Genomic DNA, 143,529 nt, shown 5'->3' with positions numbered 1-143,529 from the left:
GCAGCGGCTCACGTTGCTGCCGTCTCCATCCTGGCAGCCTGCAGCCCACTTCCCAACACAGTCTTTTTATCGGAGGTAAACTGCTGGCCAGTGCCTTGGCGGCTCGGTGCATTTCAAGTTGGGAATGTGTTGCTAAACGAACCAGCACACGCTCTCCCCCTGCCTCTCCCCATCTCCTTTGTCTTCAGCAGGAATTATTTATTGCCCAGGAGCAGCAGTGAGGGGCTGGGTGTTGGTCTCTCGGCTGGAGAATGGCCACAGCCAGAGCTGGGTTCTGCCTTTTGATTCCTTTGCCGTTGCATCCATTTTTATTTCCGAGGACCAGAAGTCCTCTTGATGTATAATAGAAATGAAGGAAGACATAGTGCTTGCCCCATGATCAGCCTCTTTGAATTCAGAAGTTTGATTAGTGGAGGAGCAGAGAGCAGGGGAAGGAGGGGAGATCTCAAGACCATTAGGGTCCTTGGCATCTTTGCGCTGTTTCCATCAGTGCAGGAAGTCCGGAGATTTTTGATTCTGCACATCAAAGTCCAAGGCAAGTAAAGGGAGTTAATTCATTTCTTATTTGGGCAGTAAGGTTACTCATTCCTCGTCAGATGCCCAAAGCTCCAAGCAGAGAAGATTACTTACTTTTATTCACCACTGTAGCACTGATCCTGTTTCAAAGGCAGGTTGTTATTTTTTTTTCTATTTGTTTTTCAACTTAACATTACACAACGTAGCTGTAGAAAGGCATCTCTAGCCTGTGCCCAGGAGAGGCCACCAGCAGGTACTTAGGGGTGACACCAGTACATGCTTTCCTCACCCTGCAGGGCTTTGTCGATGGTTGTGCCCAGACCTCTGTGCTGAACCCCCCTTGGTGGTCCCTCTGAATCTGCTGGCTCGCATGTCACCGACCCTCGCTGTGTCTTGGTGGGCTCCTTGGTGGGTGGTGTGGGGTGAGGTGCTGTGCAAACACAGGGACCCCCAGGGAGTTCATGCTGAAGGATGGGACCGGGGACTTCTATATGGCCACAAAGCAGGGGGCAGCAGCAAAACCAGCCCCTTTGCTGCCCGTGATTAAACTCCTTTCCATTTGTCATGGTTCCTCATAAAACCTCTGTTAGAAAAATCTGGAGATGACTTAAGAGAGACCACTGCAGTCAGCAGGTGGATTTGGGGAGGGCTTTCTAGCAGCTGCTGAGGGGGGAGGCAGAAGCATAACCACAAGCAGCAGAAGACCACAAATCAGACCTCAATATTGCCTACACGGGGGAAGCAAGGTGGCCAAGGGGGGCACAGCAGGGTGCATGGTTTCAGGACGGACCCTGGGGTCTGGATGGAGGAAGACTTCTGAGCCAAGAGGCAAAATGGCATGGCCTTGGTGTTACGGCCATTTTATGATGCAGCACAAAAGTTACCTCTCCTTCCTTTTTATATTTTTTATTAATAATTTGCAAGGGGGAGGTGGGGAAAGTAGACTGTTTCAGCCTACATCTTTGGTGTCAAGCTGCAAAACTGGACTGCTGAATCCATAAATTCAGGGCTCCTTAGAAGAGCCGGTAGCTGCGAGCTGGGTGCCCTGCTTGTCCCCACACCCAGGCTTGTGCTCACGCATCGGCTTGCACAAACCAGCATTGGCACCGTGGCTTCATCTGCAGCGATCCTGAGTGCTGGAAGCTCTGGCTAATTCCCTAGGGATTCACGGCCGCTGACTTAGGAGAGCATTTCATAGAATGATAGAATGATAGAATCACAGAATGGTTTGGGTTGGAAGGGACCTTAAAGATCATCTCGTTCCAACCCCCTGCCCTGGGCAGGGACACCTCCCACTAGACCAGGCTGCTCAAAGCCTCATCCAGCCTGGCCTTGAACACTTCCAGGGATGGGGCAGCCACGACTTCTCTGGGCAACCTGTGCCAGTGTCTCACCACCTTCACAGTAAAGAATTTCTTCCTGATATCCAATCTAAATCTCCCCCCTTTCAGTTTGAAACCGTTACCCCTCGTCCTATCGTTACACTCCCTGATAAAGAGTCCCTCCCCATCTCTCCTGTAGGCCCCCTTTAGGCACTGGAAGGGGCTATAAGGTCTCCCTGGAGCCTTCTCTTCCCCAGGCTGAACAACCCCAGCTCTCTCAGCCTGTCCTCACAGGAGAGGTGCTCCAGCCCTCCAGCTCTGCAGTTAGTCAGGCTGGAGAAGTCCAGTCACAGGCAGCAACGTGACATTGCTCGATTCATTCCCCTTATTTGATAACCATTATAGAGGGAGAAACATCCTGGAAAGACATAACATCTGACAGGCAGAAAGCATCCAGAAGTCTTGCCGACATGGTTCCTGCTCCCACTGCAGTTACGATGCCCCCTGCAGTTGGAGGGCATGGGCATGTTTTCCTGCTGGAGCCAGCAGGGTCTGCGGCAGACAAGCGGAATCAGCCGGCGCAGCGTGAATACTGTGCCCTACCCAGGCTTGCACTGAGCAAGCCAAGCCAATGTAAAGGCTGCTGGATTTGTATTTAAGAGTGGGGAAAATGGCCCTTTGGAAAGCGGGTTGTGGCTGGAAATGATGGATAAATACCATCACAAGGTCCTGTCCCCTCCCCGGGCTGCTGCTGGGGTGATTTATGAGATGTTTTATGGCTGCAGACATGCAGTAGCGATTGCCTGTTCCTCTCTGCAGCGCAAGGCAGGCTGCAGCTGCAGTAGCTGAAGGGGGGAAAGTGCTGCTGTACTGTCCCCATGGCCGGGAAGCGACAGGTCCACTGCTCCTGACCCCGGAGACACCCGCGCTGGGGTCCCCCTCCAGGATAACACCTGGCCCAGCGGTCACAGCGGTCACATCCCAGCCTCCCAGGGGCAGTCAGGGCTTGGAAAATCGTATTCACAAGGCAGCTGCAATATTCAAGGGGTCAGAGCTGCAAGGACGCTCTTTTATAAATCAAATGCATCTACTGGCTACATCTTCCCAATCATTTCCAGGAGAAAAAAATAAAAGAGGTTTTATTTGGAATTAATCTTTGAGGGGTTCCAAGTCAATATGTTTAAATGCTTTGCAAGAGAGGAACAGAAAAGAAAAAGCTCTGCAAACTGGTCATGCGTATACAAAGCCTCATCCTTCAGCAGACCAAACCCAAGTAATAATCCACTCCACTCTTGCTTATTTTAGGCTCGTTTTTAAAACAAAATGTGGAAAACCATCAGAATACGTGGAGTGCATCAGGCAAGCCAGGTCACAACCCGCAAACTCTCTTGAAGAACTGTGTGTGGCTGCTTTGAAATGTCCCCATCCCTCTGCCACTGTGCAGGGCTGTGCGTTGGGACCACAGCCCCGCTTAGCCCAAGGACAGCGTAGGAGATCAGCTCAGCGGCGTTTCATTCTCTCTCGCTTTGCCATAATAACCGCAATAATGACAATCACCCTAGCTATTTATTATTGTTATTTGACTTACGATGATAATTTGCATTATCGCATGAGAGCCTCTCCCTATTCCAAGCAAGAAGAGCAGAGATTTGTTCGCCCTGGCTGTGTGTGGGGCTGCACGGAGGGAGGGAAGTTGTGCCCGTCCTGGGGGCATCCGTGGGGTCTGGCTGGAGCCCTGCTGCCGCCTAGGCACAGGGAAGGCTGGGATGAGGTGCCGCCGGCCGCCTCGCTTGCCTCATTTATTTGAAAGGGCAGCTGATGACAGAATCGCGAGGAACATTTGTCTGTGACTTTATCACTGGTTTCCATGGAAAATATTGTGTCACAAGGGAGTATGAATTCAAGGCAGGAAAAAAGCTGAAGATTGGGAGAAGCTGGGTAACAGGGCTGCTGCCGCTGAGCCAGGACAGCTGGAAAATGTCAGGTCAGGGACGGTGCCCGTATCTTGCCGGGGGGCTTTCTCGGGGGGCAGCTCGTATGTACAGGCTGCACGGCTGCCACGGACAGCCGGGGTTTCCAGCAGGCTACAGTGGCAAGGCTACAGGTTATTTTTATAAATCCTCACCCTTGCAAAGGCCTCTCCCCTAAATCACACCCCCGCCCCCCAAGGCCTCCCTGGGCTCCCAGAATCACCCCTCAGCCAGACCCACGCGCCCCGAGTCCGCCGATCCCCCCTGGCACCCCGGTATGGCTCACATCCCGTGTCACTAGAGGGCACTCGGGTTATTTTTTCCACCAAGCCTTCAGTATTAATATTCATAACATGCGCCGCACTCTTGGGGCAGGTTGGCGATATTCTCTTACGGGAGCGGAGAATTTTTATTTTTTCCCCACTCGTTTGCAGGGAGCGGGAGGGATCGCAAAGGCAGCGCCTGTTTTCCGAGGGGATGCCGCAGGGGCCGAGGGCAGCGCCACAAACGGCGTGGGCACGGCCATGGGGGGGACCCCTTCTTGCTGCGCCTCCAAACGGTGTGGGGCAAAGAGATGGGTCCTGGCCCCGCGGGCCTTTCCGTAAAGCGCTAATTGCAGTAAACTCCCGGCTTCAAATAAAATAAGAGTGGAGACACATCTGAAGCTTGACACCTGGTGAAGTACAAACTAGCAGGGCGGGCTTTTGTTTACTGCCCCTGAAGCAGATTACTAACGCAGCAGTGAAGTAATAAACTTCTATAGGGACCTGGAAAGGATCCTTTAGAAAGAGGAGATGGGAGTGATGAAGTGCCTGGATCGAGGGCTTGCACTGCAGGCCTGACTTGGAGGGTTTTTACCGCTGTTTTGACCTGACGCTAAGGCTCCTGGTGTCCTGCCCCAGCTCTAGCGTCCCCAACGGAGCAGAGGGTCCAGCCACTGCCCATGCTCTTGGACGGAGCTGGAGCTGGAGCATCACCAGCGCCCTCGGTGCAGGCACTGTGGGGCAGCCTCCTGGCTCAGCGCCGTGCGCTGCCCTTCCCCAGCTGCAGGATGCCCCACGCCAGGTCCTCCCCCGGTGTCCTGCCCACAGACGTGTGCCCACACACACAAACACACTGCAGCATGCAGGAGACCATTGGCACGTGCCCCAGGAGACAGCATGGAGTACAACTCCGGGCAGCAAGGCTATGAGGGAGGGTTCCAGCCCCTGGATTCCCCCGGCTGATGGAGGCCAGCCCTGGCCCAGGATGCTAAGCGACCTGTGGCAAATTCCCCGATGCCTCCTCCAGAGATGGCTGGGGTGGAGCCTTCACCCTCCCACGGGATGCCCATGGGATGGCACGCTGCAGCCTCCGGAGGGTCAGTCTCACCACGACCCTCCAGCCTTCACCGGCAGCAAAGTGCGTGTCTTGCTCCTCTGACGAAGCACATTTCCCTCTCACAAACGACGTCTCATTAGGAGTAATGCTTTCTAAGCTGCAACTGGTATTCAAATCGAAGAGAAGTAGAGTATTTTCCCTTATTTATTGCCACTTTATTTGCACTGGAGTAGCAGCTAGAGGCTCTGATTGGGACCCCCTTGTGCAAGACATAATGAAAAGATGGTCCCTGCCCCAAAGAGCTTCCGGTTTAATTACAGAACAAGCGACAACAGATGGATGCCCCATACAGACAGGGAGGAGCACAAGGTAACAGGGAGACAATTATGATTAGCTTAATAAGCCGCGGTCACAGTACAACAGCTGCCTGCCATTGTCACTAATTGTCACTCCAATTGCTACGAAAGAATTCTTTCAGTTTAATCGCAAAATGTTCTCCATCACCCAAGGGGAGAAAACCCAGATATTTTCCTACGCCTTGTGCCTCACCTCTCTATGAAACCATCCTGCCAAGCCTGGGGATGAAGGACGCATTGCCTCCAGCAGCAGTGCTTCTGCAGGTATCTCCCTGCACCTGACTGTTTCCCATCTGGCCTGGAGATACAATGGAGGTTTCTGCCCCCTCTGCTCCTCTCCCTGCCTGGTCTCACCATGAAATGGATGGAGGAGCCACAAATAACCGTGCTAGCAGGAGCGCAGGGACAGAGCACTGCTCACCCAGCCCCACACAGGAGTGAGCAGCAGGACGATGTCTTGCTGCTGGAGGTCTGGTGCTATTCAACCACAACCTGAGGGTTAAATCCATCTTTCACGTTTTCTCTCTCTTTCTCTCCACCACGACTCAGCTACATCACATGTGCTCACTCCCAGCATCTCTCATGTGCTCTGACCCTGTGGCTGTTGCAAGGCAAGACCAAATTGCTGGCCCTTTTCTGGTTGAAATAACCATCACACTTTTCAGTGGTATTTAATTAAAAACTGTAGCTTTCCTGACTAGCTATTTTCTATGTATTTCTGGGTTTTTTTCTATGTATTTCTGTGTTTACTTCCACATTTTGACTGCTCAGATTAATGTTTCAAATGTTTCTGAGCATCTATTGAGACAGGCTTGCCCGTGTCGTACACACATATGCACGCATGCTTGGAGACTCCTCCATGCCCACAGAGGAGGAGAAACAGCGGGCACATCTGGCCATCCAAATTGGATTTCTGCTCTGACTGAGCCCCAGAGGAGCCCGTCTCTCTCCAGCAAGCAGAGGGAGTCTCTGGGGACTGAGGCTGTAGCTTGGGCTTAAGCCCAGGCTCCACCAGGCGCAGCTGCCCTGCACTCCTCCATTTCTACAGCCACGAGCCATTGTCCCTTCCCATGCACAAGCATGAGTCCTCGCGGCGTGTGTTGGCCATGGGGTGACTTGGACCACCCCATCTCCAGTCTCCACAGATGTCCTTCTTACCTCAGACTGGAGTTCCACCCCCTGGCTCTTGCGGATCTCCATCGCCATGCCAGGTCTCAGTAGCATCGCCCCTAGGAGGGAGCAGAGCTGTGAGCATTGCCCTGGCTGGCTGCAGCAGCCACTGTGTTACAGGGACCTCAGCCCACCCTCTCTTCTTTCCAGGGGCTTGTATCGGCTTTGGTTTCCTTTGCTGCTCTCCTCAAACTGAAGTAAAAGACACCTGTGTAGGTAGCATGGGGTAGGGAAGGAGGATGCACTAGCCTGCAGCAGTGACGACATGGCCCCGAGATCTCCAGGGCTCAGGTTGGTCCCTGCAGCACCAAACTTGCTGTTGCAGCGCAGCGAGTGACAGCCATCAATGAGAGCAGTGGCTGGGCTGGCATCTCCTGCTCGTGCTCTCAGAGGCTTCTCCGAAGCAGGACCAAGAGGCTCCTTCAGCCGCTGCAGCCCATGGGGAGGCAGGAGAGGGTCCAGTGGCTGGGCTGGTCTGGAGCTGCAGCCCACCTCTGCATGCTGGCATGGTGTGCCAGCATCCTGCAGAGACCAGTTTACTGGCTACAATGGAACCCAGATGGCTTTGAGTTGAGCTTTGCGCCAAAATGAAGGATGAGCCCTCGTGCACGGCACGCCTGCTGGGTGCCACGGGCGGCTGCTGGGCAGGCCTGAGTCCTGGGTGCAAAACCCTTTCCAGGGCATTTCATTTGCTTTGTAGTGGCCTAAAAGCAAGAATTAAGTTGCTTTTGCCTTGCAGCTCGGATCACTCTGCGCCCTTGGATACTCGTGTCAGGTCAAGTGTGAATTAATTGTATTTGCTGCTTTCCTAGATATATTGCTTTTGTTGGAACAGTGAACTGCCAGGTTTATTAGCAAGCTGAAGAAAATCTCTGGGTTTTGATTTGTTTTTCCTTTTTTTTCCTCAAGCATTAATAACTCCTTATTTATTCCAATATCACAAAAAAAAAAAAGAAAAAAATTAAAATATTCAAGTATTTTATGGCAGCTGCTGCTGAATCATTGCAAAGTGGAATAACTTCTTCAGTAAAAATTAGCCCATCACATGTTTGTTTGCTGGGTTATCTGGGGTTGCATTTCTTTCCTTTCCCTACCTGCTAACTATCGGCACAGCAGGTACAAGCAAGATACAAGATAAAGGGCAAACATAATTTTAAAATAAAACCTTCAGTGTTATAAAAGCGGTAACGGTATTGCGATCAATCTGCCGCTCCTGTTTTCCTTCTGCTCAAGTGGATATAAGTCAGGGAAAAGGAGAATGCCACAGGACGTAGCAATGTGCTTGCCGCAGCCCAGGCCACCGAATGAGGTATCTTGGGGCCTTAAAGACCGTGACAGTTGGAAATGATTTGCCGGCACATATTTTGCACCATATGTCCCAGCAGTTGAAGTACCTATAAAGTGTGCTTAAGCAATGATACGCTGCCAGGAGGAAGGCTGGTGTTCCTCAGCCTTTCAGCGACTCTGCTGAGGGGAAGGATTACAGAAGCTGCCGGAATCTGTTGGTTTTTCCCTACCTGGGGAACGCGGAGCTGGTTGAACTCGCCAGCCAGCCCGGCAAAAAGGTAAAAGACATCAGAGGCAATTAAAGGCGAGTCAGCGTAGAATTTGCAGGGTTCAAAAACACTTGAACCGATCCTGTCACAGCGAGACAATATTCCCAAAAGAAAAATGCAGACAAATATGGGGGGAGGGGATAACCCAACATAAAGATGTATTAGGAAGAAAACACCGTTATTTCTGAAGGATGCAGTAATCTATTTGAGACAGGTCTTGGTAAATCAGCGCTTCAGTGCCTTATTTACAATGATGAGACAGATGATGTGAAATGATAAGTCTTGCATAACTAATTCGCTGCAATGTTTCAAAGCTGCTAGTGGGATGATAGTAAGAGAAAATGGAGAGGGTATTTTGTGCCAAGATTTTTAAAAAGCACTTCATAAAGAGGAAAGTTAAAGATTAATTAGCTATTGGCTGTGGTATGATAATGCAGTAAAGCATCATAGTTAGATAGACAACTGGCTTAAAAACAGCTTACGAGGGGAGGCTAGGACATGAGCAAACCAGCAAGCATTTGATTTTAAGACTTTAATTATCTGTAATGTCTTGTGTTTTTAAATGACTAGGTTGGGATATGAAATATTAGTTACCAAAATTTGCAGGTTAAGACAACAGTCGGATTTAATAAGCAGGAAGGGAGCTGGTCTGCGTGCAATGCAGCTCTGCTCTGAAAAGGTGACTGTGAAAATTACAGACTGGAATTTTTTTAACACGGTTATATTTCATGCACAAGCAAATGACGGTTTCATAACCACCAGCTCTGCAAACTGAACTGGAGATCCTTGAACGTTCAGTGGGAGTATTTGTAGAGTTGGGTGCTTCTCAAAGTGAATCAGGGCATCAGTCTGACCCGAAGCCAATAAAGGAGAGATGGGCTTTAATGTTGATGACTAATGTGAAACAGTAAATCAGGGAGAAGTGCCAAGCTGCAAATAGCACTGTCATGCAATACCCTGCCAAGTATTCGGGAGTCCTATTCAGAAAAGTTTTGAGCTCATCAGCATTGTATGTAGCTGCAATAAAACTGGGAGGAATAACGCCGTCGCTGGTGGTATTGAATGCAGAATCGGCACCATATGGCCTGCGGTAGGTGCTGAGATTACAGCACAAAACAAAAGCAGTAGTTCCATAAATGCTGGCTTAGGACTGGGTTAAATCTCATGAGGTACGGTAGGTCTCTATGCTGCTTTTCCATTTAAGGGATCTTTAAGAGGCAGTAAACATATGTTTCACATAGGCGAGGCTGCTCAGGAATTCGACTGTTCTGGATAGCGTGGTTTTGTCTGGGTAGTGTTTGAGGCTGGGTGACAAGGGTTGAGAGACAGGGAAGAAACTCACAGGCCATCCAGAAACAGACACAAGAAGACATATTAAAAACACAGCCCCAGCAGTCGGGGAGGGGGTGCGGGGATTGTGTGTGTCCCCGTGTCTGCCCTGAGCCCAGAGAGCTGCTCATTCGGATCAGGGCACCGGCTGAAACGCCTCCGGGGCTGTCGGCAGCAAAACCGCCTCAGACTGTCTTGATTCCTGTGTTCAGGAAAGCCTGACTAGCTCCCTGGCACAGGGGGTCTGCCTCTCCTGGGTGTCACGCTTACATTCTGCAGGCCTCGAAGAGCAGTTTCTGACATTCTCACTCTCATTTTCCTCCTTTCTGCAAACTGGGCATGCAATTTAGGTCACGATCAACCCTTCCATTATTGTTTCAAGCCTGCAAGCCAATAAAAATAGCTTGTAAAGGCTTTCATCTTATCTCCACCACCCATTTTTCAGTAATTCAGCAGGAACACTCTGTGCCCTGCTGCCTTGTTGGTCCTGAGCTTCCCGAGCATCTTTTGCATCTTTTTTTCAAAATCTCTGCTACAAACAGCTCAGCTGTCTGGAAGACAGCCACTTACTCTTCACCTTTGCCCACCTCTGTGTTAAGGAGCTCATTAAAGCGTTCCTCTGCCTTTCTGCAATTGAATTCTTTGTAACTAAAAGCTCCCATTTTTGTTCTTTATCAGACTCACTCCCACTTGCCATCTTTCTTTCACTGCCACTTTTGTAAAATGCTCACATGCTGTTAGAACTTCTACTCTGCTCCACCGCGTCCAGAAAGCCACAAAAGAAATACCTTTTGCTTCATCCTATCAGCTTTTTGTACCCACTTTCAGCAGTACCATATCCCTCTGCAAGAGGATGAGTGGGATTTTGAATGCAACCCATCATGGGGCATGTTGGTCCTCAGTTGCTTTTGTGCCATCTTCCCTGTGTTGTGTTTATCTTGTAGGTACCAACGTCCTTCATAACTCTTATACAACACTCAGTCAAAACCTCAAGCTCTTCTTAGCATTTCTGTGATGCCCCTATCTAGATTTGGGTTCCTTAAAGCCTCTGGGGTATTTCTATAGCTGTTCTTCCTCTGCTTCTTCATCATGCAGGTATTTCTGCTGTCGGCATTCTTACAAGTCACAGTCAGAGCTCCTCAGGCGCCTGGTGTTCTGGTCATTCCTGATTTCCATAGCAACTTAACTTCTGGTTATGTGTTCATTGTTCCCCCTGCACCAGCAGCTACCGAACCTGACTTCTACCAAATTTGGCAAAAGCACAGAAATAGCAAAGGTGCCGTCTTCCTGCAAGTTCTGTGCAAATGGGTGATTTAATAGAGGAGAGAGATGCTGCATTTGTACCCTCCCGGAGAGAAAGGCAAGACTGGCTCCAGCCCTCACCTTCCGTGTCTGGCAGCAAACACAGCCAGGATGCTCGAGGCGCTCGGTTGAGAGCCCACAAAGGGGTAGGTGGGACACAAGAGGGAAACAGGAAACACTGTGGTTAGCCGGAAGGAAGTGGTAAACTCTTTGGTGTACTGCAAGGCTGGAGGATAAAGGCATGGGAAGCATGGGTGGGAAAGGCGGGTACGGGACTAGAGTGCTGGATGCAGAGCAGATCTGAGGATGTTGCTGTGGAGATGACCCCGCACCTGTACTCCGCACCCTACTCTGCACCTGGAGTACTGTGTCCAGTTCTGGGCTCCCCGGTTCAAGAAGGACAGGGAATTGCTGGAAAGGGTGCAACAAAGGGCTACCAAGATGATTAGGGGACTGGGACACCTCTCTTATGAAGAAGGGCTGAGGGATTTCAGTCTTTTCAGTCTGGACAAAAGACAGCTGAGGGGGGACCTTATCAACACTTATAAATACTTAAAGGCTGGGTGTCAGGAGGATGGGGCCAGGCTCTTTTCAGTGGTGCCCAGCAACAGGACAAGAGCTAACGGGCACAAACTTGAGCATAGGAAGTTCCACCTCAACGTGAGAAGGAACTTCTTTCCTTTGAGGGTGGCAGAGCACTGGAACAGGCTGCCCAGAGAGGTGGTGGAGTCTCTGTCTCTGGAGACATTCCTGTGTCTGGACGCGTTCCTGTGCAACCTGCTGTGGGTGACCCTGCTCTGGCAGGGGGGTTGGACTAGATGATCTCCAGAGGTCCCTTCCAACCCTATGGTTCTATGATTCTGTGGTTCTATGACATGGAGGACAAGGAGAGGAACAAGCAGTAGTGCACAGGGCACAGATCCACTGGAAAAAGGTTCCTGAGTTCTGCTGCTCATGAACCCTCGCCATCCTGGATCAATACTGACTATCTGATTGACATGATTAACAGTGGCCTGGTCTCTGGAGTTCTGTACAGCCACATCTTTAAGTGTGGCACCGTTAGCTGATCTCATTCCCTTGTAATTATTCATTGCACATGGACTCTTTCACCATGAGACTGGTTTCTTCCCATTTCTTATGACAAACTTGAGATAATCAGCATATACCAGTACAGTTCTTCATGGCCTGTTTGTTTGTTTCATCGTTTGCTTCTGCAGTGACTACTGACGAAGCAGATACCGTGGTCTCTTTTTTATCCTGAAACAGCAAATTTATTCACCGAGGGCTTCCAAACCGGTGACTGCTAATAACCCAGGCTCATCATAATACATGCTCACGCTGCATATCTGGCTGGCTTGCTTCTGCTACAGAACAGTGGGTTTGGCCATTTTTAAAAGACAGACGTCCAGCTCTCTCAGCTTTTGCATGGTTGTGATACTCCTCTGGTTGCGATGCTGTAATTTGGAGGTGGCCTGACCTGCGTAAGTTCAAAACATTCCATGTTCCAAGTTTCTAGTCCTTTTTCCATCACAAGTCATTTGCACTTATTATAGTTGCTGCTTTCCCCAGGTGTATTTGAATTTCTTACAAACCAGGGCTTTTATAGGAAAGAGGTATTAAGCATATGGCCAGTCTGCAGTCTAAGGAACCGAGATTCTTAATCTTGCCACTCTCCTTCAGCGTGGTGGGGGAAGGAGTCTGCAAGCAAAACTACTGGACGTTTTGCTGTGTGCCCATGGGAATACAAAAGCCCTTCTGCATGGTTATACCCTAACTAGAAAGGGCCATTAAAACTCCATTAGAGCTCATACTTTGTGATGAATGAGGCCCACAGCCCTGCCTCAAGGTAGGGAGAATGAAGCAAACCTTCACTGGAGCCTCAGGAGTTATCCTCAAGGGGAAATGCAGAAGGCAGGAGGAGGCACAGGCAGACCAGGACAAGCTGTTACCTTGCAAGACATCTGGGTTTAAGAGGAGCTGCAGAGACCAGAGACTGCATGCCAACTGCGTTAAAATGTCACAGCCTGTACCACATAGACGGGACAGCTACACCCAGCAACACCAATAAAGCTAGAGGGGGGATGGCCAATCTGACCAGCCTGTGTCCCAGCAAGTCAGGAGCTGCTACAAGGTGTCTTAGACACAAGAGTCTGCCTACATGACGTTAGGGTCAAAATCCTGGGATAGGTGTCTATCCATGGCTCAACATGGCTCAGAACTTGGGTTGCTGCCCCATGTTCCTGTGTGTCCCACCAGCCAATGCCACCCTTGTGCTTTCCTGGGAGTCCAGCAGGATCCCACAATGTGAGCTGCACATGACCTTGCTCAGTGGTGGCTGCTCCTCAAGGAGGCTTTCTCATTACTGACACATCGGATAGTTTTGGGGCAAGATAGATGGGTGGACATGACTAATGAGGACCTGACAAGGTAGAGCCATTGCTTAACTTAGTGCACTCTTTGTTATGTTCAGAGGAGAGATCATATCAGCCCTGCTGAGCAGTGTCTCAGTAGGTTCTCTTAGCTGTGAGGCTTGGCTCCAGGGGTGATATCCTCTCCACTCCTGCACAAAGCCTGTTTTCCCCAGAAAAGATGGCAGTTACATGAGCCAGCAATGTGTCCTTGTGACAAAGCAGGCCAAAGGTATCCTGGGCTGCATTAGGTGGAGTGTTGCCAGCAGGTCGAGGGAGGTGATCCTTCTCTACTGAGCACTGGTGAGGCCACACCATGTCCAGGTCTGGGCTCCCCAGTACAAGACAGACATGGACATAGTGGAGAGAGTTCAGTGAAGGGCCACTAAGATGATTAAGGGACTAGAGCACCTCTCTTATGGAGAAAGGCTGAGAGAGCTGGGACTATTCAGCCTAGAGAAGGGAAGGCTTGGGGAGGGGGGTTGTGTCTTACCAATACATCTATGTATCTGAAGGGAAAGTGCAAAGAGGATGGAGCCAGGCCCTTTTCAGTGGTGCCCAGTGACAGGGCAAAAGGCAACAGACACAAGCTGAAACAAGGGAGTTTCCATCTGAACATCAGGAAACATTTTTCCTCTGTGAGGGTGACCAAGCACTGGCACAGGTTGCCCAGGGAGGTTGTGGAATCTCCATCCTTGGAGATATTCTCTCATCCCTGGAGACATGGCCCACAGTCCTGGGCAACTGGCTCTAGGTAGCCCTGCTTGAGCACAGGGGTTGGACCAGATGAGCTCCAGAGGTCCCTTCCAGCCCCAACCATCCTGTGATCTGTGATTCTGTAATACAATCAGTGAGGATCATGCATAACACCTGGACTCCCAGCACTTTTACAAAGGTGACCTCAGCTTTCTACTACGACAATGAGTGATTACATTTGGAAGCTGTCCCTGGGATTCTGCTTGAGCTGAAGCCTGCTGTGAGTACTTTGCATTTACTCTTAGAAACTACACCCAGCTGGATGGTTCAGCAAAAAAATGTATTTAAATTAGGCATGTGGATTTGTATCTTAATCATGTTATCATGATTAAGTAGTACCTCGGTGTTACCTGAGGCAACCATAGGCTACACACCTAAATGAAACCTGAAATAGGTTTCTGCTTTACATATATTATCTCAGTGCAGATTTTCACATCTGCAGGGCAAATCATAGATTGGTAAGCGGCATTTTAATGATTGAAAGAGACAGCCATGCCCAGGACAGACACCAATTAATTGCAGTAACGATGGATGCTTTGAAATAATGTATCCTGTTCCTGGACCATCACAAAATTAAATTTAGGTCTTGTCCTACTCCCAGCATAATCAATAACAAAACCTCGGGGTCAGCTGGACATCAGTGTATCTCAATGAAGTTATGGTCATTTCTACCAGCTGAAGATCAGCCCTGGGGAGTTTAGTTATTGACATCACGGGCCTCTGCAATTTGCTATTGACTCCAATGAAGTCATGACAATTTACTGTAGCTGTGGATCTACCCCCCTGCTGCTTAGCATCAGGAACAGAAGCAGTACCCATTAAATCATTAATCCTCTCAGAAAGAGCAATCACGACTTCATGTTCTTCTGGGCTGTCCAGCCTGAGCACTCAGCCTGTGGCAATGGCCACTGCAGAGTCTTCATTTTTGCACTCAGAAAAGTCCCTGTTTCCCCCATCTGACTCAGAACAACAAGTGATAATCACCGCAGCCGCCTCCTCTTAACTATACATCTGCCTTTACATCTCATGGGTGGGAAGCAGTTCTCTGAACCCATGGCTGCTTGACGAATCCCTCCTTCCTGCTCTTCCCATGGCGCTTGTTGCTTGGAGGACCTCCACACCTTGGACTATGGGCTCTTAGCACCATGGGGTGATCACTGCCTGGCCCTTTGTCACTGAAAACAGGGCTTTGGTAAGACATGTGTGATGCCATAAAATGAATGTTTGACACTGTCACTCACACTAGTGCGTGCACTCTCTACGCCCATGTCAGTAGGAATTGCACTAAGACCCAAAAGAGGGAAGCTGTAACACTGTGTTTGGTCTTGGCTGCAAAGTTGAAATCCCAACTGAGGCAGCTCATTGCAGATTCATTTTTCAGAACTTCAAGTTGCTCTAAAATGTGTGGATCATGTCAATGTTGCGTGGAGACGACTATACAGAGCTAAAAAGAAAATAAGATAAAAGCGTGGGGACTGCAGATAGCTTTTTATTGGCAAGAGTGTTTGAGGGCTGGTGACCCCAGAGGCAGCTGGAGACCCGTGCAGGGCCAGCAGTTGTCCTCTGTTTCTCTTTCACTGAAGCTGGAGGGCAAGGCTTGCTGCCTAATCCTTCTGAAAGGCAGGGTGAATGCACTCCCGGGACCATTTCCAGCCACCATTCCACCCCCAATCCCAAATCAGCAGGTGCATGTCCAGCCCTTCAGGGTCCTCCTTGGCTTTTTGTCTGCCCTTCCCCTTGACTCCTGCAGGCAGCATGATCTCTACCCACCCCTGAAAAGTCCGGTTGGGTGGCACCACCCTCTCCTGCAGCATCTTCTACTGGAGGATGAGTAGCTCATTGCTCATTCCGAAGAGAAGGGGGTCAACATGGGGGGTGGCAGGGAGCCAGCCCCCAGCAGGGAGGTGGGAAGGGGGGGATCAAATCTTTCCCGTGGGGTGGGGTCTGGCTGGGAGAAGGGGCATCAGGCAGGGGCAGCATCCACACTCGCCTGCAGCGCTGTGAAGTTCAGGTCTCTTCTGAATTGCTGTCAGTGTCACAAATCTTGGTAATTGCTGGCATCACGTGTGAGACGAAGGGCTTCCGCACAGCTTTGCTGAGACGGGGTAAGGTGGAAGCCAAAGATAGCGGCATTTGTGTAAATCCAGAGCGAGTGCCTCTGGTCGTGTAATGGCGCAGCCAAGATCAGCCTGAAGCTTGGGTGAAATCTTCATTCAGAGCAAATGAATAGGAGCAAAATATCTTTTTTGCACACTGTCAGAAAAATCACTTTGTTTTTGGAAGAGGTTTTATTGAACGGAAAAGTGAGAATTATCAGGAGCAGCCTATTTGATGCTGAAGTTGGTACAGTTATTTTTTCACTGTCCCAGGATACTGCAAATAAATTGAAGCCATTTTGGTCCCACCTCTGCCTTTCTGAACAGTGCTCGGAAATGTATAATAAAGAACCATCAGCTGATGGTTTGCCAGGTCGTCATTACTGAAGAAGTAAAGGTGTTTTCTGCACAATATCTCCTGCTGCTTTTAGGGCACTGTACGGCCGTATTTTTCCTGAATGCTATTTATGCTCTGCCTGTATCTTAGAAGTAGATTGGAATATTTTCTGATTTCAACTTCTCATTACCGCAAAACGATTATCTATGGATTGTCCATTGTGGAGAGGGAACCAGGGAAGAGAATACAATGGAACTTGCTTTTTATTTTGATTATACAGTCTCTGAAAATCAAAGAGCACTTTGTCATAGAAGAATGAAGTACATATTAAAGTAACATTACTTAAAATGCAAAAATATTTCATTCAAAGCAGCCTAGTTCTTTTCCTTGTAGGTAGACTTAGTTGTGCTTATCTCCATGGGAACACTCCTATTAAAGTCAGTGACAGATTTTTAAAGGTTCAAGAGAGAAGAGTGGGGAAGTTTTATTTTTCATTTCCAGTCATCCTTCTCAAGACATAAGAAAATTAATAAAATGCAGTATTAATTTAAATTGCAATATGAGTAACACTGCTACTCTCGGCAACCCAAGAGAACTAATCCTACAGATCAGCTAAGAAAAAGAAAAACATTTCCTATCTAGTTTTTGCACATATCACCTAAAACTCGTCTTATTCTGTGCAATGAACAGTACTGCTGTTGGCGCGGCTGAAACAGGGTGCAGAGTATCTAGAAAAAGAAAAAAAAAAAGCCCACAAAACATAATCTTAGCACAGCATCAACTCAGGCGCAAAAAATTGCTGCTAGCAACACGATGCTTTTCACACTTTGTTCAAAAGACTGATCTGACTGAGTCTGGCAGATGTGAAGTTGCAGTAACACAACGCTATTAAATGACAAAATGGCAGCTGTACAGAGGGCAAGACACGGGACTGCGACTTGCAAGATGTCATAATTGTCGACGGGTTTTTTTAATATCATCCCCGTACCACTGCTTCCACCCCCTTGGAACATCCCTGAAGAATCATGAGTCTAAGAGGGTTTTTATGTTTTGTTTTGCCAGGCTTTCAACACCACCATGTGCCTAAACAGACTGGATCATTGAGCCAACGCTTTCCTTGGGATATTGTGGACTCGAAATCAGGACTGAAATAAAATCGAGCTGTTGTGTTGCCTAAATGTGGTGATGACATTCTGTTCCAGATGTCCACGACAATGACCTTATCTAAACCCCCAGTTCCCTACACTTCAGTCATTTTCAGACAAATTCTGGAAACAAACAAAAAAAAAGAACAAGTGGCCTCATAATGATTTTGATGGAAGCAGCTGCCCACTTCAGTTAATGCTGCTCTCAAAGCGTGAATGGAATGGGAAGCCCGTTAATTTGATGCAATCCATTTCAAGCTCCTTGTATTAAACTGCCTGTAATCAGGAAACGTACTGATCAATAAGGCCGACGGTTTCCTGAAACAGCAGCAGGGAGGCAAGTTCCCTTCTTTCAGGTGAACTTTAAGTAGGATTAAATTATTGAGAAAAGAAACTATGCGAGGACGAAAAAAAAATACTGAGAAAAAAAACAATGTGTTTGGGAACCTGCTGCATCTAGACTGGAAGAAGTGAGGGATTTGCATGGTTCCTTTGCCTAAGATGGCACTTTGCTCCCTAAATCCTGCAAAGCAAACCAATCAGAAGTTATAGTATCCCTAAAAGTCTCTACTAATACACCTAATGACTTTTTGCTTCTTTAGGTTTTTTTTCTCTTTAAGAAAGGACGTGGCAAGTGCAAAATCTTTTCATATCCCAGTTTGCCCCACTTGCAGTTCAAAATGTTGGGTTATACCATCACTAAAATCGAGATACTCACAGGAGCAAAAGAGCAGCACTGCCAATGAATGCACTTAATGGCAGAATGCACTTAACAGAAGGTAGCCTGCCAAATGGCCCTGCTGCTCTTTTATTTATTTATTTTATTATTGTTATGAGAAAGCATTTTAGTGAAAATTGGAAATGACCAGACTCTCAGCCCTTCTCAGCGCTTCTCCGCGAGCAACTGCCCTTTCTTTCCTCCCACTTCGCTCATCATCATGTGCAAAGAGGAGACTGTTTGTGACGCTCCCTCCCCTTGCTCAGCCAGCGCATCAGCCGTGAGCTGCAGCAGAGTGAGCTCCCTGCAAGCTGAAGCAGAGTTCCAGTCTCCATCACCCTACCAAAACAGCAGAGACTTTTGTTTCCTTTGAGAAATTTTCTGTGTACCACGGCTAGCATCACAGCGATGGGGACTTCGCTGTCGTTGGGTTTAATATTGAGTATTTCAGCTCAATGCTCAGGCTTATATGATGCAACGTCATCAAAGACAGCCCCCACTGATAGACTATTTTTGGCTCCCAGTATGGATGACAGCTGTAGATTTACAGCGCTTTTGGCAAGAAGGAATTTTTTAGAATATTGCCAAATACAAACAGAGCTGGAAAGGTGACAGTTTCCTAAAAAATAATTCCAGGAAGGAAAGTCTATGATAACAGCAAGATATAAACCAGTCGCGTTGCTTTTAGGCATGTTTAACTCTTCCTTATATTCTACTTTTGAAACTCGTTTTTAGGAGCTTTCTCCAATTTCAATTTAACTACATTTTGCATTCGGAATCTTTAGAAAACTCCTCCCTTACTCCACATTCGTCAGCTTCTCTCTCAGTTAGGAATTTAATATAATTTTCATAATGAGTAGAATATATTTAGATCTTCTAGCTAGGTTTTCTAGCTGTTCAGAGTCTCCCTTTGCCTATTAATGCAAAAACCATTAAAACAAAAAGCAAATAAAATATTGCAAATTGATGATTTTTTGTCTTTTTTTTTATATAATTATCTGTCTGAATGTCACAAAGTAGATATTTGCAACGTCTTCTTCACTTTTTTTTTTTCAGCATGGGGTTCTTCATTGCTAATGAGCTATGTTTGCAATTTCTGTCCATACTCTTTATATTTCTTCATTCTTCTCAATTCCAAAATGATCCGTGGGTGGATTTTCCTGAAGTCATAAAGCGGTGACACAGCTATTTCCTGTTGCCATCAAAATTCTGTAACAGAATTTCTCCCTCTACTAGTTACTAAGTTACTTGGAGTACGGCCAAAAACAGGAAAAAAAAAAAAAAAAGGAGACCTAGGTTGATTGGATCTGAAAAAAACTTTTCAGTAGCCATATGGACTTTGTGCCTTCAGTTCTGTGCGTCTACAATGATTCCAGAAAATATATAAGTGAGAACCCGTTCGCTTACATTTTTTCTCACAAAAAAAAAAAAAAAGGGATTTTAAAAATCAGATCAGTCCCAGAAAAAGGGGCTGTATTTTTCCGCTGAAATATACCACAGGAAAAAGGAACTGGTAAGATGGATCATTTAATTCACTTTAGCCAGATCACATTTATTTTTAGTATATGGAATTGGCACAGATGAGTAACAGAAGCAGAATACCTTCAGCTACATTTTCAAGCTTGCACACATTTTTTAGTATGTACACCGAACGTCTTTTTTCACCTAGGTAGGTCTTTTATAACCGCAAACCTTGCTGTGAAAACCCAGCATTATTGACAATCCACAAGGTTTTTAACTCTTCCCAATAGTTTTTGAAATCTTTCAACTAATTCTGGAACACCTACAGTATCGCTCATAAATAATCCTGCACGTGCTGGTCTGATACGCTAAATCTCCCATAGTTGTTAAAGCAGGGTACAATATCATCTGTCACCCATCTGTCGTTTTCCCAGCACAAGACCTGATCCTTCCCTGTGTCTGGTGTAAGTCAGGAACAGCTCCTGAAATCCCTGAATTCTACTAACGTAAAACAGACTGAGGAGACCGGAAACATTAGAGCGTTTGGTAGGCAGAAAATGGCTATTTCTTCATCCAGCTGCAGTTTCCTTTATAATCTCTTTCTTGCTGAAGGAGGTGGTGATTATCACCATCTGCAGGAACAGATAAGAAGGAGAAAGATAGATATTGTAACAGGATCTTTAAAACTCTGTTCTCCCCAGCCGTTACTCTGATCAACTGCCCCAAAACGAGTCTCCAAAGTGGTAATAAGCGGCAAATGTTAACCTCTCCTTTTAAATAAAGCAACCGCACCAGAAATACAATCGGAATTTTTAAAATGCTAAGGAACCTGCAAATTAATGTATCTATGATATTGAACAGTTTGAAATCAAGTGGAACAACTGTAACCAGGGAGGAACATTGAGAGAGAACAATGAAAACTTTGGGATATGCTGTGAAATACTTTTTCAAGTGGATGTTTGCAGAAGGAAGTACAAAGAGATAGAGCCATTTAGGAAAAACAAAACCAAACAATGTTATTTTAGTCCACTGTGGATTTTCTTTGTTTTAAAATTACAGGTTCTCGGTATAAAAGTATGATTCACAGGATCTTCTTTTGTATTGCATTTTTTAGAATTAACAGGTCCCAACATGCCTGCACCTTCTTGATCCAGGTAGTAGGTCCAAATGCACAGCGCAGTGTTATTACGACCTGAATAGCTCTCAGATATAACAGGTATTTGGTGTCAAAGAGATATCTATCAGACATGCCTGAGGGGCAAGGGCTCCTAGAAGCCAATATTTCTGTAATCATCTGCTGGACCTCTCTGTCACGTTGGGAGCAATGCTTTCTGCTCTGCAATACTCCATCTAGCTCTGTCTGGTTATGCTCCTGACCCTTTGAAAAGGGCATCTCCCTGCGTGCAGCACTGGTCGGGTTTGGGCTAGTCACTGGCCCTGAAGGTGACCGTGGCAACTGCAGCTACCGCGGTGCAAACCCCTGTCTAGCTCCAGCTCCTGGAGGCAGGGGGTTTCCCAGCCCTGACAGAACCAGCACTCAGCTGCCTCTCTTGCTGGTGTGATGACTTTCAGAGAGCACAGAGCGCTCCATCTACTTGCCAGGGAAGCAAGGAAAAGGCATCCTTCCCGGTTCAGCTTTGCATCAGGACCTGACTGGCTGCATTCCTAGAAGCGTAAACTCCCATCTCAAACTACTCAGCATCTTGCCTTAAGGTGCTGCAGCTTGCAGAGAGAACAGTTCTCAGAATAAGTTGCAATGCAAAAAAAAAGGCACTGCATAAAGTCTGAGTGCCTTACACCAAGTTCCCTTCCAGGGAGTGTGGACAGCAGTTGTTAACACAGAGGACTATTTGCCCAGGCCAGCTGCTGCTGCTTTGAGATAAAGCCCCATCACCAAGGTAGGTTTTGAAAGGCGCAGAAAGCCACAGCTTCCAGAAACCACGTCCTGCTCTAGGGCCTTGCCTACTCTGCCAGCCCCACGCCTGTTACTGGGGGCTCCACCAAGGCATACTCCTCCTATGAGGACAGGCTGAGAGAGTTGGAGTTGTTCAGCCTGGAGAAGGCTCCAGGCACAGATCTTGTAACAGCCTGACAGTACCTAAAGGGGACCTACAGGAAAGCTGGAGAGGGAGTTTTTACAAAGGCATATAGTGATAGGATGAGGGTTAATGGCTTCAAACTGGAAGAGGGCAGATTTAAATTAGATATTAGGAAAATTTTTTTCACTCTTAGGGCGGTGAGGCACTGAACAGGCTGCTCAGTGAGGTTGTGGATGCCCCATCCCTGGAGGTGTTCAAGGCCGGGTTGGACGGGGCTCTGAGCAGCCTGGTCTAGTGGGAGGTGTCCCTGGCAGGGGGGTTGGAATTAGGTGATCTTTAAGGTCCCTTCCAACCCAAACCATCCTATAAAGTCCAGCCACAGAGCAGGGAATCGTGTCCGAGGCAGGGAAAGGGAAGGCCCCGCTCCATCCATGGCCAGAGAAGCCTCCCAAGCCCAACGTCAGCCCTGGGCAGGCAGCACCCTGCGAAGGCCAGTGGGTATGGCGACCTGCGGTGTGACCCCTGTCACTCGAGGGAAGCCACGGCCTGGCTGCGGGCCTGGGCGGCTCGGGGCCGGCTGCCCGGCCTCCAGAGCACGGCGATCCCTGCCTCAGCGGTGAGGAGGGGACTTCCTCCTCGAAACCCTCCTGGGACGGCGCAGGCTAGGACATACATGCACGTGGAAGCTGCGCCCCGCCGCCGGGAGACGAAAGTGCGGACAGGAAGGCGCAGCTGGAGCCGCCCTCGCTCCTCACACGGCGAATCTGCCGAGGCGCCTCAGGCGGCGGGCGGCCATCTCGTCCCCAGCCCCCCGACTACGGCGCGCCGCTGGTCCCAATCTTCCTGCGCTGTTCCGCGCCGCCCTGCCCACGTCGGAGCGCGCGGACGCTGCGTAGTGGGCGTGGCCGGGCGCCGCCGGGGCCGCTCGGTGGGACGCGCCGGGCCGCGCTCGCCGGGGCAGGAGGAGCGGGAGCGGCAGCAGTCCTTCTCTGGCGCCGGGGAGAGGCCGGAGCGGGTGGCCGGGTCCGGCCCATGGACCGTCCGGGCCTGAGGCGGAGCCCGTGGAAGGAGCCGCTAGGTCCCGGCGCGGCCGTGAGGCGGCGCGGGGGGGGGCGGGCGGTGCGGCGCGGCTGAGCGCGGCGGCGCCCCCGGGCCTTTATCGCGCCGCCGCCGCCCCAGCGACCGCGGCCCTTGCCTTGCCCTGAGCCCGCCGTCCGCGGCACCATGTCGGCCAAGGTGCGGCTGAAGCGGCTGGAGCAGCTGGTGCTGGACGGGCCGCAGCGGCACGACAGCGTGCTGAGCGTGGAGACCCTGCTCGACCTCCTGGTCGGCGTCTATGCCGAGTGCAGCCGCGACTCCCCGCTCCGCCGCGACCGATACGTCTCCGACTTCCTCGAGTGGGGTGAGGACGGGCGACGGGCCGCGGGGATGGCGGGGGGGAGGACACGGGGCCGTGAGGGGAGAGACGGGGCCCGGCTGGCCGTGGGTTGTGTGTGTGAGGCGGGCGGGGGGATCCCCGCTGCCCGGATCACCGGGCGAGGGGCGGCGAGGCGGCCCGGCCCCGGGAGTGCGCTCCCCGCCTGCAGCCGAGCCCCGGGCGGGGCGGGGGAGCCGCCGCCCCTGGCTGCGGAGCCTCCCCGGGGAACACCCCCGCCGCCGGCCGGGCCTTGACCCCGGCAGCTCTCCTCCCAGCCCCGCTGCGTCCCCAGCGAACCGCTTTGGCAGCCGGCGCAGGAACAGCACCGGTGTCCTTGGCCTGAAACCCCGCTCGGCTTAACCCGAAATGTCAGGCTAATCCAGCGCTCCTGGGAGGGTTCCCTACCTGGGGGAGGGAGGGAAGGAGAGCAGCAGGCTCAGGCTTGGAAATACGGCTCTTGTGCCGGATTTGTTGCTGTTAGAGAGGGCGTGTGTGTCTTGGAGGAACAACAGTTACCGTTCGTCATGCAGGCTTTTTAATTTGGGCATGCCCCCGAAGGACAGAGCAATTCCAGGCAGCCTTTATAACAGCTTTGTTTAATGGTTTCCTACTGTTAAGCAGCCTGATAATGAGAAACCTCCAATAGTCCGGAGCGTGCTGACAAAAGAAAACGTGGATACTTGTTTTCTTAGGATGAAAGTTTTCTATCCGGTGTTGTTTAGTTAAGACCACTGACTACAGGTATGTGGATAGTAGAGATCCTTCTCTGCTGCATGCCTAAATGAATTTATGTTAAAACGGCCATGGTGGCTGACTGGTTTATTCAGCTGAGTAAGTTATGAATAATAATGTATGATGAAGGTGACTTAACTTCTCCATGGAATAAGAATTGGAGGGGAGGGAGGAGACATCATTGCTCATGAGTATATTGTCCCGTTTATCAGCTGTTCCATGCATGTACAGTTAATTAGGCTTTTAAAGAGCCCTCTTAAAAAAAAAAACCAAAACAAAGGATTTCCTAAGGGAGGGGGAGGGGCCGATTTACTTCAGTAAATGCAAATGTGTCTCTTTAGCACTATAGACCAGAGCACTAACATGTAGGGACAGCTGGTTCTCCTTAATTTCTGTGGGGACCACTACTCTTTGTCATACACTAACAAACTAAGAGGATTCACTTCCTGGACTCTTCTATTGACGTCAGTAATGCGATTGCCAACTGAATAATTAACCACTTTATCACATCTGCCCCGCAAGGCTGCAGCCTGGGGAACATTGATTATTTGTTTTGTGGTGGGAGCTTTGTATGTCTTCTGCGAAGTGCAATCTGGTTTTATACTCTTGTTTTCAAGCTGATGGCTTGAACGAGTGAGCACCTACAAACTGTTAAATGTGATAGATCGGACTACGGTGGTACTTTGAGCGCTGAAGTTGAGGAAAGGATTTGGGGCAGGCCAAAGAATGATATGCTTTTTCTATAGCACTGCTGGTGGTTGTGTCTTACTGATTGATCCCTGCGTTGTCATTTTCTGTGTGATGGAGAGGCCGATTATCCAATTGTTTATAAAATCGCCTCCTTTAATTCTATTTATTATGTTCACTGAATGTGAAAAGGTTACTGACTTGATGAAAAGTATAGCTTGCAATAAAAACAGTGTGTAGTTCTTACTGCAGTGTGGGATTACCCTAGTATAACAAAGTGCCTATTCAATAAATAATTGAAATGTATGTGAGCTACCATCTGGTGCTGCAGAGGAGGGATAAAAGTTTATAATCCAGGCTCTTGATGGTGAGGGGATGGGCCTAAATCTGGACTGTGCAGTATATTTGTGTTCCATCAACAAGGAATACCCTTAAAACCAATTACAGTTGATACTGTGTGTTCCTCCTTTTCCTTCAAGCTGTTAAAAACAAATAAATGCCAACAACGAGACACCTTTTATCTGTGTCCTAATGCCCTCACAGTATGTTTCCACTGACAAGGAACTTGTTTCTGCCTCCAGCTAATGAGGAAAATATCACACCAAACACGCTAATCTTCCTCATGTCATGATGTGCAGTCTTAATTACAGCCTGATTCTCTGTTAGAAGATATTCTAGATTGATGTGCACAAGTTTCGTGTGCTGTTACGTGTCTGTACCAGCATGAGAGTGTAGTTAAATGTTTGGGATATACTTTGAAGATCAGTGTTTCTTTATCAACTGGAGACAGAAGGAATTTCCTTTTGACAAAATGGAGACTTAACACTGATGATGGAAGTAAGCTGCGTAGGTACTAAGGTTAAATTAAGGCGAGCTATATAACAAGCACTTCTTTACTATTTTGGATTTAAAACTGGGTGTGAGGTATCACACATGTAAAATTCCCTTCAAATGATTCAGTGTGGCTAATGGACTTGCTTGCATTCTTAATTGCCAAGAGAAAATAGAGTTCAGGCGTGGTAGTTGAGGCAGAGTTTTTTTCTTGGCTGTGGGGTTCAGAGGAGATGCTGAATCGTGCAGTGGAGGTACTGAACGTGGAGATACCTGCTGTCTGACAGCAGCACGATGGTACCTGTGTTCTGGAGCTGGTGATTGTGGGAGAGGGGAAGTGGGGAGTCCAGGAAATCAAGTACCATGTTTATCCCATGAGACTTATGCCACCATCTCCCTAGTCAACATCTGTAGAAGCCTCGCACCTCACCTGCAGGGGCTGGTGAGCCTCAAATGGTGGATCTCATTCCTTCTGTCCTGTGAATCCCACCGCTGCTTCCTGGCAGTCCTGCCACAGGCTAATTTCTTCAAAATCATCTTCCTATTTGCGAACCATAGAAGAGGGTAGGGTGTGGCCCTTCGCCTTGAGGAGGGTTGTGGCTTCCATCACTTTAGAAACGTTGTAAGAATCTGCCATTTTAACCTTGGCAGTTGTAGCTTTCCCATGGTGAATGGAGCTTTCAGATAGACTATATTTCCCGCCCCCCCCCCATAATGGAAGTGTGATACACATATATTTATGCCAAGTATCTTTGGAGAAGAGCTAGCTGAGCTGCAAGTGAAGAGTTCCAAAGTCCTTTTCTTCCAGTAATTTGTATTTATAATTCCTGTTGAATAAGGTCTCACCCAGTTGGTTATCACTGATTTGTTTATATAATAGATATTGAAATAACGTTGAGTATTCTTAGTGGGAATTGAATCCAAGTCTGTTACATAGCAGACCCATATCTACATCTTCAGAAAGAATTTCCCAAATCTGTGTTTAGTGTCTTTTAAACTGTTGCTACATATGCTACTCCTAGAGTGCGAAATAGTGAGGAATTCTAACAGTGAGGAGTCCTGTTTATTCTAATCATACTTGCTCATTCCTCTCTCAAAGTCATCAGTGAAACTGGGGTACTACAGCCCATGTGCCTCTGAGGCCAAATTGCTTGACCGTCTCTGCTAGTCCTTCCAGCACACTAGGGTTGTCAGGAGAGCGACCTAGCTGACATCCTGGGAGATGTTGGAACTGGACAGTCTTGAGAGAGCCTGTAAAACAGTCTGCATGGCCCTGGAAGTCTATGGAGGTGCTTCCTTTGGTAAAGCTGATCCAGGCCACTAGTGAAGACCACCTAAAGCTATCAGCATGCATAGAGGAGGCTGTGTGGACTTTGGACTTCTCTGACGGATTACGGTGCAAACCAGTGCTTGGGTGTTTTGGAGTGGTATTGTCCATGCGCTACAGAGGGACCTCCTAAGAGACTCTTCCTGCAAAAAATTTGTGCTGTCCCTTGTTTCACGTGATGAGGAGAGAAGTACAGGAGTGCTGAAACAGCATTGCTGCAGCTCAGATGTCCTGTGCATTACTGGTCCCTTGGCTTTCAGGTACAGTGTGTTCCTCTTTACGGAGCAGAGGCCTTCGTTCTGTCGTACTGAGGGATCCAAATCTTTCGTAATCCTGTGCTAGGATGGTTGCTTGCAGGGCACCTTGCTGGCTGGCACCGCATTCGTGCTCATCTGACACCACCTGGTTTTTCAGGAGTTATCTTAGTTGGCTGTGGCTGGAGCTTACTGCCCCTTACTTCCAGTCAGCAGGGACTGGCGCAGCCGCCTGCTCTATTTTTGAACAGCTACTTGGCACAGTTTGCAGCCGGTAGGCAAGCATGTTCAGAGAAGAGTCTAACAGGAATGGGCCTTATTTGTATTCAAAATGCTCTTGGTGCTGCGCAGACTCCTCTTGCTTCAGCCTTTGTTTCCTCTGACCCTGTTTTGTACTGCTGGCGTGCTACAGAGGGCAAGATGGCACATGTCCCCACGTAGTTCGTTCAGTGTTGTCTCACTCCTGGACTATGTACTGGCTGGTCCTCTCTGTGGGAACACCTCAAAATCAATGTCAGAGTAGTTTAGAGTGATCTGAAATGTCCTGGTTGGTTTGGTTTTTTTTCCTTGAAGCAGGTGCACTGTTCCTCCTGATGAGTTGTGAGCCGTCTGTTTGAATGTTGGCTTATCTTCTGCATTCTCTGTGCAAGGTCTGCTACCCAGCTAGACTGGTGTTCTGCTTTTGGGTAGTGGTGATGTTTTTTTGGTTGTTTTCTTTGTTGGTTTGGGTGGTGGTGTTTTTTTTCTGACAAGAACTTACTTTAAGGGGAGGCTGAAGCTGTGGAGAGAAGAAAGAAGACTGCAGATGATTAGCACAAATAAACCGTCTGGGCACCTGCTGCCAAGCCCTTGAAGACAGGCTGGCATAATAGGCACTGGATGCTGGTTTAGTACCAAAAATATATTCCCACTCTGGGCTAGAGGAGGGGAAAACGTGCATGCAGAGCACTCAAACTAACCTCTCTAGCCTCAAGCTGCCACTTTTGGGTGTATATCTGTTGCACCTGAGGCTGGACCATAGATGGAAATATGTGCGGAAGGTTCACCAGAAAGGTTGCTGTTGTGCTGGTGCGGTGATTCACAGCATTGGGTCGCTGTAAGGACTGGTACTTCAAGTTTTTCACCTTGCTGTTGCGGGGGGGCTCTGTGAACTTTGCAAGTCTACTCCCAGACCTACTTTCTCCTCCTTCCAGTTCTGCTTAAAGAGGCACTTTAACCTTTCAAATAAAAATATCTAATGAGGGAAGTGAGAACCTTGCAGGGTGGCCTTTCTGTCAGAAGAGTGTAGAGCCTGTTCTCCCAGCCTGAAAGCAGCTGTATTCAGAAGTGGATGTGGACCTGAGAAAAGGTCTTCCCAGTCTGCATTAGAGCATCTTTGAAGCTAGCTGCAGGGTAAACCTGGTCCTCTGGCTGCCATGGGCACTGATATACTTGAATAAGTGCTAAGTAAGGATGGGAGCACAACAGGTGGCTGAGAGTGCTGCTAGTATAGGAGGCAGAAACTATCCTTAAGTATTTTTCAGGTGTCCTTAAAGTTGTCCGACTTTAAGGGTTACTTATGATGATCTTTTGTCCTTTTTGGGTTACACCAGGAAAAACTGTCACTTGATAACTTGTCATATGACTTGACTTGAGGGCTTAAATTACTCTCTTTTCCTTTGACATTCCTTCCCCCTCCCCGGCTTGCAGAAATACCCATAGAAAGTCAGAGAGGGGCCTCAGGCTCTGTTAGCTTGTATAATGTCCTTCTCTGTGGAGGCAGAAGCTGTGCAGGGAGCGATAAGCCTGTTGGGCACATGTGCGAAGTGAGTGTGGTTGGGTAATGGAGACAGCTGATGAACAAGAAAACTTCAGATTCTGGCCTAAGTTCCTCTACTTCCATCCCCTATCTACCAAAGCCTGTTAGGATCCCTTGTAGTAGAGCTAGCAGCAGGAGGGTGTGGATGAGGGCCCACTGGGGCAAGGTGAAGCTGCAGGTGCCTTGCAGAGGTTCTGGAAATGCCGGTGGTGGTGATGGTGGCCATGGTTTCTTTGTGCACAGTGCGGTGTGGATGCAGATGGAGACCTGCTCCTTGAAGGCTTTCCTGTGCTTGGGGATGGGGCACTCTAGCTTGGATCACCTTTGCTAATGAAGTCTTTGGTCATCTGGCAGAATAGCGCGAGCATGGCTGTCGAATCCCGGTTTCCAGCATTCTCTGCTGTCGCATAAACTGGTTTTGTTAATTTGAAAAATATGTTAGGGTTAACTAATGTTGGAGTGTCCCGAATTGCCGTGTTGGCTGTGATAGCATTGTGCTCACGGCTAGTGGTCTGAAGGCACGCAGTTCAAAGCTTGGTGCTCCATGTATGATGGACCCTTTATGGTACATCTGTTCTAATCTTCTAATCTGGTGCTTTTAGAATGAGGCAATATCTTTTAATGACTTTTTCTGTAAAACTTTATGCTGTGAAATGTTGGCACTGAGTGCCACAGTCATGTTTTGACAGGGGGAAAGTAATGTGGTCTGGAGGATGAGAGATGCGTTGGCATGTGCTGTTAAAATGACAGCCCTCCTGGGTGAAGCTTGTCTTCTGTCCCATCAAAGGAAGACGGTATCATTTTTCTCCTGTGGATAAAGTTGCTACTAAACAGTCTTTACTGAGGGCTTGAGGAATTATGTGGTATGTTAAAGGCCGCGACCTGTATTTTGTATTTTAATTCTGTTTGCATGTGAAAACTCGGATAGGGGTAAATAAGTCATCGATAAATTTGTCTTCATGTAGAAAGAATGCGTGCAGCTAGTAGTTTCTCACTCATGGTACATGATAAGGTATAGAATGAAGAAGTCAGGTTTCATAAGCATCCATAAATCTAACATTTTTTTCTGACTTGTTTCACTTAAATCTAAAATATTTTCATATTGCTTCTTCATAGGTAATATTAAGATATAATACTTTGGAAAAAAAATACTTAATTTATGTCCTTAAAGCTTCAGTGGTTGGCATTATCAGTGGAAATGGCTTGGATGTTGGTTCAGTCAGCAGATTCAGTGCAATGAACTTTTTTTATCAAATGACTTTGGACTAACCTTTTTTTTTTTTTTTTTGCAAATAATTCACATGTGGGATTGAGTCAGTTTCTTCTACACCTACTAGAAACAAATGATTTTAACTGTGTGAGTCAGAACTGAAGAGACTTGTTTCAGCAGCTTTTTTTAGCAAGTTGCTTTTACTTATATATTAATGTTTTGGGTTTTAGAAATGTTGATCTGTAGCTGAAATTCGTTGGGAATGTTAAACTACAGATTCTTCAAATTTATGAAACTTACATTTTATCCCTTGCTTGTAACTTGAGGCAAGTCATGCAAGCTGGTTTTAGATGGGTATTACAAAAAAGAAAGAATTATAATACTTACCTAAACAATCACAAATTTATCTGAGCCATTAACAGAAGATAGTGCCTAGGATTAGGAAAAATTTTATGGGTTCATCTTTTTCATTACCCGTGTCTGAAAAGATGAATAGGATGATGGATCGCGAGTAAATCTGTTTAGAGCAATAGAAGGGACTTGTTAAAGCTTTTTACTGTATTTTTGCCCTTGATAATGCTTTAAACAGAGTTCAGATTAATTTTCTAAGTCTTTCATAAGGTACACTTGAGAATTCCTATATGTTCTTGATGTAGTTACCAAAGAGCTTGTACCTTGCTCACTAATATATCCCACTGAAGGTCTAGTTCTGTTGTTGTGGGGTTTTTTTGGTTGGTTGGTGGGGTTTTTTGTTTGTTTTTTAAGAAAAGGGATTTAATTTTAATAAGCTCTTCCATGTCTAAGAATTTCCAAGTACGTTTGTTCTGTGGTTCAATGTGATCTGTTAATTTTAGCTGTCTCCTGATACTAAAATATTCCGCTCTATTTTTCTCATCAGCGTATGCAGATTGCCCGAATGCAAGCCTTCATTTATAAAGATCTTTGTTCACTATAATGAATGTAGCTTTCTTCAATAGGGAACTACACACTGTTTTCTTAAGCCCTGATTTTGCATAGATCTCAGTAATCACGTCTGTAGATATACTTAGAGTGCATTCAGATTAACTGTGTGCATCCATCATTGCCAGCTGAGGCCTTAGGCATCCTGAAGTGCCTGAGATCTTAATTTCTGTCATTTATGTCATCAGGGTCTTAACACCGAAACCTGTTATTACTTAACCATGGCCTAAAGCTTCAAATGTCACTAGTACCTCTGGGTGCCCAACCTGGGACCTCTATAAAGGAGTCTGAGCTTTGGAAAATGGTGGAGATGTCTTCACCAAGTATTGAATAATTGAAAATGTATGGAGTTTATTAATCAGGCGTGCTTTAATGAAGGCTAAGTTATAGTTCTTAATTTGCTTAAGTGCAGTGCCATTGAGGACTGAATATGTATAGCTGCTTTTCCCAAAAAGGCTGAGAAAATGTCAGAAGCAGCATCAATTCCAGATATATCCCAGATTCTTTTCACCATTTATAATTGTTCTCCAGCATAAAAATAAACATGGGTAATTGCTTTGTGAAGTCCTACTTGAAATGTGTTTATGCCAGTTTAGCACGATGTGCGTGTTCAGGATTTTAGGAAAGTCCTCAAAATTCTGTCTGGACTTTTATTTCAACTTCAACCTGGGTTATATTGATTGTCCTAATTTTCATCATAAAAAATGAAAGATGAAGTGGTAAGTAAGATGAAACCAGTTTTAAACTCTCTTCAGTAGATACGTGGAAGTCTGTTTTAAAGGAGTGTTGCAGCTATTCTGGCAATATTGTACTTTTATTTGGGACTGTGTAATTCATGGGATGTGGGTTCACTCTTTTTGTAGATGGTGTAACTTTACCCAAAATATAGAAGCCACTACAGAAGTATGGGGGGGGTTTTAGTATATTATGATTTCCCTGCTAGTAATCGTCCCTTAGCCAAAGAACTAAACTGTATGCCTTCCCTAGATAGATGAGACTTAAGGAAAAGCTTCAGGTCACTAAAAAGTCTACAAAGGTACATAAAAATAGATCATGCCCTAAATTTGTTTAAACCCTGTAATACGGGGAAAAAAGACAATAAACACCCTCTCCTAGCAAAGAACCAATTTTTTTAATTTGAGGCATTAAAAACTTGAATCCCTTTTAGAATTGTGCAAAGTGGGGTATTGGAGGGGGAAATCTCTGTCCTCAGCTGAGGAAGGATGAGGTTTCTAGTAATTGCATGGTAATACTTCTGGGACATCTGAAACCTTTTTCCCACTCTTGAGGAATTCCTTTGTCTCCAATTTCCCCCCCTTTTCCAGAGATCCGTGTGTACCTTGGGGGTGGGTGATGGTCGTCTCCATTGCCTGTACGCCTTTGAATTTCTGCTGCTGTTACAGTGTGACTTCTACAGTCTTAATTTTGCACATCCTTCCTCAAAAGTTGGCTTCTTCATGGAGTTTTGCTGTATGCTGCTGGCTTTATTGCTACCTGTGTGACTTGGATTATCAATATCGAAAGCCAGAGTGTTCTGTCACTTATTTTACTGTAATTAAGGCAGAGTAGAAACGGCAGGAGGGTGACTTTAGGCATGAAGATCCTATTATCATTTTGAGATGTGTTCCCAAAGGTTTGCTTTTCAAGATGCATGTTTAGTCTTTAAATTTAGCTCTTTTTTCTGATAAGATTAGTTAGGTCGTCACGTGTCGTCATTCCGTGCTGCCCTATTTCTGTGTATGATGGTGATGTGGCTGCGGTCTCCTTGTCTCTTAGTAGTGCTGAGATGGACACCCAGGGTGCGAGCCCTGCGGGCTTTGTTCTGCAGCCCCTCTGGCTAGTGTATTTTTTCTAGGGCTAGGTATACTTAAGTAAGAAGTTCGTATTGAAAATTTTAAGTTAAGGAATTAGGCTTTCATTATCTAGTCTCTGATCATTTGCCCTGCATCTGAGCGAAATGGGAGTGTAATATCTGTCACATTTTCTTTTTGTTTGTATGTTCTTTAAGGCAAGAATGGAATCTCCCTGCACACTTGCTATCGGTGTTTCCTTTTAGGATGGCTTTGTTGCCCCGCAACCCTCTCAAGTTACTTGCCCAAAGAAAAGGAAACTACGTATTTTGTGACTCAGAACCTCACCCTATATGACTTATTAGAGGAGGCTGGGATAAGAAAATTTTTACAAATAGCTAAAAGTGATCTGAAGTCCTAATGGAATAACTGGTAACTAGTAACTGCTAGATGTTGAGTTATAAATGCAGAGCAGGGGCTGGAGTCTGTGGTATTTAATCTTTCTGCCTTTTATGGGTAATATGGTATTTTTCCTAAACTCAAACCACTTCATCTTTCAGAGCAGACTTTCTGAGAAGTTGCAGATGAGTTAGCATGTTGTGTCACAGGGAAGAAGCACAAACATTTTTCTTCCAGACCAGCTTTAACTACTTGTAGCAAAACGCCGTAATCATGTGGCACGGTGTCACTGCATGGAGGAATTAATTTGACTGTTTTAACTTACTCTCTTAAGGATTTCCATTACTAGTAAGTTTAGCCTTTGATTTCCTGGACAGTTAATATTCAAGTTGGGAATAGTGACAATATTAAACAGCTGTTTTTAAACTGCGGCCTGGTACTCCAGATAAAATAATACAGGACAAGACACAGCAGGGATACCTAACTGGAGGCTGGGTGAGACCCACAGACTGTCTTTATCTTACCCTTAGAAGTATTTACCAGTTATTAAGGCAACTGAACTGTGGTTATTGCTCTGTGTATGTTGTTGTGGGCCAGCAGGATTTACTGGGTTGGCTGTAGTGCTGTACCAGCAGCGCTCTACTCTACTGGTCAGGCTTGACCCAGGCAGGCAAGACCCGTGCAGGTCTACGTCCACAGCTAGAAATAATCAGTGCTTGTGCATCCTGAAGTTGACTGTATCTGATGTGAACTGTAAAGGCACAAGACCTGACACTTTGAGAAAGAGGGAAAGAGAGGGGGGATTTTTGATTTTAAAAAATTTCAGCGGTGGAGAAGCTTTTACTGCTCTTAGGAAAGGGCTTTGCAGTAATTATCCTCAACATTAAAGGTGTGCATGCATTTGAGTCACTCAAGCCAGGAGCAGATAGGACGAGGGGTAATGGTTTTCAACTGAAAGAGGGGAAATTTCGATTAGACATTAGACAGAAATTCTTTACTGTGAGGGTGGTGAGTCACTGGAACAGGTTCCTCAGGGAAGTTGTGAATGCCCCATCCCTGGAGGTGTTCCAGGCCAGGCTGGATGGGGCTTTGAGCAGCCTGGTCTAGTGGGAGGTGTCCCTGCCCATGGCAGGGGGTTGGAACTAGATGATCTTTAAGGTCCCTTCCAATCCAAACCATTCTATGATAATCAAGAGTCACAGGTATTTTAGTTACAAACTTCCTGCTCTTGCAGGTAGTATTAAACATTGTAAAAGTTTTGTTTAACGTTTCAGGCACTTTGTGAGGGCAGGGATAGCAGAGATTACAATCTATAATTTACTTTTTACGTACCAGCATTATTTTTTCTTCACGCTGTAAAAACCTGACAAAGTTCAGCACGACAAGTGTGAAGTTTTGCACTGTGGAGCTCTTTACATTGGGGAGTGAGCAGCTAGAGAGCAGCCTTGCAGAAAAAGATATGGGGATCCTGATAAACAATTTGTTGAAAAAGTCAATAGTGCATCATTGGAGAAATGGAGGCTGCCTGTTTACTGGACTGAGTCAGCAAGTGCAGTCAGCAGGTTGAGAGCAGTGGTTATTCTGCTCTTTACAGCACTTGTGAGGCCATTTCTGGAGTACTGTGTCCAGTTTTGGGCTTCCCAGTACAGGAAAAAACAGTGGGAAGCTGAAGTGAGTCCAGCAGAGAATGACTGGTGTGGTTAGGGGCTTGAAGCACACGATGTGCAAGAAAAGCCTGAGGTACCTGGGTTTGGTGGGCCTGGAGAAGGAGACTCTGATCATGATCCTCAACTGCCAGATGTTTGGTTAGGGAGCACCCAGAGGCAGACTCTCCTCAGGTGCACTGCCGAGAAGGAAAGGCAATGGACACAGGCAAGGAGGATTTGGACTATGTTTAAGGAGAAAAAAAATATTCCTACTTAGTGTGGTCAGGCACAGAAAGAGGTACCCAGAGAGGTGATAGTCTCTCCATCCTACGAGATAAACCTCAGCTGGACAAGGCCTTGAGCGACCTGATTGAACTTTGATGTTATCTCAGCTTTGAGTAGGAGGTCAGATTCTGCGCTGCAGAGGTCCCTCCTAGTCTAAAATTACTCTATATTTGAGTATCATCTCTTTTTTTTTTTTCTGTGTTAGCAAACTTATTTAACATCACAGATGCTTTAATGGAAAACAGTTGTTCGTCATACTTCTCAGAGTAAAAATAAATATGTGAAATAGAATCTTATTGTTGTAGATAAAGTAGTTGACACAACTTGTGTAAATTTACTATTCATGGTTTCATCATCTCAGGTGTTTACCCTGATTAGTTGACATTTTACCACCTAGTCTGAACATAAGTATTGACAAGCTTTTAACTAAATTTTAGGCTTGCAAGTGATGGGAAAATAAATGTTGTTCATGTTCTTCTACCATGTATTTAATAAAAGCACCAGTTTCCTTGTTCCTGGAAGAGAATTGCCTGAACAGGTTTCAAGAACTTTGAACCTATGTTTTATGTCTAGTGCTTTTTCCCAAGCGTGATTTCCTTATGTCTAGTTGTTAGTCTTGATAGTAGTTGAAGTATTTTAAAGTTTTAGTTCCACGGAGCTGTCAGAAGAGCCTGCAATCCCTGCATGACTGCGAGCCTGAATCATCCCTTATGAAAAATACAGGTTTAGCTGTTCTCCTAGATATGTTCTCACCTCACAAAGGGATCTCTATCTAGTAGGATTCCTAATATCCTTATATCTGACAATATAAGAAGTCTGACTAAGCAGTTGCTAACAACAGCATGAAACAAATGTTCCTCATAGTTGTAAAGACCTAATGGGAGATACTGTCTGGTTTTTGGTTTCATCTGTAGAATAAGAGCTTGTATGACTTACATGAAGTTGGACTTGCAACATGGTTTTTAGTGTTGGTATTCTTCCTTGATGATAATGCACTTAGCAAACCAAAACACACAACAAATTCAGTGTTTCAAAATCATATTGATATATGGAAAATAGCATGGGAAGTGCTATCAATGATGAGGATGATTCCTTTTAGTGGTGTGTTGTAATTTTTAATAGGGGACCCTTAGTGACACTTGACTTTCCATACAATGCGTTTGTATCTGTGGTATTGAGTGTGTTTCTTCCAGCAAACTCCTGGGAAAATAATAAAATTTCTTTCAGAATTCTCATGATTCCTAAATGCCTGGAAGTCTGGTAGATGTCCTTCTCAGAGAATATATACTGATAGCTATGTCATGAAGGCACTCATTGCCAGTACCATATAATGCAGTGGTCCATTGCCCTTCAGGGACAAGGACGGTATGTGAGCAATTTATAATGTGTGATAATTTTTCAGAATAAACTTTGAACAAAGTGTTTTTTGGTTGTTTCAGATGCTGTGGTTGTGAGCCCTCAGCTTTGTTTGTGAGTGATGTATGGAAGTTGTTCACCCTGTGTTCTAGTTTCAGTGTATTGCTTCCCTCTTGGGAGGTTCCTGCACACTGTGTAGATCCCTTGGGGGGGAAAAAACAGATAGTGAAGTAATGGCAATAGCTTCTTTTTTGGACTGAGTCTTGCTGCCCAGAACTACTGAGAAACATCATCTCCCTCCTCCCATGTCCTTAGTTTCCTCTGTTGTTTCATCGTTCAGACTTTTTACTTCTTATTTCCTTTTTGTATTTAGAGAAGGCATTTTGTAGTGATGTCTTTAAAGCAGCAATGCACACTTGTGCACGCGTTGCTGCAATGATCTTTTGTGTCGGTGGCTGTGATATGTCATTGTGCGCATTGGTAATAATAGCTCTTACTTCAAGTATATGCTTGATAGCTACAGAATAAGTAGAATACAGAGACTTTACTGGAAAATGTGCTCCAGTAATTTACCTTCAGAGCTCTATGGGGAGCTCTGAAATGGGTGACAGCTGGTGGAAGATAATGGATTATCTTTCCGCAAGAGAGAAGCATGGGCAAGACCTACTTCTTACTTCAATCTCCTTGCCCTCATCTCTCCCTCCCCCCATCATGTCCCATATAACACTTAAAGAACCTGTCCTCTGCGTTTTCTGAGGGGCTTAGGTAGAGGCTGTTAGTTATCACTTCTGTATTTAAAAAAAAAAAAAAAATGAAAAAAAAAAATTGGCAAGGAAGTAAATTTAGCTGTGCATAACAATTCATGGAAGAGGAAATCAACTCTGTCTACTTGTAATCTTTTAACACTTGTCCAGAAATAGATTGTTGAGAAGTCATAGTATTTGAATTAAAATTTGCAGCACTGTAATAAAAAATAAGCAGGTACGTGAATTAGAAAGGACTGGGAAAAGCATCACTTAAAGTCCTAAATATTGATCAACACACTACAACAAACAGTGATCAGGCCAGGCATCTTTATTGCTTCTGTAAGTACCAGGTAGCCTTTACCTTAAGGAAAACCTTAAGTTGAGCTTACGTACTAAAATGTCTGTTAAATAAGATTTTGAAGGAGAGAGATGGAACTGATGACACTTGAAGAAAAAACTTTCATATGTGATAACTGAAAGATTCTTACTAGACTTTTGGGGGTTTTAATGTGTTAAAATATGTTCACGTAGGAAAGAATAGACTCCAAATTGACTTTTTAGTTCTCTGACAATGCATTTCTTATAGAGTGGTTCTTCAGAAAAGGCAAACTTCTTAAATTTTTATTTCATGCAATACAATTGTAAATGCTCCTGGCTCTTTTCCTTCCTTTAAAATACAGCTAAACAGACAGTCAGGGCTGAACTTTTGCCAGCAACTGCAAACTACTCAGGTATTGTAAAATTTCTTAAAAAAATTAGGCACATTTTTGTTCCTGTGTAAGAGTAACTTCTGGTACAGTCTGAGCACCGTAATAGAAATTGTGGCAGTGTCACTTGCTGCTCATGCAAATAATACAGTGGAATAGTTCAACACATAGCCGTGCCTGATATTTCTTTTTAAAGATTTCATGGACCTAGATTTTTTTTTTAAATGATTTTACTATGAACTTGGTTTTAAAATTCAAATTATACAGGAAACGAGTTAAGCTTCAAGAAATAATGATAAAAGTAGAATTGTGTGGCTGCTAGGGTAGAAGCATTAGGATGGTTCTCAGAAAAATGACTGAACCCCTTTACAGAAGATTTGAACAACAAAAATGCAAGCTTTATAACCACATTCTTCCTTTCCCTCAATGCTGCATGGTATCTCTGTCTTAGAGACCATTGCCATGGACTTGTATTGAACCAATATTCAACTGGTTCAATGCACCTTGTATTGATCGAAGGTTGCATGTTACTTTAAAGGCCATGAAAATACTAAGAGATTAAAAAACTGATGTCCTTGCTGGATTCGCGGTGGCAACTCAAAGCTAGAACAATGTGTTACTAAACAAGCAATCCTGAGCACCTTTTTCATGTAGGTTAAAAAAAAGAAGATTTAAGCGGCATAAATATTGAGAGTTTTTGGAGATTAAAAGGTAAAGAGAAGACTACATCTCTTCCAGACTTCTTTGCATTAGAAAATTCCAAGGAAGTTTATGGAACAAAAGGATTACATAGCCTCAGCTCCGCAATACTACCATCAGAAGTGAAACTAGCACATCTGAACTATGGTATTGAGGATGAAAAGCTTGACAGTCCTTACAAGATTGTGGTTTAGGACTAAATGTTTTTTTTAAAGTGAGTCAATGCAAGCGGAAAATATTACTTAAGAGCTGAACCAATCACTGAATGGGCAAAGTAGCCAAGGTTTACTTAGATGACACTGGAGATAAATTAGTAAAAGAAAATACTAAATTCTTTGTGGAAAAAGAGGAGAAAGGAATGGGCTATCGCTGAAATGACATATAAGAAAGTAGAAAGGCAACTTTTCTCTGTAAATAGTTGACTTCAGCATCTATAGTAGTTTGCAGTTATGTTGCAACAGCTTAAAGTATTTTGAAGATTGGCATAAATTTCTTGTTCTTCTGCCTGTGGTCTCACCTTCTGCTTGTGGTCTCCTCAGATGCCGCGTACTGTGTCAGAAGATTTCTGGAAGGAAGTTAATGCATCTTCCTTGGTTCCTACTCTGTAAATTGAAGTTTTAAAAGCATACTTGCGCTGGTAGGGTTTTCCAGCTGCATCTGTACTGGCATGCAGGTGCTCACCCTGGTGTTGCACTGGAGGATGCAAACGTTTGGTTGTTATTTCCAAGTATGAGTAAAGGAAAAGGTTGGAAGCCAACAGAATGGAGCCTGAGGTATAGATGAAGATTTGAGATTGCCAGCATACTACAAGCTTGTTCTGAATGTTCTGGTACTTGATTTTCTGTTTTCAAATCAACACACCTGTCTTAGATGGTTTGTAAATGACTAAGGAAAAGGAATTCTTTACTTAAATGCGTGGAAATAAATCTTGCAGCAAAAGGATTATGGATGTACATCTTATTAAACAATGTGAATAATCTTAGTCTTAAATTCAAGTAAAGAGGAGTGTACAAAACTGAAAAGTTGTGTTTAAAACGATAAGCTTAAAAGGAGAATGTTCTATCAGATACTGCATCTGATATAAAAGCTTGTTGGGATGATCCTCGCTTGATATGCCTGCCTTGAAAAGCTGAGGAGCAAGATGTGAAGGTGTGACACATGGTATTTACAACTGGGAGTGTAATGACTGAAGTACTTTTCATATTTTAATGGTGGTAATTTTGGTATCAGCTAAGGACAATGAACAGATTTTTGTTTCCTGATGGCTTTAAGCATATGCAAGAAAGATGGAGAAGCTAGAACCCAGGGAGCTTGGGCTGCTGCTGATCATGCCGGGGTGTGTAGTAACGGGCGGTATGTTCTGGTTTGTGATGGTAGATGTAAGCTTCCTAGAGCCTACAAGAGGTTTGGGAGTGCCTAGAAGCGTGTCCATTAAACAGTGTGTCATGCGGGCTGGCAGTCTGTTGACAGTTGTCTAAAATCATGATCCAGAAACTGGATTTAAGAATTTCTGAAAGACATCATGGCAAAGATGTTAGGAAAAGGTGGGCTAAAAATACTAAGCAAAAGTGTGTTCTTTGATACACAAAATATTGAGATAAGGGGAAAGAGCTAATTCAGTGTACTGTACATAAATTAGCAAAAAGTTGGATAAGAAAGGGTGACAAAAATGCAGAATGAGGAAAAGAGAAGAAGGAAGAATTCCACCCTGACTGTACTAGAGAAAGATGAATTTATAATGCTTGGAGACTTGGAAATGTCTCTAGGAAAAGGCATGGCATTCTGTTTTTAGATTCTTGTTCCGTATGCTTTGCATATACGTGTGATGTTAAAGCTCTTTAGTTGTGCTCTAAATCAGTTGGGTTTTAAAAATTCACTCTTAACTGTTCCAGGATTTGACTTCCCTAAGGATGACTATTTGATTTAAAGAACAGTTTAAAAATTTGAACATGTATAAACTGTCACACGTCTAATATTCCAAATGATCATTTATCCAAAATATTTTCTTTCAGGGCTATTCGATGCATATTGAAAGAAAAATACACCACCACCCTGCTTTCAAGCAAGGTTTACATGGATTTTTATTCTTACTTAATAGCAGGTGTTATGATCTTGGTCAGTTTGAAACTTTGTAATAATTAGTTGATGCTGTTTAGCAAACAGGGGCAATATTCTAAAAGTCTAATTGCTTAAATGGGCATTATTCTAAAACAGAATTCTGCAGGCCAGAGTCAGTGAAAATAATGCTACCGTAAATGGTCTTCCTCTTCATTGCTCCCAGCGAGGGACATTGGAAGGAGCAGAGCAAGACAGAATGGCTTTGAGTCTAGAGTTCCTGGTCTACAGAGGGAGCTGAAGAAGTGAAAGTATTTATAATAATAAAAAAGCCACTCTGAGCCTTCCAGTGTAATGTGTAGCAAATCTTAGCATGGGACTTGTTAGTATTCTCCACAGATTTAAAGACAATTCCCCTCTTCTCTCCTTCTGAGTAACTTGAGCTACTCCAAATATTCTAGTGCCTGGTTACAGTAATTGCTTGTTGCACGTCTTTGTGGCCTTTTCCTATGGCAAAAGTCTGACTTTCATTGGCCTTTTAATTAGACCTGGAGCTCCAGGGAAGTTCTGAAACAGGGTGAGTAATGTCTGAGAAAATGTCCTCCTGCCCACTGCCATTTAAAAGGAAGTTGAGTGAAGAGAAAGATGTGCCACACCTCTGCTTAAAGGAGCTGTTGCTATCTGAACTCTTGAAATTGAAAAACGGCTCAGAGTATTTATATGCAGAGTGTTGCTGCCTTGAGCCATGGTTGTGGTTTAACCCCAGCCAGCAACTAGGACCACGCAGCTGCTCGCCCACTCCCCTTCCCATGGGATGGGGGAGAGAATCAGAAGAGTAAAAGTGGAAAAAGTCATGGGTTGAGATAAAGACAATTTAATAGGTAAAGGAAAAGCCATGCAAGCAAAGCAAAACAAGGAATTCATTCACTTCCCATGGGCAGGCAGGTGTTCAGCCATCCCCAGGAAAGCAGGGCTCCATCATGCGTAATGGTTACTTGGGAAGACAAACACCAGAACTTCAAACGTTCCCACTTCCTCCTTCTACCCCATCCTTTATATGATGAGCATGACACCACATGGTATGGAATATCCCTTTGGTCAGTTGGGGTCAGCTGGCCCAGCTGTGTCTGCTCCCAACTTCTTGTGTACTCCCAGCCAAAATAATGACCATCAAAAAAAATAAAATCAGGTGCAGCTCTGTAGCACTGTAAGCTGATCTAATGCCCCATCCCCTTAGTCTTATATTTCCTAGGTTATGGTGTTGATCCGGCTGAGAACTGAAGTATCAGGGAAAAGGTAATTGTCATTTGACTCTGCTCCCTTACCCAACCTTTTGTGCAGCTGCCTGGGTGTTGGCACCAAGGCAGGCCACCTCTGCATGGGCAAGTCTTCTCGCCTTCATCTGTGCTACTTAAGATGACGGCCTGTGAAAAAGAGCTGCAGTTCATTTACCCTTCTTGCTTGCACTGGTGTAGCAGCCTCTCCCGACCCTTCGGTGATGATGATTCAATTTGTGAAACTACAGGATGATAGTTGCATTATGTGCCTCGGGAGCTTGGGTTTCTGCTGGTGTAGTGTGCAGAATTGGGTCAGTGAGGTGAGACCAGCGGAATTTGTTACAGCTGACGCAAGGAAGAGAGCAGATCTGTGAAACTGCCCCTCTGGTCCCAGCGATCCACTTCAGTTGTGTCATTGAACTACATCTTTACTTCACTCTAACTGTATGAGCGGAGAAAAGGGATACCTCACAAGATGGATTTCTCCTGTCACTCTAAATGCATTTGTGTAGGGTGCTTTGTCAAGAAGAGCTTATTAATAGAAACTTCTAACCTTTAAAATAAAGCTGGTAAATATAGCACCAGTGTAAAATATGAATTGTTCTTTTACATAATGCATGTATTAAGTTTTTAGTAACTTGAAAGAACATCTTGCATAACAAAAGCTGTGCTTTTACTGTAAATAATTGATAAAACAGTTATGCTGCTTGTCTTGCTAGGTTTTACTTTTAAGATGAAATAAAGCATGCAGTCAGAAAACTAGAACTTTGCTCATATGTTGATGATGTAAGTGGTGGCTTCTTAATTAACGTAAGTGTAGGTAAGCTTATATCAGCACAGTGTGGTCATCAGATTGGAATTGTTTATTTCTTAGCAGGGTGTGCAAGAGGTGCTGGGTCTGATGAAATTTAGATTCATTCCTATGTTATTGAAATTTGGGTGAGCTCAAATTTGAGGTTTTCCTAATCTCTAGTTTGAAACTATCTGAAAAACAAGTGACAATATCAAAGGGGTTTTCTGAGCAGTCATAATTCTCAAACTGTTCTACAAAAATATTATTAACTCTGCTTTTTGGATTATTCATCATGCAGTAAAAATAGTGGATTTTAGCAATATTTCCAACTTTGTTATGGAATGAAAGCATTTGAATCACCGAGATTTTACTGTTTGGAACTAGTGATTCATGTAGAAGCCTGAAACAGTTTTTCCATTACTGATGTGCTTCAATATGTGATTGCCATTTGCTGTGGCTTAAATGCCCTCTCCAACACCTGCAAAATCTGGCCCTGGATGAGGAGTACAGAAAAATCTGTGGATTGCATTCTGTGGCTGTTGTTGCCATCCATTTCTTACAATGTTTTGACATGTATTTTGGAAGATCCTGTCCTAATGTGCTGTAGGCTGGCTAGAAACAGACTCTTGGGTAGCACTTCATGCTCACTGCAGTCCGAGGCAGATCCACATCAATTCCAAAAAAGGGCCATTTTCCCCTTGTCCAGCCTCATCCTGTTACCTGCCCTGGGCTGGGGCTCCAGCATCACAGCTGTATGTGAGTCACAATTGGGTGAATGGTTCAGTGGGACAGACAAGTTAGCTTTCACCTGGAAATGTTTCCTGCTCTGACATACCATGTAAATGCTAATGATGATCCAGACAATAGAGTGCAGCATGGTGGGAAGGAGCAAGAAGTAACTCTTTTGGCAGCAGAATGGATTTCCTGGATGAAAGTGGTCTGTAGCTTCCCATTCAGTTGTCTCAAATATCTGGGATGTCAGACAGTCCTAGGGAAAGTCTGTAGTTCTAAGAATCTTTATATGAATTGATGTGCATGTGTCTTTTGGGCTGGGTATGATTGTCTTGAGGAAAATACAAGGACTGAAGATGAAACTTAAGGCAGCATTGGATATCAACAGCTATTCAAGAGCAGAAAAGATTCTTTATTGAGGAATAGTAATCTTGTCTTTGCATTTTTTAGCAAGGCTTAAGAGGAAGGAAAGTACCACCTTCTAAAACCTTATGAAATTCAAGTAGAAGCAAGATCTGGTATTTCAGCCTCCTCAGAAAGTCACAACTTGAAGATGTTATTTGGCTTCTGCTCAATAAATCAGTCAGTGGAGTGTCTAAGGCTGAAGAAAGTGGTAGACCACCGGGGAATCCGCGGCTGGTGCATAGTCTGCTGAAAGAGCTGTGAACCTTAGGGAAAGGTTAGAGAGGCATGGCGGCTTTCCCTCTCACAAACAAATGTGACTAGTTGGAAAGAGGTATGAAAAACTGGACTATACACTGCAGTTAGGAACACAGTTTCTCTAGGAACTTTCTTAATTCTACTGTGAGAGCTAGGCTAGAACTTAATCTCAAGCTGCTGAGTGCTTTTTGAAACACCCTGGTTAGTATTCATAAAGGTTTGGGTTTTCTCGTTCAGAATGTGTCATCCTGCTTGTCGTGGTTTGGGCCGGGTTGGCCAATGACAAGACGATAGATGCTCTCCCCCACCTCTCGCTCTGAGGAGAGGAAGAAGAGAGATAAAGAGATTTGTGAGTTTAGAAAAAATCCTAAACTACTTTAATGAAATATTAATAATAAAATAAAAAAAAAAGAAATAATGAAATAGATACAATACACACAAACATACACAAAACTGTATCCCAGGGAGATGTCACTGGCAGGCACTGGGGAAGTTCCAGACTGGACTCAGTAACAAATGGGAACTGGAACACACCGACCGGGATCAAAAGGCAGATAAGCTGACGGGGTTCCCCTCAGATGTCAGTCATTGAAGAAAAAGAGCCACTGAAGAAGAGGAGCCCTTGAAAAAGCGACCTTGGAGAGGAACCAACCTGACCCCTTTGGTCCCTCAGTACTGAGCATGGCGGATGGGATGGAACACCTGATTGGTCGGTTTGGGTCACCTGACCTGCCCACAGGGTAAACAGCCAGGTCAGCTGACCCTGGTTGCCACGGCAACAAGCATGCGCAAGGGCCTCCCACTGACCAGAGAGCTGGCTCTGCTCTACCCCAGGCCAGGACGCTGCTTAAAAAGCTCTGTGTCCTGACAGCCGTATGCTAAAATGTTATGTTTTGTGAAGCTGCGTCAAGCTTGCATGGATGGTCACTTCTGGGTTTCCCAAACGAAATGTTATTCGCACTCATATTTTTATTCAGTCTTAATACTCACCGTTTCGTCTGCCAAGGTCAACTTTGGTATTTAAAAAAAAAAAAAAAACCAAACAAAAAAAAACCCTTCATGAATTGGTTCTAGAGACCAAGTTGTAATTTCCTAAATTGTGGATCTTTCCATGACAGTAGCACAATATGATGAGAAACTGGGCAGTGAGCTTCCTCCTCTGTTAGATCTCAGATGTAAGCTTCCTCTCCCTTGTACTTCCGTCCATCATAACATTAGCGTACGCTGTTACTTTTAGGTTTGATTGGCATGTGCTTTTTATTTTACCTGACCATTATTTTTCCATAGGTAAGCTACTGTCTTACATATATGATTACAGCAAGTAGTCATTTGGTGTTTGTTCTTGGATGTGCAAGCCAACGCTTCCTTCCTCTCACCTGTCTAGTTCTGAGAAGCACGGTGGCTTTGACAGGAGTTAAACTGGCAACACATTTTGTTGCTTGGAGTACTCAGAACCATCTGCGTGTTCCTCAGTACTTGCCTGTACAAATCTTTAGTATTATCTTTGGTGTCCTTTCATTATAAGCATGAAAAGCGGCGAATGGACCAGTCAGGCAGATAGCCAGCCTTTAAGTGTTTTGTGGTAACATTCATCAACGAGCTGGCAAATGGTAGCATATTGCTGCGGATTGAGTCCTTCTGTGTGGTACTTGCTTTTGGGGCTTGCCACACAAAAAGTGTGCTCAGTGAATAATAGCGAACAGGAATGATATTTCAAGGTAAATGCCTTGCTCTTCTGCTGGCAAATTTAGCAATGCTAATGGGATCAGCACCAGAACTACTACTCAATATTTTTCTTCAAAACACTACCCGATGCCGTTAGCCTTTAGTATGGTGATAAATTTTTCATGCAGTTATCGCAAACTGGTATAAAAATTCTAAATGCCAGGATCAGTTCTTCTGTAACTGATAAAGCCACTCGTGGAGCAAAATGCACAAGCTATGAGCGCTCAGTCTTGGTTTATAGATAAAAGCAATGGTGGTTTTATCCTTTTAAACCTTAGAGGATTTCACATGTAATTATATGATCCAAGTCTTGTCCAAATGCATAGTTCAGTTAAGTGCCAGCAAGGTATCTGATTGAAAGGGGTCAGGTGCTCTATTTTATGTATGGCAGAAGGCATTCATAAAACGAAGCAAAATCCGTAATCATAACTGCAGATGGATGTAGGTTTGTGTGCTGCTACTTCAGAGAAGTTGTAGGGAGGTTTTAAAAAGGATTTGTGTATCAGATTAAGTACACCATACAATCTTTAATTTCATAATAAAGTTACCACTTATTAATTCCATTGAAAACAACCTGTCGGTCAGCCTCAAGAAGATTCACACTTTCTTGGTGTTGTATTAGTGTATGTGTCTGTTTCTACTGGGATTGCAGTTCAGATAAACACTGTTAGGAGAGGACATCTTAAAATTAGAAAGTACTGACTAACCAGGCACTATAAAACTGTATGTCCTTGCTCGGGGCATAGAAGGGGCTCTGACAGCGTGTGAAGCAGCATCCCGTATCGGGAGGCTGCTCTGGAAGACCTGGAAACACTTTGGAATTGGTAACCGGGTTGTGCTTCTCAAGTTTTTAACCCAGTGGAGCTTGTGTTCGTTGTAATGATAACTGAAGTCTTGCACCACTGAATTTACGCGTCTAATGGATGTTGATGACTGATAAAGGATGAGATCACGAAGTAAGAGGCAGACAGAGCAAGTGAAGTGTGTGTATGTATGTGTATATAATATGCCTTATAAAAATGGGAGGGAGGACATGGCAGAAGTGGAAGGGCTGGCAGAAAATGTGTTGGAGAACACAAAAGGTGTCACCTAAGCTTTGTTGAAGTTTGGCTTCTCGTACCTCCTTTACTAGGCTCAGTTGAGTAACCCTCTACCCTTCCCACCACCTTCCCTTTTCTGCGGTACGCTTCCTTTTTTCCCCTCTTCTGTGTCAGTGTCACTCTGCTGTCCCTCCATGACTAGGGACAACAAGGTGTGTCTGCTCTGCACCTTACTAGGTGCTGGTTGCCCGGCTAAGGAGGTGAATGTTATATTCCTGCTGTAGCCTTTCCCTCAATGGAGGTGATACTGTGGATATCTTTCCTATTCGTTGCCAGGTTTTTTTTATAAAACTTGTAGCAACTGGGTATCTTTGGACAGCATCACTGAAATTTGGTGAATGGGATATTAAGGGTCTTCACTGGGATCAAAAGGTACCGGGCAGGAGCAATGGACTCAGACTGCCGAAGAGTATGATCACACATACCTTATTTCCTTAGGAAACCAGATCAAAAAAAAAAAAAAGCATTCACTCGGTGGACAGAAGAGGAAACAGGCCAGCACAGGAAAAGGGAGGCAAGGATCTGTAACTGGAAAAATTAAGACTGGAGTCAACAAAAAATGGAAAACTTTAACAAAAAATTACCCTTTCAAAAATACAGGGAAATCTTCACAATCAAATAGCAAGTAGTTCTTTAAAACTCAAAAGTGTGGGTTGTAATAGGTATTTATCACCCTAGTAAGCAGGTTGGGGCTACCTGGGTGTGGGTATCTCCCAAGACATGTGTACAAGCACTAACTTGTTAAACCTGTCAGCCTACTGTTTTAGTAGCAATATCACAGGAATGCTGTTTCTTTGAAAAGGGTGCACAAAGGGCAAACAAGTTACTTGATTTCTAGAATGTAAGCTAAGAGGGAGAAATGGTAAAACTCACTGCTCTCTCATGTTCTTCCTCCAAAGAAAATATGTTAAATAAAATATTGGATCTGCCTGGTGGGAGTATGGTTCCATGGACAATTATCTGCGTCATTTTGTTGCTTCCCTGACATTAATATTTTGCAATTCGCATAGTTTCCTACCACAACATTTTGCAAAGGGGATGAGTAGATAAAGGGAGTGTAGTGGCGGATGAATTTCTGTCTGACCGAACAGTTAGACATACCTTCTGGATAGATCTACCTGAATGTTATCATTGTCTTATATAATGACTTAAACCCCAAATCACCTACAAGATCAGTTCTGAACTATGAAACTGTCTCGTGTAGGGCAGTCCAGTATATGAATAGATTGTCCAAAGAGGCAATTGAGTCTCCATCCTTTGAAGTATTTGAGACCTGATCAGGCAAAACCCTGAGTAACCTGGTCTGAAATCAGTATTGACTGTGATTTCAGCAGGAGGTTGGACTAGAGACCTCCTGAGGTCCCTTTCAACTGGAGTTGTTGAAAGAGACCTGCAAGTCTGTGTATTATTTTCTTGCAGTTGTCACATTTATTTAAAACTTGAAGCTGCCAGTGATACAAAACATCAGATGTTCTTCAACATTTGGCAGCTTCAATTCAGTGATTTTTGTGACTCTGAATTTCTGGAAGCTTGCACTGCCTAACAAAATACACAGGAGTCCTCAGATTAGAGCCATTGGGTAACTCCACCACTGAAGCAGTAGTTGTCATAATAAACCCAGGGGGTAGTCTTTTGTCCCCTGTAATCTAAAGGTGCTAGCTTTTGTGATTCCAGATAGTAAATTACTGACATCGATTGAATGGTTCATAATCGGAATAGAAAGTGAAAATCCAAAACATACCTCAACACTTCTCATTTTTAACCACATTCTAGCTTGGGAAAAGTTGCCCTGTTATTTTTTTGGAGGGTGATGTTGACAATGACATCCTTCCCTGACCTGCTTTCAGAAATGAGAGGAAATTTGACGTACGCTTCTGACCTTGGCAGAGGCCGGCATGTGCCTGTTCCTGGGATAGCAGTGCGGAGTGCCCAATCTGCCGTGTCACATTGTCTCCGCTGGCGTTTCCTGCAGCTTTTAGTCATTCTGAAACAGTCTTCAGATGTCTTTTTATCAGGTGACATAATACAAATTGACTGCAGCGTCGATGCACCATCTCACAATCCTAAATCACAAACCCATTTACCTATGACTGTACTTCAAATTATGTTTTCAAATTATTCAAATTGATGTTTTCTTTTTGGGCAAACAAAATATCCTAGTCCCATCTATCAGGGGAAAAGGAGAACAGGATCGGAATAGAATTTGTGGGTGGAGAATTGTGTCTTTCATGCATACCCTGGTTTTCATTGAAGAAATAAATGCTGGCATTTCACCTCCCCTTATGAATATTGATCAAAACATCGACTGTTATTGTTTTGTATTACATTCTTTAGAGCATACATTTCTTGGGTTCTTAAAATTAGTTTTTGGTTTTTTTTTTCTTGTGTGGCCTTATGGAGATCACTCTTGTTCCAAACAAGCGTAAGTGCAATAATGCCAAATCAGGTTGAGAGAAAAAGTAGTGATGCATACAAATATATTGCACACAGAATGCCTATCCCAAATTCTGATTGCAGCCTCACAGTCATGAATAAACAAAGGCTTGCAATTACTCTCAGCTAATGTTACCCTGACAACAGTATGTATAAAAAAAAAAAATCAGTAATCACTGCCAACAAAACCCCCTGTACAGCTAATGCCCCTGTTTGCCAGGATGAAATACTTTCATTAAGGCATTAAATTAACTCCAGATCGTAAGTCCTGCTTTTAATATTAGGATCAAAACTAATCAGTAAAGTGTAATTATTCATTCCAGTGTATGGAGAGAAGTTTGCTTTGAGTTCCCTTTTTATAAAATAGTGCTATCTAAAAGGAGAAGCTGGAGCTTTTTACCAGTTACGTAGTGATGGGTATATCAGTTGGCATCATTCTGGCAAGCACAGTGAACACGGCTCTCTGATACTTCTTGGTGCAAGTTTCTCGCTGATATTTCTTGATGCAAGTTTCTGCTTACTCAATTTTGATAGTTCTGTACGTGTTACTCATCTGGATATTAGAGGGTTGAGGAACAGCAACCTCCTGGGGGGGAGCAGGAAAGCAATTTGGAAATATTTTTTGATTTAACTTACTAAGAGGTAAAAATTATGCAATCCAGTACTTAAAAGCAGCAGGTTCCATCCTAGTACGAACAGCGTTCTACTCCAAAATGCCAATAAAGTAGATATCAGTTTAAATGGAATACTGGTGTGTTGCCTCCTCTGAGCTCTCATCTACTGAGTAACTTCTGTTGTAGTCTCAGTGATGATGAGGTTTTGTGGATATTAAGTTTTGTTTTCAAATTTTATTTACTTTTAAGGAACCTTAGATGCCCTGACAAAGACTTGAATTTTTCCATTTCAGGGGAAATCCTATCCAATTTCAAAATCTACACATTTGGTGCTTAGCTTTCCAGGAGAGAGCACTGAAGTTGCAATGTTTCTGAACACCAAGCCCTGCTAAATACTAAAAGCCAACATTAGTTAAGTGCACAAAGAGGTTGTAAAAAATAGTAACTTCCTTTTAGTAGGGAATACATTTTTTTCATTTACACATGTTAAACTAATTAATTTTAATATGTTGACTTCAGTTGACTAATTTAGATGGAAGAAGCAGGACCAACCTAGGGCTTTTGCAGTTTTTGAGTTGAAATGGTGGTAAAGTGAATAAGGTCTGCTAATCCTTCCTTCTTGAAGGCTACAATTCCTAGAAAGACAGCATTAATGCCTTTCTCTGCAGACACTATTTCTTCTGTTTACTAAAATTTAAGTATGTGCTCTGCTTGATACATCATAAATACTATCTTTTAAAATATAAAACTAATTGAATTCACTTGCTTTAATGCAATTTAATGCATTTCTAAACCGAATCCCAATTTTGGCAAGGTGAAGTTTGATACATTTCAAAGCAAGGAAAACAGTAGACAAAATCATAAAATATTTTGTCAATGGTTAGCAAAATACGAAAAATGTAAGAGAATAAGATATTTTTTTTCAAGTGTACAAGACAGCTTAAACTTACATAGGTGTGTGTCTTCCCACTTCGGAAGTTGCTTGTGATCAATTTACAGACGCGGGGTTTTTTATAAATACTTAAACCAATTATTTTGGTATTCTGTTTACTGACTAGGATTATTGTTAAAACTGGTTATTTCTTTAAAAAAAAAAAAAGTATTATTCTTGGGTTTGTATCCCAAGTAAAATTGCTGTATTTCATTTCCCCTCTCCTTGAATAGACTAACTTTGCAGAAGTTAGTCTAATGACTTGCATACTGTAGTAGTGATCCATAACTTGATAATGGAACTTTCACATTTATTTCTTATCTGCAGTTGCGTTTCCTCCATCTGTTCCAATCTGATGGGAAGAGAAGGAGGCAGGAGAACCTTGCGAAGTAATTGATATATATCACAGCCATCAGCAGTGGTATTTACTTGTATAGATGTCTGACTGGACTGGTATAGGTCTCTTAAATCATTTGAGTTGGTTTTGTTGGGTAAATTTGTTAGAAACAATTTGAGGTTTGGGGATGATAGTCTCAGCGGCCTTGTGGCGGGGGAGGCTTTTCTGCCCAGCTGAAATGGGGGATCTAGCAGGAAATCTAGTAGGGTCTCATTCTTCAGTTTTTTACTTTGGGTAGACAAGAAACATCCAGTGAAAGGGGTATTACTTGTGGAGGAAACCTTTTCAATAACACCTCTCCCGAGTACAAAGCAGCATGGCTAGTCTTCAGTACAGCTATTTCTTCATTTTATTAGCTGTTATACGAATTTTGCTGAGAGGTTTTCGGGCTTTCTTGGTTAGGCTTCATAGTTCGGACTTCTGTGTCTTCTGTGTGTTTGTAAGGTTTGGTTTGTTTGTGTTAGTAGCTAAAACATATCGTGAAGGCAGTGACCCCTCTTGTAGGAGTTCTGTTTGGCTTATAACTCGTTAGCTTAATGATAATGTAAGGTGAGGTAAAACAGGAGCCCCAGCTGAATTACAAGTAGCAGTTCTGTGATGTTTTATTCAATTGCAAATGGAAAAAATACAGCTGTTTAAAAACTTCAGTCTTTTTAGTCTAATAATGTTTGTGATGAGCTAGAGAAGAGCAATTTATTTTTTTTGTGCTTAGAAGCATAAGCATCTTTGTAGACATCGTACTTGCTCTCGTGCAGTTTAGCTTGTGCCACTGTTTTTCCTTATTGGTTTGGTCTTCAATAGTCACAGCAGTGAATTGTAGCAAATGCTGTATCTAAACAGTAATCCTCATCCTGTGATACGTTAGAAATAAATAAAATATTCTGAACAGGAACTGGAGAGGAGAAAATTGATGGGATCTGCAGGTACAGTGGAATTCATCAGCCAGATATTTTGAGATGTATTGAGTCCAGCGGGACCACCAGAAGAAAGTAAGGGTAGGTTAGTTAATTGCTGGACACGTTTAGGCTGCAGCCCTTTGCTACTTGGTCTAATTGAGATCCGGCGAATGTTGCTTAACAGATAGTTCAAAGTAAAAAATCTCAAATTAGCCATAGATCTTGTTGAAAATTATTTCATTGCTATGGAGCAGAGACAGCTATCTCCTGAGAGTGGGCTGTTAAAGCTTTTGCTGGTACTAGCTGAAATAATAAAAAGTAAAACTGAACTCTGCTTAAGAAGAGAGTTATTCTAGTGGCTGAAGGATAGGATGGCTTTTCTCTAGAGTTTACCAGTAATGAATGAGCTCTTCAGCTTTCACATGGTCCTTTACTGATTCATGAAACCCTAAAGAAAGAGGGGGGGGTGAATCCTGCTGAAAGACTACTTCTTTACTCAATGGCAACAAGGCAGAACCAGTCATAGAATTGAACTTTAAAAAAAACCTTAAGTATTATTTAGTATAGTTAATATTTTTTCCTTCTATACTTCTGTTAGTAGTTGAAAAAGTGCACTGGTTATGCAACAAGTACCTTTGACCTCTGGCTTATGTATTATTTTGGCTTATGATATTTCTCTTGGTAATTGAACTTTCCTTTTTTCCCTCCCCCCCCCCCTAAACAGCAAGACCATTTACAAAATTGGTAAAGGAAATGCAACTTCATCGAGATGACTTTGAAATTATAAAAGTGATTGGAAGAGGCGCTTTTGGCGAGGTAAGAGATTTTTACTCTCAGTTGTGATAATGTAACTTTCATCGTTGATGCGTCTGATTTCTTGCTGCACTTGACCTGTACTTGTCCTGAAGACAAAAGATTTACGCAGATGTGCTAAAATACTTCCAAATGTGGGATACTGTCTAGGTACTAGTGAAAGGTCCCTTTGAAGCGCAGGGTATTTAGTATCCAGTTCTGCCATTTCTGTGACTGGCTCGTTCTGACTTTGGCATAACAAAACAAGTGTCTCTTCAATGTGTATATGAACAGGGTGGTCCCACCTAGCAGCTGCACAGCTGAATTTGGGGTCTCTTCTCCCACTTGCCATATGTACTCTTCTGGACTGCTATAATTTAACACAGAACTGGGCTGCTTCTATGGTAGGAACGCAGAGGCTGCTCCACCCATCTGCCTGTCTCTGTAGCAATCTGGTAATGCAGAAAGACGCATTTGGCTGCCTCAAAGGCTGTTCCCTGTCATCTTTGAAGATCAAAGGCTGGTGGATCTGTTTTTTTGGACAGCAAGTTGAATCATGCTGGGATGATAGGAACGCCTTGTGTTCTGAGGACTAGCCAGTCCCAGGACCCTGGACTGAAGAAGCTTCACTTAATATGCTTGATGAAAGTCTCATCAGTCACCAGTGCTCTGATGGGGCTTGCCACTGGCAAAAGCATTCATGAGCATGTCCCCTCCAGTACGCGTAGGATACCTGAGACTTCTGGAGAACCTCAAAGACACCCCTTTCAGCGTTTAAGTACACATAACATAGCTGTCAGCAAAAGAGGTTACTAACTAGAGAATTTCTAGAAGTGAAAAACACCTTAGATTTCTTTCAGGAAGCTTCTTTTAAGTAGTGCCACAGTAAAGTCAAATGTAGTGACAGGCATTAGCGGCTCACTTGAGCCCATTAGCCCTTGGTTACAACTTCTGGTGCTGGTGGCTAAGGCTAGGCTTCCGTCTTCTCTCCCATCTTATCTTGTCTCCACAGAGCGCAGGACTGTGTGCCATGCAGGGCTTTCCTTCCAAGCATAGTGTGTCCTGGACATGTCAAACTCTTACATATAGAGTTTGATTGTGAGACAGAGGTCTCACAGGCAGAGCAGAAACTGAGCTAGAAAAATGCGAGAATGCTACTCAGCCTGGGTTCAGAAAGCAATGAGGTTTCTGTGTGCATGTGCACTTGGTGGTGGGTGAAGTAACAGCTTCATTTCCACATAATTTTAAGCTACTTCAAGGACTTCTTCTGAGGAAGGTGGACACCTAAGACAGACAGAAATGAACGTTTCAAGTACATCTCTTCATCTGTACCACCCTCTAATGATGTGAAGAGGTAACATGTAGTTCACGTGTAGTTTTTGTGAGCGTAGCTGCTCAAAGAACTTCAGCATTTTAAGTAAAATGTTCAGATAAATAGTAGCATCTTGACCTAGAAGACAAAAGTTCACTTTCTAGTAGATGTTGAACTTGATGAGTTGCAACATTTGTTACAGAAAAGGAAGTGTTATCTTAGGGTAATGGAAATACTGCATGAGAATCAGTTGGCTGTTTCACTTGAGAGTTTGTTTTTAGCTGGCATGTGTTATTTGAACATGGCTTTTAGAGAGGAAAGTTACTGCAAAGAGTTTGGTGGGAAAAAATAGAAATGGGAAAAAAGTTTGATAAGTCTAAGGAAGGACTGAAAGCTACAAATTAAGTCCAGAAAAGAGGTCTGAGCAGAAAGGTTTACAGGTAGATAAAAGACCTAGAGAATCAAGACAGTAGTAGGTGACTGGCTACCTCTCCATTAGGGTTCTGGTTCAAAGCAGTAGGACGGTTTTGAAGGCAGTCCCCCCAGTTACTGCAGAATGATTTTGTTATGTGCTATCTGGATTTCTTTTGCAGGAAACTAAACCAGAACCTCCGTTCCAAGTGTGCACCAAATGTGCTCCTGGCTCCACAGGGTACATAAGAATCAATCACCGGGTTTGACTCTCCTAATAGCTTCAAAGCATGTTTAGTCCAGGAGACCAGGCTAGATACAGTCTGAAGCAAAATTCCTGAACTCCATACAGTAAAGATGGGAAGGCTCAGCACAGGCTACTTTTATCTGTTGTTCTGGTCTTGCGGTTCCAAATTACTTGCTATACTGGCTGTGACCACTGATATGTAAAGAATTTTAGATTAGTGTTTTGGCAGTTTGTCTTTTGGTGGGATTAGAAGTGGTTTCTGGATCTTTTCAGAACTAGACTTGTGAATGCTGTAGCTATCAAAAATGGTTTCGGGTCAAGGGAACCCTTTATAGTGACTTGCTGATGGGAATGCCTTCACACAGTATAATTTTAAGGAAGAGCTGTTTTCCATAGTGCTCGCTCTGTTCTTTTTCAAAAAGGTGCCCTTTTCCACATAAGGAATTGACCAACTGGAAATCTCAGTACAACAGCAGATGAAGTATTTATGTGAACTTCAAGAGACTTTATACTTGCTAGGGGGTTTAGGATGATCTTTCTTAGCTTTGGATCAAGAGTCTTAAAGTGTATAAAAGATACAAATTCTGGGTGGAAGCTTGTATTAATAGTGTTTGGAGTGCTTGAATCAACAATGTCTTTCATATTCTTTTCTTTTGGAAAAGCATGAAACTTAACTAAAGCAATTTGTACATCCCATCCCCCCAGCAGAAATGAAATTTCACAGAAGTGGAGAAAGTATCTTAATTTCATCCTTCTGTTAGAGCTGTGAGTGCTCACAGTCAGTGGTGTTACTTAATCTGTCAATATCATGTTGTCTTGTTCATCTTATAAAAGTTTTGGTTTATAGCTGCAGCAGCTTGGAACTTTTTGATCAGTTTAAATTATGCGGGAATCATTGATTTTAGGCTCCTTATACTTTAATCCCACTTGCCAGATAATATTTCATGCTTTTTGCTTATGAATGAATCCTTTGACCCTTGTGTATACTACAGTGCTATAACTGCCAAACACTATAGGCATTATAAAATAGTAATTATATAAAGGTTGAAATTCCATAGTAAGAAAATAAAATCTAGTTTATTGAGAGGGACTTGTGGCATCTGACTCATATAAAGCAACACTTCAGAAAACTGAATGGGGGAGCTGTAAGTAATATTTCTATATCACATTCTTACACACATAGAAACTATGTTAGAAATTAGCTGATGGGATTCTAGTGGTTATAAGGTTATTCGTTAGTTCTTGTTTAAAAAAAAAACTCAAACACAACTATCTGCTAGAATTAAATTTAAAAAATACCTATAAAATATTTGTTAGAATGCATAAAGAAATTAATCAGAATTAAACTAAACATATTCCTATTAGAACTAAGTAGTTTAAATTAAACGCTGAACAGCTAAACAAGCCAGACTTCAAAAAGGATGAAAACTACATTCCATTCTTCTCAGTTTAGCTACTTTGGACTTTTTGGAGAACGCCACAGGCTTTCGTGTTACCAAAGAACTTTTGCATAAATCAGTAACTTTGAAGAAAGACAGCTTAAACAAAATAAAGGCATGACATTAGTTATTAGTCAGGATCAGTGGTCAGTTTTTGCCACACAACACGTAAGCCAAGGAAACACGGTCTTTGAGTTTGTCCCTGTGAACACAACTGCAAAATGAATATCTAATTGAAGGCAGATTGATATAATCACCAGTACATATCTGTACTGATATGTATTTCTTTCGTGCTTGCTCTCTTGCTTTCTTGCTTTCTTTCTCCTTTTCAAACCAGCAGAACTCAACCTGATTCTTTATGCTGTTTCCAGCAGTACGAGAAGAAAACCTAACTGGCAATCCAAACTGCCTGAGTGAAAGTTCTTATAGCATGGGAGATTTGAGAAAGCAAGAGAAAAAATATTTCTTAAAAATTCTTATTATTATGGTAAGACAGCAATACTCTAGCTCCGAACGTGGAGGTTTCTTCTCTAGCCACCTGCCGAAACATGCAGTTCTCCTTTTCTCATAAACTAAGCCAGCTACTTTGCATACAGGATGAACTGTATGTCTGAATATCCTTTACACCAACATTTAAGGCTCTGACTCCTGGAGTCACTGGCTTGAGAACATAATTTAAGTTTTTCGGAAGTTTCGCAGTTATGAAGAAAAGTTTGAAACGTTCTTTGAGTTCATGACAGCTAGAACAGCATATAATTTGAAATGCTGGCCGTAAGAAGGATAAACTACTCATGGCTCATCCCCATTTCCTAGGGTGTATTCACCTTGGGGGTATGTCGAGCTGGATGGAACATTTTCGTGAGTGCCCCAATGTTATTTTCAGCCTTTGTTTTTGCGGGTCACAGGGGCAGATAGCTCATGTGCAGAGGGGCAAGCTGCATAAGCAGTAAAACCAATAATAATTGAAAAACTACCTGAAATAAAATCAGAACTAAAATGGTTTTCTGTAATCTTAATTCTGGTTTCTATTAATAAAACCAATGCAGAAGTCTGTCTTTGTAGACGAGAATGCATACGTTGTGTAGGGTGAAGTTTTTTGTTAACTAGTGAAAACAGACATTCTTTAGGAGAAAAATTAAAGAATATGAGCATAGAATGGAAAACTCCTCTAAGCTTTTAGACCTTTAAAAATCCACACCAAAACAACAACAAAAAAAAACCCCAAACCCACTTGAAGTTTGAATGTGCCTGATGACTGCTTCTGTCCAGAAACACTGTGGACCATTATTTGAAAAGAAATAATGTCCTGAGAACATGCGCTTGGTGGGATTGTGCCTACCTGAGAAACCTGTGCCAGCCTAGAAGTGCCTTCAGTGTGCTTGGTGTTGGCCTCTGCCCACCAAGGGAACTGGGAGTGCTACCGTATGGTGATAGGGACAGGAGGAGGATCCTGCGTATGGGGACTGTCTGGCTCTAAATACTTGCACTTGCTCCTTTGCAAGCTTCATCTGACCTCTTAGTAATGTACTTGTAAGTCTTTGAGATCACTTTTCCTCATTTTGTGTAAAGGACCATTTAGGCACTCCACTGTAAATTAGCACATTTCAGTGAAGAGCAATTGTTGAAGGAAGAACCATGTCAAGATGTACCTTGTTTGACAACTCAGCTTGTATAATGTGGCTGACACCTCCTGGAAAGTTGGCAGCATGGGACTCAAACAATTGTTTTCCTTCCCTTGTTTGTTAGCAGGGATTTCTTGAATGAGCAACGCTTGCTGTGGTTGCAGCGGAAGGGTGGAACTGCTTGGTCTTGCTTAGCACAAAAATAACTAAAACTCTTAATGTGCCCCACCTAAGTATTACTGCTCTGGATGGATTAGAAATACCTTTTCATATAAGTGCTGTTATGTACAGACTTGATCTGTGTAGTGTTTGGTAATAGGATATGTCACCTCGACTCAGGGTGCTTAGTCAGAGTCTTAGTTGGAATCAACAGACGTAAAAATCTGTTTCCAGACGAAAATAAATAAGGGTTGGGAGAAAAAGACTGATCCCCTGTGTACCATGGCTTTCTGATAAATTATCTAGTTCCTAACAAGAGATATAGCGGCTAAGGGTGCAGTGAGACTCAAAGTGAATATGCGAAACCTGAGCTTCCTCGGACAGTGGTGCTTGGCAATGCGACACAGAGCTGGTAATGCCTTCTCCACCTTGTCAGCGCAGCTGTAGGGTACTGAGTTTAACATTTTTATGTACTTCTAGAAATTAACCGGGGGCGCATTGAGCCCACACACTGCAATTAAGGCTGTCTCACCTATTCAGAAGCTTTGGTGATTGGTCTTAGATACCTAGCAGGGACTGTACCTTCCTACATTGTAGATTAACACTATTTGTAAGTATTGCACGCAACATCTTGACACTTTTCATCCAGCTATTCAAAGAGTCAAAGCATTCAGAATATGATGCAGAAGAAATGTTTAATTAGCTTTGCTTTTCTACTGTATGCACTTCACCAAAAAAAAAAAAAACCAAACCAAAAAAAACCCCAAATAATCAAACCAAGGTATTTTCTGCTGTGGAAATGGACAAAGAAAGAAGCTGCTTTGTTATAAAAATGCTTCAAAAGAGCTGGTTGCTATCTTGGTCCTCCCCAGCTCGGTGTCTGTCTGTATGGCAGCACCAAGTTACTATGGTGATGGGCAGGTTGCAAGGAGCCGGAGAGACACAGTTCCTTGTAGTTCTGCTGCGAGACCAGACATTTGTCTCTGCAACCCCCCCGACTGCTCAGGAAGAGCTCAGGTGTTATTCGGGGCTTTTATTCTTCTTTTGCAGAACCTTTCTGGCTGGCACTTGGGATTTCTTATTTGCACGACATGAAGATCCACGCCATGCGTTCAAAAAAAAAAAAAAAAAAATTTGTTTTGGAATGTACACCGTGGCATACAAACCCTACCAAAAGACACTCTGGTTGCTCATTTTAGGTGTAAAATAGACTTAAAAAAACCTGATAGAGCAGTCCAGACCAGTTTTTCTCAAAGATGCAGTATTAAAACTGTTAACTAAAGAGCTATATATCAAAGACTTCTCATATCCAAGAATACTGGGAGAATAAAGCAGTTCCTGTGGTGTTTTTTCAGTAGCTGGTGTCCAAGTATCAATAGCATGAGACAGAAATAGTAGAGTAGAAGTGGCATATGCAAGCTTTAACTGAGGGAAATGACTGTAATATTCAATTATGAATCTGATAATAAGACATTACAGATAAATTGTTTACATCTGAAATGACATTTTGTCTCTTCTCCCGGTTGAAAGGCTTGTCTAAAATCTCTGCTCAAATGTTGAAAGCCATTTCAAGTTCCTGCCAAAGGTTAATTCATGGTAATTTTACACTATTTTATCCATGTAATTTTATTGTCCATTAGCCTAAGCAGATCTTTTTTCTTTTATCATCCTTATTACTGATGTCCTTCCTTCCAATTTTATTTATAGGTAGCGATCATAACCCCCTTTTGACATTTATTTTTTTTTTAAGTAAAGCTTTCTTCTTTTCCCACAGTACTATGAGAGGCTCTTTAGTTCCTGATCATCTCAATAGTCCTCCTTCACACCTGCTCCAGATAAAGTTTATTTCTCTGAGGTGTGACTGTATGTGGAGCTTCTAGTGAGTTTGTATTTTTACAGGGCAGTAATGTTTACCCATGCCTAGTGGTGTGTATCTATCTGACTGTGAATTCCAGTTGCGTTTGTCTTTTTCTTTTTCTTGATTACCTGCTGTTACGAGCTGTTTGCACAAGGATTATCACCTGTATGTTGTGTTCCTCTTCTTTTCAGCTGATGACTTCTTGCATTTGAGTTTCACCTTATTCCTGAAAGTCCAGTCCTTGAGGATAAGTTTTACTTGAAAGTTTAACATGCCATGGGCATGAATAGTTAGGTTTTTTATCTTTGCTTTGAAATTAATGCCAGCGTGGTTTCCAGGAAGTCTTTTTGTTAACTATTTTAATGGTTTTCTGGAAATTCAGTCTTGCATTTAAATGATACCTGCATTTTCTTACACTATGCTTATCATCTACATAAAAGAAAAGTTGTACCTTGATGCTGCTTACTAATACTGATCGTGTCACTCGAAGGGCAGGGTATGGTGGTGGGAAGTTGTGTCGTGTTTGTAGAGGCTGATTTGGCTCAGATTCCCACCCTGTGGGTTTCATCAGGGCAGGAGGAAAGGTGGAGCTTGGCCTAGGGTGGCTTTGCACACTGCAGCCCTAAATGTCAATGTCAAGATCAAAATGCATCAAAATACGTCTATAAAATAATGCAAGAAGCAAAATACTAGCTCTTGCCAAAGCCTAAAAATGTTATTTTAGCTACATTGATTCAGTTTTTATTTTATTGCAGTACAAGTGAAACAGTGCTTTGAGGCAAAAAGTATGTGAAGAAAATGGATGGCGAGTAATACAAATCTGAAAGGGTGTTGTGGTGTGTAGTTACCGGGGCTGGCTCTCTCATGCTTTAGCCCCAGTTCTCATACACTTTTTGACATAAATATGTCTAAAGTTGGTTGAAGTATAGGCACTAGGATTCAATAGGCTTTCCGAGGTCCTTGAGGAAACATGCTTGATCTTTACTGCAGTGTCCCTGTTGCTGTGAATCTTGAGCATGACAAGTCCTGGTGATGGTAATCAAATTGGCTGGTGAGAGCTGAGACACACAGGGGCTCGCCTGGCAGGGGGCTGCAGTGGCAGGGCAGCCTCTCCATCTGCAACTCTTCCTTATCCGTGTTTTAAGACTTGATAAAACAGAATCACCTAAATTTCTCTACCAAACTGCTCTGTGATTGTTGAGTGTTCGGAACCCCTGACTCGCCCTGCCAGCCTAGCATAATGAGATGCAAGCTGGATAAGTTTTTATTTTCTTAATTTGACAGGGATATCAAAGATGTTCTGGGTCAAAGGTGCATGGGTTAGTTGGCCCACATCCCATCCCTTTGGCCAGGCAGAGAGGTGTAGGAAAAGTCCAAGGCCAGAGCAGAGCTGAACCCTCCCATCTTCAGCGGCTGAAAGTTCAGGGACTCCCCAGCCGCACCTGTAAGGTCAGGAGTCTCTGAGGCTTCTGCTCCATGTGTTACTCGGATATTAAGCATCTACTTAAAAGTACTTTCTGAACACTTAGGTGTCCGCAGCAGCCTATGGCTGAGTTCCAAAACTGTTGTGTAACAATAAGACTTCCTTAATCTTGTTACCTTTTTATTTTATTTGACACTTTTCAATTACTGTGTTATGAGAAAGAGCAAATAATTGATCTCGGTTCATCTTCTCTGTGACATTTGTGGTTTTGTATGCCTGTCATAGCTGTTATCTCTTCCAGACCTGGAATATTTTAGGTTATTAAATCTTCTTCTTCAGATGCTATTTTATACCTCTGCTTGTGCCTTTTTTACCTTTCATTATCCTTAACATACTTTTTCTTTTTTAACTTCTATTACAGTGTAAGTTGTAATAGCCTTAGAAATGAAGAGTGAGCATCAAAAGAGTGAGCATCCTGGTCTTTAGTAGTCTGTGCATAACATGAGTAGTGGTTTGGCCACTAGACTTTTAAACTTTGAAGACAGAAGCGATGCTTTTGTTCTTAAAGTAGGCATTTGCAGCAGTGTACAAATCTGCATCCTTTGGAACGCCTCTGACTCTGGTGGACTAGTATGTAGTATAGGAGCCATGATATTTAAAACGTGACATCTTACATGGTTAGCACAATTGCAATATAAAAGGTCTCTGTTTGATCTTGCAAAGCAGTCAGTGTGGTTATTGTAACTGAATTTGAGGTATGCCGGAGAAAGAGGAATTAATACAAAAGTAAGAAAAAACAACTACACTGCAGCATCTCAGAAGCAGTCAAAGCCTCATATGACAGATGTAAACTTAGAAATACTGCCACCTGATGAAGAAAGTAAAAGAAAGCTAACTTGAGGAAATGCTGAGGTGTTTTATGGAACAAAGGGATCTTCTGCAATACTGCAACAATATTGCAGTTATTCAAGGCATAATTTAATTTGTGCTTCCCTGTTTCAGTTCAGACTTCAACGAGGTTTGGGTTTTGCATTTCTCTTTGTTTTCTTAAAAAATAAATCCTAATGATTAGAGTGAGTTGAGGTGTCAGGTCTAGTCAGACCAAAATTCTGCTACTTCTGTGTGACATCTGCTCCTTTCAGGTTTCTTTTCAGGATAAAATTCTTGAGGAATTACCTATTTTGCTGTATGGTTAAATGATTTTTTTTCTGCTGGCACAAGAAGCTGTCCCATTGTCACCCTTACAACTAAAGCAGCGGTGTGTTTACTGGTGCCATAACTTGATAACCACTTAAAATGAAAATATGAGTCAACTTTCCTCTTATTAATTCTATTTTTTCTTGCACAGAAGACAATTATCTTCCCCCAGAAAGTTTAAATTGGGCTTTTTTTAAGCAGTCCTTTCAGTTGAAAATAAATAGCACTAATATAGATAGCAACTGGGGAATTGCTAAATAGGACTTACAGATCATCACTTTATCCAAGGATAAAAACCCAGATGAATATCTGGGTTCTGATTTTTGTGCTCTTGATTTGTACTTGAATCACAGAATGAGTTTGGTTGGAAGGGGCCTCTAAAGGTCATCTAGTCCAACCCCCCTGCAGTAAGCAGGAACATCTTCAACTAGATCAGGTTGCTCAGAGCCTCATCAAGCCTGGCCTTGAATGTCTCCAGGGATGAGGCGTCCACCACCTCTCTGGGCAACCTGTGCCAGAGTCTCACCACCCTCATTGTGAAGAACGTTTTCCTAACACCTAATCTAAACCTGCCCTGCTCTAGTTTAAAACCATTGCCCCTCGTCCTATCGCTGCATGTCCTTGCAAACAGCCCCTCCCCAGCTTTCCTGTAGGCCCCCTTCAGGTACTGGAAGGCCGCTCTAAGGTCTCCCAGGAGCCTTCTCTTCTCCAGGCTGAACAACCCCAACTCTCTCAGCCTGTCCTCATAGCATAGGTGCTTAAGCCCTCTCATCATCTTTGTGGCCCTCCTCTGGACCTGCACCAACAGGTCCATGTTCTTCTTGGGCTGAGGGCTCCAGAGCTGGACACAGTACTCCAGGTGGGGTCTCACGAGAGCAGAGTAGTCGGGGAGAATCTCCTCTCTGGATCTGCTGGCCACGGTTCTTTTGATGCAGCCCAGGATGCGACTGCCCTTCTGGGCTGCGAGTGCACATTGTCAGCTTGTGTCCAGCTTTTCATCCACCAGTACCCTCAAGTCCTTTTCCACAGGGCTGCTCTCTATCACGTCATCCCCCAGCCTGTATTGATAATGAGGATTGTCCCAACCCAAGTGTAGGACCTTGCACTTGGCCTTGTTGAATTTCATGAGATTTGCTCGGGCCCACCTCTCTAGCTCGTCCAGGTCTGTGGCTGAGCAGTTCTAGCGCTGTGGTGTAATGAAAGTTGAACCTTGCCACTTCAGGGCTTGCAGATCTACACTTGCAAATTGCTTCTGCCCCAGAGCTTCTGTTCATCTGCAGCAGGTAACTGCACTCAGCTCTGGCCTGTCCCATCAGTGGAGATGGGGGTGTATCCTGAGTTGTCGTGCACTGTGTGGAACAGAGTTTAAAATGTAGAGCGGGTAACACCAGCATCTCGTAGTTTCTCAAAGCTTTTGATGCGCAGTTTGACTTACTGTGTGCCTTCAGCTGTATTGGGGTAATAATGATTCAATTAAGTGTATGGAGAGAGGTTGTTACAACGGCTTTTACCTGCAAGGCCGTGATGAGGCTAGGAGCAAGACTAAACCTTTTAGGCTATTACTGAGGGTCGGTGTTGAACAGTTTCTTAGGTGCCAAGAAACCTCATGTGTTTGGTTGGGCCTTTCTCCTGTTACTCATCCTTCCCCCACAGCATAAGAAGTGTCTGCCGGAGGTGTTTGGAGGCCAGGAGACACTGGGATGTAATGTAGCTGTGGATATCCTACATAGCTTAAAAAAAGCTGCTTTTTAGTGCTGTGTCTTTCATAGCTGCGTTTGTGGACAGATTCCTATACCTTTCCTGTGATGGATACCTGCTAGACGTTTTCTTAAGATATGTTTCCATTACATGACTCTCTGTGCAGGTGTGTGCTAGGTGTCCCTCATCCCTTACATGACCTGGTGAGTGGAGCTTCACAACCTGAGGCGTGGGAGGCATAGGTATGCATCTGCAGAGTCAGGTGTCTAATTGGGAATATCCCATTCTTGTGTTACTGGAGGAGCAGTCATCCCCCTGCCCCTCGTCTGGAGCTTCTTTACTGGTAAGGTGCAGGGAGCTATTATGTTTTCCCCCTTCAGGACTTCTGACTATATAGTGTTGCTCTCCTTGATGCGCTATTCCAACCTTGCCTTGTAGTCAGTGTCTTCTTAGAGCTGCTGTAGCTCCTGAATCCCTTGTAGAGAAGAGTTTTTAAGCAACAGAAGAGGCGAGCTGATGTGATTCCTGTTACTTTTTCCACTGCTTTTCAGAGCTCTGTTAGAAGCAATTAATGCTGGTTGGTTTTCTGAAATAGAGGCGAGCTGAGAAGCAGCAGAAATATTCAAGCAGTCCATGTATAGTCCTGTGAAAATGCTGCTGTCTTAGTCATGATGCCTGCTTTTCTTTTGCCAACTGGAAAAAAATTGTGGAAATTATGGCTTTACTACAAGAAGAATTAGTTTTGGTCTTGGAGAATACAAGTCTTGGTCAAAACAAAGTCTTTGCATTCCTAAGCCTTGTAGTTTTTGTATTCTTCTGCACAGCTACTGTTTATAATAGACCAGTCTAAGCAAGTCTAATACACAGGATGCATAGTAAAATGCTTCAAGTAAAAAGATGAATAAGTAAATGAATACTGTTTCTGCTTCTTTTTGAGTATCTGCGTACAGTACACAAAAGCATGTTAATTTGCAAATAGCTTTCAAGTTTCTGAAACCCGAAATGTGAAAACAAATTAGTCAAATGTAGTATATTTCTATTGACAGCAGCCTTTCTTGTTTTCTCAGGCTGCCCTTTTAAATGTTGCCTCATTGGCTGAAGGCATGGCATACAAGCATCACTTGTTCTTGGCAAACAATGCAGCTTTACTGCGCATCTTCATATGAAAAGCTTCGTGCTCCTCCTGCATCATCCCCTCTGTACTTGATCATGAGCACTTGACCACACATGGTGTGCTGTGCGTCAAGCACATAGTGGTAATGGAGGAGGAATATAGAAGGAGCAAAGACTCAAGCTGTAGTTTATCAACGTGTGAACTGATTGCTGATGCCTCCATAGTAACTTACTTTATTAATTTGTGGACATTAAGCTGCTTGAAAATTTTTTCTCTTGAAAAATATTTCTCTGACCATGCTTTTGTGTGAACATTAAGCTGTTTAAATGTTGTATTTTTCTACCATACTTTTGTTAAATAAAGATATCTTATTATTTCAGGTTGCAGTTGTTAAAATGAAGTGTACAGAGCGCATTTATGCAATGAAAATTCTAAATAAATGGGAAATGCTTAAAAGGGCAGAGGTAAGTAATATGTTTCTTTAATGCAGAGAATTTTTAAAATGGCATTTGGAAAATTACGTTGAAGCTCTTCCAGATTCGGAAGAATTATTTCATAAGCATAGGAGCTTCATTCTTTTTTCTTTTTTTCCTTAAGCTGTTTTAATGCAATCAAGTCTGACAGTCCCTTCCAGGCATCTGTTGTTCTCAGCATTACCGTGTATTCGTTCACCAGACAGTCTGCCCTAGTTCTTACCCTGAATTTATTGGCCAGATTTTTGTTTACAATAAAGGCAAGTTAAAGACTACATGAAAGCTGAGACTGGTGCTACCATGGCATTCACAGCTGTATACAAAAACATTATGAAAAGGTCTTTTTTTTTTTTCTCTTGCATTCAGAAAGCATTCATTAAGGAGCTTTGCATCCTACAGTTTGTAACAGGATTTATATAACCGGTGAAACTATAACTAAATACTTTGGAATCACGAATTCAGATTGTAAAACAAAACGTGTTAAGAAGGCAAATCTGTTTAAGAAGGGTATTTTTGGTGAAAGGAGGTGTACGTTGTCACAACAAATTATGTAAATGTGAATAGGTACTTCACAGATTAGGGAAGGACGTACTGAGAATGTGCCATGGGAAGGGGCATGTTCCTAGGATACCTACTGCTGTATGGTAGAGGAAAACCTTATGGCAGATGTAATAGTACATAAGTCAACAGGTAAACAAACGATAGATTTGAGAGGAAAATACATGTAGCTCATCAATACTTGCAGCAGTTCTCTTGAAGGGTGAAGGCCAGCTGCTTGCTGAGGACTCAGCCTGCTGACCCTTCCCTGTCCTATTCTTCTGTCCCTTTCCTGACATCTCCTCCCGCCCAGCCTACCCTTCCCAATCCCTCCCTTCCGTTCAGTGAGTCAGTGCCAGCTCTTTTCCTGTGGATAAATCTCCTCCCTCTTGTTAAGCCCCTGCCTTTGCCTGGTTTAGTCACACTCGGTCCATGGGTCCGTGCTTTCTTCACAAGCAGCGGCAGCCGCTGCCACTGGGCTGTTCTTTGAGCTGTCAGTAGAATTCACACTCCTGGCTGTGCTGCATCAGCGGTTCTGCATTAAGCCTTTCCCTGTATGGGGGAAGTTTGTGCCCTTTCTAGACAGGTTTCAGTTGGGTTAATTCATTGGTCGGTATACAATTGTTTTAAACCCAAATGCTTGTAGGGTCTCCCAAATTCTAATGGCAATACAGCTATGCTGGCTTACCGCCGTCATTTTTAAAGTAACTTAATTAAATGGTCTAACTAAATAGTTGAAACTTTTACATGCTGTTTACAATTATCTTCAAATTATGCGACTAACTCATGTCACCCTGCCGGGCAAGCAGGATGTGGAAGAGGGTTATCCACCAAGACGGAGGTATAGTTTTCCCAATACATGCTTAGGACAAATAACAGTCCAGCTAAGTCCTCCTTCCCCTGATTTTCCCCACCTACAATAGACAATAAAGGAACTGGCTTCTCTGCTGTCTTTTCCTGTTCAGTTTGCTCGTTTGATTTGGCTTTTCTGGATAAACAAGACTTTATAACCTGCATGTCAAGTTCATAGAACATCTGGGTGTTAAAATTTCCCAAATGTGGTAAAACTTGTTAGTTTTTAAAATGAAGCCTGCAAGAATACAGTAGCCTCTTAAGTGGGCAGTTCCACTGAAAAGCAAACTTCAGGTGTTTTATTCTCCACTGTATGAGTGGTCTTAGAAGCACGTTGTTACACTGGTTTATGTTTGTTTTGTATGACATATTAAACATAGGAAAAAGTTATCTAAATACTGCTTATTTATGTACTAGCGGTAAGGAAAAAAAAAACCACATATGGTCGGAAGCCACTGAAATACAGGAAAGATTAGTGAATATCAACTGACATCCATAAATGGGTTGCAAGCAAAAATAGGCACGCCGTTTATGTTGATAAGGTGGACCATTTGTATTTGTTGTTCTGACAGCAAAATACAGAGTCATTAGTGTATTAGTGTTGACAGTTCCAAATAAGCCGTGACTGGCTGATTAGGTAGCCTGTCGTGCTTTTTCAAGGCACGTCTCGAGGCCTTTTTAAGCTAGTGTAAGCAGAAAAGGAGAGTTTTATCCTTTGAATTCATGATGCAAAGGGTTCAGCGGCATTATTGGTTTTGAAGTGCTCATAACATTCCCTCGCTGTTTGAGGTTGCAGAGTGAACTGGATCAAGGAACAGATGTCTTCGAAAACAAACAAACTCGTTTTTTGTGTTGGCAGCCACCTCCCATCGTGGTGCCAGGAGCACTGGGAAGTGCTGTGCTCTGGTGCTGCGGGCAGGCGGTAGGATTACTTGGGAGTTGCTGTTGCTGCCAAACTTTTTTGTAGAGTGATACTTTGGCCTTGCATTCATAAACCGTTAAGCCACTCTCAGTTAACATTTAATTACAATTTACATCTCTCTGCACCAGTAATTACTAGCTTTACAATGTGGCCACAGTATGGTCATCTTCAGTAGAAATGTAAATTGACTTATGCTTCCTTAGCAGGAAAAATGGTTGAGATAGCTTTATAAGGTACAATCAGTATATGGTAACGCTTTGGCTTCCCAGGAATGTTCCTTCTGTAGTATATGTTCCAGGACCTACGGACAAGTGGCAGTGACAACAGCAACAACTAAAAAAATCAGTCATTATCTAGAACACAGACACTTGAATCTGCAGCTACCACGTGTCCTAATAATGGCTCTCTGAATTGAGAGTAGCGCAGGAGTCCCAAGGTCTGCATCTTGATATTTCTGATCCAATAAAAATGTTAATATATTTTTATTAAGGAGGACTTGGCTTGAAGTTTATGAAAGTTGTTTTTATGTAAAGGTGCTGAGAAAATCTGTTACACAGAGCTTGTTTCTCTGAAGTGTTTCAGTGTGCTATTGGAAGTGCAGGAAAGGTTATTGAAAATGAAAATGTGTTATACTGGACAAAGATAAGACAGTAATAGTAAAATCTGCTTATTTCCTATAGTGTGTTGTCAGTGTCTGGAACTGGAGCTGTAGAAAAGTATACGTGAAACTCTATTTTCACAAAGGTCTTTTTGAGAAGAACTAGACTTACTTTCCTAGAGCCACTATCTTTCTGATACAGATTGCAGTGGCAAGTTATCATTTTTCTGGCTTTTAAAAATACATTATGGAACAAAGCTTCAGTGTTGACTTGAATTGGTTTGTTGGGCCTTTTGGTGTTTTGGGGGCGTGTGTGTTGGGGTGGGGGTTTTTTGAAGGTTTTCTTGGTTCTTTTTTGTTTTGGTTTTTTTTTTTTTTGAAGATCGCAGTCGGGATTAGAGTGACTCAATGCCTGACTACAAGCCTGCAGAGATTCCCTGGCTTGTCACTTGTGCGTACTGAATTCCAATGAATAGAGACCTCTGTTCAGTAATTTTAAATAATCCCGTAAAACATCCATATATATTCATCCTGTGAAAAGTACTTGTTGATGTTGACAATGGCTTTTTCCCCTCTCTTCCTTTAGACAGCTTGCTTCCGAGAGGAGAGAAATGTCTTGGTGAATGGAGATTGTCAGTGGATTACTACATTGCACTATGCCTTTCAAGATGAGAACTATTTGGTATGTTTGATTCATCAGCAAATAAAAGCTTTAGCTTATGAAAGAACTTTATTTTTGGTACATTTAAGGATATTACTGCAATAAATCAGTCTACCTCATGCCTCACAGCAGTCTTTCAACATTCTTGTTTTCTCCTTGAAGAAAAACTTCAAAGGACTGACTGTAACTCCAGGAGAGTGAGAAAATTGTGTAGTACTATAGTATATAGAGGTTTAGTTAAGCATTTTAAATTAACTAATCTACCCTTGCTTAAAATAAATCCTGCTTAAGTTTAATGTTTTGGATAACGTTGCAATTAAATAATTTGAGGCGTTAACTCTGTAAAAATAAGAAATATTTTTATTTTATTTTAAACTTTCAGAATGTGTTTTGAAGAAAGATTTTGTTTTAAAATGGCAAAAGTAATGTAAAATTTTACTTTAAACAAACTGATTAAACTGGTATTTTAAAAGTCTCAGGAAAAAATTAGCCTATTTCTTAAAAGTATTTAACTAAAATATGTTTTTAAATCAGATTGGTCATCTCAGTAGTTGAGACACTTTAGCAACCATTTATGAAGTTGTTACTCCTATTACATTTTTTTTTTTTTTAATGATGGGTTACTGGAATAGTAACATATAAGCTTATGTTTACCTTTGTCACAGAAGTCAGGAGAGTGCAGGTCAAGAGCAAAATCGGTAAAGCCCCAACATACTACAGTATACTGAACCATACAGCTTCCATGTGGCTACTTCAGGCTGGGTTTGCAAACCTGCTATTTCTGTGACAACTCTCATAGTTCTAAAGTAAAAGTTTTCACCTTCTTAACACAACACTTTCAGATAGTACCACAGTAGCAAGTCATGATTATAAATAGAAAAAAAATGTATTGAAGCAAGGCTGACAATGAGTTCAGGAACTAAGCCTATGACAGTCAGGAAATACTCAAATTTTTTCACAGGTGCTGAAACAAAACAAATTATTGTGACTGTCATGTTAAAATTATTTTCAGAATAACAAGCACATCATAAGCAAATAAGTAGTCGAGTCTCAGACCCTTATTTACAGGCTATTTCCATTGAATGCTTTGTGATAGATCCAGATCTTCAACCTCTCCAAGTTTAGTTATCTCTGGCACTGCCTCATGAGGATAGCTCATAATTTCAGATTCCCACAGAACCAAACGGCCTTCAGACTTGCATAAAAATAACCTAAGACATCCTATAATGTCATATTTCCAAGAAGCTTCTAAGAATGGAGCTACCTAAGGAAAAATTGTTGGCTGTACAAGATAGCAAGCAGCAGTAATGACAGTAATCTAGTGTTGCTAATACCATTTTATACAAATCTGTTCCAAGCAAGCTATAGCAGTATAATACATTTCTTTTCGCCAAATTCCTGAAGACATTTAGATGTTGAAGTTTCCCTTGACAGCAGAATTTAGACATCTAGCATCTAATTTAAGAGCCAGTATCTAAGAAGGCAACAGTTCTGCCTGGCAGCCAAAGTCAGCAGATTCCCAGCTTGCCTGAGGTCTGGTCCTGCGTGTGCTGAGATGCTGCCTTCCAATTTGGTCTGTTACTCAGCATCCGTCTCATGTAAGTGTCTGGTGCTCACAGATGGAGTGTATCTGCATCTCAGTCACTCTGTGGTAAATGATGCATGAAGAAAAGGTGAAAGCACATCAGGCAATGACTTTCATCCAAAAACCTGGACAGAAGGTTCTCTTCCATACCATCCTGGTAGGTCACTTGTCCAGGGGCTAAAAGGTCTCTGTTCAATTCTCTGCTCAGCTTGAAGAAGTTTATAGCCATATTTTTCCACATCTTAGGAGAGTGCTGCCATGTTACAGAACTCAGTCAGATTGGGTTTACTTTTTAGCTGTGCTGTTCATCCTTGATCCTTGTAGAATGGAATGCAAAGCTGAGAACAAAACAAGAACAGACAGCAGAGCTTGATTCTCCAGGCTGGGGTGGACATCGGTCCTCTGAACAAGAAAGCTCTAGGTTCTGGTATCTGCTACCAGTGATGTTTGTGCATTATAGCTAGTGACTCTTAAATGCAAAGCCACGTAAGCTAACCCAAAAGCAGAGAGAGAACCTTGGTGTCTTCCCATACCTAGGGCTTTGCCTTCCTCCTCTGGCTGCACGATAAAGGGTTCAGAACGTGAAAAATAAAAAGAAGGTAAGATGCTAAGGTAGAAAAATGGAGAGTCCTTGGAGAGTCTAGAAGTAATTGTGGGTTTTTTCCCCCTCTATTTAATGTTAGTAGAACATGTTATGATGTAGAATTTAAATATAAGCAAGAAACACAAAATGTTAATTTTCTGGTTCTGCTGCTGTAGTTTTAAAATGGTTTAGAGGTAAATACACGTGGTAGTGTTTTCTAAACGGCCAACTCTTACGTGACATTACACAGAAATGATAGCATGGCTTTTTTCTGGTTCTTAGAAAGCTTTCATAGAGACAGTTCGGGTCAAGATGGGTTAAGTAAGCCTTTGGCGATTTTGCTGAAGCAGATATGGTGTAGGTAAAACATAGTCCATGAATATTAGAAACATGTACGGGATCCGAAGTTCTTGATCTCTTCTAGATTCAAATCTGTTTGTTTTATTGTGACTTACCAGAAAAATTTTCTTTCACAGTCTCATTCATGAGAAGGGCATATGGGTGTTTGTCTGCTGTCAGCCTCTTAAATGCTTCTGAGTATTCATGAGACTATTTTGATGTATTTTTTCCCTTTGATTTCCAACTACTCTCCCTCTGTTTGATGTAGTCACTTCCCTGGAAGAAGTGATACCTCTAGATTTCCGCATCAGAATAGCCTTTATTTTAACCCCATGTGAAGGGAGGAGTGCCTCCAGGCATGAAGATCGTTGTGAATTGGAAGATGAATAAAATTTTACTTTCTTGTAGAAGTCTCACCATCTTCCTCTGATCCAAGTGCCTCATTTCATGGGTCAGCTGGGTTCTTGCTGAGTTATGAACGCTGTGAGAGCTGAGGGAAGTGCATTACCTTTTCTCTTCGACAGGCAGGATATTTCAGCTCCCACAGAAGTCTCCATAAACTCTCTTAGCCTTGAATTGGAGAGAAAATACTTTAATACAATATCCCTTTTAAAAGGTTACTGGTTTCTCTCTCGTAGCCTTTTGTTTTTAAACATAATTGTTGCATATGTACAGTGTTCCAACACATGTTTGAAATTCCTTGATGGATTGTGCAATACTGACTGATTGATTTCGACATAAGGGGTGAAATTTGCCTATCAGATAAAGCTATAATTTGAATACAGTGGAAAAAAATATCAAAACCTATGCCATTCAGATCGGTCTTTTAAGCCGAAAGATAGTGAGGAAATGGTTTGTATTACATTTTATGTTCTTTTGAGTTCCTGGCTTCTTTAGTGTACTTGCCGTGTGTAGGATGAATCTGTGGCAGGTACAGTAGATTGTAGGTTGCTTTGCCTTGAGGGGAAAAATAATATGACTGCATTGGAAAGTTAATTCCAGAATAAGCAGTTATTCCTGAAACCACGTATCAAATCATCTTGGGAAGCATAGAACAAAATGGCTCAAGACTGGTAGCACTAGATAAAATCATTACACTTTAAATGATGGTTTGGATTTAGGTGGATATTGCTAAGAAATAATTAAAACTAAATCCTCATTTTGTGGTATGAGAGAAACATAGCAAGTCCGAGTTCTTTTCTTTCACATTACCTTATCTATGTTGGTCTTTTCCATGAACAGGGCAATGGATGATTGGCCTAGGAGGATGTTTATTTTTTCGTTGAAATATATTTAAAAGAACATTAATGTTTGATTTTTATTTTTTTTTTTTAACATTTCCTACTGTAGTGCCTCTGGCTTGACAGTGCTTCTGGCTTGTCACAGACACCCCTAATGTATAGTGTCACCAAGCCCCTGCCAGCTGTGTTATGCATCCATGATGTGGCATGTGCCAAGATGAGTAGTTGAAGATGTTGATGTGATAAGGCCCACTTTTGGAACCACTAGTAGTATTGAAATGGTACCAAAACTAAAAGTAGTAATGAAATGTATATTTTAGACTAAGTATATTTTAGACTAAGTGTCAAGTATTGCTTTTAACTATATTTTCTTCTTTCTGCATCCTCTGGAAATTCTCAGTTTAAGAGTTTGGGACACCCTACATTAGTTTTGGTGATATTAGATCATTTTCTTTGTGTGACACTTGTAGTTGAGACAGAAATAAACTCACTCTGGTGTATTTGTCTGTTGCTGCTGTATCTTGGTTGTGGGGTTTTTTTATGGTAAGAACTGAATGCTGATGTGTTTTCCTTACTGTTGTTATTAAAGGAATGTAATATCTTTTTATACTAAATAAGCAAATAAAAGTAACACAAAAGATTACCAATTTTGACTACTTTCCCCAGGCACAGAAAAAAATCATGAAAGGGGTTTTTTTGGCAGTTTACTGATGAACTTTATTTTTTTTCCTTACCATCCGTCTCTTGATTGCTTTATTTCTCCCTTTGCAGTATCTAGTGATGGACTACTATGTTGGTGGTGACTTACTGACGCTTCTTAGTAAGTTTGAAGACAAGCTTCCTGAAGATATGGCTAGGTTCTACATTGGTGAAATGGTGCTTGCTATACATTCCATACACGAGCTGCATTATGTGCACAGGTAAAATATTGTCTTACTTGGCAAAAAATACATGTACAGTTATATGAAGTTAATCCTAAAGTTATTGCTGCATATACAAATGGACACAGTAGCCACAGGCAAACTACTGTGGGTACTTGCTTACTGTACACTGTATAATAGTTGTATAAGCTATTATCTATTATATATCTAATATATGCATAAATATATATAAATATAAAAAATGAATTATCTATAAATATATAAAAATACAAAAAATATATGCTATATATAAGCTATACATTTTAAATATCAAATTTTGATGGATTGATATTAGAAGCAGTGACATTTATCTGACTAACCTTTTCCTAAAGCTTTTATTTTTAATCAAGCTTCTTGACTTATTCTCAATTCACTTCATGCATATTTGTCTGCCTTTGCTCAAGCCAACCTAGAAGTTTGAAGTGGTTTGAATTCTCTGGAAATATTTAGATGTTCTGCAAAATTTGCACACAGTGAGCCCGTGATAACATCACTGCGTGTATTGACCTGAGGTCATCCTCAAACGGTTTTTGTAATGCGTGGGCATCTGCTGGTCTAATTGCTTCTGCACACACGATGTATATTCCTGATCAGTGCCTACCATCATTTTAAGTGAGGTTGTGTTCTGTAGTAGTTAAGAATATAAAATATTCCTCATGCTCTGTCAGAGGAAATGGGTCAGGAAGGTAGAGTACACTTTGTATGCTTCTTTTTTGGCTTCCTCTTAGAGCAACTATTTTAGAACTGTGAGTAGTGCAAGGGAGGCACTTGCTAAATATTTTGTTTCATCATTGCAAGAATCTTGATCGAGCGAGAATTTCTATCCTTTGTTTGCTTTTCAGATTTAACAACTATGTATGATGTGTCAACTAGGAAGCAAAATTATACTAATTCTGGAAACCTTTGCAGTTGTCCCTTTATGTGCTGATTTTATAGCTTGGTTTCAGTAAACAAAATTAGAAAATACAGCGTATGAGAGTAGTGGGGTTTTTCAGTTAACTGAAAACTGTTTAAGACTGTGTGAGTAGGTCCCCGATAGGTGACTGCAAGTCCTGGCTCAGGAGAAGTGGACTTCATGCTAGCTTTCAATCTGACTTGGCAGGTACATCTTGGCCAGGTCCCTTTACCTCTTTATGCCTTTGTTTCTTAGTCTGTGAAATAAGGGCAGTTTTACTGTCTCTTTTATGAAATTTATGGGTGAAAACCATTGGGTAGGTGAGGTGATTTTTGTTTACAAATAATGTTTAAAAGACACAGGGAATTCTCAAACTGTAACACTTTGAACTCTTCTGTTTGGGCTTTGATCTCTGTTGAAAAATTAGAGAAGATACATAAACTCTGTGATACTTCTGTGAGTAAATGCGGATGGTATGTGGGGATTTTAAAATGTTACAGACTCAAATGTTCGCCAGAAGCACCATTGCAGCTATTTCTGAGGAAGGTGGCCTGACTAACTGACCAGCTACATCTTTGCATGGGGCTGAAAGGTCTGTTGCCGCAGTAGGAATGAATGGCTCTTGAGGCCAAAACAAACGCTTTGAATAGGAGATGTATGAATGCCCAAGAAATTACTGCTTGGCAACTGGAATGGATTAGGAGGAAGCATGATTGCTCTGGAGAGGATTTCAAGGACCCTTTAAAGGCTTATATGACCTGTTAGCTGTAGATAGGAAACGGTGGAGCTCAGAGAGGAGGCATTAAGCTTTTCTGAACAGAAACAGTGTTCCCTTAGGCCAGCAAGATCTGCATGCAAAGCAGAAAAGCAGAGATGTGTTTGTTGAGATTGGCTCATGCTTCGAATGGCACTGTGAGCCATTTAAAAACCAAACAAATTGGTGTATAGTTGTAGATAAGCTTTAATAGTCCTCTGCACCCACAGAGCGTGGCTTGTGGTTATGGGGCTGTAAGGGAATCTTGACAATATCTGGAACTGAAATGTAGGGAATAAGTTTAACAATAGAAATTTACTAGTGAGTTTATTGGGAAAGCATAGTGACATGTCTAGTTTTCTGGGTTAGCACATACTTTTCTGTATTATAACAAGTCAGTATGCATTTAATGTATGTTGACAGACGTGAATTAGCATTTACTATTTTGTCTTAATACTGCTAATGAGCAACAGGGTTAGTGTTAGTGAAGTTTCATTAATTAATTCCAAAGCATTAGCCCTTGGTTAAAAAGTGTTAATTCAAGTTTGTGTTGGAAAAATTTATCAGATTGGCGGGATTTTTACACATATGAGGACCCTTTGTTAAACCTGTCATGGTTTTTCTTGTAAGTCTCCTCAAGTGTGAAACTGTGGAATTCAGCACCTTAAAAAATCATACATTGTCAACTTCCACATCTATGTAGCAAGGTGTGTTACAGCATGGTTTTTTTTCTTGTTCCTAGTAATTCTAGTCTCTTCCTCAAAAATTAAGCTGAAGCTATTGTTCAATTTTTTAAGTTTTTAAGCACATGTAGTGGCATTTGGAACTTCCTATTTGAAAAGAAATACAGTGTTTTATGGTGCAACAAGACTGGTGGGTTTAACATAAAGCTCATGTGGTTTTATTTATTACTAATAGATAGTATTATTTAAATAAATATGATATCTAAAAAAAACCAACCACCCTAAATCAACGCATTTATAGGTTTCGTTATCTTTTCGGTCAGCTCAGATAAATAATAGTATTTCAAATTTGCATGGTGATATGCTAGCATGTTGGGAGCTAATCCTGGATAGTGTTGGCTAAAGAGAGGAAAGGAGACTGGTATATGTTACTTTGGAAGACATGGATGTTCTTTTTAGCCTGCAGAATCGGTGCATAACTGAGTTGACTCTGTTTTCTGCACTTGCTCTTCTCTCTTTCTCGCCACCTTCCCAACATACTGGCTCGGTGCTCTTAAAATCATTTGGGATATTTTGAGGCTATTAATTTGGAAAAAAAACCCACCAACACAGTATGTATCAGGACTGTCTTACTAAGTCGTCTGGATGATTGATCTTCTACTGATACTTTACTTTGTGTGAATTTCAGTACAAAGTTGTGAAATAGTCTGGTTAATTGGTGGACTGAATTCCAGTAACGTGCTCTTTAGTAAATCCTTTTTGGCTGCTTTCGTGATATCAAAAAGAGTATCAAGCAATGAAATGGGAGTCTTAGTTCCATGTTATTTAGTAGCTTTGGCATGCTGTATAGCATTTTACAGCCTGCTATGTATATGTAAGAGTAGGAAAGGCACGTTGTGATATTGGAGACTTTCTAATGTTACTGTATCTTGTTGAAATAGCGTTGCCCTGATCCCAGAGCTGGAGCAGTTCAGTGGCTTGTAGAGGAACTTCTGCATATACACAGGATGCAAAGGTCTTTGGGTACCCAGAGAAGCAAATGTGCTGTGCAGTAGCGTATCGAAAGTTTTGAATAGCAAGTGAAAAATACTGGCTATCAGAAATACTAGACAAAATTTAGAGAAGTAGTAAAAAAATCTTTCTAGATAAGAAGTTAAAAGTTGGTTATAAATCTTGGTGAAAAACATGAGATTAAAAGATTGTCTTTTCTCTTTTATCTTTCTTGCCTCTAAACAATATATTGAGATACACATAACCTTGAAATGATGTTGGTGAAGTAAACTACCTATCCGTTACAGTCATATGACTCACCATAATTGTTCTGCTTGGTTATTTGACTATTCACAGTTCAACTTTGAGCTGAATCTCTGATGTAATCTAAGGCTTCAATATTGCAGGCAAAGTTGTGAGTTCACTGGGAGGAGAGGGTCGTAAATACTGCAATAAAAAGAGTTTGCATCTGTGGGTATCCAACATAAAATTCTCTGTTATTCTGATGTTAAGATTAATCTTTACAAGCAGAGCTAATGTTCTATATTTAAATCTTTTCACTTCTTTCTGTTATAACAGGGACATAAAGCCTGATAATGTTCTTTTGGACATGAATGGCCACATACGACTGGCAGACTTTGGGTCCTGTCTGAAGATGAGTGAAGATGGCACAGTAAGTATGAAGCAAAATTTAATTGGGTTGCTGGTAGTAGGACCTTTTAAGTGAGTTGTTGGTATTAAAGGTATTAGATATGTCAGTGTGCATCAGGGAGGTGTTAGATTGTAAGCTTATTGACATGCTAAAAATTGAGGGAAGTAATAAGTAATTTATAAGTAATATATACTTATAAAAACATTTTTGTCATCTTCATCTTCTTATTTTCCAGGCTGATACCTTTTAAAGTTATCCTTTGCTATGTTTTTCTGACTTTCATCCTTTCTGCTACCGGACATTTGAGTTTTCATGAGATATTATGAACTGTCCAGAGATCAGTTGTTCAAAAAGGATAAAAATTTGGTATGATTTATGTGTAGGAACCACAGGTGACCAGGAAACCTAGAAGCCGTGGCAGACTTAAAGTAGAAGTCATCAAAAATGAGGAGATAATTAATCAGCAGTTTGTTTTATATGCCTTTTAGAAATGGAACTGCAACAGTATGGTAATTGGCCATCTTGTGCACCAGATTGGATACAGCCCTGAAAGCTAATTCACTTGTGACATTTTTTGTTTGTTTTGCCTAGTTTAGAGTGCTTCCAGGGGTGCCAGTCCTGCCAAACTATGGCACGCAACATCGTTCACCGATTTTTGGCACAAACTCAGGTCTTGGTGACATTCTGTAGTCATAAAATGCCTGCCAAGGATTTACCATATTAAAATGCAGAATGACTTGGAGGGAGCCATTATAACTGGATGTGAATCCCGAGAACATATTCCTAGAGATGAGAACTGCTCTGCCACTGCCCTGATGGTCAGGGCTTCCCTACGACTTGGGCACAGGGCAATTCCCCACCTTACCCCTGCATTGCATCCAGTTGCACATTATGCAGTAAGCTTTAAACCAATTTCTGACATAATAAAAATAGGGGACTACTGGCCCGAGGACCTTGGTTTGTGATCTTCAAATGAAACTGTAAAGTCGGGCATAGGACTCAAACTCCCTACATAATCATTTTTCATTTCAACTTCTGGCAGCTAGTTGCAATTCTAAACAGACAAAAAGGCAAAACATTTTCTCCTATTGTCTTCCTGCTTTCTCACAACGAGTATGACCGTTTTGAGTTTTCTGCTGTGTTCTGGATAAAATATATTAACGGATTTTATGTAGAAGTGGACTTGAACTTAATCTATGTAGTCTTTGTTACTTTCTTAATATTTTCTTTATTGCTGTGATTTGTATAAATATCTCCCTTTCCCAGATCATGTCCTGGTGTCGCTGTTTGTCAGAAATACTGCTGTTTGTGTGAGAAAATTGCTGAGAGAACCTGAAAACTTACGAGGATTATGTTTGCCTTATTTTTCAGGTACAGTCTTCAGTAGCAGTGGGTACACCTGACTACATCTCTCCGGAGATACTGCAAGCAATGGAAGATGGAATGGGAAAATATGGGCCTGAATGTGACTGGTGGTCACTGGGTGTCTGCATGTATGAAATGCTGTATGGTGAAACACCCTTTTATGCAGAGTCGTTAGTGGAAACCTATGGGAAGATTATGAATCATGAAGTAAGAGCTGTATTAAACCTTTATGTATTCACTGAGCTTATAAGGTTTACAGAGAAACTGTTATAACTTAAAGATATTTAAGTGATGGTAGTTCTTTGCTTTTTCACCATGCTTTAGAACCATATTGTGTAGGTTTGTTGGTTCAGGTTTTAGGAATGTTTGCTTCTCTGAACTGCAGAAATTTGATTCTTTGTCAAATGGAAATTTTTCTCTAAATGCTGATCTTGTTCTTGCTGGAAAATCTAAGCAATCATCACAAAATCGAAATTAAAACCAACTCTCATGTTAGGCCCATTTAAAGTTTCCTCTGGGCTGTGCAGGAGAAATGAAGTAATGTATTATTTACACAGCTGTACACATTTTCTGTCAGTGATAACAGTACGAAAAAGGGAACAGGCAAGTCAACCAGGGTAGACATGAGCTGCATGAAGAACATGAGGTTGGGGGGATTGCCCGGAGTGGAAGCGGTAGAAGAACACGAACTTGAGCTGCATGAAGAACACGACGTCAGGGGGTTTGTCCAGGGTCAAAGTGGTAGAGAAATGTTGGAACTTCTGTGTGCATTTTGAACATTAGAGAATAAATAAACCAGTTCCTGGTGTCCTTTCAGGAGCTGTATTAGGAGGATGTGTTGATGCGCATACTCACCCTAGGTAGCCAGCAGCTGTTGTGTAGGCTGTAGTATTGCATTTTCTTCTCCCCAGGATGAGCGCAGTTGACTGGTGTTTACAATGCTCTGCTCTCACAGTGAAATAGTGATGGATAAGATGTGAAACCCATTGCCAGAGCTGACACCCTTGCTGTGATAAATATTAATCTCTTTCTTGCTTTAATTTCTTCAGTGAACTAACTGGTTGCAAATGTAAACTATGTACACAAACTGTGCAGTGTAAACTATGGCTGCCGGGCTCTTGAACTACTTGGGAGGAAATCTGAAGCTGTTGTCCTGCAGACTTAAGTTTTTAGTCTCATTCGGACACACAGTCAATATCATTGTATGTTTTTCAATGGAAGTTTTAAAGTTCAATTTCAGTTATGCTGATTTGGTCCCTAATGATCTAATTTTAAGCTTGAAAAATTGTATTATTAAAAGAGATATATAGGCTATTGTTGTTTATTGAAAAAAACAAACAAACAAAAACCCTTCTTGACTATACAGTGGTAGTAGTAGCAAGCTAAAATACAGAAAACGTTTTCCTCATTTTTATCTAGAGTAATTTCAGATGTTAGTGGAAATTAAAATTTTTAGAGCTTCCATTTGTTTATGATACTATAAATCTATGCAAAATGTAGATTGGTAAGAAAAGCAGATATTTAACCTATAAATTAGAAAAATACAGCCTTAAATACAACAAAGTTTTGTAAAGAACTGGCTACCATCGTGGGTTTTTTAGAGTTGGAATTAATAAAATCTCAAGGAGTACATCTTCAGGAGATCAGTGGATCAGTGACTAAAAATACCAGTGAGGGTCTGCCTTTATTTTATGATCTTTAATATAGTATAGTGTGTTAAGATTCCTGTATGTCTTCTTAAAAAAGTTTGCTTTTCCTAACAGAGTTACTGTAATTGCAGTTAGTTTCAAATAGATCTGTATTAAAGAAATTGAGAAATGATTACTTGTTCTTAAAATGGATTTCAAGGACAAAAAAATCTGTCACTGAATGTAATGCATTGTGCTCTGCCACTGCTCACTGGAACTAGAACATGGTTGCCTATTCATTTCCAGTTTTATTGGTGTAATTTAGCATGTTCTTTTTGAAATTGCTGTTGAAAGTTATGGAATGGATTCCTTCTCAAAAATTTCTCTATTCGTTTTGTTTTCTAGGAACGATTTCAGTTTCCATCCCATGTTACAGATGTATCTGAAGAAGCAAAAGATCTTATTCAGCGACTCATCTGCAGTAGGGAGCGTAGACTGGGACAGAATGGAATAGAGGATTTTAAGTCTCATGCATTTTTTGAAGGACTTAATTGGGACAACATCCGAAACCTAGAAGCACCTTACATTCCAGATGTTAGCAGTCCTTCTGACACCTCAAACTTTGATGTAGATGATGATGTATTAAGAAATCCAGTGAGTCTTTGTTTTTGAATATTACTAATGCAAATATGTAACCTTGCTGCACTATAAGTTAGTAGTGAGAACTTATTTCAAAGTAAGTAATATAAGAGATGAAAAATAAGTAATTTAAAATGTGAAAAATTCAAGTTTTTCATCTCTTTGTCATTTTGGATAATCAGAAATTGTGAGCTGCTTTTCTGAATGGTAGCAGTTGTTGACATGGTCAGTCAAAGTTAAAACATATCTAGGTGGGAGGGGGGGAAACCCTTAGCTGCCCTTTTGGTTTACCTTTACAAGGTGCTAGTGTTTGGATTTATTCCTTTTCAAAGGTAAAAAAAAAAAAAAAATCTGTCTTCAGAAATACTCATATATTCTCCATGCAGCTTGCAATCACAGCTGTCCGGGTGAGAAAGCTCACACTGCTACTTCTCCACTCGCTTAAGAACCAGGAGGTTGGCATTTGGAGTGGGGACATTGGTGTTCCCCTCCTCCATTTCTGTTGTGTAGTAATTTACAAACTCAGGTCAAGAGGAGCAGAGGGCTTTTGTGGTAATTTGTTCATCGTCTTGTGTTCCAAGAAATTAAGAGCTTTTGGCATGCTTTTTGATTACGTGTCTAACAGTAACTGACATACTAAAACTAACAGCATGCATTTTGGTGCCAGGTCGCTTTTAATTAAGAACTTGAAATTTTGGGTTTTCTTTTAATGGTTGCATTGTGTTTTGAATTTGTTGAAATGCTGTCCTTTCAAGTGCCGGTTCAAGAGGCTCCTAAATTCAAGTCATTATATTAAACAACCTAATCTGAAATAAAGTTCTTCCAGCGGCAATGGAAGGCTCTACTGCCAATTGTGACTTGGTATGCACTAAGAAAAGTCTTTCCATTAGTTGTCTTTCTTTAACTGTTGAGGGTAAATCAAATGCCTTTAGCCTGGATGGGTTGTCTTTTGGGTTTTCATGCATTTTGTTTTCATGCAGGAAGTGGTGCCACCGAGTTCTCATACAGGCTTTTCTGGATTGCATTTACCGTTTGTTGGGTTTACATACACAACTGATAGGTAAGCAAAGAATATGCTATTCATTACACTTGCTTCCTAAATGCAGCTAATCTATGAAATTCTCATTTTATTAACATGTAGAAAGGTTGATGTCCATAGGTGCACCTGTGGATAAACCTTTATCCCTTCTTTTTTTTCTTCCAAGTGCCTGAACATATTTGGATCATGCTTTTGGGGATTAGATGCTTTTGTATTTAGTACTTAATCTATTTGAATTAAATTAAAGTTAAGGGACTAGATGTGTTACTTGCAATTGAGTATAAGCATGCTCTTCCTGCAGTGAGTGGTTGAGAGCAAGTCTTGTCCATGTGTGTGTCTGCCAGGAACAGTTCAGAATTAGCTGTCCTGCTCAAGTCCTGCTGGTAGGCTAAGTCTGCCCAACTTTGAAATGGCCTCCATCTAACTTCAAAGATCCCTCAAACATATACTTGTCTCTGTTCTTAAGGTTATTCTGCCCGGTTTGTTATTCCCTGGTTTCCTTCTTCTGGGTTTTGTTACCCCTATGCAATGCTATTTCAGAAAGAACCCAGTACACGCATCTCGTCCTTTTCAGAGTGAAATCCTGTGGCTTAACTTAAATCGATCTTTGTCACCCTTGAAACAAAACTTTTGGGTTGTTTCTCAGCTCTCAGTGCAGGTCCACTTTCCATTCTGCTTACTTTGCTGTTAAGATAGTAGTAACCTTTAGCATAGGAGAGGTAACATTTTCACTCATTCAGGCAGTTTGTAAAGTGAATGTACGTCAGCATCATTGAAGTCCTGAATACAAGTATCTTAATGCTGCAGTAGCTAGGGAATAAGAACTTTATCTGCCCTGACAGTTGACTCAATGCTAACAAGTACTGCACTAATTATTCTTGTGTGTTTAAGGTGTGTATTTGGTGGAATCCTAGCATGCTGCTGCTGTAGACTGCTGTGAGTATTTATTAAAATGTTCTAACTTACGTATTTGTTTTCAGCTCTTTATCTGATAGAGGCACTTTAAAGAGTGCGATGCAGTCTGACACTGTAACCAAAGATACGGATGTACAGCGTGACTTAAAGAACACTTCACAAATAGAAGGCTATGAAAAGAAAATACGGAAATTGGAGCAAGAAAAGCAGGATTTGAACAGAAAACTGCAAGGTTAGTGGTTTATGTTTGTTTGGATCTTTAGCTCTGCTGATTAGGAGGAATTGGAATGTGTTTTATTGAAAAGCTTTCCCTTCCTTTTCTGATTTTAAGAATCTACACAGACAATGCAGAACCTCCAAGGTCCAGTGTGTGTTACAGTAAATACAAGCCGTGATAAGGAGATTAAAAAATTAAATGAAGAAATTGAACGGTTGAAGAACAAATTAACAGGTAAGCCTCTGGTATGGTAATTATAGTAATGCAATTTATTTCGCTACTCCTGGTAACATTATGTACTGTTTTTTTTGCAATAATCAGAATTCATGTTCTTGAGGTGCTAAAAAAATAAAGGGTTTTTTAAAATCTCTTTCAATATTAAGAGGCATTTCAGTTTTTCCAGATGAGCACTTAACTTTTTCTTCCAGTTGCTTAACCTGATAGCATATTCTAGCATGGGGAGTCTAGAGTACAATGAATTGTGTGGATGGGTTCAGTTAAATATTTTGCGTGATGTGCGTTTCCCTAAAAATCTCCAGAGATCCTGTTCTCTTACTCCTCCTTTTTTGGGGGAGTATTGTTTGGAGGGGTTTTACTTGGAGGCAGGTGGAAGAGACAGTGGGGAGAAAAGACTATAGTTGGTCTTTAGTAACGTAAGGGGATAGGTGGGGGGGTGTATAATAATAGGTCACATTTAGATATTTCTGAGCTCCTGCTCCCTTTGTGTTTCTGTCTGGTGATGCATTAATTAGGAAGCACTGAGCATTGCAGAAAAACAAATACTGGCATCTGTCCCGAGAGAAGACTGACTCATCCATATCACTGAAAATCTGTTGCTTGACAATGCTATTAGTTTATCCATACAAACCTCCTGTTAGTGTCTAATTTTTAAGTGGAAATCAGTGATAAACAAAATGGTAGTTTTGAATCCTGATGACTTGGCTGAGAGGTTTATAGGGGCCCGTAGTACAGCATAAGTGAGTTCAGATGCTGAGTTGCTGATGCTGATTTTCCACATGCTCCCCCCCCCCGGCAGTTTGGCAATAGATCCCTTTTGTAGGTGTGTGCATTGCAAAAATCAGCTCAGCTGTCCTACATAGCTTATTGTTCCAAAAAAGAGCTATTCTTGTGTATTCTACAATTAGATTTGAGTCAAAATAGTTAGATTAAGGTGCTGCTTCTGCAAGCGGTTCAGGTTTATCTAGCTCTTCAGCCAATGATATCCTGTTAAATACAAAAACTGGCAGTATGGTCTGGTTTAAAAAGAAGTAGTATTTGTTCATGTGGGGTGGGATGAGGTTTATGCTGAAGTGAGGAAAAGAATAATACTTTAATCATTACAGCAGTGCTTGGGATCCCTAAATAGATAGGTCAAATTTCCTGTTCTGCCACAGACATCAGTAGAACTCAAGCAGAACTGGGTGATCTTTAAGGTCCCTTCCAACTCTAACCATTCCATGATTCCCTGTTATTCCTATAAATAGTCCTTTCCTGTCTTGCTTGATGCACTAATGACTGACTGTAGCCTTGCTTGTCATATAATGAAAACTATTTAGTAGACAAATTACTAGAACTGGAATTAGAACAACTCAAGTTTATTTCAGTGTTTTCAAAGGCTGAAGTTGCATTCTTTAAAAACAAAACAAAGCCCTGTGCTAAGGCTTTTTCACTTAGAGATCACAGTCTTTGGGAGGGTTTCTTTAATAGGCTGAGAAAATTAAAATTATTTGGAGGTGTCAGTGCCCCAAAATTACCTTAAACAATCTAACATGGCGGGAATGGGAAAGAAGTTGATTTTCCGAGCAAAGCGATGCCAGTTTGCTTGAGTAATATTGCCTGTTTTATTGGTGTAAATCTTTAATATGTATTAATCTACAGATATAAGTAAACTGGAAGGACAGCTTGCAGATGCAGTGGCTTTCCGACAGGAACATGAAGACTCTATACACAAGTTGAAAGGACTAGAAAAACAGTGCAGAGTACTGCGGCAAGAAAAGGAGGACCTTCATAAGGTATTGATCCAAAGACAGATACATTTAAAAATGGTCATGTGAAGTAATTATAGAACAGTTCTGCTGTGATTCCTATTTTAGTGTTTTAAATGTTGCTTTTTAAAACTATACTGTTAGTGAATCTGTTAACAGTAGTTTTCTAAAGTAGTACAGTTTCTTTTTTGGTAGTTGATAGACATTTATTTCAAATGTGTTCTGCTAGATGGAACAAACACCTAAAGAATGGGTTTAGTTTAATTCCTTATTCTTAACTGTTTCAATAGAAATCTGAGGGCAATCGAGAGACACTTCAGGGCCTTGGGATGACTAGTTAAAGGATCAGGAGCACAAGTAGTGTTCTCCTCTATCCTTCCAGTTGTAGGGAATGCTGAGGGAAGAAACAGGAAGAGCCAGCAGGTCAATACCTGGCTCCAAGCCTGGTGTCACCAGCAGAATTTTGTGGTTTTTAATCATGAGTCGATTTACATGACACCAGGCCTGCTGGTGACAGGTGGGTATCCCTGTCTCGAAGGGTGCAGGAGTTATCAGGGTTCATTGAAAGAGCTTTAAACTAGATTTGAAGAGGGAAAGGGATAAAGCCAAGCTTGCCAGAGATAAGTCTGGGGAGGCACACCAGTGTTTGAGGGACGCTAGTGAGGTGCTTTGGTCTGCCATGTCAGGGGCTGGAGAGCCATGTGACGACAAAGACGCAGGGGTTATCGATGTGTTAGAAACCACAGAAGCGCTTGAGAATGGTCATGTAGGAATTAGGGTTATAAACCCTTGAGAAAGGGATAGGCAAGGAAGGAGAGGTGGTGGGGTAGTCTTGTATATCAGGGAGTGTTTTGACTGTCTAGAGCTTCACAATGGTGGCCACAGGGTTGAGTCTTTCTGGGTAGGAATCAGGGGGAAGGCCAGCAAGACAGATACTGTGGTGGGAGTCTGTTGTAGGACCGCCATGCAGCACTACAGGCTTGGGGAAGAGCGTCTGGAAAGCTGCCCGGCGGAAAAGGACTTTGGGGTGTTGGTCAACAGCCAGCTGAATATGAGCCAACAGTGTGCCCAGGTGGCCAGGAAAGCCAGTAGCATCCTGGTGTCTGTATCAGAAATAGTGTGGCCAGCAGGACTAGGGAAGTGATCATCCCGCTGTACTCAGCACTGGTGAGGCCCCACCCCAAACACTGTGTTCAGTTTTGGTCCCCTCACAACAAGAAAGACATGGAGTGCTGGAGTGCATCCAAAGAAGAGCAATGAAGCTGGTGAAGGGTCTAGAGCACAAGTCTTATGAGGAGCCACTGAAGGCGCTGGGGTTGTTTAGCCTGGAGAAGAGGAGGATGAGGGGAGACCTTATCGCTCTCTCTAATTACCTGAAAGGAATTTTCTCTTCTCCCAGGTAACAGGCAATAGGATGAGAAGAAACAGCCTCAAGTTGCACCAGGGGAGGTTTAGATTGGATATTAGGAAATATTTCTTCACTGAAAGGGTTATCAAGCATTGGAACAGGCTGCCCGGGGAAGTGGTTGAGTCACCATTCCTGGAGGTTTTAAAAGATGCGTGGATGTAGTGCTTAGGGACATGGTTTGGTGGTGGACTTGGCAGTGCTAGGTTAATGGTTGGACTTGATGATTTTAAAGGTTCTGCCTAGCCTAAATGATTCTATGATTCTTTGATAATATACACAGGAGTTAAACTCAGATCTATGGCTACTCATCAGTTCTGTAGATACCAAAAAGTGTGTGCATGTGTCTATGTGTGTGTATACATATATATATATAGATGAAGGAGTTAATAGTGCTAGGTCACTGTTCCAGCTTGAGTCCACTTAGTCTTTGCAATATCAGAAGGTTAACTGTTGCTTAAGGCTGAGGATTACTTTTATGTAATTGCTGCGTTTATTTTCTGTTGTGTAAATTACACCTTTGTTTGCTTGGTTAAATGTAACGGTATCTTAGTTTAAGTCAGCAAATATTTTGCAGTAAATAGAGGTTTGCATATACTTCATACTGCTTTCAATAATACATATTAAAAAAACACTACCTGTATTCAAATAGCTAGTTTTGGAAAAGTCTAGCAGCCGTATTGTTCACGTGACATTTAGATGGACCCAAAAGTAATCCATGGGGCATAATCTCTGGGTTTTTTGTCTGCTAGAATTTAACAGTCTCTCTTCTGTCTGTTTACCACTGGTAAGGGTTATTTACCAGTGTATGAGCAGCAGAGAAGGCAAATCTGCTCCTTCTGGTTTGAACACATGCCTTTGGGGCAGTTAATGAATGCTCCTGCAGTACTCCTACCAACGGCAGAAATTTTTAGAAGTCCCTTATTTACTCTGTTCTCTAGTTCTGCTCTTATTTTTTTTCTCCTACTCTCAAATGCTTTTATGTAAAACATTCAATCTGTATTTTAGTCTTGTTAATTTTTGTTAACTACTTGCTGTAAACAGCTGTTATACTTTTCAATTAAAGTATTAGGACTTCACAGTCTGTGCTAAGGAATCTTCCTCAGTTTTCTGAAGAATTTCACAAGATCTGCTGTAGCATCTCAATGCTGGTACAGTGTCTTTGATGGCTCCCTTGAATGTGCTGTCTGCTAAAACATTCCTTTAAAAAAGGTTGCTATTGTAGTACAGGTACGTGGTGGTAATCTAAAATTAAGTTATTTAGAAGTGAGGTGGCCTTGTGTAGTCAGATTTATAAGAAAAGCTTCTGGAACACCAAAGGTACTACTGGAGCTGCCACACTAGAAGCAGAATAACTGCTGTCTTGTTATGTTACTGCAGCTGCTTAGCCAGGAAAAATAAAAAAAAAACAATGTAAATTAAGAATTAGAAATAGTACTTAGAAGTTATATAAGGTGATTGAGCTTTCAAGTCATGCTTATGTAGGTCCAGTTCCTTTCTTCTTGGAAAGAATATATGGAGTTCAAATAATTCTTTTTATTATATCTTTATTTAAACCAGCAACTCGTAGAAGCTTCAGAGAGATTAAAGATGCAATCCAAAGAATTGAGGGATGCCCACCAACAAAGGAAGCTAGCTGTGCAGGAGTTCTCCGAGCTCAGTGAGAGGATGGGAGACTTGCGGTCTCAAAAGCAGAAGCTGTCTCGGCAACTTCGCGACAAAGAGGAGGAGGTGGAAATGAGCATGCAGAAAATTGATGCTATGCGACAGGACATCCGTAAATTGGAGAAGATCAGAAAAGAGGTAGCTTGATAAAATAGCTAACAGTAACATGTTTCAGCTGCTGCTTATTCAGTATCTCATATGTGATTGTATTGAAAAATTGTGACTGTTAGCAATAATTTCCTTTGTCCATCTGTAAGAAATTGCACCAGTAACTCTTCCATGTAACTTTTGCTACAGTTCACAAAATAGGTCTTGGATTTGTTTCAAAATGTTTTACTGACGTATCAGGAAACGAACTGAGTCTTCTTTTTTTGTTTGTACTCAGGCCCCTTTTAATCCAGAGGAAACTATTCTTGCTGTACACCCAGCTTCTTAGTTCTTGTGTTTTGATTCTTGTAGACTCTGACTCATAGTCAGCTTGAAACCTAGAAAGCTTAATGTCTTCATGTGCTTTAAGGTTGGAGTATTCTGACTTCTTTTTTTTAACTGAATTTTTTCTCTTCAGCTAGAGGGAGGAGTAGTGATACAGGCTAAATATGTGGTTTTCCTTCCTCTGTAGTTACTCATTGTAGAGCATGTCTGTCGTATCTTGAAGCAAGTTAATTTCCAATTAGTATTCTAAGCAATTTATACTTTTACATAAGATGAAGTAGATAACCAGAAGAGGGCATAAGAAACAGCTATTGTGGTTAACCCAGAGTGTTTTAATCACTGAAAAATCATCAAACTTTATGTATTCTCTAGGTGAAGGCAAAACAACTGTCATGACGTTCTCAGATTATTGTTATAGTGTAAAATAGAAATAAGGAAAACGTGCTGCTCGTCCTTATGGTGGAAAGGAAATGAATGATACAGGTAGCGCTGTCTTGTGTTGAAATGACTTAAAATTCCTCGTTACAGCTGGAAGCCCAACTTGAAGAAGTTGTAGCAGAAGCATCGAAAGAACGCAAGCTTCGTGAGCACAGTGAGGTCTTCTCCAAACAACTGGAAAATGAACTGGAAGCTCTAAAGGTTACATGTTTTTTGACAAATGTTTACTCATGGCACAGGAGCTGCAATAGTTTTGCTTACTCAACTGGTGATACCTGTGGGAGACTTAGAAACTACAGCATTACTAGAAACCTGACCTAAAGTGTTCAGATTTATTTGCTTTTTTTTGCTTGAAAGACTTCAATATCTCATTGACTAATGTCTTGAAAATGTCCAGTTTACATAAATTCTAAGCAGATACTAAACCAGCGTGGTCCAAATCTGTTATCTCTGCAAACCATTTGAACCCTTTATTAGGGTCGTGTAAGCAGAGCAGTCATTTATGGGGCTTAATGCTTGGAGACAGGCATAGGCACCTTTTAAATCACTTGGTGCCCAAATAAAAATTTTTCCCAAGTGTCACCAATTGGACAATTCTGATTTTAAATAATATTCCCAAAATTTTCAGGCCATAGTCTCTTCCTGATGTTTTCTCTTCTTCTGCAGCTGAAGCAGGGAGGCCGGGCAGCAGGTGCCACACTAGAACATCAACAGGAGCTTTCCAAAATTAAGTCTGAGCTGGAAAAGAAAATCTTATTTTATGAAGAGGAGTTGGTCCGACGAGAAGCCTCACATGTTTTGGAAGTAAAAAATGTGAAAAAGGAAGTACATGATTCAGAGAGCCATCAGCTTGCACTGCAGAAAGAGATAATGATATTAAAGGATAAATTAGAGAAAACAAAGCGAGAGAGGTAAGCTTTTGGGCATGATTCATTAACTATGGATTTCTTTTTGTGTGTATTGCATTGCATAGGTGTCTGTTCAGGTTGGTATTTCACCTTAACTCTCTTTATTCCTTTTTGAAAATCCCAGTCTACAAGTTCAGCAATGTTACAGTTTGTTTCTACTTCTTGTCCTTCTCCATAGGCACAGTGAAATGGAGGAAGCAGTAGGAACAATGAAAGAGAAATATGAGCGTGAAAGATCTATGCTCTTGGAAGATAACAAGAAACTAACAACAGAAAATGAGAGGGTAATTATTTTAGGACGCGTTTTTAAGCAAAATGTAATTGTTAACTTCATTACTTTCTGATGTTGAAATAGTCTACTCATTGGTCAGAACAGGATCTGTGAATGTTCAGGCAGTATCTGAACAAAACAAATGTCGTTTTTGCCATATAAATGTCAGAGATCTGGCTAAATAGTACCTTTAGCATCTCAGTTTAGCTCAGAGGACACCACCTTCTGATTTCTTCATGAAGGCTGCACAGAGAAGTAAGCATTTACAATGGCAGCCAGCCTTCCAGATGGTTTACAGTTAAACCTCATTCCTCTTGATGACCTCTGCGCTTGCTTTTTCTTTTCCTTTGTTTTGGATTGTTTTGTGTGAACTGGCAATATGCTCTTCTATGCTCATGAGCTAGTCTCCAGTTCCACAAAAAATGAATCCTTTCCCATTCTTTAGTCTGTGTTAGAACTTCCAGATAGCCCAGGGTAGTCTTGTTTGTTCAGATTCTGTAGGTGTGTAGACATACACATATCTAAAAAGTCTGAAACTGACATAAATCACAAGTGAAATTAATTTTTTTGTTTCAGCTCTGCTCTTTTGTGGACAAATTGACAGCACAGAACAGACAGCTAGAAGATGAGCTTCAAGACCTAGCAGCAAAGAAGGAGTCTGTTGCCCACTGGGAAGCTCAGATTGCAGAAATTATTCAATGGTGTGTGCTGTTTAGAGATCCAGATGGCCACTTTCAACTTTTGAAATATTGATTGCCTTTTTCTTTTTTTTTTTTAATGTATAGCTAGGTCTTTTCTCTGTGTCAGGGATCAACAAAAGCATGGTACTTCTGAGTGTTAACTGTTTCTCTTCTGCTTTCTAGTATTGCTCAGTAGTAATGACAAGTGAAATTTTCAGATGCTATTAAGTAAAAAGGAGAGGGTTTTGATGTCAGCTTGCTTCAGTCTGTAAAGTGCTCGCTAAATCACCCAATTTGGAATATTTTGATAAATTCATTCAGGAAGATGGTCATGATTTAAAAGGTCCATGTTAACATATAGAACGTCACTAGCTGTACTAGACAAGCGCTAGTACAGCCACAGGTCAGTTCTTCCCTCTGATATTTGCTGGTTTAGCAAGCCGTGTGCAAGCATTTCCAGCATGCAAAACAAGGAGGACTTGAAGGTAGCCCTTATAAAAATTGAGCAAGCAATATGCAGATCATGTTCCAAACAATAGCAGTGAACCTCTGCAGAACTCTTGCTGATGGTGAAAGGGAAACTTCAGTTTCCCTAGCAACTGCCACAATCGAGAGAAGCAGAAAAAAGAAAAATCTAAAGCAGACGATCTAAGATGTATTCAGTTTTCTGTTGCTGGGAGAGTTTTTCCGGCTCTGTCCATTCCTGTATGTCCCTAAATCCAGTGCAGACACAGATTATTTGATGGTACAATAGTTGGTGCTATGAGCCAAGGAACTGTTGAGTAACAGTTTTTTGTAATTGCGCAACAGGGTAAGCGATGAGAAGGATGCTCGTGGCTATCTGCAAGCGTTAGCTTCCAAGATGACAGAAGAACTAGAATCATTGAGAAGTTCCAGTCTGGGGTCACGAACACTGGTAAGAAAATAGCAAGCATTCAGGCTGTCCTGGGGATATCTAAGAAGCTAGAGGCTAATTTTTAGTTTCAGCTATCTGTTCATAATCAGAATTCTTTTCTAATAAATCCTCTGCTCTACTGTCTATTTTTTATATAGTACTTGTGAAATGCACCTAGGTAATCTGTTCAGAATTTGGTATGAAACAACCGCCCCAGTAACTACTAGTATCTACCATCAGAAACAGCTTTAAACAGTGCAGTGGAGAGAAGAAACAATAACATAAAGCATTGAAGAGGAGTACAGAGATGTACCTCACCATGTTAGGTGCAAGCAAATCATTTTAAGTGCTGTTACAGTGAAATAATAAAGTAAGATTTCTTTGTGAACGAGTATTAGCTGGTTGATATTGTTAAAACTAGTGACACACTGAGAGCATGTAGATTTATTTATGTGTAGAACGATGAGACCTTGTGCCATAATTTTCCCATACAGTAGTAATATGAACGCCAAAAAAAATCTGCAAAACAGAAGAGCTCTCACAAAGGAGTATGGTTTTAAAGACAAAAACACTGATTTGCCTTGGCAGGTACTAAATACCTGCATAAGGAGAGGGAAAGCCATTTCCAGCTAGGCATGGAAGCCCACGTTCCTAGCAATGCCAGTCAGCGCAGTCTGCCATGCAAAGGGTCCATCTGTTGCTGGTTTATACAGATAAGAAGGTACCCACCCCTCCCAGACCTATGAATAGGAGAGAGGAAGAGAAAGTTATGACTTCCTATGAGCTATCATTTGCCTACATCATCGAGAGAGGATTATAATATTGAGAGGTTTAATAGAAAGAAAGATCAGATCAAACGCAGTTGGTGTTTTCTTCTTAGCTACTGCCAAAGAGCGCTCTCTGTTCTTTAAATTACAACTGGTTTTGTAACTTCAGCAGAACCTGATCTAAAGCAATTATTTCTCAACATTAAACATGCATCTTGTTTTCCTGACTGTTATTTTCAAGGTCATATGTGACTAGAGAGGTATGCATTAGGGAATATCTAAAATGTAGCCCGCACTGACAAATCCCTGGCAAAGCTCGGGATATTATCTTTAGGGGATAGTAGGGCAGAATTGAATGGTGTATGCAGAAGTATAGCGTATGCTACTTAGCAAGCGTGAGAATTCTTTAGGCAAATGTTCTAGTTATCTCAGGTATCTCAAGACTGTATTATTTCCTTTTTTTATGGTTTTCCTACTCTTGGTATGTTTTAGATTAGTATGCTTTACATTAAATATTGACATTTATCTCGTGTTTGAAAGTCCAGTATGTCACTGTGCAAGTCTTATACTCTTTTCTAGATTGGACAAAGAAAACTAACCATTTTCAATGGGTTCTCTCAGTTTGAGTTCCGTGCTTCGGTGATCAAGCATATTGTGTTAGTGGTTTAACCAATGTAAAAATTGCTCATTACTTCCATTTTTGCGTAACATAGTCTGACTATCAACTGATTTCCATGCAGCAGGGATACTGGCCATAACTAATTAAAAGAGCGTTCTCTGAACCAGTGTGAAAGCTAATTTATGTTTTTGAACAAGAACAGAAATGTCTTTAAACAGTTGATATTAATATTCAGTAACTTAACTGCAACAGGATCCACTTTGGAAAGTGCGACGCAGTCAGAAGTTGGATATGTCAGCCAGGCTGGAATTACAGTCTGCCCTTGATGCAGAAATTCGTGCCAAACAACTAGTTCAAGAAGAGCTACGGAAAGTTAAAGATGCAAACATATCTTTTGAAAGGTAATAAGGCCTTTGGTTCTGTTTGGGTTTTAATGTACTGCTCTAAACTGCTCGTTAGAATAGTAACGACTTTCTTAAAAATGGCCCCTTGTGCCTGGGATATTGGGCTGCCAGAAAGATCCCATTCTACAGAGTACACATTTCTTACATAGTCAAATGAGAACTGTAAAAAATTCTTCAAGTAAACATATCACTGCTGTGAATAGCTTGGTAATAAGATACACGTCTTGGGCACCTGAGGGGGGAAAAAAAGCATAAGAGCAAATTCAAATCAAATTCAATATCTTTTCTTAGACTAACTGGAGAGTAGACATATTCGTGGGAATTAAAGGCCAAACTACTACTAGAATAATTTTGTATGGCAGATATCTGCAATGATAGTAGGAGTCTCAAGTACAGTTTTCACTATCTAGTCAAGTAATGAGATGCCTGTTTAGGGGAAAAATAAAATTAATCAGCCTTAAGAAAAAAAATACCTTTTAAAAAAAACACTCCTCAAAAAAACCCCAAAACCCAAAGAGTTTTCCAGTACTCTGAGATGTAGGACCAGAAATGAACAAGCCTATACACTGATATTTCTGCCTTGGAGGTATTTCAGATTGCATTTTGTTCATATTGTATTGCTTTAGTAAATTAAAGGAATCGGAAGCGAAAAACAGGGAACTGTTGGAAGAGATGGAAGGTTTGAAGAAAAAACTGGAAGAAAAATACAGAACAGATTCAGGTAATTAAAGTTACTGTGTTTTAACAGAGTTCTAATACCACCTGCAATGTTGCCATTTAACTAAGCCTGTTCTGCTTTGGATTTTAGGTCTCAAACTTCCAGACTTTCAAGATTCCATTTTTGAATATTTCAACACCTCTCCTCTTGCACGTGATTTGACTTTCAGAGTGAGTTTTTACATAAAATAACTATTAAAATGTGGTAACTGAATTACAGTTTTATGACGTAAAAGTAGCACTTGGGCACTATGTGGCACATTTGGATCTGGCATATTGGCCAAATCAGCGTGGCACACAATTGGATGCCCAGTAGATGTCAGATTGCGTGGCATTTTTTAGAGAAGCTGGCACCTTTGGGAAATATTGCCAGAAGTTCGCATTTAATTATTTCCCATTCCAGCTTCTTTGTTCAGGTTAATCTCAATCATTTGGCTAAATAATATATATTCAGGGTTTTTTGGAAAGGCTGGCACACCCTGTTACAAATAAGGGATTAAATGCTTTGCAGTCTGAAGATGCTGGTTAATAAAAGTATTCACACGGTTCAAGGAGTGTTTAAACAGATACGTAAAAGTGTTGGCTCCAGATCTTAGTGGAGCGGTTAGAGTAGAAGGAACTGGGAAGAGAATCAGAGGACGCACAGATGTTGGTGTAATAAGTTTATCGTGACACACCCTCTGATCCTTAGAAAACTAATCATACAAATCACAGCTCCAAGTGGGCGTTTCACTTTAAAAGGTTTGTGCACTCCCTGAGGAAGCAGCTGTTAAATGCAACATTGAATCTCATTTCCTTACTTCATGAACTCTTGATCCCTGAAGATTTTCTGGGATGTTTTTTTTTTTTGCAAAACACATAGACAGTTTAGGATAAAACCAAGAGTTTGAACTGGAAAGGATAATCTGTTGTGTTTATGGAGCCGAGATAAAGGGGCTCAGGTTAAAACCTTGTCAGTCTGGTTAAATTTTGTATCGTAAATGTGTACTCTCTCTCTTTTTTTTTTTTTTTTTTTCCCCCACAAATTGTCATTGTTGCTAAAAAGAAGGCCTATGGATATGATGTGGTATTTGCATACGCTTTGTGTATGTGCTATTCTCAGTCACAAAATGTTCCCCCTGCAATTCTTGCCGAAGCCACAAGATGTGCTATATGGATGAGGCAGACAGAAGAGAGAGAAACATGATATATGCTACTATCTGAATAATAATTTTTATCTACTGACCTTGACATTTTAAAACATTGCTTTAAAAAGTACCAGATATACTTAAAACAGGAGCATATAGAATATCTTAGAATGCTTAACGATATGGTTTAGTGGTGGGTTTTGGCAGTGTTAGGTCAATGGTTGAATTCGATGATCTGGAAGGTTCCTTCCAACCTAGACAATTCTATGATTCTGTGATCAAGCCCATAACTAATAAAGATTCCATTATAGAGATCCTGCAATAAATATATAGTTGCTATGGAAATACAGGTGGCATTTTCTGATGGATTAGGTTAAAATTGCTGATACTGTACTTAATGACTTACATTAACAATTTTTTTCACATGTACTGAAAGATAGTCTGCGTCATCCGCTGTGAGCTAATTTAGTTTGAATAAATATCATTTGCCCATATAAAACATTATATTTAGCTAGCCTACTAGTATTCTATCTGAAGTTTTCCTGTGGATGATAAGTGATCGTTTTTATCCCTCATATCCGTTACAACAAAGGATTCTGTTTCTTCTTCATCTACATCTTCTCTGCTAGCCTTTTGGGAAGAAGTAAGTTTTTGCTAGTAGTTTTGTGTCCATATTTTGTTGTGACCTGTCATAGTAAAAATGGCCTTCTAAAACTAGATATTTTGCTTCCTTAACATCTCTATAACTTAATCCACTAAATAGAGCTAGTTTAGTTTTAATACCTCTTTACAGGCATACTGTTTTGTATTTTGACTGTCCGTATGGCTAAAGCTGAATCACACGTAGCATTTTTAAATAGTTCATATTACATAATGGTACAATTTGATCAGAAATGGCCCAGCCCTACCAATCAATTCATAACCAAAAAAATAACAAATATCTGAACATATTTAGTGAGCTTACTGAAGTTGGGCCATCTTCCTGTCTAAACTGGCTGGGAAGTGAGTGATTCATTACTTGTTGCCTTTAGTGCTAATTACATCATTGATGTGATGTCTAATCTGATGTTTGTTAATCATGATTTTCATTATATCTTCGGAGTACAGTAATACCGTATTCTACTTCCACACCCAGCTTCTTTAGCTCTGGAATTGTAGCATACTTCCCCCTTGTGCTGGCAATTAGTAGTTGCTAATTTAAGTGTGGAGTTAATAGAAGGCTTGTAATGGATGGTAGTCTTAAATTTTAGTGAAATATAAGACAATGTGATTAAGTAGACGTTATTCGTTTAATGACAGAGGCCAACCATTTTAAAGAACTTTTTAAAAGATTGCATAGTACTACTTTAAGAATTTTTGCCGTGGCAGAATTGCTGGCTGCTGTGTGCTAGAAAAATCCTGGTGTAGTAAGCTACCGTGAGAAATGAGCTATTTTTATGGATGATTGCCAGGCTTCTCAACCACGATTCCGTACCTGCGTGCAAGAGATTAGACACAGCCGTGCTGGGAGAAGAAGGCTGTTACAGCATTTATGCTGCCTGCTATGAGGTTTTGCATTTCAGTACTTCCAGCTTTACAGCTTTTCCATCAGGTGGCAGGGTTTGTTTTGACGAAAGATATTTTTTTTTATTTATTTTTTTTTCAGAGGGGAAAGTTGTTATTAGATATATGTGTATTGCATATAGAAATCAGCATTGTGTTTTGTTTCCATTATGTTGCCATGAGAACACTTTGTCAGATCTGTGGTATCTAATGTAACATGTTTGCTGTCACTTTTGCAGACCAGTTCTATTAGTGAGCAGGAAGCGCAGGGTCCCAAGTCAGAAGTTTCACCGTCTGCTTCAGTTGTAACTGCAGAGCAACAACAAGAAGTAAGAGCGCCGTTATTTTACCCTGAAGAGTAATTCACTAGAAAGTCTCGCTGTCTTGTTCATGATAAATACATATTGCAGCATTCATTACGAAAAAGCAGGATTGAATGTTGCTTATTTGCAATGTGTCGGTGTTAATTGCACCTGCTTAGAGGACAGTTGCAAATGAAACCTTTTTGCTGGCTCTGTGTATGTTGATGTACCTCATTTTCATATGTTTTCTGTATTGCTGCTTGTTTGTTAGTGTGCAGGCTTTCCTTTGAGCGCTTTAAAACACAATCTGTTTCTTTTAAATCAGAGTGGCGATGTTTATGACGATTAAATTTTTGATAATTTTCAAAGAAGAAAAAAAAATAATCAGAAAACAATAAGCTTTACCACCCCGATCTTGAAACAAATTCTTGAAGCCTCATTTTGCTCAATTACAGTTTTTTGTGATTCAGGAACCAATTCGGCTTCAGAGGATGCCTGCTGCTCCTTCCCCCACCATTCAATCCATTTCTCTAGCTGTACCAAAGGTAGGGGGACTGTGCTAACTAACCTTATTCTAAAGAACAAAGGAAAAAATATCATTTATAAATTAGCCCTCCATGTTTGTTCTTGTCCTGTTTGGATTTGTCATGTGTTTGTCTGTTAGGTCTCTGTTTTTACTCAAATGTTTCCAAATGCAAGTTGATGGGGTTTGATTTGTCAGAAGGGATGACAAAAAGTAGTTGCTTGTAGGTTTGGGTTTGAGTGTTTTATGCAATTGGAAATAAAAGTGTTACGGTTGTCTTGCAGCACCTTTTACAAGCTGCACTTACTTAAAAGAAGCCCAGGTTTCATAATGTGCACTCTGGTATACTTGGAGGGTGGTGAAGGGAGATGCTTGCATTGCATCAGTGCACAAAGTGAAAAGTTATTTTTTTTATCCTGAATGTATCTTTCAGCCTAAAGCTCATCAGCTCAACATCAAGTCATTCACAAGCCCTACTCAGTGTAGTCATTGCACTTCTCTTATGGTGGGATTAGTTCGACAAGGTTATGCCTGTGACGGTGAGTCAGTTAAACTTTTTATATTTTCAGCAAGTCCCTGAAAAAATCATCCCAAAACACTAATGTATTTTAAGGCAACCGTTTCTTTGAGGAGGGAATGAAAGAGAGAGGTGGCTGCCACTGAATGGTTCGTTCTTTTGCATCATCATCGGTCAAAGAATTAATATCAGCCCTCAAGGCTCCCTTTCATATTACTAATTAACTCTGCTACCATTAGTGCTGTTATAGTGTGAGCTGGGAGGGAGATGGGGAAGGCACGACTGTTTTCTGTTTCTGTAGTGGAGAAGACTACAAAAAGGCTCTGGTAACAAGAACCTGAGTCTGTCTGTTTTGTGGTGCCCTGATCATAAACCCCTATGCTGGGAGGACCATTTGCTAGGCTTTTTGACCTGTAACCTGTTTGCTAGGGGTTTTGACCTGTCTTGCTGTCCATCAGTTTTTATTTTAAATGCTTTCTCTGATGGATGTGTCAATATTGAATTCCATGTTTGAGTATATGGAGGTTTTTTTATTTGAAAATACTTACGTGTATCATGATTAGACACATGAACTTAGTAAGTAGTCCACAAATCTGTTGATTTATACTACAGTATAAATAACCTTATTGTATTTCTGTGCCTAGCTTAGTTCTTGCTAGTGACACCCTCTCCACTGACACCTTCAGTATCATATTCAGATTGCCTCATCTGCCCTTCAGGGCTTTTTTCCTGGCGGATCTTCTGGTGGCGGTTTTTCCCCAGGAGCACCTATAGCTCTGCCAGCGCTTGCCCTGGGGCTGCCTTTTGTCTCCTGTTGCTGACAGTTCTGAACTCTTGTTTTGCATCTCTTCCTGCAAGTTTGAAACGGTCTTTTTCCCTTAGTGTAGCTATCAACTTTGCTCTTTTTTTTCCTCGTGTGTTTTGATTAAGCTCTGCATCATTAGTTTTCCGGTTTGCCTCTTGTACTCTGGATCTTGATAGCTACAGAAAAAAATAGAATAACACTGACATAAGAATAGAGATGACTCTGATAGAACAAAACTTTTCCATTTTCCACTCCCAGTCACTTGCTTTTCCCAGTTCCTCCTCTTTTTAATGCTGGAGACTACAGTAAAATACAGCTGCACTTCCAGAGTCCTGTGGAACTGGCTATATCCTGTGGATTTTCCCTGTTCTCCAACCGGTGTGCCTTGATATGCACAATCCCAAATAACTGATGCCTTCTGAAAGAGCTACATTTATTACCTGGCCTTGGGGAGCACCTACAGTACTTGGCACGCATGAGTTTTTGGTAACCCCTGTCCTCCTGGGAGCAGACCGTAGCTCAAAGAAGGAGCCAGGCAGCCTGCTCTGGGCTGCCCTCTCTCCTGACTGTTCCCTTGGGCATCGTGAGGAGGAGTTTTGTAGCCCAGCCTGTGGCTCTAGCAGAAGCAGGTCTTCTGGAATCCTTTAACCCTTCATAATTACAGGACTAGATGGGCATAGGGTATTTGCTCCTGAGAATGTGGTTGGGAGAAAGCAGAGGATGGAGTGCAGCACTGTGCCACCCTCCTGCTGCCTTCCCAAGCCTACTGGTAGAAACAGGGCAGCTGGGACAAACCAGGCAAAACCTCTGTGGAAAGATCTGGCCCATAAACTGTGGGTAGGATGCCTTGATATAACATGTTAATTCATTCCGCAGTTCTTGTAGTCTGTCTCATGTCAACTGGTGTATATTCTGAGTTTTTTCTGTGTAGTGCTTCTGTGTGAAGTGCTCTATAGACAGGAGACCTAGAGACCTCTGTCCCTTGCTGGTGCGGTACAAAGTGGTGTAAATGGTAAGAAAGGATGCAACGATTAGTGTAGTTGTTTGCTCCTTACTTGAATTCTGAGATATGTATGTGCCCCTTTCACCACACAGTGTTTCAGTCCTTGTTGCCTGGTTTCTACTTTATTATGCTTTCAAGTCTATTGCCTACGTTTAATAGCTTAACTCTTTCTATTTCTTTTGGTCAGTATTTGGTCAATACTTCAATCTTTGAAGTATTCTTGCATACTTGGATCAAATTAAACACCTACTATATTTATCTTGTCACCTATCACTGCCACATAATTTTTATTCCTCCTTTATTAATACTTTTTCTCTTTTGTGACTGGGTTAGTTGCTGCTGTGAGGCTGACCAGCTCCTTTTCCTTCTGGAAAATGCTTTCATAAGTTGTCTTGAAATGTGGACTCAGTTCCTGCCCTTTATGGAAGTAATAGGCTTAAAAGAGAAAATATAAAAGCCCTTTGGAGAGTCTTATACAATATCTAGGTGCGTTCACTCCTTTAGCGTAGTGGGCTGTTGCAATATTTGACTGCCAGTTTCAGTGTGGTTAATTAACGTGCTGAGCGTAAGGGTGGACTACGTTAATCTCCTGTTACGATTGACTCATACATGCATTTCACTGTGAATTTTCTCTTTTGTACTTAGTGTGTTCATTTGCATGCCATGTTTCCTGCAAGGATAGCGCACCTCAGGTCTGCCCCATACCCCCTGAGCAAGCCAAAAGGCCTCTCGGAGTAGATGTGCAAAGAGGAATAGGAACCGCCTATAAAGGTTATGTCAAGGTAACAGCCTTTTGTTCTTGAACAAGGGAAGAATACTAAACTTCACTTACAGCTGTGCAGCTTGGAACCTCCAAGTGTGTTTGAACAGATCTCCTAAATAGTGCTAAAGCCTTAAGGTCCTGTGTGCCGTCTGTGTAACTTATTTAACCTTCATTGCTTTAGATGTGGGAGAAACGGTTGGTTTTACTACAAGAGCTAAAGGTTAGTAGATTAGTAGCTACAGTGTTCATAAGCAGCAGCGGTGGCGGAAAAAAGCATGCTTTAAGGAAGAATTTCTGTTGTTGATGTAAGCATAACATAAAAGGTAAACTGTCCTACCATTTGGCATTTGTGGAATATACAAGCCCCATTGTTTGTCCTAATACTACCTAATATACTTATTAAACTGTAACAGGGAATGCTTGAGCTTAAGGGAGGAAAAATGATTGCTTGATTACTTGACATTTTTCACTCCGTTTTGAAGGGCAAGTAGAACGTGTTCTAATTCCATTGATCTAAGCATAAGCTTTTCTAAATGTCCCTGTTTTCTATGTCTACTACATGTGCTTACATTTAATAAGCAATCAGTTATTTATACGCAGGTCCCAAAGCCTACAGGAGTTAAGAAAGGGTGGCAGAGGGCTTATGCAGTTGTCTGTGACTGTAAACTGTTCTTATATGATGTGCCTGAAGGAAAATCCACCCAGCCTGGAGTTGTTGCAAGTCAAGTCTTGGATCTCAGGTTTGTATTTTTATGACAGAGTACAAATCCTCTGTATTTTTTTCCTAAAAAGAATATTTATTTATAGTACACAGAAAACTTGAAGATCATGAGAGCTCTGGTCTGAAAAGACCCCTGTGTTCTGTACATAGACTGCAGCTAAGTTTAGGCTGAATGAGTTGGCTCAACAAGTCACTTAAGTGACTTTATAGTCACTTATACTACAATCACTAATATTTACAGTATTAGCATGCTTCTTCCTATAATTCCATAAGCACACATGCAAAACAAATAGATTTTGGTAGATTGTTTTTTTACCTTGCACTCTGACCTCAACGTTGAGTCGCAGTTCATCCCAGAGCCAGTCATTTCAGGAACATCAGAAAAACCTAAGTAGTCTTCAGAAAAGCACCAGCTAATTTACAGTGCAAGTAGCTCTGACCCTGCCTTCTCACAGGAGTCGTTTTCTCATGGTGAACCGTTTGAACCACTGAACACTGTCTACGGAAGATCTGAGGCTTACATTGATCAGAGTAACCAAGAAGGGTTTTTTTATTTCAGTTTATGGAAATATCAAAAAAAGTGTAATAACTTTTAATGTTACACCACCTCCTATCTCTGTTGAATATAAAGTTTGCAATCACAAGCACCTTGATTTATATTTTTTCCAGACAGTAGTACTGTGGGGTTGCACCAGTACTGCTGTTCTCTTCCCACATTTATTCTCTGAGAACCGTCAGCGTCAGCTCTCTGACATGCCGGCAGCGGGAGCAGGAGCATGGAAGTATTGCAAATAACAGCGTTGACATCAGTACATTGCTTGAAGCAACTCAGCCAGATATTATACCAACTGTCCCATGCTTTATCTGCTTATTGTATCTGCCTCTTTGAGTCTGTCTTCTGAGGATTCTTAGATCTTTTAATAGACGTTAACCACCACAGCTATGAATTCTAGCATGGGCAAGTTTCAGGCATTAGTGTCATCTTTATACTAAAATTGGCAATTATGATGATGAACGTGGTCAAATTCAGTTTAAAAAGGCTTGTGTAGACAAGCCCTCTGGGGTGGAGCACTCTAAAATGCAAAAGTTGTTCTGATGTCTGTTTATTTTACTGTAATAGAGAATAAAATCTAGCTGTTTTGAAAACCCTTACTTGAATCCCACAAACTATAATTATGTTGCCAAGAGCTTTTTATGTGACTTTTCTTTTTTTCCAAAGGCCCCTCTCTTGCTACACATTGAGGTATGAATTATTCATTTCTAATGTGTCTGCTGGGCTGGAAGAGCAATATTCTTGCTGCTAATTGTAGAATAGGTGTGGTTGGTAAACCAAAACTACACAAAGCCACCCCACTTAACTTCAGGTGGACTGAGTTACACGTACTGAATGCTGTAGAAACATAACTAAAGCTTGTTGTTGTTTGGATCAAGGATGGTTAGAGCATATCAAAGCAGTGATGGCCGTTGTGACCTCTGTGCGGTATTAGGAGATTGCAGCCTATTGAAACAGTTGTGATATCAATTAGATTTTGCTGAATGACGTTAGCGCGTGCATGTATGTGATTCTCTTGCTCTCTTTCTTACTAGAGATGAAGATTTTTGTGTGAGCTCTGTCCTAGCTTCGGATGTAATACATGCGACTCGTAAAGACATCCCTTGTATATTCAGGGTATGGCTACCAATTTACTATTAAAGAAAATACAAGTTAAATACCAATGTTTTGTTTTGATAGCGAAATACCTTATCTGTATTTAATGTTTATTAAGTTATGCAAAAGTATAAGAATTTACAAGGGGTGCTGAAACGTGTAGAAAGACAATATGATACTCCACTTATAACTGAATTGTAAAGAGCAAAGTTCTCCTCCTTTTGCTGCTTCCTTGTATACAAAGTTTGACCTTTTTTTATTTTCTTGATCATCAATTCAGTATATTTTTGTCTGCTCTTCCATTGGTATTACCAGATCCTGGTGGTTCTCTCTTAGCTTTGGAGGACTCTTGCTTTAGGAACTGATGCTGTAACAGTGTAGGCTGAAGCTGGGCTGTGCTCACTGATTCTAGTTTGCCATATATTGTCTTGTATAAAAAAATACATCTGAAATTTCAGTTTGCCTAACTTCATGTTTAAGTATAGTAGGGGAAAACGTAAAATAAGAGAAAATAATTAGCTTAGTTATAATATCCTCTTTGATGTATGTTCTGTCTGAATGCTGTATTTAGTTTTTAACAACAGGAATTTCTTTTCTAGGTTTTATGTGAATTATATTTAATCTGAAATTTTAAAATATAGAGAAGAGTACATTAGTAGCCAATATCTATTATCCTTTGCATTTAAATACAGAAACTCACCATTTTCAGCATCTCTGATCCTCTGTCACTTAGAATCAAATCAGTGGAACATGGAGCTGACAGTCACATGCAGTTCCAACCAATTGGTCCTTTAGGGTTTTACTTAGGAAATGTTCTTGGCTACTGGAATGCTTCTGTGGCTTTGCTTTTCTGCTTTTTTGTAGAAATATTTTCTGCAGTGGATTTTCAGCCTTCAGTTTACTGCTACTTTTACCTTCGTTTGCCTCTTACTTGTTTGTAAATGTTTTGGGGTTTGTTTTTTGTTATTTCCATCTGCCTACTCTCTTCTCAAATTGGCAAGTGCGGAATACTATGGGAAAGGACTTCTGAGGAGAGAAAATGAGCTATGCAGAATGATGGCTGATTCATTTAAGAACAAAGCATCCATACAGTTTAGCTTGCCTGACTTGCTGCTCTAATTTCTGCCTGCAGTTTTTGACTAAAAGGGTATTTAAGAAAAAATACTTTTGTTAAATATCCCCACGTAAGAATACTTGTGTGGATAGACATGACAAAATGTCTCCACAGTTTGATCAGATTATCCCCTACTAAAGAGATCTGATGAATTAACTGGAAGCCTGGTGTGTGAGTGTATCCATTTAGATACCCTGTTGACAGGGACCAGAGTAGATGGTGCCAAAGTCCGCCTCTCTGCTCAGTTTTATGTCCTCCTTCAAAAGAAGGAGTTTCTAAAACTGCAACACAGTAATATCTGATGCAGGAGAATCTATTTTCTCAATTTCATTTCATTCTAGATTTGCATCTTGCTGACATAATGACGTGGAGTGGCTTCTACACAACAGTTAAAGCCATTACTTTACATCATCTGTGTAAAAATGTGGTCCTTCTTTCATGTGTGTCATTTCACGTAACACATGATGATATTGGTGGCCCACCAAAGACAGATTTTCATTTCTTTTGGATCTTCCACCAGCAGAAAGCAATACCAGAATGCTGCCAAACACTAAAATATTGCCACCTCTGACTGCCACCCCTCCCCCCTGCCCCCGGTGAAATCAAGAAGAGGAAGAGCTTGTCTTAGACTCCAACATCTCTCCTTGGTAACCAGTTTTTAGAGCTGGATGTTAGGCTATCCTGGCATTGATGCATTTTTAATAATAGTGTAAGAGTGTCTGTAGTGGAGTCCTTCCAGAGCTTAGCAGTTTGAGTTAAGAAGCCTTGAGTTTCATAGAAAATAATGGATTTTTGTATGATGAATAATGCTCAGTATTTTATGACCAACTTCACCCATTTTTTCCCGCATTTGACTGTATGTAAGATGCTACCTTCAAAAGACTGAGGAGTGGTGGTACTTCAGATGGAAAACAATAGCTGAAGTCTGGTTTTGTTTTGTTTTGTTTTCAATTTTAGAAATATTATCCATTATGCCTCCATCCATCTTTAAAATATTAATGCTTTGTTACTGTTTAGACATGAACAAAGCTTGATGCAAAGTAATAAGAGCTATGAGGAATTGCAAACTGCTCAATTCTTTTCCTACTGCTCTTCACTTTCATCTTACTTCTGGAGTTCTGTCTGACATCCTGTTGTCCCAAGTTTACTTTCCAGATGTATTTTATCTTTAAGATCAATGTTATTGCTTAATTCACTCTTTCAGGAAGTGTATGTTGCATAACCACATCATCCATCTTCATAGTGATTTCCTTAACGAGGCATGTAGGCTGAAGGTGTCTTATTCTTTGTATGAATAGTTATAGCCTTCAGTTTTGCACTTTTGCACCTTTTCCTGCTTTTTTTCTCTTTTAACTATTGTTATTCTAAAAGTCTCTTGTGAGGGCTGATACTGCCTGATGGTCTGTTTGTGACTGAAAGCATAGTTCCCATGATCTCACAAACCCTTCAGTCTCTTCATGCAGAACACAAAACTAATATTAAGCATTAGTAAGTGCATACTTTGCGCAACAGAAAGTTCCTGGATAGTTCTTCTATTCAGAATACATTCTGCTTTGAGGATGATTTACCTGAAAATTAAGTGAAGCCATAGTGCTTTTCTTTTAACATGGGAAGTGGGAGAATGCAGTACTTCAGTCTCAAAACATTGTTTTCCTCCAGAGCTTTTAATGCAGATATGATGTGCTGTTCCCCCTGGGCAAGTATTTTGAAAATTAAGTAGCAAAGTCAAAATCTAGAACTGATCGTAGCAATGCCATTGGGTTTAAATGGATCCGACTCAGAAAGCATGTATGTCACTTTCAATAAGTTATTAAAAGATGGGGGTAGGGAGGATCAGGACAAATTATGGCATGCTACTGAAATTCCAGTTCAGAGCAGGAAGGAGCCTTTTACTGCTTTGTAGGAAAGGAATGTAGCGGTTTTTTGTGCCCGTATTTTAGGATTTGGAATGATTAAGCAAGTTTGAGTATTTTTAAACAAAACCGCTGAGGCTTGTGCATTTTCTCAAAGCGCTGTGGCCATATTAGCTGTCTGCTGTGTTGTATATCCCTCAGGTACATCATCGCGCTGTTATGAAAAAGTGTGTTTTATTTTCACAGTTCTGTGAAGTATATCATACTAACAAAAAGGGCTTTTATTACTCTTATTAATTTAACTTTCTCTGTCTGTTAAAAGGTGACAGCTTCTCTCTTAGGTTTGCCTTCAAAGTCTTGTTCTCTACTGATCCTGACGGAAAATGAGAATGAGAAGAGAAAGTGGGTCGGAATCCTAGAAGGGTTGCAGTCTATCCTGCACAAAAACAGGCTGAAAAACCAGGTTGTGCATATTCCACAAGAAGCCTATGACAGTACACTGCCTCTAATTAAAGCAAGTTTAGCTGCTGCTATTGTAGGTATGTTTGTTTTAACTTTTCTAAGTGGGTGAGTTGTTGGAGCTTTTAGATGGGCTTCTGTAAATGGGAGCGCTGACACCTTGAAATAAATTCCTCAGATGAATTCCTTCATAGGAATTTAATAATGGGGGGGAAAATGCTAATCTTGCATTGATATTCAAATTTCTTCATCCACTCAGAGTAAATAATACTGGTTAGTTGCTTAACAGGTTGTTATATATCGGTATATATCTCGTATAGCATTCTTTTGACAGACTGCATGAACTTAAGCAAAATTGATTTGCTGTCGAAAATATGTTTGTCTAGAAATTTTTCCAGCTGTTCAAAGCAGTCTGTTTTAAAGATAAGATTAAGTATAGCTGAATTAATAGCCTTTTTTATCCTTCCTGGTTTAGATCGAGATAGAATAGCGATTGGTTCAGAAGAAGGACTGTATGTGATAGAGGTGACCCGTGACGGTAAGTCAGACCATAATGCATGCAGTAATTACATACGGAATATGAGCTCCATAACTCCTAGAGCTGTTAGAGTATAGGTTACACAACGGCCCTTCGTGTAAAGTTGAGTATTAAGCACTCAGCTAATTGATGAGAAGGAAAAGTGAATGTGAGATATAAAAACTAGTTTGGTCATTATCGTTACATTCAGTTGACTGGCTGAAATTAAAGGGATGGGTTACTGGGCATATTCTGACACATTCTTACCTTAACTGTGTTCTCACAGCAGGTAGCAAAATGCTTCGGCACACAGAGCACGCACAGCACACACAGCAGCAGTTGATGCACAGTGAATTATCAGACACTTACTAAATAGAACTTGAATTGAGTGAGAAAAACTTGACATAGGAACAGGCTTGCGCCAAACCTGCACCATCAGAGAACTTAAACTGCCATGAGTTAGAGGATAGCCAGTGCAAGCAACACAAGAGTTTGTAGACTGCATTAAAGCTACCACGTATCGTTGTCCGTTTCTTGCAGAAATTTGACAGCCACTCACATTGTTTCAGATCGATGATGGCCAGAGCAAATGCCTTGCTTGCCTCTTTCCATTATCTCTGTATTTCCCCATCCCCACGCTTCCTCCTGAACCTGCTTTTTCCTTTCTGTTATTAATACACTCTGCCCTCCGCTTTGGGAAAAGCGGGATCAGGTTAGCCTGTTCTTCCTGAACGCTGATGGATGTTTAACGTGTCCATCCCAGAAATTCACACAGACTGTACTTCAGGTGCCACAGCAAAGTGTGTGCAGGGTAGTCGCTGCACAGCACAGGCATATCCCTCTATCACTGAATTATTGGACATCACAGCTAGGGCCTAAGGGAAGTGTTTTTCCCTTTGACCTGATACACTGAGCACAAATAACAATAGGAGACATGCCTTGGTATGGTGGGGAAAGTGTGGAGGCCAAAAGGATTACTAGCACATGAGCATGGGGATTGTTTGGGGTCAGTCCATACAAAAAGCAATTTTAAACGTGGAAAAGCAAAGAACAAGTGTGGTCAATTTTGTTATCTGCTTCAAAAATAAGATAGTCTTATTTTGAACCAAAAAAATGAACAAAAAACCAAAACAACTAGTTGAGTTAAACTTAATTTATAGAAGTTCAGTAATGTATTTGTAAGAAGCAGTGCAGATTTAAAACACAATAACCTGCTACTGTCTGTCCTCTTCCGAGTTACCGTAGGAAATATTAGTTATTTCTTTCTCTCTGACTTTAAAAGTGCCAAACTTTACCTTGTGAAATCCATGCTTTTGTGTAACTTCTGAGGCACTCTAAACTTAGCACTCTAAATCCATACTTTTTTGTGGTGCGATAGCTAACAGCCAATCTGATAGGATTGTTTCTCACAAAATGCCTAATGCTTTCTTCATCTGTATTTATAAACTCTGAGCTTATGTTCTCCTGATGTCTTTAACTATCTGGGAGTCCAGGTCAGTGATATAGATTTATAAAATTAAAAGGTGCCTGGGTCCCTTTTCCTGCTTTGGAAAAATAACTGGGACGTTCTTGAAATATCTCTTTGGCTGTTTTTATTCATTTTCATTCAACCTTCAAAAAAAGAAATATCTTGAAATTTAGGCTTGAATAAAGAATTTGAACTTCCTTTTTCAGTGCGTCTGAAATTTGGATAGCAGTCATGCTAAAACTTGCATTTCAATGTGAAATAAAGCAGTGAATATAGGTTTTTAAAGACATACTTGACTTTCAAAATCAAATGAAGTCAGTGATGTGGTTTTGGGGCAAAAAGCAAAATGTTATTGCTTCCTCTTACTTAGAATAAGCCATTGCCCAATTCCAGGAGAAACTGCTTTATACATGGAGAGCGCAGATATTTGAAATTCTTTTTATCAGTAATAAATGCCATTCCTTTGAGTAAACTTCCAGTGGTCACCATTCTGTAAGTAGTTAGTTATAAACATAACTTTAGACACAAGTAATTCCAGAGATTCCAGTACAGCTTCTTGCATAAAAGCAAATTATACGTTTAATTTGAAAGGTCATTTCATAAAGGAACAATTATCTGCATCACCGTGTCATACATAAATGTGAAAATGAATTATCAATTTTGGTTTTAAGTTACAAGATGTTTTGCAGGAGTTTTCTATGGCCAGTGTGTTAATAGCATTTTTATAAATCGTAATTGCTTTTTCATTTTATGGCAGTTACACTTTTCAGTGTTAATTAACTGCCAGCTGCTTCTATCAAAGGTCTTTGGTCAGAATATCACTTAGTTCTTGACAAATAAACTAAACCGTAAGCTGGAGTTGGAGCTAGGAAAAAAAAAAAAAAAATCTTCGTGGCAAAGTTCCAACAGCTGGTTGTTTTATAGAACATTTCTTCAGACGTATCATCTGTTTGTGCAATCGGGGCGACGCCACAGAAGCACTTGGGTTTGTGATCTAAACAGCCAAAGTCTTGTTATAAGTTTACAGAATTTGGTAACTTGGCTAGGGTACTCAACTATTACTGAAAAATTCATATCATTTCCAGTTAATATTTCTTTTTTTATTATCATTCATAAATATTTCGAATGCATTCAGCTCATGGAAAAATGAAAGTGATATTTTAATATGATTGGCTTCTGCATATTATGTTTCCTAATTTGGAATTGTTTAGTCTCTTCTATTTGTACCCCATTACTGCTTTCTTTAACGTGCCAATATACCCATGATCCCAAAAGCAGAACATGTTGTACCTAACCCTATTAACTGCCTCTGTCTAACCCAATTTTTAAAAAAAACACCTTGAAACAGTGAAGATTCCCCAGCTTCCATAGGTAACCTAACTAGTTTTTATTGTGAGAAGGCTTTTCCTTGTGCCTGTCCTAAATTTCATACAGCTTAAGCCCATTCCTATTTACTGCAGTACACACAGCATCTTTTGCCTTTCTGTATAGGTGTTTAAATTTCACTTACCGTGAGGCTTTTGTATCTGGCTGAGACATTTGCCAACAATACAGCGTTTTGTATCCTCAGTTAATAGCATTATATTATATTATTTATACTTCTCTCCGTGTTCTGCTAATTCAGTCTTCCTCCATAATTTACTGAAGACACTGATGCTTTTCCTGAAGGTGTGACCAGTTTCAGAAGGTGCACAATCTAGCAGTGCAGAGATAATACAGATATGATTATATTAAAAATTTTCTCCATTTATCTCAGACGTTAAGCAGCCTTTGGCTGCAAAGTGTTGCTGAAGTGAGACTTTATACCCATAAAGAGAGTTATAGGAATGCTTTGATTCATTGTTTGTTCTGAAAATCAATAACAGAGCATTGAACGTGTGTAAAGTGCTCTTTCTTATCTGGTACATGTCTGCGTTTAGATTCATTTTCAGACATCAGTATGTAGCACTGCAGCATTTCTGATGGTTTTCGTGTTTAACTCACGGCAGCTCTTGCTTCCTTTGCAGTGATAGTCCGAGCTGCTGACTGCAAGAAGGTGTACCAGATAGAGCTTGCTCCCAAAGAGAAAATTATCATCCTCATCTGCGGGCGGAATCATCACGTTCACCTTTACCCCTGGGCCTCTCTGGATGGGTCGGAAGGAAACTTTGACATTAAGCTTGCAGAAACTAAAGGCTGCCAATTGATTACAACTGGAACACTAAAGAAGAGTTCTTCAACTTGTTTGTTTGTGGCTGTCAAACGACAGGTTTTTTGCTATGAAATTCACAGAACTAAACCTTTCCACAAAAAATTCAGTGAAATTCAGGCTCCAGGAACTGTACAGTGGATGACAGTGTTCAAGGACAAGCTCTGTGTTGGCTACCAGTCTGGGTTCTCTCTGTTGACCATCCAGGGAGATGGACAATCTATAAACCTGGTAAATCCTAATGACCCCTCGCTTATCTTCCTCTCACAGCAGTCTTTTGATGCCCTTTGTGCTGTGGAGCTCAGTAATGAGGAATACCTGCTTTGCTTCAGCCATATGGGAGTATACGTCGATTCGCAAGGTCGAAGGTCACGCATGCAGGAACTAATGTGGCCTGCAACTCCTGTTGCCTGTAGTATGTATATGTTTTTCTGTTGCCATATCCCTGTTGCTGCTTACTTGTCTAAAAATAATCAGCATTGTATTCTATTTTGCTTCGGTTTGTCTACAGTTTAAGTTTTGATGAGTTAACAGGATACCTGGTTCTTCCTGATGGTAGCTTTGGACTTGGCGATCTCCTGGGCTGAGATCTCGGATGCTACAAGAAAAGAAGCTCTGTCTTGTTACAGGACACAGAAGAACAAGTAATGGAATGGAAAATATTTTTTACAGAGAGTAGTCCTGAGTGCAGGACAGTGTAAGACTACTGGTCTGTGAAATTCTGTAAAGATTTTTGCTCCCCTAGAAAGTGTACATGTCTGGTTGTCTTTAAGATGTCTTCTGTGTCCTGTACTCAAAGTACAACAGAAAGCTGAAGTGTAACTGTGACTCTAAGGGTTCATAAAGATAACAAAATAAGAGGTAAAAATATTGCTTTTGGCAGAACTGGTTGCAATTTTTCTCCTATTGGTTTTATTTTTAAGGGGGAGAATTTCTAAAATAATGTAGGCTGGTGAAGGGTAATTTTTTGAACTGCTCTGCTCTTTTCAGGCCCATTGGTTTATCAGCTAGTTGGGATAGAAGCACATGTGGAGCATTTTTCAGTATTTGGTAGTCAAAGGCAGTTCGCGATAAAACCCAGAATTTCTATTTGGAGCTCAAATAGCAATTAAAGTGTTTTGAATGATTGAAAGCAAGAAATAGCTTTTTGTTTAAATAGTACGCCCAGCAGTTAGGTGCTCATTTGTTTGATCAGGCCAGGCCCTAACAGCAGTTTGTTTAATTTTAATTGTCTTGAACTGAAATTGTTTGCTTGCTTTACTCTGGCCTAGTTCTGTGCAGAAGTCTGAAGCAAAGGCCCAAGGAAACGATGCGGTTGCAAATTTACTTTAAAATGCCATTAGCCAAAGCTAATGTTTCCTTTTCCTTTATCAGTTTTACAGTTTTTTTGCATTTCAGCAAACTAGACATGCTTGTTAATTGGTTTGTCTGTTATTATTAGAAACTGTTCTTACTGTAAATTATTTTATAGCATTCTTGTATGTGCAATCCTGAGTGGCATTGGCCTAGGGCTGTTTTTGTAAAAAGAGCAACTTTGTCCACTCCCAAAGGAAACTGGATTACTTTCCTTTTCGTTAGCCTTATCCTTCCTCCTCGGTCCACCACTGGTGATGGTGGCTTTTTTTTAACTGTCCCATCAGGAGATCATCAAAGTGGAAATAGTTCTCCCCCTGTTGCAGTTTCTGCTGTGGTGAAGGACCGCGTTATAGAGAGGTTTTAGGACACGATGGAGAATTTGTCTCTAGGACATTCAGTCCCCTTGTGCTAGGAGAGGCCAAGGTCTGTGCTAACAGAGTCAGCTCTATCTTGGGTAGCCTGTCTAGGTTGCAGTTAAACCAGCTTAATGTGCTGGTTCTGTGCTGAGCCAGCGCAGGCGTTGTGGGGCTGCTTAGCTTGAGTATGGCGCAGTGCAGAGACTTGGAGCCAGCAGGTCTCGAAGCTGTAGCGTGGGCAAGCCCAGTGCAGACACTGACATGTCTCTCTGGGAACCAGTTGAGATCTGATCACGCTCGTCAACTCTGACTGGTAAGTGCTGGCCTTGGCTACCAGCTGGCCAGGCGTAAGCAGTTGGTATTTCTGTCTGATGCTCGCTGGTCTCCCTTGATGTGGACATGCAAGTCAACCATGACCCCATAAAATAAATACTTGGCCATAAATCACTTTTGGGGTACATATTTATGATAGCTGTCCCCAAGGCTTTCTGTGAACAAGTTTAAAAAATAGCACCTCAACCATTACTCAGTTCTTCTAAGAAGATTCTGTGATGTGTTTGGTGTCCCGCTGGGTTATTTTCCTTTTGTTTATTGAAGCCATTCTTTTCTCTATTAAATCCCATAAATTTCTAGTAACTGCTCTTTACATCCAGGCACAGTCTTTACATGAGCAGAAGCATGTTGATATAAAGCTCTAGGGATCTCTGTTTTTCGTTTGACCTAAAATAAACTTGTCTGCTGATAGCTTTTATGCTTTTTTTTTAAAAAAAGAAAAAGTCAAAAAGAGAAAAATGGGTTGTGAGCTTTAAGCATTGTGACATTTTTCTGTTAACCTGATGAAAGCAACCCATACGTGAATATCTAAAGCTAGATAATTGTTGGCAAAAGAGGAAGGAAATTGAGAACAGATCCGCATCAGGACTTCATGACCCACCTCACAGATGGTGGCCCTCTCTTTTCCCCTGCACACAGCACGTGTATAGTTAGTTTGCTGCTTCCGAAATGAAGTAATCTGCATCTGTAGAAGAGCTAGCTGCTCAGTTCCTACCAAGCAGCAAATTTGTATGCATCTGAAAACTTCAGATGCCATTTTGCAATTTCATGAAATCATAATTTGAAGTTTAAAAATACAGAAAGGGTCAAATTTATATCTTTCCGTGATGCTGGCAGTTGTCGTTAGCAAATCTGTTATCACAAAAATATCTCTTTGAAAGTGGGGCTGGGAAAAAGTGTTTTAAAGTGTATCTTGAACGTAGTGGAAAAATTGTAACTATTGAAATTTGCTCAAATATATGTTAGTTCTGGTCTACTGAAGCCACATTAGGGTTATCTGTTTGTTTTTAATCTATGCAGGTTGCAATTCTTCGTACGTAACAGTGTATAGCGAGTATGGTGTTGATGTATTTGATGTTAACACTATGGAATGGGTCCAGACTATTGGCCTGCGAAGGGTAAGTAATTTTCTTTGAATATAGAACTTAATTGGGTTAATTCCAAATGAGACGTTTCTTCACAGTGTATGCTAGGCTTGAGTTAATTCTCTGCCTCCTTCCTCAAAACAGATCAGACCATTAAACATGGACGGCACGCTGAATCTCCTTAACTGCGAGCCACCAAGACTAATATATTTCAAGAACAAGTTTGCAGGTGAGTACTGAGCAAGGGGAGAAATGGGGAAATGACACGAAGCTAACTGGGTGATTTTAAGCAACGTTACTTTTGCATGAGGTGACTTGCGTTGGATGCATCTGGGTCAACATGTACCTGTGTATGTGAAATTGCGTTTTGATATTACAGCAGGAGCAGTCCTCAGCGTACCAGAAACATCCGACAATAGCAAGAAGCAAATGCTTCGAACTAGGAGCAAAAGAAGATTTGTGTTTAAGGTTCCCGAGGAAGAGCGATTACAGCAAAGGCGGTAAGAATTTAATTGCAGTATGTGACTTAATATACGTGATGACATGCAGAGACTGGGAATGCTAATAATAAAAATCACTCTGTTCTTCTAGGGAAATGCTTAGAGACCCTGAGCTAAGGTCAAAGATGATTTCTAACCCAACGAATTTCAACCACGTGGCTCATATGGGACCAGGAGATGGAATGCAGGTTCTCATGGACCTCCCACTGGTAAAATACATTTAAAAGGGAGGGAGGTGTATGTGCATTTGTTCTTGCTCAGAAAAACTGTGAAGATGAGCTGTATGGGGTTCAAGTGTTATCTTTGTACCATATTCTTCTTTTAATCATTTTGAGAAAGGTGAACCTTCCTGATGTGCAATGCTTCTAAATCCTGTGCAAGGAGATACTGTTAGCTGACTTATGAATGAGACACTAAAATAAATAGATATCGCTGCCAGGAGCTTGTTAGTAGTTCTGTGAATAATCAGTCTCTCCTCTTTCCTTTTTCTTGTTTGTCATCTTAAAATAACAGAATTAATTTCCTTCCCCGTCATCCTCTTGACATTCTGCTCTGATATCACTCCAACAGGCTTTGAGCACGTCTATCACATGAGCCCTATCTCTGCTGAAATCTTTCTCCAGAGTGACCGTTCCTCACTGCAAGGCTCCCCTCTGCTTTCTTCCTCTTCCTGTCCCTCCTCTGCTTCCCTAGCAAGGGTAGGAGTAGCTACAAGCTGTTAGGAACTGGAACGGTGTGCTTGTGGCACTTGGCCAATTCTAGAGCAAAAACAAGGGGTGGAAAAAGCTAATGCTGTGGAGGTAACTAAAATGCATGTAAGTTGCAGTGCTTTCTAGCATTCTTTTTATTTTGTGTTTAACAAATACAGCATTTTGTGAGCTGTTTTAGCGTTAAATCCATGAGAGGAAGGCATGAAGGTACACTTTTATGTTCCGTACCTCACTAGTCAGGCTTTCACTTGTCCTTCTCAGCTAGCCCAGATGATGCATTTGTCCTTTCAGCAGGAGGAGGAAGGAAAGCAGAGCTGTCGGGACAGTCCCTGCCCCTTCATAGAGGGTTTGCTGGCTGACAGGTTCCAGTGGCTGCTGTGGGGCTTAGTTCTTTCTCTGTCTTTCTCAGGGTTTGTGTCTGTTACTGAAAATATGTGGATGTGGTCAAGTAAGTTCAGAGTTTTTCTAACAACACTGGGTTTTGTAGTAGCTTCAAAAGCACAGTAAAGTTTTCATGAGTAAGAACTCCTGGTTGGATAGCTTTTGTTGCTGGCTAACGAGGTGTTTCATTTCGACTGTAGAGTGTCCTACCTGCAGCACAGGATGAAAAATCGTGTCCGTCTACAGCTAACCTCTCACGGCAGCAACAGCAGCAGAGAAACAAAACCTATATTTCATGGCCCTCGTCAAGTAAGGCTGGAAGCAAGCTTGTCAGTTCGGAGCTGTAATTTATGGCTTCAACAAGAGGTATAAACCTGCCTTTTTTCCTTCTTTCTGTCCAGGTGGCAGTGATGTGGGAGGAGCCATGCCTTCCCGAAGTATGTCTGATCCCGACCAGGAGTTTGACAAAGAGGTGAAGTAGCTTTTATTATATGGAGACTAACGATATCCTGTTGCCGTAGATTGTTTTCTTTTTCCAATAAATTTCTGAGGAAATGCTTCATAAAGACCATGTTCTTTATGGAGATGTCTTCCTTCCACAAATGTTTTTTCCAGCTTGTAATATATGATTGCGGGTTAGATATGCCAGCACAAAAACATAGCTATGAACAGATCTTTCTGTGGTCATATTTTAAGAAGTGTTATGTCTTGGATTAAGCTTTGTAGACAAGGGAAATTTGACTAATTGATGAAATGTCCTCAAAGCTCCTAAAAATGTTCACTGGGCTATTAGCATAGAATAGCAAAGTAATACAACTAGTTAAGTAATTTTCTGTGCTGCCTTAAGGAAGACTTTTTGTCATGTAACCTGAGAAGGAATCCTATTTTAAAATATGTAAAACTGCTTTTAGCAAGAGTAAAAGTACATGCCGGTATTCAGCAAACTGAAAAAGTCCTGGCTGCACAAAACCAGTGTCCCCGCATCTAAGGCGAGAAGATGTGTGACTTTTGTTTCCTTGATTTATCATGGGTGTAGCTTCTTCCAAGCTTTCCTCAAGCATTGCCTGTGCAGGGAAAGTGTCAGGAATTATTCCTGGGAGGCAAACTCCTAGATCAAGATCTTTGCGTCTTTTTAGCGCTTTTTGGTACCCAACTAAAGGTCCGTGTAATGTTTTGGATTTTGAAGGGTGTTCTCCTGAAGACAGACCTTTTGCAGGGTGCTTTCGTACACCCCAAGTCAAAGCATTTGTCCATTTCTGGTCACAGCCACACTCTGACTTCCTTTGTCACTTTGAGTAAGCCATTAAAAATGTAAAAATAGGGATTTCTAAACATAGTTTTTTTTGAAACTGTCTTGATTTTCAAAGGTGCTGATGATGGACTATGTCAGTTCACTTCGTTATTCTGCAGCATCCTTCCCAAACTCCATTACATTCCATGCTCTAATGATAACTGCTGTTTGTAGGCACAAATAGTAGTGGATTCTAAGGTTTTTGCAACATTTTCTTTTTCAGTAGATCTGACAATTTCTTACTACTTCTTAAATTGAAAAAAAAATAGTAGTTTGAAACTTGAAGAGGGAGGCTCTGATAACACCTTTTGGCTTTATACTATTTTTCCCATGGCTTTCAGCTTTATCACAGCATGAACTGGATCATGTTGAGATAATCTTGTTAGAGATGATAATCTTATTGTTTGAGCCATGCAAAACCTTGTGAACAGCATTCTTGGAGGATGTTACCTTTCAATCCGTTTGCTGAGTTATATATTCCCTTTCTTGAAAATAACTTGCCGCGACGGTACCAGTTTTTTCCTGTGCAGTATTTCGTTAGCTGTGAATGTGTGCAGTGCTCAGAGTTGTAACTCACCAAAATAGCGGGAAACTGGCCAGCCATCCCGTTGAAGTGAGACCAGTCTGTGAAGGCAAATATCCAACAACCAATCTAACGCTGGGGAAATAAGTGTGGATAGACTCTCTTTATTAGATATTGACGTAGGGCATCTCCAGTAAGTATATTCTGCTTCCCCGATCTGCAGCCTGAGACTTGGCAACCTTCACCCTTTTGTCAGGCACTTCACATGCTTGTCGCTGTTGCTGTTTTGTAAACAGTTCATATGCTTGTTTCCTTTCTTCTCACCAAACTGAAGATGATTTGACCGTTATTGTTTGTATCGGCACATAAACCTATTCCTGGGCTATAAGAACTGCTTAAAAAAACGCAGGCTGGTAAATCCAGAACAACAGTGGACAGGTAGATGCGTTGCATCAGGAAAGCTCTGCAGTGGCTAAAGGAGAGGAGCCTGAGATGTAGCAATTTCCATGTACTTTGCCATAATTCCTGTTAAATCAGAACATCACCCGCAGGACTGCACTATGTCCTCTTGGTGATAATGGAAGTATTTGCATGACTGTTTCGGTATGAAACGAATCTAATACACACTGCTTTGTAAGTGTTGCTCACCCTAATGTTTGAGTGCTCTTGAAAGCTTTTGAGTGTAAAGAATTGATTTTAAGTAAACATAATTATTTTTTTTCAATGTGTCTCGTTAACAGCCTGATTCAGACTCCACCAAACACTCTACTCCATCCAACAGCTCAAATCCAAGTGGTCCCCCAAGTCCCAACTCTCCTCATAGGAATCAGCTGACGCTAGACGGACTGGACCAGTCGACCTGTGACGCATAACGCTACCACTGTCACCGTTCTGGCTTCGATCACCCACTGCTCCGCGGAGTATTCCAGAGCAGGGCAAAGCTGTCTCAGATGCTAGTGCCAAGACTGACACTGAATCTCTAGTGTTGTACAAGAATAATTATATATCCAGATTGTAGATACAAACTATTGAAATGAAGAAAACTCTTTACTAAATAGCAATCGAGCTTTTTATGCAGAATTGTTCACTGCTCAGTTACGGTTGATTCCTTTCTGCACAGCTGTGACACAGTTTTATTGCATAGGAGCATTTAAGGCCACCGGTAAATAGTCTTATTCTTATGCTGAAAAAGAAATAGAGAGAGATACTGATAATGTTGCTACAATATCGGGAATATTATTTTTCTATAGAATGATGTAATGTCTCATTAGCAGGAAATCCTTTTAGACACAATTTGGACCTCCAAATAGGAAATGCGAGCAGGTCTAGTTACATCCTCAGATGAATACACTTTTCCCTTTTTCCCATAACTGTTTGTTTCCTAAATCTTAAGGAGAATGCTAGGAAGCTGTAGGTCGTTTCCAACATCAATAGAATCACCAGGAAGTTAAATAAAAGTTGGTTATAGTTTTGTGGCCTTTTAATTCATTTAGCCATTACATATACAGCTGCATAACTGTCTTTCTATCTTTCTACCAACTTTTTAGTCTTGTACATAGGACTACTGCCCGTTATCTTTTACCCATACCCTGCTTTTTAGTCCTCATCAATCAGTCGTTAGTCAGGGCTTTTAAAAAATATTGGTAATTACTGCTGTGGAAAAAAAAAAAAAAATTACTCCTAGTTCCTGCCTGTCTCCTCCTGAGAAGTTGTTTCTCCTGGGTTTTTTGGTGTAAGGACACACTACGTTGTTTAGCTAGCAAGCCTTCTCGTGGACACGTCACCCTCAAAGTCTGCTTGACCTGGGGGACTGTATCGCACTACAACATCGTCCTGTTTTACTGGTTACCAAAGTGGAACGTGAAGGATGTGTAACTGGGGGTGCTGCTTTTCTCATTAATTGTATCCTCACCTGCATGAAGACCCCATGATTATTAATCAAGTATTGATCATGTAGAAAAATGCACAACACACTCCTGTATATTTTGCTATGGCCCACGTGCAGTGGTGATGTTTTGCGTGTATATTTAATCTCATGCTTCCATGTATTATACATTTAGTAATCAAAGATTTGTGACCATGTTTCATTAAAAGCTTGTAATTAATTCTGTGGCTGGCATATCCAGTTTGTCATTGTCACACTAGTGTGCCTTCTGTGCCAATTTTATGACAGTTGGATGTCACTTATTTAAAATCTGGTTTAAATGGGCTAATGATATACCAATGGCTAATGTTCTTTTCTGAAACACTGTATAGGACGTGCACTTATCTTTAGTTTAAACTTAAACTGAGTGTTCTAGTCAACATTTAATCCTGTTACGTTAAGTGTTCGACAGTACTTGCTCTTTTTCTCAGATTCTTGATAAAGGGGCTCAGTTAGAGCTGGACACTACTGCTTTGGGGGTTTTCTGGTTTTTACTTTTTTAATGTAAGTCTAAGTCTTTGTAATTATTGAATTGTGAGAACATTTTTGAACAATTTACCTGTCAATAAAGCAGAAGAGGGAGGTTTTAAAGTTCATAGTCGTCTGTCTTGACGTGTAAAAACAGTCTGCCGCTGACACTTGCTTTAGTTTTGTGGTAAATTCTGTTGGTTCAGGTGGACGTTTCACTTGAACCGAGAGATGCTTTGAAGCTCTGTTACCTGAACGCTGCAAGAAGGGGGGGTGTGTGTGGGGGGGTGTTTCTGCACATAAATGCATGTTCAGGAGCAATGGAACTCCTTTTTGGTGGAATACAGTGTTGAAATTTTGTGCCCTCGGTTTGTGTTTAGAGTTGTCATTTCATCGAGTCGCTGGCCCTTTCATTTTTGAATTATTTAGATTACTGTTGCCCTATTAATTTTTAAATTATTTATATGACTATTGCCTTGCTCTATATGACTGTGGCCGAAGCGTAGTTAAGGAGGCTGCAGGATCTGTTCGGACATCTTAAGTGTGATAAAACAATAAAGACACTTGACTTGCAGTCCCAAAGAAACACATAGGAACGTTTCAAGGATTGGGGTGTGAATGGTGCAGCCCCTAAAATAGGGTTTGGGTTTTTTTAAAGCTCCCCTCATGCTTTGCCATTTGAGGGCTGCAGAGCTCACTGTAGCTAGAACAGAGCCAACATCTTCCCGAGCGTGTCCTGGCTGAGCATCCCCCATCCCTTTCGGAGTGCCCAGGTGCTCCTGGGTTACTTCTTGGTTTGTCTCACCCGTCTCACTCCAGGCCATTTTGATGGGGAAGGCCTAGATGAATATTTTGGCCCCTGCTGTTCCTTGTTTGACCAAACCCACCTGGGCAAGGCCAGCGGGCAGGGGCAGGTCGGTCACCCGCGGGCAGTTGTGGGGATGGGGGTGGTAGCCCTCAAACCTCCTGTCAGCGGTGTGCCGGAAGCCGTCTCACAAGTATTCACGCTAATCAGCCTTTGACTTTTAAAAAAAAACATTTCGGCTGCTCTTGAGCTGATTTTTCTCTGCACAGTGAGGACTTCGGATGACAACAAAGTCTTTAATTATGGGGGTATTAAATCATAGCACTCGGCAGTGCCAGGGCTTGGTTATAATTTAAGCAGGAGAACGTTTCTAGAAAAATAAATTAATTGCTCGGTATGAATATGTTATTCTTTTCTCTTTTTTTTTTTTCCCCTCAAGCCTGGCCGAGCAGAATTCCTCCCCAAGTCCTCTACCACCACAAATCTTCTATTCCCTTAAGGCTTCTGATGCTGGTTACCTAAAGAGTCCTCCTCAGCCCTCAGGAGAACTTTTAGAAATGCAGAAATTCAAGACTCGATGTGAAATGTTCCTCTGACAGTGCACTTTCTTCTCGCTGGAGGCTACCAGTCCAGTGAGGAATTGAGTTATGCAAGGAAGGAGGATAATTTGGTCTGCCCGCTCCTCTGCCCATTCCATTTTCAGAGGCATTACATCAGGTCCCAAAGCCAGGGCCATGGGCTGAGCACTCACTGGAACACGTTGGTCACTTCTAGCACAGATCTTCGCCCTGAAAGGCTGCGTATTTTGGAATATGTCCTGGTGTCACTTGCTACGCAAGAATTAAACCCATCTTGCCAATGCTTCTGTCTCTAGCACAGAAGCTGAGAAAAAACAGCTTCCTCAGTGGGAGCAGTCTGCTGGGGGCAGTGCTCAAACACCCGCTTTATGTTTGCAGGGTAAGTGCTTAACGCAGCTAAATCACGGGGAAGGGACTTCAGCGTGGAAATGCCGATGGTCCAGGCACCCTCCATGTTCTCCACAAGGCCAGACTGGGCATCCCTGGGAGAAGGCAGGTGCATAAAAACCTGAAGGGCTGGGGCAGGTAGTCTAAAGCACTGAGAAGCAGGGAAGCGTTTGAGGGAAGGGGTGAACAGTGGGAACTGAACTGCACCCTTAGGTGTAGTTAACTGAAGTAACAGCCAAAGGAAGGCGTCACATCATGAACACGCACCTTGTCTTGCTGCTGGGTTCAGCCTATGAAAAAGACAAAAAGGGAGATGGTGTTCCGGCATGCCGGGCTCCTCATGCATCTCATGCTCTGGTTTGCACCCTGCCCACTCTGTACCAAGTGGCTCCAGCAGGCAGGAGCGCGGAGGACATACCAAAAATTGCGGTGGCAGCAGGTCTGGACCACCTTCTCCTGTCTCTTTGCACCTCTCAGTCTCCTCTTGCATCCCTCCCCGGCAGCCTTGGGCTTCCCGCAGCTCATGGATCAAGAGCTGCAGCTGCTGCAACCCTCACCCAGGGCAGAGCAGACCCTTTCCTGCAGGTTGGGAGCTGCTGCCCCACGGCCTTGGGCTCACCGCTGATGGGGCAGGGCAGCAGTGTGGGGTTGGGGGGGCTCTGGTTGGGGGGAAGGGGCACCATGGGCACAGGTACCGCGTCAGGGAGGCAGGAGGGAAGGCACGGTCATTGGTGAGACCCCACCTGGAGTACTCCATCCAGCTCTGGAGTCTTCAGCACAAGAAGGACATGGACCTGTTGGAGCAGGTCGAGAGGAGGGCCCCAAAGATGATCAGAGGGCTGGAGCACCTATGCCACGAGGACAGGCTGAGAGAGTTGGGGCTGTTCAGCCTGGAGAAGGCTCTGGGGAGACCTTACAGTGGCCTTCCAGTACCTAAAGGGGGCCTACAGGAGAGATGGGGAGGGACTCTTTATCAGGGAGTGTAATGATAGGACGAGGGGTAATGGTTTTAAACTGATGGAGGGGAGATTTAGACTGGATATCAGGAAAAAATCCTTTACTGTGAGGGTGGTGAGACACTGGAACAGGTTGCCCAGGGAGGCTGTGGCTGCCCCATCCCTGGAGGTGTTCAAGGCCAGGCTGGATGGGGCTTTGAGCAGCCTGGTCTCGTGGGAGGTGTCCCTGCCCAGGGCAGGGGGGTTGGAACTGGATGATCTTTAAGGTCCCTTCCAACCCAAACCATTCTGTGATTCTATGAAACAGCCAGCATGATCTCGGTGCTCCCTTGGAAAGCCCTCCCAAACGCATTTCTGGGGATATGGGGTGATGACGAGACCGGACGCCGGCTGCACGCCTGTTGCGGGATGCCAGGGAAAGCCGAACGTTGGCGGAGCATGTCCCAGTGGCGAACACTGCTCAGACTAGCGCTGCTGGCGGGGTTAGCTGAGGACAGGAGCAGAAGACAGCAGGACGTGCTCAGCGAGCGGGAGCTGCAGTGCTGCGCTCCAGCCAGAGGAGGAACATGAACTCAGGAATCAGCCAGCTCCCTGTCCTTGCAGCAAATATTTTCCCTGCTCCCCGATAAGATGCAGCACTTTTTTTGTCACCTGACTACACAGGTTTATGCAGCTTTATGGCTTGTTTTCTCACAGATAAAACCCTCGGCTTTTTTTTTTTTGCAGCATCGCCTGCTTTCCAGTTCCGTGCGCGGTTCCCTGCTCTGCAGGCCCGTGAGGAGGAGCAGTGTGGAGCCCTGGCTGCTGATGGAGGAGATGGCCACTGCTCCGCTCTCACCCCACAGCGCCTTGGCCACCTCCTGCACTCCCCGGGTGCCAGCCCCGCCAGGTCCCCTCCCCTCTCGCTGCTGCTGCTGCTGCTACCTCCTGCCAAAAAAAAAAAAAAAAAAAAATTAAAAAAAAAAAAAAAATGTACTGGGCCAAATCTGTTTCCGGGCTCCGTGGTGTTTTGAGCACTGATTCCTGCTGCGCTGCCTGAATCCAGGTTTGCACAACTTCTGCGAGTGGCCGTAACATGTGGCGGGAAGGCGCGGCGACAGGAGTCGGTGTCCATTACCCGTGTGCAGGTCGCTTTCTCTTTTAAGACCCCGGGGGAGCAGCAACTCCCGAGATCTTGCCATTAACACTAATGCATTTGGCATTAGTCTGTGGCGGCAGGGGGGACTCTTGACTCTCAGGACCAAGAGCAAAACAAAGCCATCAGGTGCCCAGCCGCGCCGCACACGGCCTCGGCGGCACAAACACCCATCTGATGCAAAGATGTCTGCGAATGAAATTCCTTGTTTAGGCAAGATCCCAGGAGAGATGCTGACGTACCAAACCCCACCGCGTTCCCCTGCCTGCACCACGGGCTGTCTGCGTGCCGGTGCGCAGCGTAGGGATCATGGCTACATGCATGCAGCTGGTTTTCCAGCAGCCGTTGGCCCCCGGCATCGCAAACTGACTCTGGCGCTTCAGGTTTTTTTCTGCAGAGCTTCCCCCCTCCCTGCCACATTTTCTGTGTGAGCCAGCGAGCGAGAGTGGCTCCTGAAGGAAAAGTACAGAATGTGCTCTGCTAGCGCGCTGACAAAAATTGATCTCTACTTTAATTAAAACCTCTATTGTAAGTGACCTCGAGCTGCTAATGCATTTTAAAAATGAAGCCTCGCCAAGCAGCAAATCCATATGTCCCAATACGGAGGGGTTACCGGGCGGTGATGGGTGCTGCCTCCCTCCCTGCCGGCCACGCCATTGGCCACGCGTCCCCTGCGGCCACCCCACCTCGCGGACATATGCTGGCATCCCCAGCAGAGCCAATGTCCTCAGCTGCCCATAGGGGACAGGTGCCACCTGCCACCACCTTGTGCGATGATCCCTGGTGCCAATGGGTTGTCTTTTCCCTCCCTCGGCGTGCGGCCATGGGATGCTCTTGCAAATGTCATGAGGGACGTGGCCACCAAGACCCCTCGTGACCCTGGAGTGAGGGGCCCAAAAAACAGCTCCAGGGTGAGCGGCAAGGGGCTCTTTTGGGGGTGGCCCTGAGCCCCCCAACCCTGCACAGGGCAGCGCTGGGGTGGCGAGCTGCCTGGTGCAACGGCCTCCAGCATGCAGCACCGCAGCAGCCTCAGCTCGGAAAAACTAAATCACATGTTTATGTTTATTTAAAGGCTTGTAAGCTAGAGGAGATTCAGTCACTTGCAATGAACTGATCTGAAAGGGGAAAAGAGCGCAAAAAGTCTCTCGCAGGCAGCAGTAACACCCGTATGGATATGAACACCCCCCGCTCCTCCGCAGTGAGGCCCAGCCGGTGCGGGGCCGGAGGATGCTGCGGCTGCTCTCACAGGCACCATGGAAACCTCGCAGTGCCAGGGCCTCCCCAGCCAGCAGCGCACAGGCTGACCGTGCAGCACCATGTCCGCACCAGCCCCCCCGGCCATGGGGTGTTGTCCGGCCTCCTGAGGTCCGGCTGAGGGCTTGGGGGGTGGGGGGGTGAGGGTTCTCCCTGGGGTTCACATCACAGGGGTGACGCTGTGTGCTGCGGGTTGAGTTTTGAGGACCCGGCCCCAAACCACTGCTCTCCACAGAGATGCACGTGTTGCAGGACCACGGGATGGCGGGACTCGGGTATTCCCAACCGGCTGGTGTCAGCCACCACCTGCAGCAGCCGATGGCTCCCTCTGCGGTTTGACCCAGCTGGTGACATTTCGCTCAGCACCAAGTGCCCGACAGCCACAGCAGAAGCTACTGCCCAGGCAGGTCCGGTTGCTTTTCATCCCGGTGCTGCCGGAGGTGCACCCTCGGGAGCGATGTGCAGGGTGAAATCCCCACCCTGTCTCACAACGCAATGGCAACAACCAGGGCCTGGCGATGGCCGCGTGCCCTGCCAGGCTCACGTTTTGCTTCCTGCCTGCTCTCACTGCCTGGGGCCGGGGCCGGGGGGGGGGTTCCTCACCCCCACGCGCTGCCCATCACCCTTCGTCAGGGCTCTGATGCACCTAATGATGAATTCCCAGGCCTTTGAGAAGGGATTATGTCTTCCAGAGACTAGAACAAAATATAATAAACTTAAAATAGCTGCTTCCTTATGGAATATGCCAACAAGCCCTACTGAAAACCCAGCAGAGTGTAAATTTGCATAAATTTGCATGCATCTCCATAATTTCAGCCTCACCCATCAGACCTGCTCCCGTAATGAAGCACTGCCTGACATTGCAGGCAGCTGAGGGTATCCGACACACGCCAGGCCGCAAACGCCGCCACTAACGAGGCCCCTCGGCACCGCCACTGCCCCGACCCTCGTTTGCAACAGGCCAGAGCGGCTGTCCCCAGCCATCGGGGTCCTGCTGGGGACCCTTGACACTGGCACCCGACCTCCTTCCCTTTGCACCGCCGCCAGGAATAATGTGATAAATCCCCAGGTAGGTCCAAGAGGGTCATCTAACCCTCAGCCCAGGCGCAGGGGGAAGGAACAAGCTCAGGCGGCTCAGCAGAGGGAAGTGTTTGCTCAGGAGGGAGCCCGGTGCCAGCGCCCTAGGGATAGGAGAGAGGTCCCAGAGAGGAGGAAGAGGGGACCCCGCGCAGAGATGTCCCAGCACCAAGCACATTGCGGGAAAGGAAAATAATTTCCTTTCGATCCCAACAAATGGGTCTAAGCTCTGGAGGCTCTGGGCCACATTTTCAAATTAATTGAAAGCACTGAATTTCCATCATGCATCCAGGGACGCCTCCTTCAACCTGCTGTGTGCCCTGGGCAAATCCAGCACGGTGCTGGCTGAAGACCAGGGTGCTGAGTTAGACCCCGACTTCCCCAGGCATCACCTGAGACCCAAATCTCAATGTTGAACTGTCTAAAAAGGGCTTATACCTACAAAACACAGTTTAAAACTCAGAAGCAACACCAGGGAGGCCATGCCTGCGTGGCTGAGCCCTAACGGTGGAGGTTTGCTGTGGTTTCCTTCACCGCACGGACACTTTTATTTGGGTGGGATCCACGTGCATGTGTTTTAGAGCCCACCAGGAGTGATGAGGGGGGCTGTGAGGGCTGGAGAGGCAGCAGTGTTCCCAGGGAGGTGGTGGCTGCCCCCGGCATGGGGCCACACCGTCAGGTCTCCGTCTCACTTGCATCATACAAAGGGTTGAGGTAGAAGACCTGGTGGTCTTTGGAAGTCATCTCCTGTGGCATCTCGTCTCCAGGGACAGCACTCGGTGGCTCCTGCAGCAGTGAGGGAGGGAAAAGCAACCAATGGGGAAGGGAAGCAAAACCCTTGGCAAAATCCACCCAGTGCTGAGTCCCCGCAGCAGCCGAGGAGCCGGTGACCCAGTGGGAGGATGGGACCGTCCCACAAACCCCTCCTGGCCTGGGGAAAGGAGGACCCCTGCCGGGTGTGCTGCACCTCCACCAGCACTCGAAAGGGTCCTGGCTGGGGCTCTGCCACCTCCTGCCCACGTCCCCGAGCCTCCCCGCGTCTCCAGGCAGTGGCGACTCACCACGTCGAACATGGGGTTGTCGAAACCTTTGTCACCGGCTGGCACAGGGGACGCCGGGTCCTCTGCTCTGTCCCAGGGCCAGGGGTGGCGCAGGGCGGGCAGCCTGGGGAGAGACCTGGGTGTCACCTGCCCGCATCCCACCCGTCCCAGCAGCTCCCCCAATCGAAACCCTGTGTCTGCAAGAGGTGAATGGGAAAATACACGGGCAAAGTTTCAGGTGTCTTTGAAATGGGCTGTTTCTATCCTTTCCCAGGGAAAAGCTGCCCAATCCAGCAGAAACTATTAAGCCTAGAGGGCTAGGACCTGCATCCTGGAGGGAAGAGTTTGTCAGATGTAGACAATCCCAGCACAGGCTTCGCTTCGGAGCCATTGCTCTCCCCCCCGTGGCCTAAAATGAATTGCCACTGAGCTGACACCTGTTCCCACTGCAATCTCAACAAGCACTAATTACTTTTATCATTACTTTTATCATGTTATCATTTTATTATCTTAATCACCAGCACTACTTTTATTATTTTCTTCATTGCTCTTATCCTAAGGGTCCCAGTCACCGAGCCTCATCCTCTGCAACCAGGCACCTGGTGCGGGTGGGCTCAGCAGTGGGTCCTCACATGTCCCCGCAGGTCCTGAGAGCCCACCAATACTCAAACACTGCGACCACAGGCTCTATATATGCAACCGGAGGAGTGCAATATCTGCAGGGAGGCTGTGCCAGGCCCTTTTTGCTGGAAACGAGCTAAATTCGCTATGTTGTTGGTGGTCAGGATGGCTCCGCTGCATGGAGGCAGACTGTTTGCAGGTTCCCAGAGCCCCCTGCCTAATTTGCAGCTTCCCTGCTGGTGTCGGACGCCTCCTCAATGCTCAAAGCCTGAAAGGGCACCTGTCCCGGAGCCACCCAGGGACACGCAGCAGGAGCGGGTTGGCTGGGGACGTGGCCTGGGCTCGGGTTCAGCTCCATCTCCTGTAGCTACACAAACTTCCCTCCCGCTGCCGACGGAGACGGTTTCAAAGGTCTGTCCAGCGTCCAAAGAAGTGTCAGTGGAAGATAAATCATCAAGTAGCAATTATGGGACTGGGAGTTTTATTTAGAAATTAAATGAAGGCGTGCGTTTATTGCTAGGAAATGTCATGTCAGCATGTGCCGAACAACAGGACAAGAATCCCTGGCCATGGCCGCTGCTGCACGGCGAGAAAGCCCCGGTGGAGGAACCAGAAGGGAAGAAACAACCTGACTTGTAAGCCTGCAACATGTCCGGCATGCCTTGGCAGACACCAATGCACCGTGCACACACAAATTAAAGCTATTCCCACCCCCCTGGTTATAAAAAGTCTAGAGTCCTTCCTGTTTGCCCATGCTCACGTAGGTGAGACAAGCCATCGTGGCTCAGCAGACAGCCCCACGCACAAAGACGTCTGCCAATAAACCCTGCAAAACCCTCCTTGGGAGAGGCAGGGCCCTGCCTGAAGGTGGGTGCATGAGTGAGGAGGAGAGGTGGGTGCCCCAAACGCTTGCTGTGGGTGCTGCTGGGATGCCCTGTTCACTGCTGGAGCCTGTCTCCGAGCCATGAGGGGGAAAGGTGATGGAGGAGGGTATTTCTGCCCAGCTCCCAGGTGCGGTGAGGTCAGGTGCCATGCACCCCCACCGTCCCTCCCCTGGGACCTGCACACCACTCTCCACACAACGTGAGCAACTAATGCACCAGAAGCTGCATTTGCTTCTGGATGCTTCACTCCCTTCCATAGCCACAAAGCTGCGGGATGAATGCTTTGAACTATTTTGATGCATGTCTATTAGCAGCTGGAATTTTCAGTCCTCCATCCCCCAGCAGGCCTACAAACTAACAGTTCCAAGGAACGGGAGATGTCCTCAGGCGGCATGACCAGGCTGTGCAGAGCTCCAACTGAGCCACAGCAGCCCCACTCCCACCAGAGCACACCGTGCCACATGGCATCAAGAAGCAAGTCCTCCCAGTCAAGTACCAGGCCAAGAGTACAGAAGTGCCTTCCAGCCACTTCACCTCCAATAAACTGAGGAGCAACGAGAGCAATGGGTTTAAACTAAAAGAGGATGGATTTAAATTAGGCGTAAGGAAAAAAACCTCTGTAGTATGAGCATGGTGAGACACCGTTAGAGGTTGCCCAGAGAAGATGTGTCTGCCCCATTATTGGAAGTGTTGAAGATCAGGCTGGATGCAGCTTTGAGTAACCTGGTCTAGTGGAAAATGCCCCTGCCCACAGCAGAGTGGAGTGGACTAGATGATCTTCAAATGTCCCTTCCAAAACAAACCATTCTGTGATGCAATGACCTAGCAACTTTGGGTACAGTAGACCCCCTGGCCATGCCCACCACAATGGGAGCTCTGGGCAGCCCTGCATGCCTCCATGCCGCCAGGCTGGCTGGAAGGACAGCTTTGGGATGATAGGTGTCCCCAGGCAGGAGAAACCTGGCAACGTGCTGAAGGAGAAGCCTCATGCCTACCTTAGCTTTCCCTTTCTGTGGAGAAAGAGGATCCCTCCAAGCAACAGGAGACTGAAGAGTAGCCCCAAGACCGTACCTGCTGTGATCCTACTCAATGCATGGCTCCCCACTTGCCCGCTGAAAGTGCTGCCAGTGGCCGCCTCCATTTTGCCACTTGAAATGCCAAGTGCTTCACCTGGGAAAGGGCAGGAAGAAATAGGGGTGAGGACTGGATGGGGCAACACTCCCGCACATCACCCTGACTCACAGACAGGGCAGAAGGAGCCTGCAGTTGGGTCTGGCACTGCTCACCTGGTTAGTCACCTTTCCCTGGGGACAAAGGTGTTCAAGGCCAGGCTGGATGGGGCTTTGAGCAGCCTGGTCTAGCAGGAGGTGTCCCTGCCCATGGCAGGAGGGTTGGAACTGGATGATCTTTAAGGTCCCTTCCAATCCAAACCATTCTATGATTCTATGATATGCAGCTGGGTGGATTCAAACGGGACAAGCCCATGTGGGTCTGCTACCCTTACAACAACCACCAGGTCCCCCGGCTGTTAGCTACATGCTTATCATCATCAGCCAGCTTACATGGCTGCCTCCACACGCAACGTTCTGGCTGGAAAGCAGCTCTGCAGAGGGAGACCTGGGAGTCCTGGCAGGCATCATGCTGACCATGGCCAGACATGGCATAGAAGGACAATGGTATCCTGGGCTGCATGAGGAGGAGGGTTGCCAGCAGGGGAAAGGAGGTGACCCTTACCCTCTGCTCTGCCTTGATGAGACACAGCTGAAGTGCTGGACCGGGATCTTCTCAGCGGTGCCCAATGACAGGGCAAGAGGCAACGGGCAAAAATTGAGATATGGTAAACACCACTTCAACCTAAGAAAAAGCCTGTTTGACTGCAAAGCTGGTCAGATGTGGGGACAGGTTCCCAGAGGGGCTGTGGAGTCTCCATCCTTGGAGAGATTCAAAACCCAACTGGACACGGCCCTGGGCAACCTGCTCTCGGGGGCAGAGGAGAAAGATGGTCTCCAGACATCCCTACCAAACCCGATAATTCTGATCCTGCAGTTCTGCTCTGCCCACACCGCTGTCCTACTACAATCAAAATGGTAAAACTTCTGGGTAAGCACAGATAAACTTCTGGGTAAACAAAGTTCACTACTGAAATCATTCGAAATGCAGAGCCTGTGTGTTAGGAAGGCTTCGTGGTGTGCTGGACCAGACTGATGAGGACAAACACCTTAGGAGTGTTCAACTCAGGGACCTTCAACAAAGCAGCCGTTTAATCCCCATGTGATTCCCTGGTGAAAGGGCAGGGATGCAGGGCTGCCACGTGGGCTGCTGGTGGGGGTCAAGAAGCTCTGGACAGTTGTGGGTTTTGGTGCACCCGTGGGGGACCCGCCGAGGAGGACAGTGGTGTTACCGTGCTGTGCTATGTCGTCCATGATGTCTGCAGCCAGCTGCTCTGCGGTGGTGCCCGTCTGTGCTCCCGCCTCGTCATCGATCAGCACGATTTGGATAAGGGGAGTGGCGCTTTGGGGTATGACTCCCAGGAAGGTCTGTGCTTTGTGCACCTTGGATATGGCCATCCGCACCCCGGCGTACTTGGGCTTTTCAAAACACAAGGCAACACACAAAGCCCACGAGAGTTGCAGACAGAAATTAGTCACCTCTACAGACAGCCACAACGGATGTGCCACCAAGACCCACCTATAAATCTTCATTTGAGTCCCATCACAGAGCTGCCACCCGAGTTACCACAGTGTCATTTGGTTTCCCAAATGAGAGGTTCATATCTCCCCTCCCTTCAAAGCTGTGACCAGTGTCCTCCCACGGAACCAAGCACGCCGAGAAAGCAATTTCATGTAGCACACCCATTAAATGCTGTATTAAGATGTGTGCAGCTGTAAGGAGGGCAGGCAGCAGGCTTTCAGCTCGGGATCAATAGAGCAATACTCTGATATCGATCCTCCTGGTGTAACTCAGAACACGTCATCCCCCCGCCACGGCAGCTCCCAGCCAGGAGGAGGGATGTCATGCTGTGTCTGACAAGCAGCAGTGTGGAGTGATGCCTTGTAGACCATGTATCTGAGTGTTGACCAGTACTGGTTACCCACCCAGTGCTTGCCTACCGGGGAATCAAAAGCAGCCCAGCATTGGGAATGGTCTCCTAGAGCCCGCAGGCTGTGCTGCAGCAGGTTTGCATGATCCCAGCCACATGGGCTGACCTCCCATGTTATCCTGACCTGACCTCCTGGCTGATCTCCTGTGTTTTCTAGATCAGGTTTCCAGCAAGCCCCCTCACATCCTTCCCCATCTGCACGCCGGCAGCTGTTCCTGCCCCGCGTTGGTGGGGGGGGGCAGTGTGGCTGTGGTGGGGAGGAAGGGAGGCTGCACCAGCCCCCACGGCAAGTTGGCACATCCAAGAGGCCAAATGTGGGGGGTGAGCCCTGTGGGGTGGGGAGCGAGGCTGAACCCCCTGCATCGCTGGGACTGCCTACCCCTCCAGACAGCCACACCAGCACCGAGTCACCGACAGACATGGCCGGTGGCTTGTGGTTTCAGTAGCCCCTCCCGACCTGGTGGGATGATGTACCTGGCTCAGCAGGGCTTGGACCAGTCTGTCCTGGTACTTCTGCAGGTCAAAATCAGGACTGAAATCCAGGTTAATGGTGGCTCCTGCAGCATGGAAACAGACAGACAAGACATTGTCACCGAGCCCAGGCAGAGAGCACAGCTCTGACTGCCACAAAAGGCACTGGAGACCCTTCAGTACCTCCATGCAACTGGTGTGGACAGGTGGCTCCACAGCCCTGCCTGAGGAGCTCTGCCCCAAGAAATATCTCCCTCCCTCGCTGGTCTTTTTATCAACTGGGTTTGATGAAAGGCTTTTGGTTTCCACCATATTCCAGAAAGAAGCTTTCCCTGGAAAGTTTTCTCCCACATATCCCTCGAGGAAGCTCTGCCTGTATCTGGTTTTGGGGCTGCAAGGCTGCGATTCAGCAACGCTATCTGGGCTTTGGAGGGAAGGCAACAAGGAGGCATCACCTGCGCTCCCCGTACCGCTGCAATGCAGTCATTGGGTCAAATACTTTCCTGAGCAAAAATGCAAGTAAGCATCTTTTGAAATATTATATGGTCCCATTTTAATGAATTTGGTATGATATATCAAATATGATATACCAAATATCTAGGTACAATTGTGCATGAAAAATTCCCCTTAACAACCTTCTGGGTAAATTAACGGAGAAGCACCCATTGCAGAGGGAATGCTGTCTATCTGCATGTTTTTATTTTAAATGAAATGAAACAAACTTGCTGTTGGAAAGCTGACATTACGGTGAAAAAGGTGCACTTCCCCTGAGTGTTTTCTGCCACATAAACTCAGCGGAGCCCTATTAGCTTGACGAGATGTGACATCCTGACAGGATAAACCAGAGGCAGGGACAAAGGGCTGCAACTCAGAACAGGCTCCCAAAAGCCAGGCTGATGCTTCAGAGCGGTGCCTTGGTAGGGTGGCATGTGGGATGCGGATGGGACCTGTGTATGGGACCCGTGGGAGCAGAGATACAGCAAAACTTCAGCCCATGACCAGCAGCACCCCCTGCACCCAGCTTTCCCCCCCAGAGCCAGGGGAAGGGGGGCTGGGACAGCCAGCTTGGTGGGGAGGAGTAGGACTGTGCCCCCCACTCACCGCAGACCTGGCAGCAGTGGCCGAGGGGTTGCAAAGGGCTCCGGCACGTCACCGCTGGGCACTGCCTCCCCGACGCCCTGAACAGGGCTGCGCAGATGCGGTGTCCATCCTAAAGAAGAGCAGGACAGCATCAGTTCTTCGTCCCTCCCTCTCTCCCCCACCCCGCAAAATTGCAATGGCAGCCCCCTAAATGGCAACAAGGAGGACTCACTGGGGCGTTCCCACAGTCACAGCCGGACTTGTCGGGACAGCCGGTGCCCGTCACCTGCAGAGTGCCATTGCCGTGAAACTGCAGCGGGGCGGAGGGACCCTGCAGGTACCCGGCCCAGGCCTCGGGGCTGCTGAGCTCCTGCACAGGGAAGAGCACAAAGAGGGTGAGAATCCCCAGCCGGGTCCCAGCGCTGTCCCCAGGCACGGGGCTGTGCCACCCGGGTGCCCGTTGCCAAGTCCAATGGCCAGCTTTGGGCAGACCCACCACAGGCAGTGGAGCGCATCAGGAAAATCCTGCCACTTCTTTTCCTGCCCCCTGCTTTTCCACGGGGCCAGCAGAAAAACACTTCCTAATTTAAAACCGAAAAAAAAAAAAAAAAGACTACAAATAAATCATGAGATGTCTGGGCTTTTTTTATTCTTGTTTTCTCTCTTTCTGATGGAATTCAATTTATCAGCTTTTAAGTACAGGAGGAAGGGGCTGGAGCTAAGGTGTTTTCCTTCAATCTGTAAAGCGTTTCAGTGGGCTCGGTATTAGCAAAAGCTGAACTGGACTGACCAGCCTTGTCCTACCAAGCTGATGGTAAGTCCCTCACCTGCTGCCTTCCATGGGAGGCTCCTCCATGCCCTGGCACAGCAGGAGGATTTCTCAGGCCCTGGCGTGCAAATACCACACCCAGAGCAAGGAGCAGGCTGTCTTCAAAGGGGCAAAGTATCTTATAAGGTCATTTTTTAAGAAATATGCTACAATCACAGAAATAAAAAGCACCTTTTCTTTCCATCTCATCATTCAGCAGCAGCCTCCACCCCAGGGCATGGCCAGTTGCGGTCCCTGGGGGGGTAGATTTGGGAGGGGGGGATGGTGTACGTGGGGTGGTCCCCAGGCATCAGTGGGACCAGCATCACTCCGAGCATCCAGGGCCGCCCACTTCTGCATCCCTGAGGCTACATGTGCCCCAGGTGAGCTCCATCGGGGTCCTACCTTGTCCAGACTCGTCTGCACCCGCCTGGACACTGACTGAGGTTATTACCTCACAAAACAGTTACCTAATGCCTGGCCCCAAAATGGCAGATCTCAGGCAAAGCAGCAGTAGAAATAATAAATAACTTATGAAATGTCTGCCGCATTTTCCCACTCCTGGAAGGAGCCTGTGTTTACCGCTGCAGTGCCCGTGATCTTTCACTCCTCTGACCAGCGAGGGACAGGGCTCATCCTGCGCCTGATTCCCGGGCTGAAGCACAGCAGGCTGCCAGCCTTTCTATAATTATCCCTCCAATCAATTAAAAAGCGGTACCGAAGCAAAGCTGGGAGATGATCGCAGGGCCACGGGCCATGCTAAGACCAGGAACGGGAGGGAGGTGAACCCAGAGGGTCCCTGAGCAGCACGGTTGCAGACACGAGCCTGTGAAGGGGGCAGCCCCTGGGTGCTGGAGAAGATGCCATTTGCTGGTAGTTTGACTCGTGCACATTGGCTTTTTTTTTTTTTCCAGTGTGAACAGTGCGATGGCCTGTGCTCCCACGACACAGGGAGGGAGACGATAACAAACCGGTAGAGGAAAAAAGTCATTGAGACCATCTGCAGCAGCAGCAGCAGCATCCCATGAAGATGCAGCGCCGTGGGAGTGCCCCATCTCCCCACGCAGCCCCACTCCTCCATCCCCGGCTGGTCCTTCCTCTCCTGACCTACTTTGGGGCTGTGGCGAGGAGGCGTTGAGTAGGTTTCTCATATCCCCCACGTTACCTGGCCCATGAGAGAGATGCTGCGGAGATGAATCACTCGCCGCGATGAGTCGACATTTACCCGGAAGGAGGTTTCCGGCTGGAAGATAACATCGTCGTAGCGGCACGGGACACGCTCCTCATCCATGGAAAAGATGCGCCCGCTCAGGTCGAGCTCCCTGCTGGGGGACAGAGCCTGCCACAGCGTGGGGTCGAACCACGCGTGCTGCTCGGCATCGGCAAACCTCACTGTTGCACCTGGAAAAGCAACAGGAAAGGTTGAGCATGACCCGGACCCAAACCTGCAGCCCTGATGGATGCTTCTGGGTTGGTAAAACCAGTGAGAGCTTGGCCAGAAGAGGAGGAACTCACCCCACGGGCAGGGAGCAAAGGGCCGGCCCTGGCATCGCCTTCCCTGGCAGCCGCCGCAGGCACCTCCTGGAGCCTCACGGAACCTCAGCAAAGCTTTCCAGGGCTCATGGCTGAGGTCTCAGCAGCTCAGCCCAGCCCCCACTTCTGGTTGCAGGTCTCTGGCCCCAGATCCCACATTTTTCCCCCGCTTCTTTAAAGCTCACCCTTATGGTTAAAGAGGAAAACAGCCGTAGAGCCTAAATGCTGAATATCGGCTAAAGGGGATAAAAATGGGTATGATAATTCATGTCCCAGTTTCCAAGCAGCCTGGCAGGCCTGCAGAAACATGACCAGCCCTGTTCCCTGCAGCGGGTAACCCCGAAACCAGTGCACCATTTAACCATTAATTATTTAACCATTAACTCCTTTCCTGCTGGTCACAGTTAGTATCATCACACAGTGATGCCCTGCTTCCTTCTCGCCCTTCCCCAACAGCTGAACCTTTACCAATTCAGCTGTCAAACGGGCGTTTATTGACTGAATTATTTGCATTCATTTTAAAATCATGCTTTAAAAAAATCCATTTGTGAAAGTTGCCCCAGAAACTCCTGTTGATTTCAGGGGAGCAGCACATGGTCAGAAGGAAAAGCCCAGTGCAAGGCAGAGGCAGCTGCCGGAGCATCCCTGATGGGGGGCAAACAGCCCCAGTGAGGAAAAATGGTAGGGATGAAGGATTTCAGAGTGGCTCTGGACAGCCTGATGCTGCAGTCCCTCCTCCAGGCAGACCTGCTTGGACTTTTTCTCTCTTCTTTCTCTTTTTTTTTGCCAGTCAGAGTACAGGCACACATGCTCCGCTTGGACTCCTCCTTTCCTGCAGCCAAACTAAAAAGTTACTTGCCACTGAAAGTGTTAAGTAGCTCGTAAATACCCCAAAATACATCTCCCTAGCAAACAGCTTTCAGGCTTGCAGGCACCGATGAAACAAACCTGCCTCAGTCATGGCAAACCTGGGCTGGAGGCTAAGAGGGGAAGGAAGGATGCTCTCGCGCCGAAATGCCTGTGTGCATTGGGCCAAAGGCCAGCTCGCCACGATGGCTGCAGTTCAGCTCACCAGTATGTAATTCCTAACCAGTTTTCTTTAGAAATACCATGGCAAAGAAAATGAGGGCTTTGATGTGGCTACATGCTTAATAGGCAGGGTAAAATACAAACAATATTTGCCTCTCTGCTACAACTTCAAAGGCTTCCCTACTATAATTACTTTTCTAGAAGACAGGTGATCTAGCAGGAAGAAAAGATCTGATGTGAGGGAGGTCATCAAAGAAAAGGCAGGTATTAAAAGAGGAGTGATTCACTTTGCTCTGAGGTGGGACAGCAAAGACCTTTGTAGAAGCGTTGGGGCTGAATTCGCATGATTAGTCAGGGGCTGATGGGCTGACTGGGCTGGGCATAAAATACCTGAGTCACAGCCTGGATCCCAGCTGCCGTCGAAAGCTGCGAATCCTGCGCCAGACGCCAGCACGAATTCTCCATTCAGGGGCAGGTACTAGACGAAGGGATTCAGAGTATTACTGTGCGGTCCCGCTGCCAGCCACCCAGGCTTGTAATCAAATAACAGTGCTAATTATTAGGCTGCCTATTACACTCACTGTCTCCGAGGCACTTCACAGTCATTAGGAGTTACCCTCGCCGTGCCCCGTGTTAATGGGAAAGTATCAGCTCCCGTTTTTACAGATGGGAATGCTGCAATGGGGAGAGGCAGTTTGACATTATCTTCCAGTAACACAGAAACACATGAAGCTTTCAGGGAAGCAAGAACAAGGGAAAAGCAAAATGAACTCTTTCGACAGCTCCTTCCTCCTCTTGCACACCCACTCCCAGCAGCTCAGGAATGGCTTTATACATTGGTATGCCACGAAAAACCCAACCTTACTCTGCAAGTGCCCAGAGGTCACCTTGCTTAATGGGTTCCCACCTCCAGGGGCTGAGCTTGCCCCACAAAAAAATAACTCAGGAACCCACGCAATGTTTGGGGAGGTGTCAGATAGTGGAGTTGTGCTCAGTGCGAGCTAAGGAAAGCATGCAGCAGCGGTTGGTGCAGCTTGACATAGCTAGACCATCTTGTACCCACTAGGTAGGACATCATTGGCAGGCAGTCGGGGTCACCACGCTTGCTTGGCTTCATTGTGGCCAGGCTTCTGCTCTGGGGCATGAGGACAAGCCTCAACAGGCACAGCTCTGCCACAGTGGCCCTTCTGGCAGGGACCTGTGGCTACCTGGGTCACCAGCCAGCACTGCTGACTCTGGGACAGGCCTTGGGAAATGACTAAGTCAAGCAACACGTTCACAGCACATGGGTTATTCAGCCCAGCCCATTTTGTTTTCCGTTTAGAAACTACCAACGAGACAATCAGGTTTTCTCTCAATATTTTCACATGTCAAGGGGTGATGTTCAAGGCTACCTTCTCCTTTAACTCAGTCTATCCAGGGTTGTTGCATCACTCCCCAGACAGCAGTTGGAAGCCCTCCAGGACTGCGTTACGCCAATGCACTGGGTCCTGTGCTCAGGCAGAAGCACATTAGGTGGGACTTTAAGGTTTCATCTACTTAATTGGTCTTTAAATATGTATGTAGGTTAGAGAAAGCAAGACTTATGAATGACTGCTGCGGGTGTCTGCAATAGCTCTCTGTCCTTGGGGCAGCCTTGCCTGAGGATGCTCTGTCCCACACACAGGGACCACCTTGCAGGGGGGTTGGACATGGCAAAAAGCTCCTCACCCCCAAGCTGTAGGCAGCTGTTTAGAAGTTTAGTGCCTTGGTGCGGAGGTGCTTTGGAGGCCATAGCTTATGTCCCCCTCTTGGTTCAGGAACTGTGAGAAGCCAGGGTGGAGAGCAGAGGGTGGCTACCATCGAGAACAGCCCTGCAGTGCACCATCTACTTCAGACCCGGCAATGTCATACATTGGGCTGGAGAAAAGGGGATGATGAGGTGAATAGCTGAGGTCTGGGCAACCTCTGCCCCAAGGGTATGGAATCTCCCCAATGGCCAGGAAGAGGCTTTTGCCTATGGACACTGCTCCATGAGACCATTGCCTGTGTCATGCCTAACTGGAAACCACACCATCATGTTCTCTGAATTTCTATTACTCTTGAGTAAAGCCAATTTTTCCAATACAGAAGCACTGAAAGAGGCTGAAAGGTCTGCCAGGATATGAATGGTAACATGCCCTTTAGTTGCAGATATAAAAGCCGTGTTTACTGACGTTTTGAGGCTCAGGACTTGGCCTTCTTTGAGCTGGGCAAGATCTATGCTACCAGCATCTTTCACAAGGTGCTTCACTTCAGAAGTGCCCTGGCTTGCTTTCCTGTGAGCCCACACAGGAATGGGTGGTGGGACACTTTGGAGCAGTCAGCTAATGCCTACACCCAGGGCAGGTACCAGCAGCACTGCAGACCAAGTCCCTTCCCCCAAACCTGCCGGGCCATTTCAAGCTGGAGCCCCTCACCGCTGTCTCTTGCCCAGTTTGCAGGTTGCCGCCCTGCAGCTGTGTGTGATTGTTCATCCTGGAGAAGAGAAGGCTCCAGGGAGACCTTATAGCCCCTTCCAGTACCTAAAGGGGGCCTAGAGGAAGGATGGGGAGGGACTCTTTATCAGGGAGTGTAATGATAGAACAAGGGGTAACGGTTTTAAACTGAAAGAGGGGAAATTTAGATTGGATATTAGGAAGAAATTCTTTATGTGAGCATGGTGAGGCACTGGAACAGGCTGCCCAGAGAAGTTGTGGATGCCCCATCCCTGGAAGTGTTCAAAGCCAGGCTGGATGAGGCTTTGAGCAGCCTGGTCTAGTGGGAGGTGTGCCTGCCCATGGCAGGGAGGTCGGAACTGGATGATCTTTAAGGTCCCTTCCAACCCGAACCATTCTATGATTCTATGATGGGGGCGAGCAGGGAGGGTGGCAGGGAGAGCTGGCTGCTGGGGTCCAGCTGAGCTGCTCAGAGTGGTGGGGTTTTGAATGTGATGCAGTGGATCATTTCACTAACACAGGGTACCAGCTCTTCACAACAGTCACCTGTGGGCGTTCTGGCTGATAGCTGCAGGGATCTTTGGGTGGAGGAAGAAAACTCAGAGAGCAGCTGCTGGTGACAGGTGACACAGCAGGGCCATGACTGGCTGGCCTCTGCTTGCTTTCCCAGGGTGCAGAAGTTGGCATTTGTGAGTGTTGTGGCTGGATCAAGACCACTGGCTTGGGAAGTCCCTGCCGCTAATCCCTGCCTGCCTTTCCCTGTAGTTACACAAAGACAGCACTTTCCCCTGTAGTTACCAAACACTTGGACTATGGCTGTGGGTCGCAGCTTCCCAAACACCCTGCGGTGGCCATGCAGGACACAATGAGCTTTCCTGTCCAGGGAGTTAGCCATTTGGTGTATACACTGAGTTCAGTGTGGGGAGAGTGGGGATGAGGTGGGCTTGCTCAGTTAGAGCTACACACACATGTGCACAGAGAGCCACAAATGGTGGTCCAATGACAAACCGAGGTCACGTCCTCCTGTGCCTGGGGATGCCCAAGGGAGCAAGGTCTGGATGGGGTGTGGAGCAGAAGCAGGGTCTGCATTGCAGGGCACCAATCCTGCCCACGGGAAGAGGAGGAAGAAAACTCCTCATGCTAAACCTGCCCCATGCCTGCAGGGCTCAGGAAACACTGCCCTCTGGGCTCTCTGGAGAAGACAGCTTCTCCAGCTAGCACTGGAGATCCCCTTCCACCACCGAGGCCGAAACCTCAGGCTGGCTGGACTTCCCAAGCCCAGAGGAAGCTGTCCACGTGAGTGTGAGTGTGGCAGGGAAATGAGAGTCCCACAGGACACACGGTGTCCCAGCTGCTGGCTCCTTCACCCTCCGGGACTGCCCAAACACTGTTAGTACCAGCCCTGGAATTAAAATGCAACACAACGCAATGGGAGCTGGGCGATGGAGGCACCTCATCTCCACAAACATGAAGTGCAAGAATAGTCCTGCACTTCTGCTTCAGAGCAGGAATTTCTTAGGCTGGCCCCCGCAGCTACAGCTCCTTGCCCACCAAGGCGGACGGGTGGCCATCCACCACCAGCCCGCCACGAGACACAGGCCACTGGGCAGCTTTTCAGAAGTGGCTCTGTCGTCCAGTGGATCTTAGTTTGCAAAAAATTCACCCTTTCTTTTTTCCTAACGTAAGTTAAGCATCTCAGCTCACTGCAGAGGACAAGCGGAGGCTCCAGTTGGGCACTGGCATTCTGCATTTGGGAGTTTAGTATAGAAATTGCATATAGGCTGGGCCGTTTTCCAAGTACATTTTGAACTGAGCAATGACATGTACCAAAGGACCAGAGCCAAAAAGCTGGCAGTTTCATCTGCTTTCCCTTACTCCTGCCAACCTGTACTCCAGGGCCATTAATACAGCAAGCTTAGAGGCCCATCACTCATTTCCCATCCCTGATACTGGTAAATGACTGATCTGTTTGGTCATCGTTATCAAATGTAACGATATCTGAAACACAGTCATCATTTTTCTCATCCAAGTCAGCAACAATAAAAGAGGAAAGACCCCATGTGGTTCTCGACCCGCAGTGACCACGTTTGCAACCCCAGCGTTGCACCACTGAGAAGAAATCCTGCTGTCCCAATGCATAAGTGAAAACGAAACTAACCTCTGAAATGCAAAAGAAAAAAAATAGAAAAGACCTGAGAGGTGGTTTTTGAAGTGGGTGGCTTTGAATTGGCCTCTGGGGCATCCCGGCTCTGCTCGACTCATGACACGACTGACAGCAGCAGCGTGACTGGCCTGTCACCGTCACCAGCGCAGGAAAAAAATGGAGCATTTCTGCTTTGAACCTGGGTGAGCGATGTTTGTCATTGCAGCTGGCTGGCTCTTCCTCCAGCCTTCTTTTAACTGGCATCATCAACATATTTGAATTCCTTGCTTGGGTGAGACAGTGCCACCATCCCCATTGCACAATGCCGAGACTGCCTGGGCACACAGGGCTCGGCAGCGCTGCACCCATGGGTGCACCAGCAAGCAGTTTGGTAGCCATTGGGGCTGTGCATGGCTCTTGAGTACATCCCCTCGCTCGTCACCCAGCCTGGGGGCCGCTCCTGGGCTGGCACTGCTGGCACCTCATCGAAACACATCGCTGGGGTGGGATGCGAGGGGGTTATCTCTCTGCCATGGGGAGGATGTGTGTCGTAACCCACAACAGACACTAACGCTTTCTGTGTCACCTCTCCCAGTTCTGCTGCACTGGGGCAGCGGCAGCCCGCAGATGGCAGCAGGCAGGCAGGCAGGCTGGGCAGCAGGCAGGGCAGCCCATTGCTGCCCACAGGTGGGAATAGCGGGGGGTTTTCCCAATTCCCATTGGGGCTGGGGGGTCTGAGCACAGCCGGATGTGCAGGTGCTTGGGTGGGATCCAGCTGCTGGCTGGAGGCCCCAGGAAGGCATGGGGCCAGATTCATCCACAGGTGAATCCCTTTGGCGGCTCTGGAGCATTGCCAGAGGCTCGCTCGCAGCAGGCTCTCTTGGGTTCGTTAGCAGGGGTTCATTCTCTCTCATTCCTGCCTGGGTGAAGCTCCCACCTGCATCCTCGGGCTGGTGTCCTTCCCCCCAGCCGCACACATCACCCCACACCCCAACCTACCGCCGGATCCTACCAAACCCCGCCATAGCCCCTGATTCCACATCGGCTGTTCCAGACCCCCCATGAGAGGAGCCGGTGAGGCAGGAGGACTTGTGGCCACCCCAACAGCTCTGGGTGAGCCGAGGAGGGTGACCCGCTGCTGGACTTGGACCTTGCTGCCCAAAGAGCTCCCTGCCCAGGCACACGATGCCTGTTGGGAGCAGGGCTTTAGCACCCCAAGGAAAAGAAACAAGAAATGCATTTTTACCCCCATGAAACTTATGCGAGGGCAGGCTGGTGCAGGGGATTAAAAAAAAGCAACTGGCCCAAAAAGGCCATCAATTTGACTGCAGCCTCCCCAGCACACACCTCCTGATGCAGAGCCAAACGTGTCTGAGCAAGGTGCGGAAACTGTGTTTCCCAGGGTGGGAAAAGGGGATGCCGGGAGCCCCTTAGGGACAGCATCAAGGTAAATCAGCCCAAGACACTTGAGTTGTGGATGCAGAAGGCACA

General features: G+C 43.5%; 2 protein-coding genes across 9 annotated transcripts in view; one reads left to right on the top strand and one right to left on the bottom strand.

Moving 5' to 3' along the window:
- The first annotated feature begins 22,730 nt into the window (after positions 1 to 22,730).
- On the top strand, positions 22,731 to 120,807 carry CDC42BPB (CDC42 binding protein kinase beta). 8 transcript variants are annotated; one of them, XM_054197706.1, is made up of 38 exons: positions 22,731 to 23,203; positions 52,983 to 53,074; positions 65,911 to 65,994; positions 69,499 to 69,594; positions 74,093 to 74,241; positions 78,143 to 78,236; positions 79,587 to 79,787; positions 81,614 to 81,862; positions 82,828 to 82,907; positions 83,867 to 84,033; positions 84,133 to 84,252; positions 85,897 to 86,030; positions 88,969 to 89,211; positions 90,034 to 90,144; positions 90,610 to 90,854; positions 91,030 to 91,135; positions 91,699 to 91,823; positions 92,613 to 92,718; positions 94,336 to 94,484; positions 95,114 to 95,208; positions 95,296 to 95,375; positions 98,113 to 98,202; positions 98,646 to 98,720; positions 99,132 to 99,237; positions 101,669 to 101,805; positions 102,387 to 102,526; positions 104,095 to 104,176; positions 107,445 to 107,661; positions 108,057 to 108,119; positions 111,573 to 112,169; positions 114,820 to 114,917; positions 115,029 to 115,113; positions 115,264 to 115,384; positions 115,476 to 115,593; positions 116,504 to 116,542; positions 116,676 to 116,784; positions 116,877 to 116,947; positions 119,030 to 120,807. In XM_054197706.1, exons 1-38 carry the CDS (start codon positions 23,026 to 23,028, stop codon positions 119,159 to 119,161), a joined length of 5,184 nt encoding a protein of 1,727 aa, XP_054053681.1. In that variant the 5' UTR covers positions 22,731 to 23,025; the 3' UTR covers positions 119,162 to 120,807. The 8 variants fall into 8 exon arrangements, 7 of the variants coding, with proteins under 7 accessions (XP_054053681.1, XP_054053680.1, XP_054053684.1 ...); XM_054197705.1 differs by having other exon boundaries at positions 98,631 to 98,720; XM_054197709.1 differs by lacking the exon at positions 98,646 to 98,720.
- A 6,566-nt stretch (positions 120,808 to 127,373) lies between these two features.
- AMN (amnion associated transmembrane protein) overlaps positions 127,374 to 143,529 on the bottom strand; it is a 23,084-nt gene continuing 6,928 nt past the window's right edge. Inside the window, exons 4-12 of the mRNA XM_054200105.1 lie at positions 137,830 to 137,917; positions 136,043 to 136,278; positions 134,302 to 134,439; positions 134,091 to 134,199; positions 132,993 to 133,075; positions 131,820 to 132,006; positions 130,414 to 130,588; positions 127,935 to 128,037; positions 127,374 to 127,659 (exon numbers count right to left, since the gene is read on the bottom strand). Coding sequence (XP_054056080.1) covers positions 127,549 to 127,659; positions 127,935 to 128,037; positions 130,414 to 130,588; positions 131,820 to 132,006; positions 132,993 to 133,075; positions 134,091 to 134,199; positions 134,302 to 134,439; positions 136,043 to 136,278; positions 137,830 to 137,917 — 1,230 coding nt within the window. The 3' untranslated portion in view covers positions 127,374 to 127,548. The remainder of the gene's footprint in view (positions 127,660 to 127,934; positions 128,038 to 130,413; positions 130,589 to 131,819; positions 132,007 to 132,992; positions 133,076 to 134,090; positions 134,200 to 134,301; positions 134,440 to 136,042; positions 136,279 to 137,829; positions 137,918 to 143,529) is intronic.

Source organism: Rissa tridactyla, chromosome 4 (assembly GCF_028500815.1).
Source record: "Rissa tridactyla isolate bRisTri1 chromosome 4, bRisTri1.patW.cur.20221130, whole genome shotgun sequence".
Classification (NCBI taxonomy): domain Eukaryota; kingdom Metazoa; phylum Chordata; class Aves; order Charadriiformes; family Laridae; genus Rissa; species Rissa tridactyla.
The sequence above is the reverse complement of the archived record's forward strand: the minus strand, read 5'-3'. Positions and strand labels throughout refer to the sequence as shown.

Bases quoted from the DNA above. Each gene is read 5' to 3' on its own strand.
- CDC42BPB (XM_054197705.1), top strand. From the start codon at position 23,026: ATGTCGGCCAAGGTGCGGCTGAAGCGGCTGGAGCAGCTGGTGCTGGAC. The intron at 79,788-81,613 runs GTAAGAGCTGTA...TTTGTTTTCTAG, and splicing joins GGAAGATTATGAATCATGAA to GAACGATTTCAGTTTCCATC. The intron at 116,785-116,876 runs GTAAGGCTGGAA...CTTTCTGTCCAG, and splicing joins TATTTCATGGCCCTCGTCAA to GTGGCAGTGATGTGGGAGGA.